The 144,179-nt window shown below is 41.2% G+C and overlaps 1 protein-coding gene, 2 long non-coding RNA genes and 2 pseudogenes across 8 annotated transcripts; 4 read left to right on the plus strand and 1 right to left on the minus strand.

Moving 5' to 3' along the window:
- Window positions 1–33,248: 33,248 nt before the first annotated feature.
- Window positions 33,249–74,340, plus strand: LOC129136792 (uncharacterized). 6 transcript variants are annotated; one of them, XR_010156064.1, is made up of 4 exons: window positions 33,249–33,461; window positions 35,706–35,835; window positions 37,473–37,570; window positions 44,470–44,546. It is a non-coding gene; the product is annotated as an uncharacterized LOC129136792 (long non-coding RNA). The 6 variants fall into 6 exon arrangements; XR_010156063.1 differs by lacking the exon at window positions 44,470–44,546 and adding an exon at window positions 71,474–74,340 and having other exon boundaries at window positions 33,257–33,461; window positions 35,726–35,835; XR_010156065.1 differs by lacking the exon at window positions 44,470–44,546 and adding an exon at window positions 67,899–68,102 and having other exon boundaries at window positions 33,279–33,461; window positions 35,733–35,835.
- On the minus strand, window positions 38,152–39,014 carry LOC100610457 (carboxy-terminal domain RNA polymerase II polypeptide A small phosphatase 2-like; annotated as a pseudogene).
- On the plus strand, window positions 51,300–55,553 carry LOC134809703 (uncharacterized). Its single transcript, XR_010156066.1, has 2 exons — window positions 51,300–51,384; window positions 52,548–55,553. It is a non-coding gene; the product is annotated as an uncharacterized LOC134809703 (long non-coding RNA).
- A 33,993-nt stretch (window positions 74,341–108,333) lies between the features above and the next one.
- Window positions 108,334–115,019, plus strand: LOC100611820 (C-terminal-binding protein 2-like; annotated as a pseudogene).
- Window positions 115,020–115,048: 29 nt separating this feature from the next.
- LOC104007503 (protein VCF2-like) lies at window positions 115,049–116,147 on the plus strand. Its single transcript, XM_054665017.2, has one exon. It carries the CDS (start codon window positions 115,643–115,645, stop codon window positions 115,772–115,774), a length of 132 nt encoding a protein of 43 aa, XP_054520992.2. The 5' UTR covers window positions 115,049–115,642; the 3' UTR covers window positions 115,775–116,147.
- Window positions 116,148–144,179: the final 28,032 nt, after the last annotated feature.

Raw genomic sequence — 144,179 nt, forward strand, 5'->3', positions numbered from 1 at the left:
GAGCTCAGGCCTCTGAACAGGGCAAATGCAGGCGAACATAAAGCACGGCACAGCCAGGTTTTCTTACCAGGGCTAGGGGATGAAACAATGCACCACAGGCTCTGTTCTGGAGGCTGGTCCTGCAAGATTTTCCCTCCTTCAACCAGCAACTGTTTGATGAATTTCATGTCCTGTGAAGCCCATATCCACCCCCATTACAGTGAGGGGCACAGGGCACTAGACCTGTAAAATAATGTCTTTTGCCTTTTTTTCTTTTCTTTTCTTTTTCTTTTTTTTTTTTTTTTTTAACTGAGTGGCTGTTTCTTCTTTCTGTTTTTCTGTTTTGTTTGTTTTTAAACTAATTTTTAAGAGGTCTTTACACATCAGCTGTGGTGCCTCACATCTGTAATTTCAACACTTTGAGAGGCCGAGGCGGGTGGATCATTTGAGGTCAGGAGTTTAAAACCAGCCTGGCCAACTTGGTGAAACCCTGTCTCTACTAAAATTACAAAAAATTAGCCGGGAATGGTGGCACAAGCCTGTAGCCCCAGCTACTCAGGAGGCTGAGACAGAAGAATTGCTGAAACTTGGGAGGCAGAGGTTGCAGTGAGCCGAGATTGCACGACTGCACTCAAGACAGGGTGACAGAGTGAGTCTCTGTGGAAAAAAGAAAAAAGAGAGACAGAGGGAGAGAGAGAGTGCCCTTTATGGAAATACGAGCACCTTTGTAATTTCATGAGTTGTAAATATTTATTCCAATTTGGGAATTTCTTTTCTTATTGTGGTGTTCTCTTTAAGTTTGTTTTGGATGTTACTAGTGTTTTGTTTTGCTTTGTTTCTATGTAACTTCTCCCTAAATTGATTTATAGATTTCCATTTTCACAATACAATATTTTGGCAGAAATCTTGTGGAAACCGTCTAATCAGTTTAAAAATTTAAATACATATAAAAAATCGAAGAACTGTAAAAACTGCCCTGAAGAATAACAAAGTTTGTGAGCTTAAAATGACATATATTCAGACTTAGATTAAAGCTACGGTAATAAAAGCTATCTATGGTAGTAATGCAAAAATAGGCACAAAGAAAACTAGAAAAACTCGAGAGTCCAACTCAGACTCACACATTTGGACATTTTGTATATTACAAAAAAGGCACAGAAGAGGAGTGAAGACAGTCTTCTCGGTAAATAGCCTTGGGTCAACCGGTTATTTATGTGAGAAAAAACACTCCTATCTTATATTATTAACAAATTCCAATGAAAAGTGGATTTTAAATTTTAAGGTCAAAGTTGAAAACAATATTTCTAGTAGATAACATAGATAAATATGTCCATGACTGGCACAGGCCCAGATTTCTCGGGACACAAAATGCATTAATTCTCAAGACAAAAATATGACAAATTGGACTTTATTAGAATTAAAACCTTCTCTTCATAAAAAAAAAACCTTCAGGAGAGCTGAAAGGAAAGAACAAAGTGGAAATCAACATTTGTCATATATTTATGTGGCAAAAGCCTTTTATCTAGTTTATTTAACTAAATCCCATCAATTAATAAACAAAGATGCAATACATTGAACAAAATTGGCAAACACGTGACTAGGAGTTCCACATAGAGAACCCAAGGGCCAACAAGTAGATGAACATATCCACATCCTTATGCATCAGAACAATGCATATGAAAACTACAATTGAATACCACTATGCAATCATTAACATTTTTGAAAACTGACAAAATTAAGTACTAGTGATGATGTCAAGCAACTGGAACTTTCTTATACCATTCTGTGTGCAAACTGTTATAATGGCATTCAAAACCTCTTGAGTAGTAACTCCTTACATACACGATATACATAAGCACACTCTAGGACCCAGCAACTCTGCTACTAGGTATATACACCCAATAGAAATGCCAGCATATTTTCCAATGCAGAAAAATGCTCTAAGCAGCATTATTTGGTACTTTTCCAAACTGAAAAAAACTCAAATGTGCATCAATAATAAAATAACTAAATAAAACAGCTACTTATTCCTTTATAAAGGGACATTATACAGATATAAAATTAATTGGAGACATATTAAAATATACAAAAATCTAACAAATACAATTTAATTAGATTTAAAAGTCCTATCCACAGCCATCAGCCAATAGAAAAGAAAAAGGCATACAAATAGAAAAAAAAAAAATTGAATTCTCTTTCTCCATTTGCAATATGAGTCACTACGTAGAGAATGCTAAAGTCTTTCCAAAACTCCTTTTGGAGAAAACTTGAAAAGCCTCCTGAAATGGATAAGCAAGTAAAGTTTTAGGACACAAAACCAATGTACAAAAATCAGTAGCATTTCTATGCATCAACAACTTTAAATTCCTGAACATCTGGTTTTATTGCATTTTCAATTTCTTCCCTCAGTTAACTATACATTTTTTCTTTTTTCAGCTAAACTAATTTATTCTTCTGTATAATTTCACCTTGTTAATAAACCCCAGGCCAAAAAGTGAGAATAAAGTATTTGTCTGCATCCTGTTTCCTCATTTTGAAAACTAGTCTAGATGAAACCTATACTTATTCTAGGGAGTTGGCATAGACAGCATTTATTTCCATTCTCAGCAGTGATGCCAGCCAGAAAGAGGGAGTTCCGCATTTTCACTTTGGTTAGACAGGACTCTGGATGGTTGTAGGGGAAAAGATCCAAACTCTAAGGGAGTCAAATCGGACATTGCAAAGATTTATGCATTTACTCCGGGAGCAATTATTGTGTTAAATTTTGTGCAAACACTGCGCAAAGAGCAATTAAAGTGAAAATTATTAAGGTATTATCTTTACCTTGGGAAACTCATACTAGTCAGATTCTCCGAACCCCAGAACTTAACAACAACCTAGTAAAATCTTGTTCAGAGTGAAGAGAGGGTGGGAGAAGGAAGGGAAGTTTAAAAATTAGGCTGGTTGAATGAGATAATTACCCCTAGTCAAGCTGTGGAAGTATGGATGGCTTTGGGATGGGTGAAGACAAAAGAATCTCAGCAGAGGGTGCAGATAAAAAAGGGCAGAAACCCAGAAGGCTCATGCAGGAAGAGGAATGATTGCTGGACTGGGGAGAGTGACAGTAAAAAGCAGAGGATAATAGGCATCTCTGGTCATCTAGGGGCTATAAGATGGATTAGTTGGGGGTTACTTTTTAACAGTAAGATGGGTAAATAAGTGCTATAATTTGGAATAATTATGTAGCAATGGTGGTTAGGAGCAATAGAAACTCAAAGTATTACATAAATTTTTTTTTCTTATTCTCCCACACAAGCGTTTTACCTTTCCTCTTAAACTGAGAAAGGAGTGGTTTGCTATGATGTTTTTAAATTCTCACAGACAAGCATTATTCTTTGCTGCCTTTTAGTAATGGTTAGTTTTAACCAAATTAAAGAAGATTGAATGGATTTTCTTGCTCATAATGGTTGAATGCAACATCTCATACCTTCTACTAGTTTTCAGTATAACTGAAATAACAGAGTGTCAATACTCCATGGAGGGGTGCTCCGCTTGCTAAGGCTCCCGCCTCTGGGCTAGGCCTTCTACACCATGGGTGTCCTGCTGTGGCTGGAGCTGGAATTTGGATTGACCTCTGTGTCTTCCTAGCACACAATAGGTGTCCAATTATCATGGGCAGAATCAAGCTCCTCCCTCTCACCATTTATTTCTCCATTTGTCCCTTGTTGGGAGTGGAGAGTCCTGCAACTGAGTTCAGCCCAGGGTTGAAGTTCAAATCTCAGCTGATACTTGGTGGATGTTGACTTTTTTGAGAAGAACTTGGGAGAATAAAACATTATAAAGGCGCTGGCCAGGAACGGTGTCTCATGCCTGTATTCCTGGCATATTGATTGGCTGAGGAGATAGAATTGCTTGAGGCCAGGAATTTGATACCAGCCTTGTCAACATAGTGAGACCCCATTTATACAAAAAACTTGAAGCATTAAAAACATTTAGCCAGGTGTGATAGTTCCAAACTGTTGTCTCAGCTATGCTGGACATTGAGGCAGAGGATCACTTGAGCCAGGAGTTCTAGGCTGCAGTGAGCTATGATCACGCTACTGCACTCCAACCAGGCAACCACGCAAGATGATTCAAAAATTAAATCTTTTATTATTCTTCACCCCTATAGTCTCTCCAGAACTTGGGCACTATGTAGCAGAAAGAATCAAACTCCCCAAGAGTTTGGTTCTTGCTTATGATTTGGTTTTCTGCTGCTTGGCTGCCCCGTCATGTCCCCATTTTGTATAAAATAAGAACCCCCAGGTGAAGTGGAGTTTCTCCCCAGCAGAGGGTCTCACCAAGGCCCCAGGACTGGCACTTTAGGTGGAGGCTTGCCTTTCAGCCTCTGAATAATAATTGATACTAAAATTGAGAAGTTTTCCAGACACCAGCTTCCTGAAAGGAGCATCCAGTCAGAAGACAAGATGAGGTCAGTAGCGAAGGTGACTCAGGCTGAGTGGGGAAGTCCACCAGCATATCTGAAGATTGAGCTAGGGGAGGGTTTCCCTGATGTTCACTCCTTCTGCCCTCCATAAATTCCTCTACTTTTCCCAAACTTCCCTCTGACATCCTCCAAACTTTCTATCTTCCCAGGGCTTTCTTGCAAGGGAGTCTAATGAAGTAAAAGCTTTAAAATTTCTTTGATTTTAAAAATAATTTTATTGATTCTTAAAATGTACCGACACAAAATTAGAATACCAATTCTTAAAATTCTTAAAAAGTAAATTAAGTGTAAGTTTACATTTAATTATCTTAATTGATTCCAATTAAAATACAAAAAAAAATTTTTTGAAACAAGGTCTTGCTCTGTCACCCAGACTGGAGTGCAGTGGTGAGCTCTTGGGTTATTGCAACCTCCAACCCCTAGGTTCAAGCGATTCTCATGCGTCAGCCTCCCAAGTAGCTGGGACTACAAGCACACACCACCAATTGGCTAATTTTTGTGTTTTTAGTAGATATGAGGTTTTGCCATGGTGCCCATACTGGTCGCAAACTCCTGGTCTCAAGTGATTCACCCACCTCGGCCTCCCAAAATGCTGGGATTACAGGTTTGAGTCACCACACCTGACCTTAAATTTTTTTTTAAAATTATAGGTAAATTTAAATTACTCAGAAATAGTCAGAATTAACCGTTGAATACCCTGAATCTTTTTCCCATGCATAAGCCTTTCTAATCTTTCTATTCAAATTTAGGATTTGATTCGGTTCTAGTGTTTTAAAACCTGCTTTTTTCCTTCAAAGAAACGCAGACCATCTCACAGGCCAATGGACATCACGGATTTTCTGATGCTTAGAGGCTGACTGGTTGTTTATCTATGACCTCCCATAATGTACTTAAGTAACACCCTCTTGATGATGGGGTTAAGTTGTTGAAATTACCTTGTCTTTTCTGAAGCACTACGTGGAAAATATTAGATCTTGAAAGAAACACATAAACCCATACCACACACTTCCTTTGAAATTCTCTGCTGCTTATTTAAAGAGATGTTTATTCTTGACTAAGGTCCTACATTACACTCTCTGTAGAACTTTTGGAAACTATAAAAGTACAAGAGAATCAATAAAGCAATTTAATTTCTCACAGGATCCTGATTCCTATAAGAAACACATCAATTCCTATAATTCGGCATATTTCCTCTCAATCATTTTTCTACACATTTTAAATTTTGAGCTCTAATGTATAAGTTTGGTTATACTTTTTAATGTATGCCTTTCATTAATATGTTTAATGGTATATCATCTCATAAGCGCTTCTCCATGTCATAAAAAATTCTTTGTACATCCCACTTTTAATACATATATGTAGCTCCAAAGAAAAGGCATATCTTGTTTACTCTTCTAATCCCGTAGTATTCGAAAACTTTGTTTTTCCAATTCTTTGAGATAATAAACTGGTTAGGGTTAGTATTTTGGTCCCCATTTAAATTTTCTAAGGGTTACCTTTCTATAAGGGGCTAAGTGACTGTTACAAGGAGAAGAGCCCTCCTGAAGGGGTGTACCATGGGGTTGAGGCCTCCCTGCAAAGTGCCTTCCTTGTGGCAGATCCCCATGTGTCTTTCTAAAATCAGCACAGTCAGACTGAGCGTGATTGGAATTCTGCAGCTGTGACCCCTCTCGAATCTTCCTTGAATTCAGATGCAACTAATCTCCTCCTTTGTGGACACCAGGAATTAGGCTGTAGAGCATTCTGTGACCCTGAAGAATGACACGATGTTCTTGATGAAGAGGGTGGATATTCCTGAAGGAGAAATAATGTTTTCTCAACAGCAGAAGCAGATATCAAGTTTATTCAATGACTGGGTCATGGAAAATCCTGTTCTCTACAGGTTGATGCTACATTCCAGGCAAACCCACACCCTCGGTGTATGCCAGAGGCTTCAGAAACACAAAGGAACTCATACTAGATGAGTGCCAGGTAGCTATGAAGCCTCAAGAACTTCCACTGGAACAGAAGATAATAACTTACTCTGAAGAATTGTTTGCATCTCCCTGCCCATCCCCTGGCTACTGAGTGCAACCATGCAACTCATTGCATGCAACTATAAATATAGCTACAACTATGAAAAGAGCTGAGATTCTAAACCACAAATACAGACAACTACGAATATAGGTGAGACGAAAAACTGTAAACCTTCTTAAGGGTGTACAACATGTAACAACGGCTCCCATTAGCTCATGTTTAGATACCAAGGAAATAATAGCAGGAATGTTTTATGTTCACATTCCAAACAAAACCTATTATCATTCATCGTCAGTTCATTTAGTCCTGTTTTACTCATACTTGTTTTACTCCATCTTGTAAGCACATATGCTTCTCTGCTAGAATTAGAGAAATAACTTAGTCCACTGATAGTGTTTCAAAGTTATGTAAGTCATTCTATCAGAAGCCTGTTTATAGGAGTACTTGGCACAGTTATTTCTGTGGGTCTCTGAGGCATTCTTATTTTGTTGAAGACAAAGCCCTGTGGCCTGGAACTGATTTGCAAGCACTTTTAGAGAAATAGCCGAGTACAACCAAAAGTATATACTAATGAAGAAGTAAGCCATGCTTTCAGGTATGTAGTTAGTTGATACACTAAAATATTCTTTTATATAATGCAAACAGCACTAACACTTTAAAAAATAGAATTATATTATGCACAGTGAGGGCACTGGAAATTTTTAAAAAAACTTTAATTTCTGGATTATTTACGTTAATAACAATTATGTAAATATTTAACCTGGGGAAGCTAAGCATATGTCTTATTATTTAATATAACAAGATGCAAAATAGGCACATTTCCATATATGATAGTAGGACATAAAGTGTGCTGATACAAATATGAAACATAAAATATAAGTAAGAAATAGAAAAAAGACCTGTGTATGTTGATTATTTATATGTGTGTTTATTACTATTTTTAGTAAGTTAGATTATGTAAATATGTATTATATTTTAGGCAGCAGCAAATATTAACATATTTTTTAACGTGCAGCTTAGATAAGAATTGATGATTACAATTTATTAATATTAGCTACTTACGACAAACATTATGCAAAAAGAAATTCTAAAAATAATTTTGTATTAACTTTGAAAATTTTAAACTCTTTTCTACAGAAGTTTTTAAATTACAGACAATAAAATAGAAAGTTTATAAAAAAGAAAATGCTACTGAGAAATAGTTGGATTTTGATTCATTATTTTTTCTGAATATTAGTACTTGGAGCTTCACTGTTAATAATGCCAATAGGCTACACAAGTTTTCTCTTCAGTAAAATGGCAAAACAGAAGGCATTCAATTTTTAAATATACGATGCAATTTTATTACCGTTTTTCTATATAAAAGACACAAAATTTAGACCAATAAAAACAGAATTTCTTCCATGAAATTTCAAGAGCTGAGCTGAGCTGGGGAGAGCTAACCTGCTTAATATCAGACTTTTAAATTAAAGCAAGAGGCCCACATCAAAGAAATAGTTATGCCTTTTTGTCTTCCTTTCTGTGATTGTGTTAAACAACAGGCAACATTAGATCAAGCACCGACTCTTCATTGTTCCATTTTTTCCTCATGGAAAAGCACCAGGAAAGGGTCAGATGGATCAGCACAAACATGGGGCACTGTCTCACTGCCGAGGTGGCACCCTCATAAAAAACAGGCCCGCAATTTTGTGGAAAAGGGGGCAGGACAGAGTAGAGGAGAATGTATGAGCAAGATTAAAGAGAATTGAATATTAATAGGAATGTATAAAAATTATTATCAAAGTTCCATTTCTTCTCCAGAAACAGGGATCTGAACAAAAGTTTCTGAAGAAGGCCTCAACCAAAAGCCCCTCAGGAAGGTGCCCCTGAATCTAGATGCCTGGACTGGGAATGAAAATCTACATGTGAGCCTCAGTGGCCAAGATTTCCGGTATTGTTTATTTCAACCCCTCAGAGACTGCAAAGCACTGACATTTACATGCTTCTCCTAAATGCACATGTCAGCAGCAGTGTGACAACCAATGCTTTCAAAGATATAATGTGGGTATCAGAGTTTCCGGCAAAAATTTAGATAATCTTATCTTTTCAACCTCAAATAACAATATATGCTGAGAAACTTCAAAGGCATGTAGCTCCACAAATAATTTTTCAGGAAAGGATAAAGAAGCACAGCTGTAGAATAAAAATTAGGCTGGAAGTTGATGCTACCTGTGAGAATTGCTAATAATGGAAGCACAGGTTGTTAGAATTTAACATGTCTGACTGGTGAATATAATGTAACAGCAGCATAGATGCAGGAGTACTTGGATCTGACTATGCTATCTAAAGCTAGAATCCTTACATTTTCAAAAGTTTAGAAAAATAGGTTAGTTAGTGGAGGTGGTATTTCTCCTCTTTGGTTGATTTGGGAATTAACACCAATCATCATATGAGTTTCTGGTTCTTATGTACACTATGTGTTTTACTCAGGACAATTTAGGTAAACATATAGACTTAATCATTTTCAGGTGTCTGTAAAGGGTGCATTATTAACATTACAGATAACTTTTCACTGCAGTAAAATACCTCGACCCAGAATCTTCAATGGCCCCATCAATTGAGGTCAGTCATTTATAATAAAATGAAGTCTACTATTCTTTTTAAAATATACAAAGTAAAAGTCATCAAGATCAAAGTTATTAAGAAACAAAATTATAAGAAAAACACAGCTGTACCATTACATCTTAATAAATCCCAAAATTGTATATATACTGTAGAAATAATATAAGTAGTTATAATGTTTAAATATATTAGAGGAAAAGTTTAAAAGTAATATCAAAATAAGGTATATTATCAAAATAATTAGGTAAAAATTTTAAATTTAAAGGATAGAATACATAGAAAAATTACATAATTGAAAAAGAAATTATGAATTAGAAGATATGATGAAGTGAATATTTAGAAGTCCCAATAGGGATAAAACAAATAATATGAAAAATTAAAATACATAAAAATGTAGAATAAGTTATGTTGTTTAAGTGCAAGTTCGAATAAATAAAATGGAGTGAATGTCAAATAGGGAATAAAAATATATAATTATTAAAATAATTAATTATAATAGCTTAAAGACATTCTGATCAAAAGAAAAACAATAGTTAAAAGCATGATACCATAATAGAGAAAATCACGTAAAGCTATCTAAGATAAAATTCAAATTAATTATAAAACAATGAAAAGAAACACATTTCTCAATATGTGAATAAGATCAAGAATCCAATGGGTTATGGTTTTCAAAGTTCTGAGGGAAAAACATGTAAATTTAAAATTACATATATTTGAAAAGTTATTTTCAGGTTTAAGGACAAAATGTAACTTAATACACAAATACAATGTAAACAGTATAATTACGTCAGTGAAATGCATTTAAAATTTGCTGAAAATTTAGTTTATGAAGAAAAATACTCTTCCTGAGAACAAACATTGAGATAAAATAAATGCGCAAACATCTAAATAGATGGAAACAATATTAACACTGTGTGAAATTATACACAATATGTGACATATCCATGTGAAGCATATTTATGGAAGCATAAAAGAAAATGTTATCCCAAGGGTTATATTAAATAAAAGAGTAAATGTGGTAATAGATGAGTAACTTATTTTATATCAGTATAATGTGTATTTAAGAGATTTTTGTCACTAAATTATTAAATATTGAGTGCAAATCCTATATACTGTTTGAACAATACTATTATTTTCTCAGCAAAGATCAGCACTGAAAGACTGACTCCTGCATAGCCACTGACCACAGCTTCTGGAACAACAAAAGCATAGAATCATTAATCCTGAATGTGGCCAATGAGCATGAGATGAGGAAATCTACCCAGTTCATGACCACAAAGCAACTCACCAGCAGCTGGACGGCCTAGGTAGCTTATTTCTCTGGACAGACTCTTAGACAGTGACTCCTGATACAGAGACGCTGAGACTGCGTTTTGTGCCTGGAGGAGAGAATTACCACGCGTGATTTGAGAGCATCAGTGTTCCTCCATAAGAGACATTTCTAAATGCTGCTAGTGTGAAAAACGAGCTTATGTTCACGTAGCCCCTGGGGGAAGAAAAACAGTAATATTTAACAGTACATTTTAAGAACCAATAAAATTATTTTTAAGATCAAAGCAATTTTAAAGCTTTTACTTCATTAGACTCCCTGGCAAGAAAGTCCTGGGAAGATAGAAAGTTTGGAGGATGTCAGAGGGAAGTTTGGGAAAAGTAGAGGAATGTACGGCCCACTCAGCCTGGGTCACCTTCGCTACTGACCTCATCTTGTCTCGACTGGGTGCTCCTTTCAGGAAGCTGGTGTCTGGAAAACTTCTCAATTTTAGTATCAATTATTATTCAGAGGCTGAAAGGCAAGCCTCCACCTAAAGTGCCAGTCCTGGGGCCTTGGTGAGACCCTCTGCTGGGGAGAAACTCCACTTCACTGGGGGGTTCTTATTTATACAACATGGGGAAATGAGGGGGCAGCCAAGCAGCAGAAAACCAAATCATAAGCAAGAACCAAACTCTTGGGGAGTTTGATTCTTTCTGCTACATAGTGCCCAAGTTCTGGAGAGACTATAGGGGTGAAGAATAATAAAAGATTTTATTTTTGAAACATCTTGCATGGTTGCCCTGGTTGGAGTGCAGCAGCACGATCATAGCTCCCTGTAGCCTAGAACTCCTGGCTCAAGTGATCCTCTGCCTCAATGTCCAGCATAGCTGAGACAACAGTTTGGAACTATCACACCTGGCTAAATGTTTTTAATGCTTCAAGTTTTTTGTATAAATGGGGTCTCACTATGTTGACAAGGCTGGTATCAAATTCCTGGCCTCAAGCAATTCTATCTCCTCAGCCCATCAATATGCCAGGAATACAGGCATGAGACACCGTGCCTGGCCAGGGCCTTTATAATGTTTTATTCTCCCAAGTTCTTCTCAAAAAAGTCAACATCCACCAAGTATCAGCTGAGATTTGAACTTCAACCCTGGGCTGAACTCAGTGGCAGGACTCTCCATTCCCAAAAAGGGACAAGTGGAGAAATAAATGGTGAGAGGGAGGAGCTTGATTCTACCCATGCTAATTGGACACCTATTGTGTGCTAGGAAGACACACAGAGGTCAATCCAAATTCCAGCTCCAGCCACAGCAGGACAGCCATGGTGTAGAAGGCCTAGCCCAGAGGAGGGAGACTTAGCAAGCGGAGCACCGCTCCATGGAGTATTGACACTCTGTTACTTCAGTTATACAGAAAACTAGTAGAAGGTATGAGATGTTGTACTCAACCATTATGAGCAAGAAAATCCATTCAATCTTCTTTAATTTGGTTAAAATTAGCCTTTATTAAAAGGCAGCACAGAGTAATGCTTGCCTGTCAGAATTTAAAAACATCATAGCAAACCACTCCGTTCTCAGTTTAAGAGGGAAGGCGAAACGCTTGTGTGGGAGAATAAGAAAAAAAATATTTATGTAATACTTTGAGTTTCTATTGCTCCTAACCACCATTGCTACGTAATTATTCCAAAATATAGCTCTTCTTTATCCATACTACTGTTCAAAAGTACCTCACTGATTCTGTAACCCCCAACTAATCCATCCTATAGTCCCTAGATAACGAGAGATGCCTATTATCCTCTGCTTTTTACTGTCACTCTCCCCAGTCCAGCAAACTCATTCCTCTTTCTGCATAAGCCTCCTGGGTTTCTGCCCTTTTTTATCTACACCCTCTGCTGAGATTCTTTTGTCTTCACCCATCCCAAGGCCATCCATACTTCCACTGTATTACTAGGGGTAATTATCTCATTCAACCAGCCTAATTGTTAAACTTACCTTCCTGAACAAGATTTTACTATGTTGCTGTTCACCCTCTCTTCACTCTGAACAAGATTTTACTATGTTGCTGTTAATTTCTGGAGTTTGGAGAATCTGACTAGTGTGAGTTTCCCAAGGTACAGGTAATGCCTTAATAATTTTCACTTTAATTGCCCTTTGCGCAGTGTTTTGCACAAAATTTAACACAATAATTGCTCCTGGAGTAAACGCATAAATCTTTGCAATGTCCTATTTGGCTCCCTTAGAGTCTGGAACTTTTCCCCTACAACCATCCAGAGTCCTGTCTAACCAAAGTGAAAATGGGGAACTCCATCTTCTGGCTGGCATTACTGCTGAGAATGGAAATAAATGCTGTCTATGCCAACTCCCTAGAACAAGTATAGATTTCATCTAGGCTAGTTTTCAAAATGAGGAAACAGGATGCAGATAAATACTTTATTCTCACATTTTGGCCTGGGGTTTATTAACAAGGTGAAATTACACAGAAGAATAAATTAGTTTAGCTGAAAAAAGAAAAAAATGTATAGTTAACTGAGGGAAGAAATTGAAAATGCAATAAAACCAGAAGATGTTCAGGAATTCAAAGTTGTTGATGCATAGAAATGCTACTGATTTTTGTACATTGGTTTTGTGTCCTAAAACTTTACTTGCTTATCCATTTCAGGAGGCTTTTCAAGTTTTCCCCAAAAGTAGTTTTGGAGAGGCTTTAGCATTCTCTATGTAGTGACTCATATTGCAAATGGAGAAACAGAATTCAATTTTTTTTTCTATTTGTATGCCTTTTTCTTTTCTATTGGCTGATTGCTGTGGATAGTACTTTTAAATCTAATTAAATTGTGTTTGTTAGATTTTTGTATATTTTAATATGTCTCCAATTAATTTTATATCTGTATAATGTCCCCTTATAAAGGAATATGTTGCTGTTTTAGTTATTTATTTTATTATTGATGCACATTTGAGTTTTTTTCAATTTGGAAAAGTACCAAATAATGCTGCTTTGAGCACTTTACTACATTAGAAAATATGCTGGCAATTCTATTGGGTGTATATACCTAGTAGCAGAGTTGCTGGTTTCTAGAGTGTGCTTACGTACATCGTGTATGTAAGGAGATACTACTCCAGTGGTTTTGAATGCGGTTATAACAGTTTACACACAGAATGGTATAAGAAAGTTCCAGTTGCTTGACATCATCACTAGTACTTAATTTTGTCAGTTTTCAAAAATGTTAATGATTGCATAGTGGTATTCAATTGTAGTTTTCATATGCATTGTTCTGATGCATAAGGATGTGGATATGTTCATCTACTTGTTGGCCCTTCGGTTCTGTATGTGGAACTCCTAGTCATATCTTTGCCAATTTTGTTCAATGTATTGCATCTTTGTTTATTAAGTGATGGAATTTAGCTTAATAATCTAGATAAAACGCTTTTGCCACATCAATATATGACAAATGTTGATTTCCACTTTGTTCTTGCCTTTCAGCTCTCCTGAAGCTTTTTTTTATGAAGAGAAGGTTTTAATTCTAATAAAGTCCAATTTGTCATATTTTTGTCTTGATAATTTATGCATTTTGTGTCCCAAGAAATCTTGGCCTGTGCCAAAGTCATGGACATATTTATCTATGTTATCTACTAGAAATATTGTTTTCAATTTTCACCTTAAAATTTAAAATCCACTTGTCTTGAAATTTGTTAACAATATAAGATAGGTTTATTTCTTTCTCACATAAATAACCAGTTGACCCAAGGCTAATTACCGAGATGCTGTCTTCTCTCCACCGCTCTTCTGTGCCTGTTTTGTAATATACAAAATGTCTAAATGTGTGAGTCTGAGTTGGACTCTCGAGTTTTTCTAGTTTTCTTTGTGCCTATTTTTGCATTACTACCATAGATAGCTTTTATTACCATAGCTTTAATCTAAGTCTGAATATATGGCATTGTAAGCTCACAATCTTTGTCATTCTTCAGGACAGTTTTTACAGTTCTTTGATTTTTTTATATGTATTTAAATTTTTAAACTGATTAGACAGTTTCCACAAGATTTCTGACAAAATATTGTATTGTGAAAATGGAAATCTATAAATCAATTTGGGGAGAAGTTACATAGAAACAAAGCAAAACAAAACACTAATAACATCCAAACCAAACTTAAAGAGAACACCACAATAAGAAAAGAAATTCCCAAATTGGAATAAATATTTTCAACACATGAAATTACAAAGGGGCTCACGTTTCCATAAAGAGCACTCTCTCTCTCCCTTTCTCTCTCTCTCTTTTTTTTTTTTTTACAGAGACTCACTCTGTCACCCAGTCTGGAGTGCAGTCGTGCAATCTCGGCTCACTGCAACCTCCGCCTCCCAAGTTTCAGCAATTCTTCTGTCTCAGCCTCCTGAGTAGCTGGGGCTACAGGCTTGTGCCACCATTCCCGGCTAATTTTTTTGTAAGTTTAGTAGAGATGGATTTTCACCAGGTTGGCCAGGCTGGTTTTGAACTGCTGACCTCATATAATCCACCTGCCTCATCCTCCCAAAGTGTTGAAATTACAGGTGCGAGGCACCACAGCTGACCTGTAAAGACCTCTTAAAAATTAGTTAAAAAACAAACAAAACAGAAAAAGAGAAAGAAGAAACATCCACTCAGTTAAAAAAAAAGAAAAGAAAAAGAAAAGAAAAGAAAAAAAGGCAAAAGACATTATTTTACAGGTCTAGTGCCCTGTGCCCCTCACTGTAATGGGGGTGGATATGGGCTTCACAGGACATGAAATTCATCAAACAGTTGCTGGTTGAAGGTGGGAAAATCTTGCCGGAGCGACCTCAAGAGCAGATCCTGTGGTGCACTGTTTCATCCTGTAGCCCTGAAAAGAAAACATGGCTGTGCCATGCTTTATATTCGCCTGCATTGGCCCTGTTCAGAGTCCTGAGCACACGTGCACACCTAAGTCTGCCCAAACTTTCCCCATCCCAATATTCTCTGTGGTATTGAGCATGACACCCTGTCTTCACTGAGCATGTGCTCATACAGTTTTGTAGCCAACTCTTCATTTTACAACAGGAAGACTGAGACCCCCCAAAAAAGGAAAAGACTGGTCCATATCCCAGAAATTGGGCAGAGCACAGAGTATTAGGGAGGGATCCAGCTTCCTAGGACTTGCATGCACCCCACCCATCAGGTTTGCTTTGGAAATGAGAGCCCCTGAGTCCTGGAAAACCCTGTGCTCTACTTTCTACCTTGGCTTTCTACTCTTCAATGTTGTCACGTAGGCATGCAGGCATGCACACACAAACACATCACACACACACACACACACACACACACACAGGCTTCTAAAGTGGAGATCTAAAGTGGAGATTCTAAAGTGGGGTTAGGGAAGAGGAAACCAAAGAAGTGACAAAAGGGGAAGAAACAGTAGATGCAGCTTTGCCATGAGGCAGAAGCATCCACTCCCCCAGCTACATGACCAGGAGCTGACAGCATGCGATGAGGGATCCTCCAGGTTCCCTGGGTTCTTCCAAGCCTGGGGACCTTCCCAGCTGTTTCAAGAGGACAGGACAGGGGTTGTGACTCCCACTTCTGTGGGCACCTGGAACTAAAATGAGCTATGCCCTCCACCCACCACCCCGTGTGATATAAAGAGAGGCTACGGGAAAGAAAGCCTTTGTTTTCTCCCTCATAAATAGGGGTACTCAGAAGGAATAATACCAAGGATTCTAGATACTCATAGGTGTCTGCTGCCCTTGGCTTTTCATTGGTAACTCACTGTGCTTTGAGACTCTGGGAAGAGGCTTTTCAGTTTCTAGAGGTCCTTCAGAGTAGAGAGAGGCCTAGAGACTTGGGCGGATGAGGACTTGGAATAAAGCAGAATATGACAATGCACTGGGTTCTGGAGTGTGGGGCCCAGAAAAAATACTAGTTTTTTGGGCTGTCCTTGAGGTCCTCATTCGGAAGTGGAAGAAAATAATGTCGCCGAATGCTGTTAAAATGTTTAATGAGTGCACAGCACACCCAAAGAGGCTGAGGAAAATAGGAATCAAGGGAGGCTTCCGAGGTCACTTTTATGGCCCTTGGAGCCTTCAGATACTGCTCCTTTTCCCAGGGGTCCCTGAAGAGCCACTGCCTTGAGAATTCCCCAATGCAGGTACCTGTTTTGTGATGCTTCTGCCTGGGACTACAGTGCTAGCGGAGGTCTCTAGGTGGCGGCAGACCACGTGTTTCTTGTGCCCGCTGGCCTTTACTGGAGTAGCTGGAGCCGGGGGAGAGACAGGCTGAGGTCCTGCAGTTCCTGTTATCATTCTTGATCTCCACATTATTGGGTGACCGAAAGCAGGAAGGACTTTGTGATTTTCCATGTTATTTTACTCAGCGGCTCTTCCCCTAGCACTCACCCTGTGGCAGCCACCTTGGTAGGTTCACCATGTGGTACCAAAAACGATTATGTTATCCCTGCATCACCGCAGGGAGCCCACAGTCTGAGGACGGCAGGACAAAAACACTAAAGCAAGTACATGCGAAAGAAAAGAGCATTTTATAATGGAAATAAAGTAGAATGTTGGGAGGGAGGGCTGGGGAGAGGTTGCCTGGAGGGGACATGAATACCTCACTGAGCTGACATTATGTTGTGACCTGAATGACAACTGCGTAGGTGTGGAAAGTGTGTCAGGGAAAAGCCACTCTTTGTGAAGAGACTCAGAGGCACAAGTCAGTTTAGCAGAGGAGGTTACAAAGGGACAAGTGTGGCTGCAGGCAGCCTGAGAAAGAAAGGAACAGAGGGGAGGGTGTATCCTGGGGCCTGAAAGAGGAGGTTAGTCATTTGCCCGTCTCTGACAACATTGCCCTGAATTTTAGCACATTTTGACAACAAATACTATCTCACAATTTTTGTGAACCAGAATCTCGATATAGCTTAGTAGGGTGCCTCTGCCTCAAGGTCCCCTATGAGGCTGGGGCTGTGATTTCAACTGAAGCTGGATTTGGGGAGAGATCAGCCTCCAATCTGCCTCATGGAAATTGGCATGATTCAGTGTGAACTGAGAACCCCAGTTTCTTCCTGTTGATTGGCCTGGGCAGTTCCTCAGTTCTCTATCATGTGGGTCTGTGCCTAGAGCATCTTAGGACACTGGAGATCACTTCCTCATCTTGAAGAATACAATAGAGAGATGGAAAATGAAAGAGATAGACAGACATATGCACAGAAAAAGAGAAAGGGAGACAGAGAGATTGAGAGACGAAACACAGGACAGAGCAAGTGGGAGGAAAATAATAGCTGTTTTAGAAATATAACTTTGGAAGTTGCAGTAGACTATGTGATTCCACACCATATTCACATTCCAGAACATTAATCCCCAGTGTAATGGCCTTAGCAGGTCAGAGGTAATTAAGTCCTAAGCATGAGGCCCTCCTGATAGAGATTACTGGCTTTGTAAAAGAAACTGCAGAAGGCTGTTTCTCCCTCTCTCTGCTAAATGAGAATACAACCTGAAGTCTGGAGTTTGAAACTCAGAAGAGAGTCCTTACCAGACCCCAACCATGCTGGAAGCCAATCTCAAGTTTCTAGCCTCCAGAACTAAAGTCTTTTGTTTATAAGTTGCCTAGTCTATGTTTTTTGGTATAGAAGTCTGAACTAAGTCAGAAGTGATAACCTATCATATTTGTTGTATTCTCTTTGACAGAAACTAGAACCAGGTCCCCAAAGAGTTCAACCAATGACTAGCAGAAATTCTTCAGTTTGCAGAATGACAGATAAGAAAAGATAGAACTTGTCGAAAGACTGAAATTTATTCCACTTATGAGACTTCTAAAAAGTGGCTAAAATTGGTCGGAACCAATATGGTCAACTGGAGTCTGTGTGAAATAAGCTCACTGATGTAAGAGCCCAAGTTTCCATCACATGTTTCATACTAACTGTCCCCAAATTTGCACATGACCTGTGTGTAGCAAGAAAAGATGGCTGTTCATGCCCAATGACTTTCCATACATTTTTCCTTTCAGCAATTCCCTGCTAAACAAGAAGCCACCTCCTAAACCTTTCTGAGAATATTACTACATTTAAGTAAGCACAAGGAAAGAGGCTTCAGCTGGAATCCAATGTCTTTGTTGGAAACCCGGTGTTATAGTACCGGCTTCTGAGGCACTGAGCGGTGAGCTGCGTTTTTAAATAACAGAGTCACTCACAACTTAGTGTTGTTCTGAGACTTTGTTGGGGGTGCCCACCACATAGGCTGAGATGAGGCATATACATATGACTCTAAATATAATGCACAGCACTGGAATATTTAATGCCAGAAGACAGTATCTGATTTTCTTTTGATTTCAACCTCTTCTGCTGTAGAATGGAAAAATAAGGCAATATATAAAAAATATGTATCTTTTATGTATACAGATGTATGAAATATGTATCTTTTATACATAAAGGTTTATATGTATAAGTTTATATATTATATATAATATATAAATATAAATATATATATACATAGTATATATATTTTTTTGAGACACAGTCTCGCTCTGTCACCCAGGCTGGAGTGCAGAGGCACGATCATGGCTCAATGTAATTTCTGCTTCCTTGGCTCAAGTGATTCTTACACCTCAGCCTCCTGAGTGGCTGGGATTACAGGCAAACATCAACACATCTGGCTAATTTTTGCATTTTTAGTGGAGAAGGGTTTTTGCCATGCTGGCCATGGCTGGTTTCAAACCCCTGGCCTTAAGTATTCCACCCGCCTTGGTCTACCAATCTGCTAAGATTACAGGCAAGAGCAACTACATCCAACCGATTTTGATTCATTCTATCTCATATATCGCCAATGACTGTTTTTGGAAGTTGATGCTAGCCTAATCCCATTATGCATACTTCAGGGCTGGGGAGACCTGAAGCACACAGTCATTTTCATATGGTCACAGAAATGAAAAGGAAAAGAAGATTTTAATCCAACTCTGTTCTCTCAAACCTGGGGCCCTGGCTGTATTTAGATCTTTTCGGGGAGTAAGGGGCATAATTGTGTTTTCATAACTGTTTACAGGAAAAGAGTTGAGATGGGAGAGGAGGGTGAGCAATCAGCAGCCCAGCAGGGCCTTCGCATAGATTTATGGAGGAAAAGGGCTCAGGGGATAAAACCTTGAAGAAGTTAACAGACTTCCCTTGTGACAGAACCTAACAGAATTTAGAACTTTGGGAACTAGACACCCACATTCTAGAGACAGCCCTGTATCTAGCTAATTTCATGGGAGATGCTTGAGAGAGCACTGTGTTCTCATTGTGTGCTATATTCCTAAGCTGTTGCCTGAGAAAGGTTCAAAGTGAGAGCCTTTTCTGACAATATACATATTGGCTCAGCCCACATCCTTCATACCACTGGCCATTCGACAAGAGGCAAACACAGGTAACACAGTGAAGCCCAGGTCAGGTCCATCCATGTCAGGCCACCCGTGTCATCTAATCTGGGCAACCCGACCCTGCCTACCATTACCCTGTGTTGCAGGGGGAGCAGGAAAGGAGGGGGCTCTTTCTCACAGGGGCAGGTTGTAAGGCATTGGAACCCTGGCGGGTATGTCATGTTCATACCAAGGTCATGGCTGGTGGAATAAAAAGTTGAGCATTGTGGACCAAGTGTATCTACTCAGATGTGAATCCCAAGGCCTTAAGCTGTCCTCGGGTTTCCTCATTGGCTGGGGGTCTATGCGGATACTCCTATGTTCCTGATCTAGGAAACAGAATTTCTAATGGAGATGTCACCTGGTGGTAAAAACAAAGGAGACAATTAACTTTTTTTTTTCTTTTTTCTTTTTTTCTGCTTCACTGCTGGGAACACTCTTTGTAGAGTTTCATTAAAATCATTGAGCAGATATTTGATGGGTTCAAGTCCCCCATCTCCTTGGACAACTGACAGGTTCACCACACCCCCAAGCATGGCATACAGTGAGTTACGGTGAGAGCAGGCACATGGGGGTCTCTACAGACAGGGGTCTGACAAAACCAGGGTGGGCCCAGGATCCAGACCCAAATATGGAATTTCTCTGCGCTCTCTCTTAGGGGATTTCCATGAGTGACCCAAAGATCTGCCTCCCAAAAATCTAGCCTTAACTAGTCCCAAAGGCCACTTGGTTAAGTGTAAAGTCCCTTTTTAAGTTCTTGTAGAAATATCAGAGAAGGCCTTTGTGTTGTTTTTATTTTACACTAGGCTGTATTTATTCATGTTACTACAGTTTGTATGGTTTTAATTATTCCCCCCGGTATCACCTGTAGCAGGCAGCTTCACGGCACTGCCAGACCTTCTCCAAGACTTGAAAGCCACCACTATCACTAATACTCTAGAAAAATAGGGAAGAGTTTACATGAAAAGGGGGTTATATTGTTCCCTGCATTTGTCTGCAATGTGTCATCTCAGAGAACACATCCCTCTAGCCCATCAGGGCAGAAGTGGTGCCCTCACATATCTTTGTAACGTTCTATAATGGGGGTCACTTCCCAGAGTGGTTCAGCCTTTCAGTGACTATTATTTCGGATCAAAATGGAATAAAACTAGAAATTAATAACAGAAGAAAACAAAAATAGCAAGATATATATGGAAATTAAACAACTCACTTTTGAGCATTCTCATGTTTAAGGGTTGTAAGACTTGATATTATGAAGAATGCTCATGATGCCTTAAGCGAGTTACAGAATCAATGCAATCCCTTTTAAATTAGCAATTTTTTTGAAATAGAAAAAGGAACCAACAAATTATATGGAATCTCAAGCGACCATAAAGAGCCCAAAAATGTTTAAAAAAAAAAACAATGTTAGTGGCCTCAACTTTTCTGATTTCAAAGCACATTACAAAGCAACAGCAATGAAAACAGTTTGTTTCTAGCATAAAGACAGACAATTTTTCCAATAAAACAGAAGGTAGCACAGACGTAAACTTCGCACATATGAGCAAATAGTTATTTGCACACCCATATTCATTGCACTATTCACAAAGGCCAATAAGTGAAAGCAACACAAACTTTCCTCATAGAATGAATAAATAAATATAATTTGTAATACAAAACTAATGGAATATTACTCAGCTTTTAAAGGCAGAAAATCTTGTACCATCCATAATAAAGAGAAATCTTGAGAACATGATGCTAAGTAAAATTAGTCACAATAAAACAGATACTCTATGATTCTACTTATATGTAATATCTAAAGTATTGAAACTTAGAAACAGAAAATAGAATGATTTTTATCAGGAGCCAGGTGGTAAGGAAAATGAGTAGTTGTCATTTCATGTGTACTGAGTTTTAGTTTTGCAAAAGAAAAAAGTTTTACAAATATGTTGCAAAGCAATGTAAATACATTAACATGACTGAACTGTATAAGAAAAAAATATTAAAGATTCTAAATTTTATGTTATGTATTTTTACCACAATCGAAATTAAAAATGACACCCAAGGGCCAAGAGAGATGGCTCATGCCTGTAATCTCAGCACTCTAGGAGGCTGAGGCATGCAGATTACTTGAGGCCATGAGTTCAAGACCAGCCTGGCCAACATGGTGAAACCCCAGCTCTGTGAAAAATACAAAAATTAACCAGGCGTGGTGGTGCACACTTTTAATGCCAGCTACTCAAGAGGCAGCAGCTGGAGAATTGCTTTAACCTGGGAGGTGGAGGTTGCAGTGAGCCAAGATTGTGCCACTGCACTTTGGCGACAGGGTGAGAGTCTGTCAAATAAATAAATAAATAAATAAAGATACCCGAAGAGAGAGAGTTACAAAGTTTTTGAAAAATTATCTTCAAATTGCATAAGTCTTTCTTTCACACTAAGATAATATAAACAATAGATGTTGAAATTAAGACAATTTCCATGATTACTCACTTAAACAGAATCAATTATTGGCCATCAAACAACAAGAAAATACACAAGTCATAAACAAAATAGGGACAATATTTATACAAGCAAACAAACAATTAAATCATTATATTAACAAAAGACCATAGGGATGGTTCATATTTCACTTTTGCCTCACAATGTCTTAAGGCGTACAGAGTTGAATATTTTCATAGAAAATTATATTATATAAATTAAAACTAAAAACAATAAACTGATGTAAGGTGCCCTACCCTAAAACATGAAACACAGAAATGTAAAATTGCAAAACAAACTTAAAAGAAACCATCCCCGAATTCTAACTTGAATAATGTAATTCAAACTCATAATAAATAGGTAGAAAGTAAAAACACAATTAACTACTGTGAGACAGCCTACTCTAAAAAATACAGAAACATAAAATTATAAAACATAATTAAGAGAAACTTTAATCTATAAAATCCTGAATAAACATAGTGTCCAACTGAAAAAGAATCCTAGGTAACTACAATTTTCAACTCTTCCTTTGAATCCATAAAAAGTATAAATTTTGAATTATTTGGATACAATTAGGGCAACAACATTTAAAAGAAGCCACATTATAATTATTAAAAAGAGATGTGATGAGAAAGTTTTAAGGAATAAAAATTTAAGTAATACTAGAGAAAGTTTTAAATTATGCTACGGATGCATTGTTGCTTTCCTTACACAAAAGGGTATGGCTGTAATCTAGCCTTTAATAGAAAGGTCTTACATTTTCATATATGGTAACAATATAAATATTGTAAATACAGTATAAAACATTGACAGATAAAATAAAAATTGGAAATAAATTGTACTATTAGTCAAATAAAAGTTGGGAAAACTGGAAGAAAATGCTAATAGTAACATTGTGCCTAGAGTCAATTAAACATACAAGCCAAATATTTTAATAATTAATTATATAATTTATACATAACATATACCTTTGAGCATGCTATTTTACAACTTCTCAAACTGAAATTACAGAAAAATGTGACACATGATAATTCAGAAAGTGAAAACACAGTCATAGTAATCTTCATATTAAAGAAAACAGAATCATAAAATAATAAGTGAGAAATAAGGTAATAATTGTGAATTCAATATACGTTGAACAATATTCTAATTTCCCTTACGGAAAAAGTTTTTGTAAGAAATCTGTAAAATGAGTACTTACAATAAACCATCCTACAGTAGAGACTGTTGGCATACAGTGTTTAAATTTCTATGATTAGGTCCTACTAAGGAAAAGAAAATTTTAAAATAAAATAATTAGATTTTCCTATTTAATAAGATAATTTTTGCCTATAAAGTTTTTCAGTCTAATTTTTTTGTAGAATTAGGTTTTAACCTTCATAAGACTTGACATTAGAAAGCAGAAAACAGGTGTCATCTGTCTCTGGTGTTCCTGGAATTTCTAACCCAAATGCCAATTCCTCCACAGCTCCCCTCACACACTTCTGAATTGAAGCACAACAGATTTATTAAAAATAGCATAACAGCGGTCTCCAGAAATATGCAGAGATTTTCCCAGATCCCCCAAAGCAATGACAAACTATTCAGATCATTTAGGTTCTCACAAGATTCTGGGAGGACTTTGGCTTTCAGTGTGAATGCACTGGAAGATTCTAAGAGAGAGGGGGAGAGAGAGAATGTGTGTGTGTGTGTGTGTGTGTGTGTGTGTGTGTGTGTGTATGTGTGTTGAAATCAGAACCCCACCTTATGTGTTTATTGTGGAATTTGGAAATGAAAGCCTTAAGCCGAAAATTAAAATCACACACGATAGCAGGTTGCAAACTGTTTTCTGTGCTAGATGGGTCGTTCTAGGGTGTAGGACCCTGGTAACACCGTTTTCCCCTCCTTCCGGAAAGAGCTACTCACACTGCTCAAAGCCTGCATCCACATGTACCATGTCAAAGACCAGCTCAAGAGCCTGGACCCATATGCCACCTTCAGCAGGGTTGACTGCAGCGGCTTCTTCTTCCTGAGCATCTTCTCCAGTGGTGACCTGAGAGTTGCGGGAGGCACTGGGGCCAGGATTGAACAGAGGAAAAAGGAGCATGGAGGCCAGGTGCTGAGGACCAGGCCATCTCACCTGGAGAGTTCTGGCCCTGAGACATCCAGACCAGCATGACGTTTAGGTGCAGACAGCTGGCCCTGGGTGGCCCTATGCTGATCACCGGCCTCGGCCACTCAAACAGTGGGAAATGGAAGAATGGCTTGGAAATGGGCCCTGTCGAATGTGTGTCATCTGAGCATATTCTCCCAGGGGTCCAAGAAGGGCTATCGTGTCTCCAGAACCAGAACTGGAAGGTAAACTGTCAGGGGGGACAAGGAAGAGGGTCCTCAGTTGGGTGGAGGTCTCACAGCAAGACGCCTGGCTTAATCAAGCTTGGCCATTCCTGAAGCACGTTCAGTGACTAAAAGTGCCTACCATGAGCAGCTGGAACCCACTCCCTGAGAGCTGCAAGATGCATGGGGACCTCATGTACCTGTTTGTAATTACAGCCAAGGACCAGCAGGCGGCATTACCGCATCCACATGGGGCTTTTGCTGTAACCAGTAAGTCTCTGCCAGCCCCTCCCAGGCTCCTGGGATGCCACTTGTTCTGGGTCTGTGGACAGATAACCAGGACACTTGCTCAGTGTCCGTCCACTCCTTGTGGCCTGAAGCCTATCGCTCAACCCTAGCCCCACCAGACCTGCTTCCTAAGCCATTCCTCATGCCAGAAAGAAAGGCAATGCCTTTGTCCCACAGCCCCTGCCTTGTGTCATGTCATGTGGGGGTATGGAATGAATTGGTCAGCCAAAGCTCCAGTCCTTCTGCCTGAGAAATCTTTCCCCTCTTTCTGAGTTACCCTCTAGGGAGCTGTCAGTGGGAGAGAGAGCAGCTGTGAAAGAGAGTCCCACCTGCTTCTGTTTGACTTCAGGGCAGCCTCTCAGGGCAAGAACCCAGAGCAGGTGGAGGCCTCACAGAAGCCTGTGACAGGGCTCTGGGCTTGATGGGCTGAGCATCTCCCTATCTGCTGCCTGCAATGGGGCCCAGAACCATCCATTCAAGAGGGTCACCACCATATTGCAGGTGTGCAGCTGGACGGTTCCCAAGGCAGAGGCTGCCATGGACTGCAAGCGCACAGAGGATGTACCCCTTGAGGGTGGACTATGAGGAGAACATTTTTGAAGAGGTGCATGCAGCCTGGCCCTGCCTTCACTGGGAACCCCCTTCCTTCTGGGTACTAGACAGAATTCTGTACTTTCCTGGAGGCTCCATTCTGGTCTGTTGATTTGGAAGTTTCAGGCTGTCTGTGAGGAAGTAACAAAAGAGATGTCTCAAAGCAGGTTGTGGGGCACGGGCTGACCCCTTGTCTCCCTCCCTAGTCCCTCTGCAGACACGGGGCTGGAAGAAGGACCTGTGGATAATTAGGGAACTGCTCTTCGAGAACCGGCCTGAGCAGCTGCTTCAAGGAAGAGCCACATTAACGGTGCCTATAGCCCCTGATGAGGGAATGGCAGCCTCAGGCCCGCCTGCCATCTGTGAGCAGGTTTTCTTGCTAACAGGATGAAAGCAAAGAAAGCTGGAATGAGCCCAGCCCTCTCAGGCAGCTTGAAGGCTGTTGGGGTTCTTTCCAGGCCTTCTAGCCTTCTGCTTCTTGGCAGGCCACCCAAGACCCTTTTCCGGCCTCTGAGACATTCATGCTCTGGGAGGAGAGGGTCCTACTTTTCACCAGGCTATGGGGCCAGGCCTATCCAGCTCCCCGCTTCCACTAACAACCATGGGGCTCTCACCTGGGCACACACTGCCCAAACATGGCCCTTCTAAGGCAGAAGATCATGTGTCTTGCAGTTTCAGTTTGCTAGGGCTTAAAAGTTATCAGTGCTGTTATTAAGATAGGGAAATGAACGGGGAAAAGATGCTTTAAAAAATTTCCCATAATCATACCACGGAGATCATCAGCACAGATGACAGCACAGGCAGGGCTGCTGGGGAGGCTGAAGGAGAGTGTCCAGCCTGTTCTGCCAGCTGATTCTTGCCAGGGGTGCCTCGTGACACAGTCCCATACAGAAGCATGCAGACATCTCAGGAAGGACCTGGAAGGTGCAGATCAGGGCAACCCAGCACTATTGATGGTGGAGTGGGCCTACCTCCCATCCAGCTGTGTCTCCACAGCTGACCCTTGAAGCCAGGAGGTGATTTACAACATGTGCAAGGCAGTGAGCTCCATCAGCTGTGTGGCCTTCAACATTCACTTCAACTCGGACATCTCACCAGAAAGCAGTGGGGACTGGCCAATGCAGAAGCCTGAAAAGTAGATCAGAGCGTCATGGGGTGGGGGATGTGGGGCCTGCCTGCTTATCTGAGCACTGCTCCCTGAGGGTGTGATCTGCAGGATTCCTGAAGGAGGGCTGTGAGCTCATCTGCGAGGCCCTGAGCCTGTGGAACATGGCTGAGGCCAAGCCCATGGGGATTTGTGTCTACTTGCACCTCCTTGTTCATCTCAGTACACTACAGTGACTGTGCCGAGGTGGGCCTTGAGCATCCCCTGGGCTGTGTCAGCAAAGGACTCTGGGCCTGGCCTGGCATTGAGGGATGGCAAATAGGGGGCCTGGGGTTGCATTGTCACCCCCTATGGTAGCATAAAATGAGAGAGTCCGACCTGCAGGACTGGAACCCTAACAAGGGAGTTAGGAGGCTGCTCACTTTCCCTCAGGGACCCATGTGGAGGAGCTGAGGGAGGTTAAGGAGACCCTAGGGACTCACTTTTTCTGTCTGGGCTTCCCCTGCTCCATCGTTTGATGACCATTTTTTGGGAAGGGCTCAGGAACCTCCTGTGCTCTAGTGAGGCGGGGCCTCCCCTCACAGGGTATTCTGAGACTGTGAGTGAGAAGCTAACACAGTGCCTTAGAATACTCATGGGAGCTGTCATCCTCTGTGACCATCACCTGGCCTTGTAGTGTTCAGACTGCCTGGCCTGCCTGGGGTTTGGTGAGGCTGTTTGTGGTCAGCTGCTTTAGAATCTCACTTTCCCTGCAATCAAACAGTGACTGTCTTCGTGTCTGTTTATGGGTTTCAAAAATCCTAATATTTCATTTATAGTAGTTTCAGTTTGCATGTATTTATTTGTATAAATTTTATTAGAATAAAGAGAGCTTAAGAAAACAGCATTTTAAGGTCTTAATGAGGCATAGATTTTCATGTCACAACAGCTATTGTTGACCTCTGTTTGCTACTTTTGTGTAATGTATACACATAAAGTACAGCCAGAGGTGACTAGAGCTGAGCTGTTTGGGCTTGCTTGCTGGCCTGCAGTCAGGTGGACTCTGGCTGTGAGGCGGTGCCCACCCTGGATCTACATCCCCCATCCCCTCTCCTTAGTCCCTGAGTAACCAACAAGGCCGTGCTAATGAGCGGGCGAGTGATGGGCATCGGGTACCCCAATACTATCCGGGAAGATTTGAATGCCATCTGGGCTGGAGCTGTTGGGATTAGGGGCTGTGGCTACCTTGGCTTGTCATGGTGCCACCCACAGATGTGCCTGCCCTGTGCTGCTTCTCCAGCAACCGGCTGCCCATGGCCCTGAGCCTGTCACACCATGCTTGCTACCTCATGCTGCTTGTGTTTGAAAAACCCATCCAGAGATGGCATTGCTGGATGTGAGTGCTCAAAAGGGGGCAGCACCTTTGTCCTGGGGGATTACGAGCTGACCAGATTCCTCCTGACTCCCTCCCAGAACAAGTGGGGCAGGTGCTGCAATTAATGATGTCCCCCAGAAGATGTGTTTGCACTGGCTGAGCGAATACACGATGCAGAGACCTAAATGAAGACACGTGAATGGGGTGTTTGGACATCAGTTAGCAACTGGGAAACAGGTGCCTCTCAGGACTCTCGTGCTCCAGCAAGTGTGGAATATGCCTGTGCCCATGAGTGTAGACATCTGGAGTGTATACATTTGGCTGCTGTTTTTGCTGCCACTATCCCCAGGTCCCACCTGGCTTAAAGTCCAGGTTTTAAGTAAAAAATAGGAGGTTTTTTGCCACACAGCTACTTGAGAGGCTGAGGTGAAAGCATCACTGCAGCCTAAGAGTTTGAGGCTGCAGTGACCCATGATTCAGCCACTGCACTGACACAGTGAGACCCGCATGTGCCCTTCTACAGAGGATAGCTCTGGGGCATTTGGGGATCCCTACAGTCCGGGACATCTCCCTGTCCCCTGCTGCCTGTGCTTCTTCCCTTGCCTGCTGTCAGAGCCTAACATGGAGGAGGAGGTTGCTGCCCTGTGAGCCTGAGGGAGCTGTGTCTGACTGGGGCTTCTGTCTGGGGTTTTGTGAAGAGCTACTTATGAGTATGGTCTGTCCAGATACCTTGTTTCAAAGGAAGTGAGCATGAGCTAGCAAGGGTAGCCACCCCACAGCTGATAAACAACTTTGTCTTGTTTTTAAATCATCAATCTTCATTTCACATTGGAATAAAGTAATTGAAACCTGCTACCCCAGCCTCGCCCATGTGTTCTGTAACCCAGACTCATTTCGTTGTGTGAGCTGTTGTCAGAAATGTTATAAAAAAATTATGCATAAATAAGATCAAATGTAAAATTATGCTTATAATGTCACTTGAGTGGGTGGTAAGAGGGTAGAGTCACAGGAAATCTGTTGGGGTTTACACCCCTGCTACTTACCAAGCTCATGAGAGTGTGGCAGAGGTGATCATCACCTGATATTTGTGGCAGAAGAGAAAAGTCTAGCGTGAAGGCCAGGTAGGGGAGAGGTGTCAGGCTGTGGGGCCAGGCCCTGCGCATGCTGGGCCTGTTATGTCACTGAACATCTAACTACCCGGGAACCAGCTCTTTTCACATCATCTGAGGTAAGAGGATGGAGAAGCACTCTCCAGAAGTCACACTGGGCTGGGAGAATGGAGGAGAGCCTACAACTCACCATCCTAAGGTAGGTTTTAGATTGAGCTGGACTGTCTTCGAGAGCTAATGAGATGGGAGGAAGACAGTCCCCCAGGTGCACCTGACAGCCAGAGCCTATGAAGTTAGGGGGGTTGTGTGGGGTGGCCTGTCCCTATGAGAGGAGGAGCTTAAAGCTACTAAAGCTGGTGGCTGCTGCTCTGCCATCCCTCTACAGAGCAGGCAGGTCCTCAGCTTCATGTATAGCTGAATGTCTTTTGGAGTGTTAGAGAGTCCTCTATGTCTTAGATATTTTGAAAAGAAAAACAAATCTCAATTTTAATGTTGATTAGTTTCTCTGAGCCGGTTGGGAAAAAAGATGTCCTTCACCTCAAAGGTTTAAGCGACACCGAAGGGTAGCCACCAGTGTCTCGGCCACTGAAGCCTCATGCATGCTCCCACTACCAGTTTGATTTGCAGCCCCATAGTTGTGTTGTACTAAATATTCTTTCCTCTGGCCTTGTCCAGTGAACACGGTTCACATGGCTAACACCACTTCTTGAGATGCGAGCACCATGCAAAGCTGAGAACGGATTGGGTTTTGTGACCATTGTGCCTCCTCCTCACCTGAGAGGCCCATTTTTCCTGGTTGATTCATTAAGTGTATTAAGGCTGTCAGTCATCTTTGGACAACTCATATGACAAGTGGCTGTTGATTCATAAAGAAAATGAAGCCTTTAGATGTGAAACCCTCGTTTTCTCTTGTCCTTCTCTTAGGTGAAAGATTTTATTTTTTCCAAAGGCTACATACTGGTATCCCAGCAGGTGTAGTGTGAGAACTGGCATATGTTAGGCTACGGTGTCAGTGTGGATGGGCAATTCTTCTTGATGGAAAACCAAGTCTCACTGAGTTGCTGGAGCCACACTGACTTTTCTCCACATCCCCCACCATGGGCTTTCACTTTTCTCCTGTGCTTGAATTTTTTTCACATACAAATTCTTTATACACACACACAGACACACACACACATATCTCACTCTGTCAATGCAGTGGCTGAATCATGGGTCACTGCATCTTCAAATTCTTAGGCTCCAGTGATGCTTTCAAATCAGCCTCTCAAGTAGCTCGGACTACAGGCATGCAAAGCTACACCCAGACAATTTTTTAATTTTTTTCTTGAGACTGAGCCTACTTATGTTGCCCAGACTCGTCTTGAACTCCTGGGATCAAGCGATAATCCCACCTTGGCCACCTAAAGTGTTTAGATTACAGGTGTGAGCTAGCACTCTCAGCAAAAATATATTTTAAAGAACCGTTACAACCAAATTATGAGTTATCATTATGCCACTGCCCTCCAGCCTGGGCACCAGAGCAAGACCTTGTATCCAAAAACTGAGCAAAACTAAACAAGAACAAAAAAAAACCTTATAAAGAAATTAAACTTTGAAGGTTGTGTCATCTGTGTCCTTCCCTGCCCTCCAAGCTATCAATGTTAAATATAATGGTTATTGAGAAAATGGTTAGATATTATTAAGAAATTTCTATATATCCTCCAGCTGAGAATAGGTATTCTGATGTGGCCCAAATATTTTCTCACCGCTACCTTCAGAGTCTAAACTAGGAAGTCAGGACACCTGCAGAGGACAGTTGACCATTTTCAAATAGAAAGAGAAATACCCCGTTCATGAGAGTAATCCAGTGATTTTCAAAAAGACAAGACACACTGACATCCAGCGCAGTCAGGGCACAATTACCTTGGAAAAATCACCTCACACAGAATGGTTGAGGAGACTTTCTAAGGTGAGCAAATTTGGGCAACATAATCCTTTCTTATTTATTTCCAGCCCCCGCTGCCCCCCTGATTCCTAATGGCCACACCACAGTGTGGTCAGCAGTGGGATGCAGTGTTGTGAGAGAGGGGCTCAGGGATGGGATGAAGGTATTTACCGCGTTACAAAAATGCAGGTTAAAAAGTTGCTAAAAAGATGTCTAAATATTCTAATTCCTACTGTTACATAGCTGCTAAGATGCATTATACAACAGACCCAGGTAAGGGAAAGAGCATGTGCATTTCAAGTCTCAGCTCACTTCTTAATTAGCTGTGATACTCTGGGCATGTGACCCCAACTATACGAGCCTGTTTGCCTGTCAACCCAAAACAATCCTAAGCAAAAACAACAAAGCTTGAGGCATCCTGCTACCAGACTTCAAACTATACTACAAGGCTACAGTAACCAAAACAGCACAGTACTGATACCAAAACAGATATATAGACCAATGGAACAGAACAGAGGCCTCAGAAATGACATCACACATCTACAACCATCTGATCTCCGACAAACCTGACAAAAACAAGCAATGGGAAAGATTTCCTACTTACCAAATGGTGCTGAAAGAACTGGCTAGCCACATTCAGGAAACAGAAATTGTACCCCTTCCTTACACCTTATACAAACATTATCTTAAGATGGATTAAAGTCTTAAATGTAAAACACCAAACCATAAAAACCCTAGAAGAAAACCTAGGCAATACCATTCAGGACATAGGCATGAGCAAAGACTTCATGAATAAAATACCAAAAGCAATCACAACAAAAGCTAAAATTGACAAATGAGATCTAACTAAACTAACGAGCTTCTGCACAGCAAAAAAAGCTATCACCAGAGTGACCAGGCAACCCACAGAGTGAAAGAAAATTTTTGCACTCTATCCATGTGTCAGAGGTCTAATATCCAGAATCCACAAGGAACTTAAACAAATTCACACACACACACAAAAAACCCATCAAAAAGTGGGCACAGAATATAAACAGACTCTTTTCAAAAGAAGATATTTGGCTGGGCATGGTTGATCAAGTCTGTAATCCCAGCACTTTCAGCCGTGGAGGCAGGTGGATCATGAGATCAGGTGTTCAAGACCAGCCTGGGCCACATGGTGACACGGCATTTCTACTAAAAACACAAAAAATTAGTAGGATGTGTTGGCGGGCGGCCTGTAATCCCAGCTTCTGGGGAGGCTAAGGCAGGAGAATCACTTGAACCTGGGTGGCAGATGTTGCAGTGAGCCGAGATCCTTCCACTGCACTCCAGCCTGGGTGACAGAGCAAGGCTTCACCTTAAAAATAATAATAATAAATAAAATAAATAGAAAAAGAAGAAGAAGAAGAAGAAGATGGAGGAGGAGGAGGAGGAGGAGGAGGAGAAGAAGAAGAAGAAGAAGAAGAAGAAGAAGAAGAAGAAGAAGAAGAAGAAGAAGAAGAAGGGGACCTTTATGTGGTCAACAAACACAAAAAAAGAGAAAAGCTCATCATCACTGGAGACTAGAGAAATGCAAATCAAAACCACAATGGGATACCATCTCACACCATGTTGAACGGCAGTTATTAAAAAGTTAGGAAACAACAGATGCTGGTGAGGCTGTGGAGGAATAGAAACACTTTTACACTGCTGGAGGGAGTGTAAATTAGTTCAACCATTATGGAAGACAGTGTGGTGATTCCTCAAGGATCTAGAACCAGAAATACCATTTGATCCAGCAATCTCATTACTGGGTATATACCCAAAGGAATATAAATCATTCTAGCATAAAGACACACGCAGTCATATGTCTATTGCAGCACTGTTTGCAATAGCAAAGACTTGGAACCAACCCTAATGCCCATCATTGATAGATTGGAAAGAGAAAATGTGGCACATATACACCATGAAATAATAAGCAGCCATAAAAAGAATGAGTTCATGTCCTTTGCAGGGACGTGAATGAAGCTGGGAACCATTAACCTCAGCAAACTAACACGGGAACAGGAAAGCAAACACCATATGTTCTCACTCATATGTGGGAGTTGAAAAATAAGAGCACATGGACACCGGCAGCCAAAGATCACACACTGGGGCCTGTTAAGGGGTTGAGGTCAAGGGGAGGGAGAAAATTAGGACAAATACCTAATGCATGTGGGGCTTAAAACCTAGATGGCAGGTTGATAGGTGCAGCAAACCACCATGGCACATGTAAAACTATGTAACAAACCTGCACTTTCTGCACATGTATTCCAGAACTTAAAGAAAAACAAACTAACAAAAATGCACTAAGGCTGAGGGGGAGTGGGGGTAAGGGCAGGAGTCAGGCTCGGGTGGGTGCGTCCTGGAGTTTTATCCAATCATTGACACTGATGTGGGAACCGCCCAATCAGGCGCGCGGTGGCAGAGGAGAGGAAAGGAGGGCGTGGCTTCCTGCATTTGGCGGGGTCTTTGTCTCTCGCTGGCGCTGGCACAGGAGCTTGGGATCCGTCTCCTCTTTCGCCTCCTCCACCTTGGGAGCCCCGGGCTACTCTCTCACAGCCCTTGTTGCCCTGTGATCTGAAGGTCCTTGGGGACGCATAGTTAAGGTGCCAGGACATCCTGGAAGCTGGGAAATGGTGAGTATACGGGGTTCGCCATCCCGAGAGGGGAGAACAGGCTGTGAAACTGGCAGGACCGGCCTCCCCACGGTTAGCTCCGAGTCTCCCGCAGCTTGGCCCTCAGTACCCTGTTGCTGCAAGATGGCCGCTGGGCCAGCAGCGAGGCCCCCACGTCCCGCCCGGCCCATCCGGTCCTGTCCCTGGGCAGCGCCCTGCTCTGCGCCCACAGCCATGAGTATTTCCCAGATTGTTCAGGAGGCCAGATGGGTCATCAGGGAAAAACCACGACTGGGTGTTTGCGTGGGAGGAGCTGCGGCCCATGGGGTCCCCAGTCTCTCTTGTTAAAAATTAACGGGAGTCTATGTTAAAACGTTAACCAGTTTATCTGAACAAAGAGTGATTGGTGAAATGGAAAGCACCCAGCCATGATTTCTGGTCCACCAGAGGGGCATAAAGGAAAGGCTTTTATAAGATGCATGAGAAAGCAACCCAAATTCAAGAATTGGTTCCAGTTATATGGTAGCCTTATTTGAACTATACAGATGGAAATGTCCTGGTTACATATTCAAAGGTTAATTGCATGTTTGTCATGGGTTAAACCTGCATTTTGCTTCAGGCTAAGATAGGGTTTTATAGGAAATGTATTTGAGTTAGGTTTTAGATTTTTTTTTTTTTTTTTTTTACCTATGAACACAGGGCACTAGAGCCACTTTAGACTAATTTTCTGATCTTTAATTATTTTAACACTCCAGAGGAGGACTGGTTTTCTCCTGTGTTTTTTTAATGTATGGCAAGTGGAACCTCTAATCGACCACCCTGTTTTTCATCCTAACTCAGGCTTGCAGTAAAATTATCGGTTCCCACTTTCTTTGCTGCATTCTCAAATGCAACGCATGAGACCAGCTTTCCCTTGCCAATTTACAATGCTGTTAACTATATGTCCTTTATTATACATTTCATTAAAGTTTTCTATTATTGGGTTTCTTTCTACTTCTCCCTACAGTTCTGGCAATATTTGCTTTTTATATTTAGAAGCCTCCCTTTTGGGTGCATAAATACATAAAGCTATATTCTATTGAGAAATTAACCTCTATTATTATTGTATGGTAAACTCATTTCATGCTTGTGAGAGACATTGCTAGAAAGTCTATTTTGTCTAATTTAAGCATTACCATTGCACTCCTTTGGTTATTATTCGCATGGAATATCATTTTCTATCCTTTCACTTTTAGCCTATGGTCTTAATTCATAATTGAGTCTCTTGTAAGCAGCATATTATGAGGTTTAAAGGATTAATTTATCCATTCTGTCTGCTTTAGTCTCTTTTGGCTGCTATAACAGAATATCACACACTGGTAATTAAAAAAGAATAGAATTTTATTTGACTCATGATTCTGGAGGCTGGGAAGCCAAAACAACATGATACTGGTATATGTTGAAGGTCTAGTTGCTGGATAATAACATAGACAAAGATGTGAGGGAGAGAGAGCTTTTTTTTTAAAATATATAACAGATCCATTCTTTTTATAATTAGCTCATTCCTATAATAAGAACATTAATCCATTCATGAGGGCAGAGTTCTTATAGCTTAATTAATTTTTAAAGGTTCCACCTCTTAATTCTAACATGTTGGCTATTAAATTTTATCCTAAATTTTGGAGATGACATTCAGTCTACAGCAGTATCTGTTTAGTAGATACTTTAATCTTTTTATTTGTAAGGTAGTGATAGGTAAGCAGTTACTATTGTACATTTGTAGTTTTCTGTCCATTTTAAGTTTGCTTCTTTTTTTTTCTGGTTCTGTCTTTCCTGTGGTATTGTTCGTTTTTGTTGAGACAAAGTTATGCTTTCTCAGACTGAAGTGCAGTGGCATATCACAGCTCACTGTAGCCTCAACCTCCTGGGCTCAAATAATCCTCCCAACTTAGCCACCCAAGTAGCTTGGACTACTTGGACATATACCACAACACCCAAGGAGATTTGATTCTTCCGCCTTGGCCTCCCAAAGTGTTGGAATTATAAGCAGGAGCCACCGTATCCAATGTGTAATTTTTGTTGTTTGTGTATGCTTTAATTACTTTCTCTTTTTCTTTACTATGGTTTTTTTTTTTTTTTTCCTAGTGGTTATCATGAGACTTATGTAAAACATCTTGTATTTTAATAGTCTAGTTTAAGATGATAACAATTTAGAGTATTCTGAATTTCAGTATGTATTTACCATTTTTAGTGACATTTATACTTTAGTATTTTTCATATTGTTAGTTAGCATTTCATCATATCAGTGTGAAGATTTCTTCCAGACCATGGCTGGAGAAGGAAAGAAGGTGTGTTTTGCCTGATTCAGGGACTATAGAGAGAACCAAGTTCTGCAGGCCTGTCACCTAAGTCTCAGGTGAGTATGAATTCTCTTGTGTTTTTGGCAGATTTTTGCAGTGTCAGGACCAAGGTCAAATGAGTTATAGCCAAGTCTACAGTAAGATGTGGCAGTATTCTGTTTTGAAGCCGGGACCATGATTGGTAAGCTTGCCACTTGGTCACGTGCTCACCCTCTGAAGATGTCTTCCTTGGTCTTTGCCTCCAGCTGGGTGTCACAAACTCTGAACTGGATTCCAAGGCTTTCATGAATTCACTTATGTTTGCTGTGGCAGCTGCATTATGTCGTGGGGGATGTGGATGCAGAACCTCACATTCTGTCATCTTGCTTATGTTTCTCTCCTTTATGTTTCACTTTCTCAAATGAATGTCAAGCAGGTGATTTTCAGATTCAAAAGTTCTAAAATAAATTGCTCAAATTTACACATTATGTAAGCTGTTAATAAAATGTCTTGTAGGTGCTACATATTTATTAAAATTTTTGGTTGTAATTTTAAGCTCACTGTAGGCAGAAAGGAATCATTAAGATTTCTATTCTTTTTTAGTCTGTATCTAAATGACCACATATTTTAATTCCAAATATTTACTTTATGCTTCAGTAATGCTCATTGTATTTTGCAAAATTTATATTGTTCTTTTATTTGAAAATATAAGGCTTTTTTTTAGCTCCTGAAAGCTATATTATAGTCATATAGTTTTATTATAGTATTTGATAAGAAGAGCAGCAACATATTGAGAACAGAATAAAATTCTGCTGTCTTTTTAATGATTATTTATTAAATTCTTCTCATTAGAGCCTATTATTAATGATTGTAATGTATTTTCTGTATAATTTTACTGCAATTTATTAAATGCCAATGACTTCCAATGTCTGCTTTTCATGACTGCACACAGTTTAAAGCTGTAGATATCTAAAGGGTTATTTTTCAGCCTGGCACGGTGGCTCATGCCTGTAATCCCAGCACTTTGGGAGGCCAAGATGGGTGGATCACGAGGTCAGGAGATCAAGACCATCCTGGCTAACACGGTGAAACCCCATCTCTACTAAATATAGAAAAAATTAGCCGGGCATAGTGGCGGGTGCCTGTATTCCCAGCTACTCGAGAGGCTGAGGCAGGAGAATGGTGTGAACCCAGTGGGCGGAGCTTGCAGTGAGCCGAGATGGCACCACTGCACTCCAGCCTGGGTGACAGGGTGAGACTCTGTCTCAAAAAAAAAAAAAAAAAAAAAAAGGGCTTATTTTTCATTGTATATTTATGTCGTATTCAGGATTTTATGCATTAAAATCTCTCTTCTTATTTTCAATTCTGTGTTGTTGTGTTTCTTTTCTGGGTGAGTATGTTTTCTCAGATCAGTTAATTGTATTTTTGCTTTTAAAGCTTGATATCATGAGTTGAATGATAATTTTTTAACTCGGTACACTTTATGACAATGTGATATTTAATTTATATGTGAATTAGCCGTGTTTGTTGCTTATAGATATATCTATGTGTTTTTCACCTATGTAAGTGTGTCATTTTTTTCATCTTTTTTCCCTGTTTTTTTTTTTTTTAAGTTTCAGATACGCTTTCTTTTTCTTTTTTTTGTTTTTTTTTTTTTAAGAGAATTTTAAAACAGAGTCAAATGAACAAAAATCAGTTATTTGTCCTCTTGCAGGGCGGAGAGACCTTCCTTCCCCACGGGTTTGAGACTATGGCTAAGTGGTGAGCCTTGGGGAGATGCAGAAAGGATCCATCCCAGGCACTTGGCTAGAGGTAAGTAAAAATAGCCTTTGGGCCAGAAGACCTGATAGTTTGGGTACTCGTCTGAACATAAGTCCCCATCTTCCCAGAAATGTCGTCTTTTGTCTGCAACAACTGGCTGGAGAAATATTTCAGAAAGATGTGTGCCTGGGACACCCAAAGGCGTACCTTTCCTTTCTCCTTGGCATAGATCTTGCAGCACTGAAGAAAGACCAGGTTTGCAACGGAGCCTTCAATACTCTTCATCCCTATGGATCTCAGGGGCTTATAGGGTGACAGGAGAGGAGACAAGCTAGCTTGGGAAGAGTCTTTGTCCTTCAGCTTCTCCCCTACTGAAACACTATATACTTGGGGCCACAGTTCATAGCAAAACACACATGCTCTCTTTCTTTCTCTCACACCCACATCTCGGGAACCCAACAACTTGATGGCAGGTAGCTCTGGGTATCCTTGGTCTGGCATTCACCCACTGGGCATCTAAGCTGTCCTAAAGCTCTTTTCAATCACTTCTCACTCTTTCCAGGCCCATGTGGGTAGGTGTTCCAGGCTTCACTCTTTCAGGCTGATCATAAAGGACAGTGCGGGAAAATCCCCTACTGTGATGGCCATTGCTGGGAAGCAGGGAAGGTTAAGGGCCCATTGCTGCCCAAGGCTAGTGTAGACACCCTCTGCTCCTCCACTCATCTCCTCAAAGAATGATATCAGGTGCAGCAGCTGCTGTCTGGAATGTTATCAAACCAGGACTGCACAGGCACTGCATTCTCTGTGTGGAAGATGTAAGAAGCAGGCGAGTTGTCCAGGATGAGTTTTCCTCAGGTCCCTCCCCAGATGGCTGAGGTCCTTGACATAGCAGCTCTGGTGAAACAAACATGACTCATGGGACAGGCAGCCCCAGACCATCCCATACCCGTCCAGCTCACCCGTCACAGGATCTGCCTACTTGTTCAGGCTGGGAAGAAGAGAGCAATGAAGAAAACACATTTAAACATTTCCTCCATTCATGTCAGGAACTCATCCATATAAGGCCTCATGAGCACATGGATCTGGTGCATGGTCCCCTCAAGCTCTACAGGCACTAGGCAGTCAGAATTGCTGATTGGCTTAAAGGAGCTATGCACAAGGGTTTCATCCAGGTCAGTGACCATACAGATCCTTCCTTGATTTTTCTCTGTCACCTCTGGGAGCAGGCAGGTTCCTGGGATCTGATAAAACTGATAATGGAGAGGCTGGAGCTGATCCGACATAGCAATGGTGTTGACTCCCTCCTTATGTGTGGATTGCTCAGCGGGGGAACTTGACTGTCCAACATGCTGGGTGCAAGAACAGCAGAAAGGGGACTTTTAAGATGTGACAAACATGAGGCCTCTTCGGAGAGGACTTTGGAAACCAGGCCTTGCTTGGTAAGGACCAGGGCATCTTCCCTCCATGCCTGGGTGATGATGGAGCCTTGTTCCATCTAACAATCCTGAGGGCTGGGCTGGCTGGGTGGGAAGACTGGCAAGCACGCTGGCTGGACTGGGCTGGGGGGCATGGGCTGGGGCCTGATTCAGTTCCCGAGATTCTGACCTCCACAGCTGTTCACATACCCCTTCTCCTTTCCATACTGGCAGGGAAGGGAGGTGGCTTGTAGGGAGGGTGGATGGCCTTGGCAGCGGCTCCCCAGTGTGCCCCCAGCCCCGATTCCCCCAGCGAGAGCTTCAAGATCCTCAGTTTGGGTCTAACATAGAGAATCCACCAGAAACACATTTTTTTTTTCAAGTTTTATTTTAAGTTCAAGGGTCCATATGTGATAAAGTTTATTTTTCAACTTTTATTTTAAGTTTAGGGGTCCATGTGCAGAGTATGCAGGTCTCTTACATACATAAATGCGTACCACTGTGGTTTACTGCACAGATCATCTCATCACCCAGGTACTAAGCCCAGTGTCCGCAGCTATTCTTCCTGCTGCTCTCCTTCCCCTCCCCCATGCCATGAAACAGGTGTCCAGTGTGTGTTGTTCTTCCTGATGTGTCCATGTGTTCTCATTGATCTGCTTCTGCTAATAAGTTAGAATAATAATAGGTGGTGTTTGGTTTTCTGTTCCTGCATTAGTTTGCTGGGAGTAATAGCTTCAAATTCCAACCATGTCCCTGCAAGGGACATCATCTCATTACATTTTATGGCTTCATAGTGTTCCATGGTGTATGTGTACCACATTTCCTTTATCCAGTGTATCATTGATGGGCATGTAGATTGATTACATGATGTTGCTATTGTAAATAGTGCTGCAATGAACATATGTATACATGTATTTTTAAAATAGAATTATTTATATTCCTTTGGGTGTATACCTAGTAATGGTATTGCTGGGTCAAATGGTATTTCTGCTTCTAGGTCTTTGAGGAATCTCCACACTCTCTTCTCCAATTCTTGAAATAATTTACACTCCCACCAACAGTGTAAATGTGTTCCCTTTTCTCCACAACCTCGCCAGCATCTGTTTTTTTTTTTTTTTTACTTTTTATTAATAGCCATTATAATTTGTGTGAGATGGTATCTCATTATGGTTTTGATTTATATTTATCCAGTTATCAGTGATGTTGAGCTTTTCATGTTTGTTGGGCACATGTATGTCCTCTTTTGAGATATGTCTGTTCATGTTCTTTGACCCTTTTTTAATAAGGCCTTTTTTTTTTCTCTTGTAAATTTTGTTAAATTCCTCCTAGATTCTGGATATTAGACATTTGTGAGATGGATAGGTTGCATAATTTTTCTCCCATTCTCTAGGTTGTCTGCTCTGATGATAGTTTCTTTGGCTCCGCAGAAGCTCTTTAGTTTAATTAGACCCCATTAGTCAATTTTTGCTTTTGTTGCTATTGCTTTTTGCCTTTCTGTCATAAAGTCTTTTCTCATGCCTATATCCTGAATGGTATTATCTAGATTTTTTCTTCTAAGGCTTTTATAGTTTTGGGTTGTACATTTAAGTCTTTAATCCATCTTGAGTTAATTTTTGTATATGGTGTTAGGAAGGGTTCCAGTTTAAATTCTCTGCATATGGCTAGCCAGTTCTCCTAGCACCATTTTTTGAATAGGGAGACCTTTCCCTAATTCCTTGTTTTTGTTGACTTTGTCAAAGATCAGGTTGTTGTAGGTTTCTGGCTTTATTTCTAGGTTCTCTACTTTGTTTCATTTGTCTATGTGTCTGTTTCTATACCAGTACCATGCTGTTTTTGTTACTGTACTCTTCTAGTATAGTTTGAAGTTAGGTAGAATGACACTTCCAGCTTTTTTTTTTTTTTCTTAAGGTTGGCTTGGCTATTTGGGCTCTTTTTTGGTTCCATATGAACTTTAAAAGTTTTTATTTTTTTAATTCTCTGAAGAATGTCAGTAGTTCAATGGGAATAGCATTGAATCTATGAATTACTTAGGGCAATATGCCCATATTCATGATACTGATTCTTCCACTCCATGAGCATGGAATCTTTCTCCATCTGTTTTGTGTCCACTCTGATTTCTCTGAGCAGTTGTTTGTGGTTCTCCTTGAAGAGGTCCTTCACTTTCTTTCTTAGCTGTATTCCTAGGTATTTTTTTCTCTTTGTAGCAAACGTGAATGAAAGTTCATTCATGATTTGTCTCCCTGCTTGCCTGTTGTTTGTGTATGGGAATGCTAGCTACTTTTGCACGTTGATTTTATATCCTGAGATTTTGCTACTGTTGCTTATCACCTTAAGAAGCTTTGGGCCTGAGACAATGAGGTTTTCTAGATGTAGGATCAGCTTATCTGCAAACAAAGATAATTTGACTTCCTCTCTTTCTATTAGAATACTCTTTATTTCTTCCTCTGGCCTGATTTTCCTGGCCAAGGCTTCTGATACTATATTGAATGGTAGTGGTGAGAGAGGGCATTCTTTTCTTGTGCCAGTTTTCAGGTGGAACGTTTCCAGCTTTTGCACATTCAGTATGATATTGGCTGTGGGTTTGTTGTATATGGCTCTTATTATTTTCAGGTATGTTTCTTCACTTCCTAGTTTATTGAGAATTTTAAACCTGAAGGAATGCTGAATTTTATTGGATGCTTTTTCTGCATTTATTGAGATAATCATGTGGTTTTTGTATTTAGTTCTCTTTATGTGATGAGTCACATTTATTGATTTGCATATGTTGAATCAACCTTGCATCTTGGGGACAAAGCCAACTCCATTGTTGCGGATGAACTTTTTAATGTGCTGCTGTATTTGGTTTACCAGTATTTTATTGAGGATTTTTGCACAATGTTTACCAAAGACATTGGCATGATGTGTTGCTGTTGTTGTTGTTGTAGTATCTATGTTAGGTTTTGGTATCTGGATGATGCTGGCCTGATAGAATGAGTTAGAGAGAACTTCTTTGTCTTCAATTTTTTTTGGATGGTTTTAGGAGAAAAGGTACCATCTCCTCTTTGTACCTCTGGTCAAATTCAGCTTGCTTGGTAGGCTAGTTATTACTGCCTCAATTTCAGAACACATTATTGATCTATTCAGGGTTCAGTCTTGTGGAGGGTTTATTTTGCAAGGAAATTGTCTATTTCTTCTAGATTTTCTGGTTTATGTGCATACATATGTTTATAGTGTTCTCTGATGGTTGTTCATATTTCCATGGGATCAGTGATGATATCTCCCTTATTATTTCTAATTGTGTTTGGTTCTCCTTTCTTTTCTTATTTATTTGCCTAGCTAGTGTTCCATCTAGTTTATTACTTTTTTTCATAAAAACAGCTCCTGGATTTGTTGACTTTTTTTTTTGGAAGAGTTTTCAGTGTCTCTATCTCCTTCAGCTCTACTTTGATCTTGGTTATTTCTTGTTTTCTGCTACCTTTCTGGTTAGTTTTCACTTGGTTTTCTAGTTCTTTTAATCAAGATGTTAGGCTGTTAACTTTAGATCTGTCTAGTTTCTCTTTTTTTTTTTCTTGTGGCAGAGTCTCACTCTGTCACCCAGGCTGGAGTACAGTGGCATGATCTCCACTCACTGCAACCTCCACTTCTCAGTTTTAAGTGATTTCTGCTGTCTCAGCTTCCTGAGTAGCTGGGATTACAGATGTGCATCACAAAAACCAGCTAATTTTTGAATTTTTTTTGTAGAGGTGGGGTTTTGCTGTGTGGTTCAGACTGGTCCTGAACATCTGGCCTTAAGTGATTTGCCTACCCCAGCCTCCCAAAGTGCTGGAATTACAGGCATGAGCCACCACGCCCAGCCCTTTCTAGCTTTTTAATGTGGACATTAGTGCTATAAATTTCCCTCTTTTCTTGGTGTCCAGTGATTATTTTATTCTATCTTGGTGAGTCATCAGGGAAATAATCTTAAATTTACAATCAACATATAGTTTAAATCCATATAATTGTGTGAGAAGAACCCTTTGTTATTTGAAGGTGATGTTTGAAAGATTTTCTAACTGTGCCTTTTAGTTAGTCTTAAATTTCTAATTGTAGTTAAAAACATGCCATTGTCATTTCTGACATTTTAAGTATATGGTTTAGAAGTGGTTAGTATGGTTCTATTGTTTTGCAGTAGGTTTTAGATAATTTGTGTCTTACAAAAGTAAAAGTGAATACTCATTACTTGTGAAAGAAGTTAGTTAGCTTGCCTTAGGTAGATAGCAAGAGAAGAGTCCCTGGAAAGTCCCTGGTCAGTGCCTCATCCCTGCATAACATATAAAGAAGCCTGGAAAAAATCAAGCTGCAGACACTAACAAGGGAACTAGCATATGTTGTTGTGCTTGGAGACATGCCCGTGGCTGCACAGATAGAAAAACCTCTGGCCCATTTTGATAAAAATTTGTACAAAACTCCAGCTTACTCAGATAAAGGAACAAGAACGACCTAGCATAGAAATGCCTTTGTTTGGCCAGGCACGGTGGATCATGCCTGTAATCCCAGCAATTTGGGAGGTAGAGGTGGGTGGATCACCTGAGGTCGGGAGTTCGAGACCAGCATGACCAAGGCGGACAAACCTTGTCTTTTCTAAAAATACAAAATTAGCCGGGCATGGTGCTGCATGCCTGTAATCCCAGCTACTTGGGAGGCTGAGGCAGGAGAATTGCTTGAACCCAGGAAACGGAGGTTGCTGTGAGCCGAGATCGCACCATTGCACTCCAGCCTGGGCAAAAAGAGCAAAACTGCAACTCAAAAAAAAAAAAAAAAAAAAAAAGAAAGTACATCTCAAAAAAAAAAAAAAAAAGAAAGACAAGAAAAAGAAAAAAAGAAATGCTTTGTCTTTGTGCAGTCAGTGGGCTCCCAGGAAAAAGTTTCTTCTCTTTTTGTGGGCATGGGCACAGTGGGCTCGGGTACGTTCCTGTCGATGCTCTCCTTTATTTGGACTGTGTAAGTCTGACCTGTATGAATAATTACTTCAGTCCCTGATTGCTCCCACGCCAAGCTTTCACCTTAGCTTCTGATAAGTCCTGGGCCAAGCTAAGCAGCTTCTGTCAATCATCCCTTCAGCTCCTTATTGTTCCCGGGCCAAAGTCCTGGGCCAAGTTGAGCCACACGTTTTTCAAGACAGCCTGTGAACTAGGCACATTCCCTTCCTTTCCCAATCCATAAAAACCCTGGACCCCAGCGTCGCAGAGGGCACCCCTTTCAGACACCTATCTCTGCTGGCAAAGAGCTTTCTTCTCTTGCTTATCAAACTTTCACTCCAACCTCACCTTTGTGTTCATGCTCCTTAATCTCCTTAGAGGTAGAACAAAGAACTCTGGGTGTTATCTCAGACTACGAGGGACTGTTACATCTTGGTGCACTGCTGAGACTACAACACTTGGTTTCTTTGAGTTTGACTAAATATTTTACGTTAAGTGTAATTATACAGTTTTCCTTTTGACTGTCTTATTTTACTTAACAGAATGTTTTCAATATTTGTCTTATTGTAGTACTTTTCAAGATTTCCTTATTTTTAAGGCTGAATGCTATCCCATTGAATATACAAGCCCTGTTTTTTGAATCTACTCATCCTTAAAGGTACATTTGCTTCGAGGTAGCATGTTTGTGAGTAATACTACAATGTACATAAATGTGCATATATCTATTCCATGTTCTGCTTTGCCTGTTTGGGATTTTTTCATACACTGATTCAGTTGTATGTGTATTCCCTTGCTTTTGTTGTCTGATCCGTTGATGTTACATCCCCCAAATTATTGCTGAGACCAATTGTCATGAAGCTTCACCCTTCTCTATTCTGCCAGGAATTTTACAGCTATAGGTTTTACATTGTAATCTTCATTCATTTTTAAAAATTGACACATGTAGTTGTGCATATTTTGGGGAAATAATTATATATATATGTTGTATAACAATAAAAATCAGAGTACTTAGTATATTTGTTGCCTCATGCATGTTTTATTTTTGTGGTGAGAATATTCAAAAACTTCTTCTCTAGCTATTTTATCTTTATGTATTAATTTTTTTTAGAAACAGGATCTTGCCCTAACACCCAGACTGGAGTGCAGTGGTGCAATCCTAGCTCACTGTAACCTCAAACAATCTTCTAACCTTAGTTTCCCAATTAGCTGAGACTACAGGAAGCTGCCACTATGCCTGGCTAATGTTTTAATTTTTCATAGAGACGGGGTCGCACTATGTTGTCCAGGCTAATCTTGAACTTCTGGCTTCAAGTAATTCTCCTGCCTCAGTCTCCCAAAATGTATGGATTGCAAGAATGTGCCAACACAACTGGTCTCTTTTAGCTATTTTGTAATATGAGATAACTTTTCATTAATTATTTTTATCCTACTGTGTAATAAAAAACAAAAACTTATTTCTCCTATCTAATCATAACACAATACTTGTGCCTCCCGCTTCAGTCTCTGGTAACCCCTGTTGTACTCTTTGCTTATATCAACCCTTTTTTTCAGGTTCCTCAAATGAGTGAGATAATAAGATCATAAAGTGTTTTTCTATGTGGCTTATTTTACTTAACATGGTATGCTCAAGGTTCATCCATGCTCTTTTAACTGACAGAATTTTATCCTTTCTTATGGCTGAATAGGATTTCACTGTGTATATATAGTACATTTTCCTTATCCATTTATCTGTTGCTGTACATTTGAATTGATTCCATATGTAAGCTATTATAAATAGTTCCGTAACGAACATGGGAATGCAAATATCTTTTTGACAAAGTGATATCCTTTTTTTTTTGGATATACACCCAGAAGTAAAATTGCGGGATCATATAATAGATATATTTTTAATTTCTTTCAGAAACCTCCATACTATTTTCTATAATGGCCATACTAATTTACAAGTCCACCAACAAGGTATACATTCACTCTTTTTTATATCCTCATTAGTACTTGTTTTATTTTTTATTTATTTATTTATTTACTTTTACTATAGCCATTCCAATGGGAATGAGGTGGTACCTCATTGTGGCTTGGATTTGCATTTCCTTGGTGATTACTAATGTAGAACATCTTTTTATGTTCCAGTTAGCCATTTTTGTATCTCTTTTTGACAAACATCTGTTAAGGTCTTTTGCATTTTTTAAATTAGATTATAAGTGTATTTCATTTTGAGATTTTAAAGTTTCTTATATATTCTGAATATTAACCTTTTGTCACATGTATAGCCTGAAAACATTTTCTTTCATCGCCTAAGCTGTCTCTTCAATCTTTTAGTTGTTTTTTAATATGAAAAAGCATTTTAGTTTGACATAATGTTGTTTGCTTATTCTTGATTTTGTTGCCTATGTTTTGAAATCTTATTTAAATATTCCTTTCACTGTCCAATGTTATAAAGCATTTTTAAATGTTTTTCTCTAATAGTTTCATAATTGATGGCATTACATTTAAGTCTTTAGTTTTAGTTGATTTTCAAATATGGCAAGGCACAAGGGTCTAGTATTATTTTTCTGAATGTAAATATTTAAATGGCCCTGCACCATTTATTGAAGAGATTAGCTCTTCTCTAAAGTGTGTTCTTGGCAATTTTGTTGACAATCAGTTGGCTTTAGGTGCATAAATTAACTTCTGGGCTTATTGGGCACATTAGTCTATGAGTTTGTTTTCATGCCAGTACAGTGCTGTTTTGGTTACTGTAGCTTTATAGGAAGTTTTTAAGTTTGATAAAGTGATGCCTTTAGCTTTGCTTATTTTGCTCAATGTTGCTTTGTTTATTCAGAGTTTTTTGTGGATCCATATAAATTTAAAATATTTTTTATTTCTGTGAAAAAATGTCATTGGTATTTTGATAAAAATCACATTAAGTCTGTAGATCACTTTGGGTAGCTATATTAACAGTATTCTTCCAGTGTATAAACACAATATTTTTTCCTTTATTCAATTGTATTTTATATTTTTTATCCATGTTTTGTCGTTTTCAGAGTAGAGAGCTTTTACCTTTTTAGTTTTTTTTTGCTAGGTGTATTAGTCGGGCTTCCCTAGAGAGATCACAAGATCCCACAATAGGTTGTCTGCAAGTTTGAGGAGCAAGGAGAGGCGGTCCACGTCCCAAAGCTGAAGAACGTGGAGTCTGGTGTTTGAGGGCTGGAAGCGTCCAGCACAGGAGAAAGATGTAGGCTGGGAGCTTAGGCCAGTCTCTGTTTTTCTGCCTGCTTTATATTCACTGGCAGCTGATTAGATGGTGCTCACCCGATTAAGAGTGGATCTCCCTTTCCCAGCCCACTGACTCAAATGTTAATCTCGTTCGTCAACACTCTCACAGACACACCCAGGATGAATGCTTTCTATCCTCCAATCCAATCAATTTGACACCCGGTATTAGCCATCACATTAAGTATTTTCATTTTTTTAGCTTTTGCTTATGCAGAAGAAGAATTGGATGAAACTCAGCATTCATTATGATGAAAACTCTCAACAAGTTAGGAATAGAAGATATGTGTCTTAACCCAATAAAGGCCATTTATGACAAATCAATGCTATCATTATACTGAATAAGGAAAGGCTGAAAGCTTTCTCTCTGAGATCTGGAACAAGACATATCATCCAAACTTTCAGGCCTCTTATTCAAAATAGTACTGGAAGTCCTAGCCAAGGAAATTAGGCAAGAGGAAGAAATAAAAGTCATACTAATTGGAAAGGATGAAGTCAAATGGTCTCTCATTGTGGACAAAATAATCTTATATGTGAAAAACTCTAAACATTACACCAAAAACTATTAGAACTACTAAACAAATTCAGTAAAATTGCAGAAAATCAACAAATTAGTAGCTTTCTGTATGATGATAGCAAACTGTCTGAAAAATAAAATTTTAAATTCCATTTTAATAGCTACCAAAATTAGTTATTTTGAGTTTATTTCTTTATTTGAGGTGGAGACTTTCTCTATCACCAGGCTGGAGCGCAGTGGCGTGATCTTGGCTCACTGAAACTCTTGCCTCCAGGGTTCCAGAGATTCTCCTGCATCAGCCGCCCGAGTGTCTGGAACTACAGGCGTGTGCCACCACCGCCAACTAATTTTTCTTTGTATTTTTAGTAGAGACGTGGTTTCCCCACGTTGGCCAGGATGGTCTTGATATCCTGACCTTGTGATTCACTTGTCTCAGCCTCCCAAAGTGCTGGGATTACAGGTGTAAGCCACTGCACCTGGCCTTGAGTTTATGTTTTTATCTGGTGCAAGGTAAGGTCTAACTGTGTTATTTTTTCCTTGTAAATTTTTATTATTCCCAATACTGTTTGTTGAAGAGACTGTTCTTTCCTTATTGTGAATTCTTGTAACACATCTTAAAAATATGTTTACTATACCCATGAGGACTTATGTCTGGACTCTCTCATCTGTTTCATCATTCATTTGTCTTTATGTCAGTATCAAACTGTTTTGATTACTATATGTTTGTAGTATGTTTTGAAATTAGAAAGTATGATGCCTCTGTCTTTATATTTTTTTCCCTATATTTTTTGGCTGTTTGTGATCACTTGAAATTCCATAAAAATTGTAGAACATTTTAAAACTTCCACAAAAATTTTCTTTTGTATTTTGATAGAAAGTATATTGAATCAGCTGAGGGTCATGGCTCATGCCTGTAATCCCAGCACTTTGGGAGGCTGAGGAAGGTGGATCACCTGAGGTCAGGAGTTCAAGACGAGCCATGGAGAAACCCCATCTCTACTAAAAATACAAAATTAGCCAGGTGTGGTGGCACATGCCTGTAATCCCAGCTACTCAGGAGGCTGAGGCAGGAGAACTGCTTGAACCCAGGAGGTGGAGGTTACAGTGAACTGAGATCACACCATTACACTCCACCCTGGGCAACAAGAGCAAAACTCCGTCTCAAAATAAAAAGACAGAAAAGAAAAGAAAGAACATTGAATCCGTAGACCACTTTCGGTAGTAGTGACATGTTAACAATATTAAGTCTATAACCTCTTGAACGAGAGTGTGTTTGAGAATTTGTTGTTTAATTTTTACTTATTCTTTGACATGCTAGTGTTTTTAACTTCTTGTTTTATTGTATCATAGTTAGCAATAATTTGTGTAATTCCATCTGCTTAAATTTGCTAAGATGTGTTTTTTAACTTAACAGGTGGTCTATCTGGAATATTGTGGCATGTGTGATTAAAAGTATTGCGTATTCTACTGTTGAGTGGAGAGATATAAATGTGATTGTTAGGTCTAATTGTTCTATTGTGTTGTTGAAATCCTCTGTTTACTTATTCATCTTATGTTTGTTTTTTAATTTACGTTACTAAAAGTCAGATATAAAAGTCATCTACTGTTATCATGTGCTGGCTACTTCATGTTTCAATTCTGTAAAATGTTGCTTCATATTTTGGGAACTGTGATGTAAAGCACATACGTTACTCTTGCTTTTATTGTTGTATGTTGTTTTATTGTTGCTTTTATTGATGTATGTTGTTTTATTGTTGTTGCTTTTATTGTTGTTTTTATTGTCCTTTTTTTCTTCTCTCTTGAGGAAGTTTTTGATATAATATATATTCAGTCTACCATGACAGTATTTGATTTTGCATTTAATTTTTTTTTTATTCTTTCATGTACAGGTTATACTTGTTCCAGGTCATAATTTGGTCATTTGTAGGAAGCAGAGAGTTGAATCTTGTTTCATGAATTTGTTTAGTGAAAGTATGTTTTTGATTGACATAATTTATGTATATATAAAATCATTACTAAAAGGGAATGATTTCCTATGACTTCCTATTGAATTTTGTTTCTTTTTTGTTTTAGGTCCTGTAGCTTTTTTTTTTTTTCTTTTTTTTTTTTGAGACGGAGTTTCGCTCTGTCGCCCAGGCTGGAGTGGAGTGGTGCGATCATGGATCACTGCAAGCTCCGCCTCCCGAGTTCATGCCATTCTCCTGCCTCATATTCCCCAGCAGCTGGGAATACAGGAGCCCGCCACCCTGCCCGGCTATTTTTTTTTTTTTTTAAGTAGATACGGGGTTTCACCGTGTTAGCCAGGATGGTCTCAATCTCCTGACCTCGTTGATCCACCCACCTCGGCCTCCCAAATTTCTAGGATTACAGGCGTGAGCCATCGCTCCTGGCTGGTCCTGTAGCTATTTTGTTCCTGTTTTTCTCTCTTGTTCTCTTTCTTAGTGTATTATTGGTTTTTGCAGTGACATGTTTTAATTCTTTTCTCACTACTCTGAGTGTGTGTGTGTCTTTGTTTGTGTGTACTAAAGGTATTTCCTTTTTTTTTTTTTTTTTGACAGGGTCTTTCTCTGTCGTCCAGGCTGGAGGGCAGTGGCACAATCTCTGCTTATTGCAAGCTCTGCCTCTCAGGCTCAACTCAATCCTCCCACCACAGCCTTCTGAGTACCTGGGACCACAGATGTGCACCACTACTCCTGGCTAATATTTGTTATTTTTCATAGAGACAGGGTTTTGCCATGTTGCCCAGACTAGTCTCAAAATCCTAAATACTATAGGTATTTTCTTTGTTGTTACTATAAATATTACCAAAAATAACTACTATAGCTAGCATGTAAAACTCTGCCTCTTTATGGCTCCGTATGTGTTTTATTGATGTCGCGAATTACATCATTTTGTATTGTGAATCTATTGGCAAAGTTATATAGTCATTTTTAAGTCTTTGTTATCTCAAATACATAACAGAATTAAAAGTATTCTGTGCATCTTCATTATAATAACAAAGTATTGTAATTGTGCACATAATTATCTATTAGAAAACGTTATATTTTACATAATTCTGTGTTGCTCTCATCATTATTTTATTTTTCAATGTGAATGACAAGCATTTTTTAAGACAGGCCTAGTGTGTATAAATTTATACAGTTTCTGTTGATCTTGAATATTCTTTATTTTTATTTTTTAATTCATTTGAAATGATAGTTTCGGCAGACTTAGTGTTCTTGGTTGGTACTTAACATTTTTTCAGCACTTTGAATATGTCATCCTACAACCTCTTGCCTGTATGCTTTTTGCTGAGACACCTGCAGGTCATCCTATAGGGGTAACATTGTACATGCTAAGCCACTTTTTTCTTGCTGACTTCAAGATTCTCGGTGTTTTAACTTTTGAATCTCTGATTATAATGTGTCTTGTCATGGGTCTCCCTGTGTTGCTACTAGTTAGAGTTGGTAAAGTTTCATTAAATTTTAGGCCATTTTCTCCCTCAAATTTTGAGAGTTCTCAGACACTGTTTGTTTCTTGAAATAACTTTGCTGCTCTCTTTTCTCTCTTTTAATTTTAGAATTCCCATTATAAGTATATTGGCTATCTTAATGGTATCCCATAAGTCCCTTAGGCTCTCTTAATTTTTTAAATTATTTTTAGCCTCCTCACCCTATAATTTCAAATGACTTCTTATCAATCTTGTTGGATTTTTTTCCTGCTAGATCAAACCTGTTGTTGGACTTTCTAGTGACTCTCTAAATTCAGGTATTTTACTTTTCAGCTCCACACTTTATGTTTCTATTTTGTACTTTTAATCACTTCGTTGATTATCTCATTATCTTCATGCGTTGTTTTCTTTTTCTGTTTAGTTTTCTATGTTCTTCTTTAGCTGACTGAGCATCCTTAAGCTAGGTGTTTTAGCTAGGCACAATGACATGTGTGTCTAATTCCAGCTACTTTGAAAGCTAAGGCAAGAGGATTTCTGTATTAATAAATTCTCATGCAGCTAATAAAGACATAACCAAGACTAGATAATTCATAATGAAAAAGGTTAATGACCTCACAGTTTCACATGGCTGGGGAGGTCTCACAATTATTGGAGCAAGCAAGAGACTTTGTTCAGGGAAATCTCCACTTATAAAACCATCAGATCACATGAGACTTATTTGCTATCATGAGAACATCACAGGAAAATCCCACCCCCATGATTCAATTACCTCCCACAGGGTCCCTCCCAGGACATGTGGAGATTATTACAATTCAAGGTGAGATTTGGTTGGGGACACAGAGCCAAACAATATCAATTACTTAAGGCCAGGAGTTTGAGACCAACCTGGGCAATATTGTGAGAAGCTATATGTAAAAAATATTTTTACAGATTAGTCATGCATGGTGGAATGTTCCTGTAGTCTCAGGAAGTTGGAGGCTGATGTAAGATTATTCCTTGAGCTCCCAGGAATTTGAGGCTGCATTGAGCTATAACCATGGTACTGTATTCCTGTCTGGGTGAGAGAGTAAGACCTCTTTTTAGAATTTCAAATTTGTTTTAGATTTAGGAGGTACCTACACAGGTTTTTTACATGGGTATTTTGTATAATGCTGAGGTTTGAAGTATAAGTAATTCCATCACTTATGCAGCGAGCATAGTACTAAATAGACAGTTTTTCAGTTCTTGTTCCCTCCCTCTCTCCACCCTCTAAGAGTTGTCTATTATTTTTATTTTTATGTCCGTGTGTACCCAGTGTTAATTTCCATTTATAAGTGAGAACATGCAGTATTTTCGTTTTGCATTTCTGCATTAATTTGCTTTGTAGAATGACCTTTAGTTGCATTAATGTTGCTGCAAATGACAAGTTTTTTTTTTTTTTTTTTGCTAAGTAGTATTTCTGTACAAGTGACACTTTTTAAATTCAATTTACCATTAATAGGCTGGACACGGTGGCTGATGCCTGTAATCCTAGCACTGTGGGAGGCCAAGGTGAGTGGATCATGAGGTCAGGAGATCGAGACCATCCTGGACAGCATAATGAAACCCGGTCTCTACTGAAAATACAAAAGTTAGCCGGGCGTGGTGGCATGTGCCTATAGTCCCAGCTACTCCGGTGGCTGAGGCAGAATAATTCCTTGAACCTGGGAGGTGGAGGTTGTAGTGAGCTGAGATCATGCCACTGCACTCCAGCCTGGGAAACAGAGTGAGACTTCATCTAAAAAAAAAAAAAAAAAAATTACCATTAATAGGCACCTAGGTTGATTTATGACTTTCCTATTATAAATAATGCAGCGATGAACCAACAAGTGCATGTGCTATATTGGTAGAATAATTTATTGTCTTTCTGGTATATACACAGTGGAGAAATTGCTGGGTTGAATCATAGTTCAATTCTCAGTTATTTGGAAAATCTCCAAGCTGCTCTCCACAGTGGCTGAACTAATTTATATTCCTATTAACACTGTATCAGTGGTTTTTTTCCCTCTAAAATCTCATCAACAACTACTATCATTTTACTTTTTAACAAAAGCCATTCTAACTGTTGTATGATGGTGTCTTATTGTGGTTTTTATTTACATTTCCTTGATGGTTAGTGATGATAATATTTTTTCACGTTATTTGGCTACTTGTATGTATTCTTTTGAACAGTGTCTGTTATTGTCCACTTTTTCATGGGGTAATTTTTTGCTTGTGAATTCTTTAAGTTTCTTATAGATTCTGAGTATTAGATTTTGTCAGGTTCATTGGTTGTGAAAATTTTTCCCATTCTGCTAGCTTTGGGGTTAGTTTGTTTTTATTTTTCTAGTTTCTCTAAGTGTGATGTTAAATTGTTAGTTTGAGATCTTTCCAACTTCTTGATGCAGGTATTTAGCACTCTCAACTTTCCTCTTAACAGTGCTTTCCCTACAACCCAGACATTTTGGTAAATTGTGTCTCTTAATTTATTTCAAAATTTTTTTAAAGTTTCTGCCTTAATTTTGTTATTTACCCAAAATTCACTCAGGAGCAAGTTGTTTAATTTCAATGTCATTCTGTGATTTTGTGAGATTTTCTTGGTATTGATTTTTATCTTTGTTCCATTGTGGCCTGACAGTATGGTTGGCATAATTTTCATTTTTAAAAAATGTATGGATAATTGCTTTATGGCTAGGAAGTGGTCAATCCTAGAGTATATTCTGTGAGTGATGAGAAGAATTTATGTTCCTTAGATGATGTGTGGCTTAGCTATAAGTGTCTATTAGTTTCAATTGATCAAGCCTGAAATCAAACTCCAGAATTTCTTTGTTAAGTTTCTGCCTAGATAATCTGACAAACACTGTTAGTGGGGAGTTGCATTCTCCTACTATTATTGTGTGGCTACTTGAGTCTTATTGTAGGTCTAGCAGTACTTGTATAACTCTATGTTCCCCAAAGTTGGGTGCATCTACATTTAGGATAGTTAAGTCTTCTTGTTGAATTGAACCCTTTATCATTATGCAATGCCTTTCTTTGTTTTATTTTACTATTAATGATTTAAAGTCCTTTTTTCTTAAAAGAGAAACAATTCCAGGTATGGTGGCTCATCCCAGCACTTTCAGACTGAGGCAGTAGGATTGCCTGAGACCAGGAGTTTGAGACCAACTGAGGCAACATAACAACATTCTGTTTGTACAAATTTTTTTAAAGAAACTACACAGGTGTGGTAGTGTGCAGAACTGTGGTCATATTTACTCAGGAGACATAGGCGGCATGACTGCTTGACTTCAGAAATTTGTGGTTACAGTGAGCTGTGATTGCACCACTTCACTCTGTCCCAGGATATAGAGTAAGATCCTGTGTATAAAATGAAAAAATAAAGAAAAATAAAATTATTTTAAGTTAAAAATAAATTCATAGATCTCCACTTCTTTTGGTTCTCTTGAATATATATTTTTCTCATTAGATTAGGCTATATTTCCTGGTTGCTTTTACATACTGTGGTTTTGTTAAGGTTTTGGTCAATTAAGAAACCACTACCTATTTTATCCTTTATGAAATAGCTTTGTACATGGGAAAATTGACAACATTCTGCCACACTAGTCATTCTGGGAGCTTCTCCAATCTGTTGTCAAAATGTGTCTTCGTTGGACTAGTGTATGTATTTTCGTGTTAATAAGGTTTACCTCTGTTTCCTTTTAGGAGCCTTTAGCCTCTTCCCTTTGTCACTGTTACAGGCACTACCATCTCTGTTGTTGTAAGAAATATTTATCTTTATTCTCAGTTGACCCAAGCTGTCATTTAAACTCTATCTCTATTCTGGTCAACATTAAATGTTAAAGGAAGCAATATCCAGTCTTTGGAGAACCCCGGTATGACTCAATAAGTCAGAAGTTTGCATACACATTTCACCCTTTTTTCTTTCCCGAGGGAGAATCATAGAATGGACAGATTTTTATCTAACTGCACTGTTCTGTAGTGCACAAATGTAACCAAATTTTCTTTCTTCTAAATGTGGTTATGGTTGGCTTTTTTCTGATGTGGGGTGCTACAAACTCAACTGGCTTTGCTCGCCCAATTGTAGTTAAGTTCATACATCCATTGAGAGAAACAGGATCTCAGGTTCTGCTTCAACTGTCATTGTGTTCTCAGCTGGCCTCATTTTGTACATTCGATTTATAAAATATATTTTCCTTAATCTCATAACCGAATTTTTAAAAAAATTAATATTTTTCAGCTCTTTTAGCATTATATCCAACCAAGACCCAGAGAAAACAGTACATAGAAGCTTCTTTTCAAAAAGTACTATTGGGAAGATCTGGGAGCCCTGGCCTTGAAAATTTACACGTAAGGAAAGTGGGAAATTGAAGGATAAGTGTAAAGGGCACAAAGGATGTTATGATGAATATACCAGATATACAGCAATTACCTACAGCAAAAATGTCACTGCTAGAAGAGCTCAAAACCATAAAGTATTTTGGAAAAAGCATAATTAATGTTGATTCTTTTTTCTGAACTATATATTTGTATAATTACATATCAATAACGATTTTTGAAACATATCATGTTTTTGAAACAAAATTTAGAAAATGTAAATAGTGGCCTAGACCGGGAATATTTCTCCTAATGCTATCCCTCCCATAGTCCCCCACTTCCTGACAGGCTCCAGTGTGTGGTGTTCCCCTTCCTGTGTCCATGTGTTCTCTTTGTTTAACTCCCAACTATGAGAGAGAACATGTGATGTTTGCTTTTCTACTCTTGTGTTAGTTTGCTGAGAATGGTGGTTTCCAGCTTCATCCATGTCCCTGCAAAGGACATGAACTCATCCTTTTTATGACTGCATCATATTCCATGATGTGTACATGCCACATTTTCTTTATTCAGTCTATCACTGGTGGGCATTTGGTGTAGTTCAAAGTTTTTGCTCTTGTGAACAGTGCCATAATAAACATATGTGTGCATGTGTCCTTATAGTAGAATAATTTATAATCCTTTGGGTATATGCCCAGTAATGGGATCGCAGGGTCAAATGGTATTTCTCATTGTAGATCCTTGAGGAATTGCCATACTGTCTTCCACAATGGTGGAACTAATTTACACTCTCACCAACAGTGTAAAAGTGTTCCTATTTCTCCACATCCTCTCCAGCATCTGTTGTTTCCTGATTTTTTTAATGATCACCATTCTAACTGGTGTGAGATGGTTTCTCATTGTGTTTTTGATTTGCACTTTTCTAATGACCAGTGATGATGAGCTTTTTTTCATGTTTGTTGGCTGCATAAATGTCTTCTTTTGAGAAGTGTCTCTTCACGTCCTTTGCCCATTTTTGATGTGGCTGTTTGGTTTTCTCTTGTAAATTTGCTTATGTTTTTTGCAGATTCTGCATGGTAGCCCATTGTCAGATGGATAGATTGCAGAAATGTTCTCCCATTCTGTAGGTTGCCTGTTCACTCTGATGATAGTTTCTTTTGTTGTGAAGAAGCTCTTTAGTTTTATTATATCTCATTTGTCAATTTTGGCTTTTGTTGCCATTGTTTTTGGTGTTTTAGTCATGAAGTCTTTGCCCACGCCTATGTCCTGAATGGTACTGCCTTGGTTTTCTTCGGGGTTTTTATGGTTTTAAGTCTTACATTTAAGTCTTTAATCCATCTTCAGTTAATTTTTGTATAACTAGTAAGGGAGATGTCCAGTTTCATTTTTTTTTCATATGGCTATCTAGTTTTCCCAACACCATTTATTGAATAAGGAATCCTTTCCCGATTACTTGGTTTCCTCAAGTTCTTCAAAGATCAGGTGGTTGTAGATGTTTGATGTTATTTCTGGGGCCTCTGTTCTGTTCCATTTGTCAATATATCTTTTTTGGTACCAGTACCATTCTGTCTTGGTTAATGTGGCCTTTTAGTATAGTTTGAAGACAGCTAGCGTGATGCCTTCACTTTTGTTCTTTTTGCTTAGGATTGTCTTGTCTATGCATGATCTTTTTTGATTCCATATGACATTTAAAGTAGTTTTTTTAATCATTCTGTAAAGAAAGTCAACGGGAGCTTGATGGGGATAGCACTGAATTTATAAATTACTTTGGGCAGTATGGCCGTTTTCACAATATTGATTCTTCCTATCCATGAGCACTTATTGTTTTCCATTTGTTTGTGTCCTCTTTTATTTCCTTGGGCAGTGGTTTGTAGGTCTACTTGAAGAGGTCCTTCCCATCCCTTTTAAGTTGGATTCCTAGGTATTCTCTTTGTAGCAATTGTGAATAAGAGTTCATGCATGATTTGGCTCTCTGTTTGTCTATTATTGTGTATAGGAATTCTTGTGATTTTTGAACATTGATTTTGTATCCTGAGACTTTTTTGAAGTTGCATATCAGTTTAAGGAGATTTTGGGCTGAGACGATGGGGTTTTCTAAATATAAAATCACGTCAGCTGCAAACAGAGACAACTTGAGTTCCTCTTCCTATTTGATTACGCTTTGTTTCTTTCTCTTGACTGATTGCCCTGGCCAGGACTTTCAATACTATATTGAATAGGAGTGGTGAGAGAGGGTATTCTTGTCTTGTGCAGATTTTCAAAAGGAATGCTTCAAGTTTTTGCCCATTCAGTATGATATTGGCTGTGCATTAGTCACAAATAGCTCTTATTATGTTGAGATAAGTTCCATCAATACATAATTCATTGAGAGCTTTTACCATGAAGAGGTGTTGAATTTTATTGAAGGCTTTTTTTGCATCTTGAGATAATCATGTGGTTTTTGTCATTTGTTCTGTTTATGTGATGGATTACATTTATTGATTTGCATATGTTGAACCAGCTTTGCATCCCAGGGATTAAGCTGACTAGATCGTGGTGGATAAGATTTTTGATGTGCTGCTGGATTCGGTTTGCCAGTATTTTATTGAGGATTTTCGCATTGGTGTTCATCAGGGATACGGGTCAGAAATTTTCCTTTTTTGTTATGTCTTTGCCAAGTTTTGGTTTCAGGATGATGCTGGCCGCATAAAATGAGTTAGGAAGGAGTATCTCTTTTTCTATTGTTTGAAATAGTTTCAGAAGGAATGGTCCCAGCTCCTCTTTGTACGTTTGGTAGAATTCAGCTGTGAATCCTTCTGGTCCTGGACCTCTTTTGGTTGGTAGGCTATTAATTACAGCCTCAATTTTAGAACTTGTTATTGGCCTATTCAGGGATTCGACTTCTTACTGGTTTGGACTTGGGAGTGTGTATGTGTCCAGGAATTTATCCATTTCGTCTAGATTTCCTAGTTAATTTGCAAAGAGGTATTTATAATGTTCTCTAATGGTATCTTTTATTTCTATGGGATCAATGGTTATATCCCCTTTATCATTTCCTATTGCATGCATTTGATTCTTCTCTTCTTCCTTATTAGTCTGGCTAGCAGTTTATTTATTTCTTGATCTTTTCAAAAAACCAGCTCCTGGATTCATTGATTTTTTTGACGGGCTTTTGTGTCTCTATCTCCTTCAGTCCTGCTCTGATCTTAATTAATTCTTGTCTTCTGCTAGCTTTCGAATTTGTTTGCTCTTGCTTCCCTAGTTTTTTTAATTGTAATGTTATGGTGTCGATTTTAGACCCTTTCTGCTTTCTCTTGTGGGCATTTAGTGCTATAAATTTCCCTTTGCACACTACTTTAGCTGTGTCGTATTTTACTTTTTAAGCCCTCAATCTTTCTTTTTCATCATGATAGTCTTGACTGTTTTATGTTTATGTAAACTGTAAAATTGACTACACAGTTTTTACAAATATTTTACCAAAATATTTTATTGAGAATGTACAAACCAGTCAGTGAATTAGGGGAGAAGTTGCACTGTAGTAATAAATAGCCACAAAACAAAACCCCGAAGGACATCCAAACCAGAATAAAACAAAACATTTTAACAAAAACAAAAAGAACACACTGGCAACAAATACGTGCAGTTTATATCACAAAGATGCTCACATCTCCACTCTAAAGAGAGCTTTTAGAAGTTGATTTAAAATATGAGAAAAGGCATTATCCCACACTTCACAGAAAAAATAAATTTAAGCAGCTGTTAACACATGAACATAATATCAAGCTCAGATATAATCAAAATTAAATATTTGACAACAGATTCTACAGTTTGAGAGAAATAGAAAAGTGTTTTTTGTTTTCTCCAGGCCCACAAGTCTAGTTTCTTGGACTTCCTCACTATAACGGGGGTTGTCATCAGATCCCCAAAATATGGGAAACACAGAGCAGGTGGTGGCTGAAGGTGGGATATCCTGTGAAACCATATTTAAGTTCAGAGCCCTTGCTCCATTGTATTGTAATCAGCTGGCTCAGGAAAGAAGACCTGGCTCTCCTGAGCTCTACACCTACTGCACTGGATATGTTAGGCAGCCTAAGAACCCCTGGGGCCCAAACCCATCCCATCCTAATATATCATCCAGTATCGAGGACTCTGACACCAAATTCTCCCAGAGCATATGCTTATGCAGTTTTACATTTAATTTCTCATTACATTACAATTGGGAAAGTGAGGCCCCAAAAGAGGCAGGGACTGATCCAGATCTCAGGAGATGGGCAGGCTCCAGAGCATTAGGGAGGACTCCAGCTTCCTAGGCCTTGGCTCCATCCCACCTATCAGGTTTGCTTTGGAAGTTAGAGCCTGTAGCTTCACATTCAGGGGCACAGAGAATGAGCAGATCCAGGGTTCTGTTCACATGGGGACCTCTCCATGTGAGTTTCAAGATAACAGGACTGGGGTTTTGCATCCAGCTCTGAGGGCACCTGGAAGTAAAATGAGCTATGCTCCACCTCAGCCTAATGTAGACAATGCCTACAGGAAAGCCTGTTTTCTTCCTCATAAATAGGAGTGCTTGAAGTGCGTGACCTCGATGATTTCACATACTCATAAGTGTCTGCCAGCCTGGGTTCTTGCTCTGAGACTGTGCAAAAATGCATCCACTCTCTTCCGGTCCTTCAAATCAGAGGGAGGCATGGCAGCTTCAGAGGCATCTTGGGTAGATGAAGATGAGACGGAGCTAAATATGCCAGAGCATTGGACTCTGAGGCTGAAGTCCACGGAAAATCCCAGCTCCTGTTGGGCTCTTAAGGTCCTCATTTGAAAGTGGTAGAAAATAATTTCACTGGATAAGGGGAGGATACCTCATGAATAAATAGCACAACCTAAAAGGCAGAGGCAAACAGAAGGCAAAGGGGGATTCCCAGGTCACTCATTGTACTTGGGGCCTTCAGATTCTGCTACTTTATCCCCTAGGACCTTGAAGAACCAGTGTCTTGAGGACAGAAAAATCAAGGTACCTGATTTGTTCCATAGTGCTCCTGCATGGGGCTGTAGGGTTAGTGATGGCCTGGAGGTGGTTACAGCCAGCTCTGTTTCTGGTGCCCACTGAGCTTTGCTGGAGCAGCTGGAACAAGTAAGAGTCACACACCTCATGTTATCAATGATCTCCACATTATCAGGTGGTCAAAAGAGGAAGGGATATTAGAGATCCCCCATATAATCACTTAGCCAGTCTTTTTTCCCTTGTGCTCACCCTTTGCCAGCTAACCAGGTGGGTGCAACGTGGTACAGAAAATTATTACATGATGCCTGCACCCCCCAACTCAGGACCAAACAGTCTGAGGACAGCTGGACAAAAGCACTAAAGCAAGTATATGTGAAAGAAAAGAGCAAGGACTATAATATAAAGTAGAATGTTGAGAAGAAAAGCTGGAAAATTATTGCATGGGAGGACCTAAGGCCTCACTGAGTTGACTTTTAATCCATGATAAGGATGACAACAGGGAGGTGTCTCTGCACAAGTATGTGTCAGGAAGAAGCCACCCTTAGTGAATAGGTTCATAGGTGTGAGTTTGGCAGAGGTTAGAAAGGGACTAGTTTGGCTGCAGACAGCCTGAGGAAGAGATAAGCAGAGGGCTGGAGAATCCTAGGGCCTGGGAGATGAGGTTAGATATCTGCTCCTTTCTGACAACTTTGCCCTATAACTCAGCACTTTTCAACAACATATAATATCTCATAATGTGTGGACCAGAATTTGGACACAGTTCAGCTGGCTACCTCTGCCTTCAGGTCTTTTATGAGATTGGGGCTGTGGTCTTAACTGAAGCAGGACTGGGAAAGCATCAGCCTTTAAGCTGACTCATGTGAAAATTGGTAGGGTTTAGTGTGGCTGGAGAGCCTGACTTTCCTTCTTTCTACTGGTCTGAGCACCCCCTCAGCTCTCTGTTATGTGAGTCACTACATGGAGCATCTCATAGCATTGAAGCTTGCTTCCTGTGTTTGAGGAATACAATATAGGGACAGAATTAGACAAAAAGGTTTACACAAAAAGACACAGAGAGAGAAAAATCGAGGGCACAAACAGGAAAAACCCAGTAGGAGAAAAATGAGAGCTTTAGAATATCTTGACAGGGTGCGGTGGCTCACAACTGTAATCCCAGCACTTTGGGATGCTGAGACAGGTGGATCGTCTGAGGTCACGGGATTGAAACCAGCCTGGACAACGTGGTGAAACCACGGTCTCTTCTAAAAATACAAAATGAGCCAGGTGTGGTGGCACATGCCTGTAATCCCAGCTACTTGGGAGACTGATGCAGGAGAATCATTTGAACCTGGGAGGTGAAGGTTCCAGTAAGCCGAGATCACACCACTGCACTCCTGCCTGGGATACAAGAGCGAAACTGTGTCTCAAAAAAAAAAAAAAAGGAAAAAAAATCTTGAGAGTTAAAATAATTTTTCTCCTATATTTGTGTTAAAATTGTAACCCCCGGTGTAATGCTGTAAGGATGTAAGATGTAATTAACTCCCGTGGGTGGGACCCTCATTATAGAGATTACCGGCTTTATACAAGAAACCACAGAGGCCTCTCATCCTCCTACTGCAAAATGAGGATAAAACTTGAGGTGTGCAGTCTGAAATTCAGAAGCTAGTCATCACCAGAGCTCAACCATGCTGACAACCTGATCTCAAATTTCGAACCTCTAGAAGTATGAGAAATTAAGTACTGTTGTCTGTAAGCTGCCTATCTATGGTTCTTTGGCATAGCAGCCTGAAGTAATAGAAAAGTGATATCCTTCTCTGTATTTCATTGGACAGAAGCTGAATTTGTACCACTACACTGTTAAAAAAAAGACTTAAAATGGATTTTCATAATGAAAGATAGGAAACGGCTTGTTGAAACACTAAAATTTTATCGGCTTATAAGATTTTTGAACATTGGCTGAAATTGTTGGAACCAATATGGCTAAATGAAGTCCATGAAGAACCACTTTGCAGATGTTAGAGCCCAAATTTCCATTGTGTGTTTCATACTAACTCTCCCTGAATTTGCATGTCACCTGAGAGGAAGCAAGAAGAGATGACTGTGTATGTCTCATGACTTTCCATATTCCTACTTTCCTTCCAGCAATCCCTTATAGAACCCACCTCTTAGGCCTTTTCTAATCACTGTCTTGAAGCCAGTATAAGAAAACAAATTTCAGCTGGACTGCTATCTCCTTGTTGGCCAACCTACAACATGATATTTTCCTCAAAACCCAAGGGCCATACTACTGGCATCAGGCAGTAGGCCATTTTATTCAATAAAAAACGGAGTCACTCACCACCTAGTACTGGGAGGCTTTGTGAAGACTTCCCCTGTCACAGGTGTGATAAGGCACATGGATATGATTCTAAATATACAGAGAAAGCACTAGAAAGTTGAATGGCTGTATTATGTCATTGTCATACTGCAATGATGAAGTACCTGAGACTGGGTAATTGATAAAGAAAAGAAGTTTAATTGACTCACAGTTCCACATAATTGGGGGCGCACCTCAGAAACCTTCCAATTACAGTGGCTGACAAGTGAAGTGAGTGAGGGCATGGGATGTACCAGATGGTTATGAAACGATCAGATCTCATGAGAACTCACTATCGCAAGAACAGCATGAGGAGAACCCGTCCCCATAATCCAATCCTCTCCCCTCAGGTTTCTCCCTAAACACCTGGGGGTTATAATACACAGAGGGGTTTGGGTGGGACACACAGCTAAACTATATGAATGCCAGAGGACAATATCTACATTTAATTTCAACTCCATACTGGAGCAGAATGAAAATGAGGCCCAGTGGAGAAGTGACATTCCCAAGATCACCCTGCCAGACCCAGGACTGTTTGAGTTGTGGCCCATGCTACCTCCCAGCTTTTCTCCTAATGCTTCCATCTCTAAGTGTGTGCATTATCTACAGGTAACACCACATCATGATTTTTATGTTTTATCTTATATACACTTAATACGATCCCTAGGAAGTAGATGTTAGCATCATCCCCACTGTGCATGCTAGGAGGCTGGGGAAGCCTCGAATACACAGTGACTTTTATTGGGTCCCAGAGCTGGTAAGAAAAACAAGTTTATGTTCCAGCTGTCTCTTATATCCTGGAACCTAGGCTGCATTTAGTTCTTTCCAGGGAATTAAGGGGAAGTTGTGTTTGCATAATTGTGTACAAATGAAGAGTTGACATTGAAGAGGAGACTGAGCAGTTAGTAGCATAGTGGGACCTTTGGGTAGGTCTTACAGAAAGAAGGGGCCCAGTAGATGGAACCTTGAAGAGTTTAACACACTTTCTTGGTGACAAAATCCAACAGCAGTTAAGAAACCAGGAAGCCACATCGTTGAGACAGCTCTGTATCCACCTCTGTTAGTGAGAGATGCTCAAGAGAGTGAGATGTTCTTTCATTGTGCCCTGAAATTTCTGAGTTTCAGCCTTACAAAGGCTCAATGTAAAAGTCTTATCTGAAAACACGGATGTCAACTCAGCCCTCATCACTGATGTCCCTGGCTATTGGTCGAGTGCACCTACAAATAACACAGGGCAGCCCAGGACAGGCCCTTCCACGTGAGTCCTCTCTTGTCAACTCATCTGGGCAGTCCCACACCACTTCTTAGTACCATGAGTTGTATGGGGAGCAAGAGGGAGGGCACTCTTCTTGGACTGAAGCAGATTGTCAGGTGTTGGAACTCTTGTGTACCTGTCATGTTCATACCTAGGCCAAAGCTGTCAGAATAAAAAGAAGAGGGTTGAAGACCGAGTCTGTGTACTCAGATGTGAATTCCAAGACTTTAACTTGTCCTCTGGTTTCCTTCCTTGCTGGAGATTTATACAGATTCTCCTTATGTGCCTAATCTGAAGAGCAGAATTTCTTTTCTTTTCTTTTCTTTTCTTTCTTTTCTTTTCTTTTCTTCTTTCTTTCTTTCTCTTTTTTTTTTGAGGAAGTCTCTCTCTGTCACCCAGGCTGGAGTGCAGAGAAAAGCAGAATTTGTAGTGGAGGTGTCACATATGGTGAAAACAAGGCAGACCACTGATTTTTCTTTGCGTGGTTTCTAGGCACGTTTTTCAGAGCTGCGTTCAGATTGATGAGGAGCTGTTTGATGTGGCCAACTCCACCCTCTTTTTGGAAAAAGAGCAGGTGCACTAAACCAGCAACCACAGCCAGCACCGGGCTGTGGTAAGAGCAGCCACATAGGGGTCTCTACAGACAGAAACCCGAGAAGACCGGGACAGACCCAGTACCCAGACTCATATAGGAAAACTCTCTGGGCTGTGTCCTATGGCCTTCCCATGAGTAACTGATAGTCTTGATCCAGTGGAATCTGGCCTACATTAGTGTCAGTTGCAAGTTGGTTATGTGGAAAGTCTCTGTTCACTCAACTTGTGTGAATAACAGTAAAGGCCTTTCTATTGTTTTCACTTTGCATTAGGCCATGAGTATTTGTGCCTGTGGCTGCAGTTTGTATTAGTTTCTTGCCCCAGGTATCTGCTGCAGCATGCAGCTTCAGTCCTACCAGACCCTCAAAACTTAAAAGCTAACACTATTACTAGGGAGGATTTCACAGGAAAATGGAGAAAGGGTTACACACAAAAAAGTTAAACTTTTCTATGCATGTTTCTGCAATGTGTTATCTCAAGAACTCATCTCTGTAGTGCATCAGGGTAGGGGCTGGGCTCTCACCTTTTGATAATATTCCATAAGGGAGGTTCTTCCCCACAGTGTTTAGTCTTCCGACGCTGGTACAGCCTGACATGATGACATTCTACTTTCATGTCGGTCATGCTGCAGGGAATATTCTGTGAGTGTCTTAAGAGGCTGGACTCACTTGCTAGGGTGAACCTCATCTTTGGTGCTCACTTTTCTGTTATCTCATAATTAGCTTTATTCTAAGCAAATCTATGTCTATTTTATTTATCTGTTTACTTATTTTTATGTATGGAAAAACGCATTTTTAAATTTACTTATTTATTTAGAGACAGGGTGTCCCTTTGTCACCCAAGCTGGAGTACAGTGGTAGAGTGTTGTGATCATGGCTCATTGCAGCCTCAAACTCTTGGGTTCAAATGATTGTCTCACCTCAGCTTCCTGTGCTACCATGCCCTGCTAGTTGATTTTAATTTTTTATAAAGAAAGAGTCTCATTATGCTGCCCAGGCTGGTCTCAAACTCCTGGGCCCAAGCAGTTCTCTCATCTCAGCCTCCCAAAACACTGGGATTAAAAACATGAGCCACTGTACTGAGCTGTGCCTACTTCAAAAGACTGAAAATAAAAAATCGATAAATCTTTGCCAAATTAAAAATAAAGCAATAGTTTCCAGGTCTTAGATAAAGACAATTCTTTGTCATGAAGAATGACAAAAGGCTTATTTAGCTGTTAAAATGATTTGCTTATATTTCAAAGAAGCAGAGAAAAAAAGGTACATATACAAGTTTTCCAGGCCAGGCATGGTAGTTCCTGCCTGTAATCCGAACATTTGGGGAGGGCAAGGCAGGAGGTTCCCTTGAAGCCAAATATTTGAGTCCAGTGCAGGCAACATGGTGAAATTCTGTCACTACAAAAAAATAAAATAAAATAAAATAAATATGGCTGGGCATGATGGCCTACACCTGTAATCCCAGCACTTTGGGAGTTGGAGGCAGGTGGATAATGAGGTCAGGGGTTTGAAACCAGCCTGGCCAAAATGGTGAAACCCATTCTCTACTAAAAATAATAATAATAAAATATTAACCAGGCATGGTGGTGTGCGCCTGTAATCCCAGCTACTCAAAAGATTGAGGAAGGAGAATTGCTTAAACCTGGGAGGTGGAGGTTGCATTGAGACAAGATCATGCCACTACACTCCAGCCTGGTCCACAGAGCAAGACACCGTCTTGAAAAAAAAATAAAAACAAAAATAAATAAAGCTAGCCAGGCATGGTGGTTCATGCCTATATTCCTAGGTAATTAAGAGGTTGAGGCAGGAGGACTGCTGAAACCCAAGAGGTTAAGGTTACAGTGAGCTATGATTATGCCATTGCACTTCAGGGTAAGTAAAAGAGTAAGATTCTGTCTCAAAAAATTAATAATGAAATTTTTCTAAATTACATTGTTTAAGAAAAGGGAAAAAAATCTTTTTTTATTTTCAAATGGGAGAATAGAGCCTCTCATTTCTAATTTGTATTTCCTTCTGCAAAAACTTGGTCTAGGCCCATGGTCTTGAACTACTGGACATCTGGATTTTAGTAGGTGCTGGATTCAGGCAACTGAGGGGTGGCCTTGGGCACACTGTGTGCACATAAAAGAAAGAGTTTGAGGTGTACTAAAAGGTAAAAGAGGGGAAGGTGCTATTAAGAACCCACAATTGGGAGACAGTACAGGGTTGGTGGAAGGACTGGTTCATGCTATGGATACTGACCCAGGTGAAACTTTCCTCTGAGTTATTTCTATGTCCATGCAGGAAGACGAGATTATGATCAGGTGGCACAGAAACCTGGGATGGTGAAAAAAACAGGTTGCCACTGCAGATTCGGTGTCTAAGATAGAACATATGCCAGGGATCTTGTAGGCATGTGTGTGGGTTTTTGGTGGGAAAGTCTATGAGGAAAAGTAGCATGGGCAAAAATCTTGATGCCAGAGACCTGTGCTGGGAGGGGCTTGATCACATCAACACGCAGTGCGTATGTTCAGTGGGTGAAAGATATGTGGTGGCCTCAGGTTGGCAGGAGGGTAGAAGGCATCTGTTCTCAGAACTTCTTCCCTCAGAGTCCTCGGTCCTTCTCACCGTGGGAGGATGCCTGGAACCATAGGGCAGTGCATGGTGTAGCAGCCTGTGTGCAGAGCAGAGCCTACCTTCCCCAAGATACCTGGAGTCTCTCTCCAGCAGAGGCTCCACATTGTCTTTCTTCTTACAACAATTTTGATCCTAAATGTGTAAAGTTCCCTGAAAACCCACTGATTCTCCAACATCCATTTGTTGCCCAAAAATTTAATTCTGACACCACTTAGAGTTTGCACAGATCCCACAAATTCAGGGCTCAGTCCCACATCACCGCTCTCACTGCAGAGGAGAGTCACATATCCCAGAAGCCCATCTATACTTCTGAGCTACCTCCTATAAATCTGAGACTCCCATAAACCCCTTTTCAAGTTAAATAATTTGATAGAATTACTCAAAAAAAACTCAACAAATAAGCCTAATTATATTTACTACTTTATTATAAAAATATAACTCAGAAACTGCCAAATGGAAGAGATGTCTAGGACAAGGAACAGTTGTGGGTGAAGGTAATCCTTGAAATAGCTATATTTAAAGAAATTCCCCCATTCTTTGTGTTCTCAAAGAACAGCTTAGTGAAGAGAACGTGCTTCCCATTATGACTTTGTGGATGTTCTCCCCCTTTTTTTTAACCTATCACAAAGATGGACACAGATTGCAAATTCCCATTTTTAAAAATGAACAACCATTCTGTAATTTAGTCTTCAGTGGTCAAAACAGAGTACTTGTTAACAAAACTTTGCTTGTTCCTCTTCTTCCCTCAGCCCCTGAACTTTGACTCACCCACAGCCTCAGAGAACCTACAACCCATACTTATACACATCCCTCCTAAGAACAGGCTGACTTCAAGGTGAAACATTATCTTATCTGGGATCTGATTTTGCTACCCTCCATCCTGTGCTTCCCTTCCAACCTTCTTTGTAAACTTGTTTTCTCCTTCCTAGGAAATAAAGCCCTTTTCCGCCTAACCTTTGAGATCCCCAAAGATCTAATCATTTGTACTTTTTCTTTGTTGCAACACTTCTTAAGTAACTTCTTAGACAAAGCCTAGAAACAGTCTCAGGACAATAACAATTCTATTCAAGAAAGAATCTCCCAACATTTCTTCTATCTCAATCTCAACTGCATCTGCCTGTGAACTTCCAACTTACCAAAGCTCTGTATCTTCTGACAGTGACAAAGGCTTCTTCCATGGTTGGTGTCAGCAGGCTTCGATACCTGCAGGACAGACACTCAGGAATAATCAACTGGGCCATCAGTGGCCCCCTTTTGCAGGGTCACCGTTAGCCTTAGCTTTTAGTCAATGGTCTAAGACTTCTACTTCCCAATTATTCATTCAGTTAGTTTTCAATTTAAAAAATACTTCATGTTTGAAGAATCCAGCAAAAATTATTCAAATCTAAGGTTTAAAAGAGAGGAAATTATGGCCAGGCATGGTGGCTAATGACTGTAATCCCTGCATTTTGGGAGGCCGAGGTGGGCAGATTACCTGAGGTCAGGAGTTCGAGACCAGCCTGATCAACATGAAGAAACACCCTCTCTACTAAAAATACAAACTTAACCGGGGGTGGTGGTGTATTCCTGTAATCCCAGCTACTTGGGAGGCTGAGGCAGGAGAATTGCTTGAACCTGGGAGGTGGAGGTTGCAGTGAGTCAATATCGTGCCATTGCACTCCAGACTGGGCAACAAGAGTGAAACTAAGTCTAAAAAATAAAATAAAAATAAAAAAAGAAAATTATAAGGGGCTTACATTTTATAACTCAACAAGAAAAGCCAAAGTATCTACCCCTTTCAGAAAATAAACATGTAATTTAATTATGTTCAAAACAAATCATTTAGTAAACAATTAATCATATGTGAACACTTCCAGGAGGTGCCAAGTCCCAGCTCCTAAAACTTAGCATTACCCTCAAACACCCAGATAGCAGCATATGGAACAGAGATATTCACTTTCACAAATTCTCTGTTTTGAAAAAAAGAACAACTGATGTAATAAATGTATGTAATTTGACAATTAATCTACCTCATGTGCTTGTAGATATGTATTCATTTCCTACCACAGTAGTGGAAGAGAGACTATCACTGTCTTTAACATTTCCAACAGTAAGCCATGAGATTCTGCTTGAAATCACCTCTCAAACAAATAAAAAACAGAACTGGGAAAGATACTATGCTCATTCTGTTAAAGAAATAGGCAAGTAACAATTTTTAACAAGTGAAATATATTACTACTTAATTTTATTCAAAATTCACCAACTTAATGTGCTTTATAAATATTTTCATACCTTTCAAGCTCTACTGATAAAAACATAATTTACATTTAATTAAAAAGTGAATTTAAACTAAGTACAAAAATATTTTCAAGGTGACAAACTTAGGAGGTGACAATGCCAATTGAAACACAGACATATCAGACCCAAGTGTCAAGTCAAGCCATTCTATAACTTGGGATATTTTCCCCACTCACATCTGGTTCAGTGAAGTGGGTGATGAGCGTCCTACCAGGAGCCGCTACGCTGTGCTCCACTGTGTCTGTGAGGTGCATTTTACTTTGCAGGTTTTTGCACTGCCTCACCGGGTTGGGTTTCTTTGTGCTTTGAAATATTTTCTCTCCCTTCACCATTCTGAGGACATTTTTTCCTCAATATCAGCATCCATTTGCCTGGCCTGCAATGTGTCTCTAAGGAATGGAAACTAATCTTTGGGGTAAGAAAATCTTAATGTCCTAAGGGGTTTGCTTTTAGTGCAAGGGTATACCTGGAGATTCCTTCCAGGCACAGCTCATCCAACCACTCCACAGAGAGGCTGCATTCCCATACCTTGGGCTGTTCCCTGAGAGGAGGTGACACAAGGGATGCTATTTACTAGACACCTCAAGAGTCATGGCCACTGTTGGCATCTTTGGGAATTCTCAAGCAGTTTTGAAACTCAAAACCAAGAAAATAACAGGATGGCTGAGGATGTATTGCCCTGTGAAGTTTCCAAAACGAAACCTCAACCCAAAGACATTCTGATGGGGTGTCTGTGCCAAGGGAAGATTAAAGAAAGGGGCACAAAGGTTTTCTGCGTTTTATTTTTTTTTTACAGTGGGGTGTCAGGGGATTATTCTCTGCTTTCATCTCCTGTAAAATGTTTACAAATGAAAATTTTTTAAATGACGTCCACTGCTTTTTGACAAAATGAAGAATTAAAATACTGTGTCTGAAATGTACAGTAAAGAACAGTTGATAATGTTGTGGATTATCGAAGGTTAGTTATTGTTGGTAAGTGTCAGGAAAGAACTGGAAATTTAAAATCCAATTGCAAGCCAGAGTTAGGCTGGGGCAACAGGGAGGTAGATTTGAGTCTCTGCCTGCCACACGTTTGGAAAATGCATCAGAAAACTAGTTCTCTTTTGGAGTGTTAAAATAACTAAAAAACAGGTGATTATGTTGAGGTGGCTCTAGTGTCCTGAGCTCTGAGTGGAGAGACAGGCCAAGGCCCCCCTAGTTCCAAAAAGCTGCCCATTCTTCTCCAGCTGTGCACCTGATTATATAGTTTCCACTCCGGCACCCATGATTGGATATAGTTCAAATCCCTACCCTGCCCCCTCAGGCCATGAGTGACATATGTGATTTGACACTGGGTTGAATAAAGCAAGAATTACAGGTTTTCCCTGGATCCTTTTCTGGCAGGGCTTCCTCCGTGAACTAGAAACTGGCCCTGCCTGTAAAATATTTGCATTTACATTTGTATGTAAGATTATTTGTATTAATGAATAATATATATGTGTTATTCATACATGGAAACAATATAATGAGAATTATTTTAAAATTTCAGATGCTTTACTTTCCTGGTACATCTAGGCTTTAGAGCAGGCAGCCTGAGATTTAAAAGGGAGGCAATTCTCTAAGAAATAATATGTGAGGCACATGCAAATTTTAAATATTCTAGTAGCTACATTTTAATAAATACACCGGGCGTGCTTGCCTGTGCCTGTAGGTCGAACTATTAGGGAGACTGAGGTGGGAGGATCACTTGAGACCAGGAGTTTGAGATCAGCCCTGGCAACATAGAGAAAGTCATTTCTACAAAAAAAAAAAAAAATATATTGAAAAATTAGCCAGGCCTGGTGGAGCGTGACTTCAGTCCCAGCTACTCAGAAGGCTGAAGCTGGAGGATCACCTGAGCCTGGGAGGTCAAGGCTGCAATGAACCATGATCACACAACTGCACTCCAGCCTGGCTGACAGAACAAAACCCTGACTCAAAAAACTGATCTCTGGAAAGGCATTTTCTTTTTCTGCAATGTAGCCAAGCAGCTAAGTAAGTATTGAAGCCATCCTTTAATTTTTAACAGGGCAAGAAAGCTTTCTAAGACCCCGAACTCCAGATATGCGATGGGGCAAATCCTGAAGTGTACATGGCTATCTCTCACAGCTAAAGCATCCCTCACCCCTATCCAGCGCTTCTTACCCCTGGCGCAAGAGAATCACCTGCGGGGAGGAAAACTTTCAAAATCCCTTAAACTGAAGTTGTAACCGCTCAATTAAATCAGAATCCTTGGAGCTGGATCTGAAAAAAAATATGGTTGAAAGTTGTGCAGGTGATTACAATGTGTAGGCAAGCCACAAAACCATGGCTTTAACCAGGAGCTTTTGTTAGAAATGATTTCTCAAATGAATGTAAAAACGTTTGCTGCTGAATTGTGACCTTTCAATTTTACCTGCTTTTCTTGCAAAGTATATTTTGCAGACCCAGGCAGTGCTGCTCCCTCTGTTCCTGATTCACCCAGTACTGTGTGTGCTCAGTGCATCCTGTGCACGGATCATTGTGTGCCCTGGCCTGGGTGAGCATCATTCTTCGGGGAGAACCTTTCTGAAAACAAAGCTGCATTCCAAAAAGTTAAAACCATGCTACTTACAGTGTTGAAGTAAAAATTAAAAGACCCAGGGGGGCTCACCCAAAAGTTAAAACATAAATAAATAACTTGGAACATTAACATACACCTGATGATGTCCTGAGTGAACACGCCCCACTTTAAAACAAAACAAAACATTGCTATTATTCTAAAATATTAATTTAAGATTGTTATGCAAATATGTACTCTTTAAATTTTTATTGATGTATAACATGCATACAGCAATATAGGCACAAAACATTTAGGGAATGCTTGATGAATTATTACTAAATAAGTGCACTTGTGTATATAAGAATCAGATTTGTTCATGCCCTTGACACTTTCTCCTTCCCAAAGGTAACCAAGATCTTAAGATCTAAGTGCAGATAAACTTTGTCATTTTCTACAAGTGTTTTATTACAGATCATTAAAAAAGTATACACAATACAAAAAAAGTATAACAGACCAGTCACCCAGCTTTAACAGCTACTAGTCATTGTCATTTTTGTTTTATCTATACTTCCAGCCATGCCCCCACCCCCAATTTCATTATTGTTTTTAGGCTTTTTGGATAAAGCGTATATTCATTGCAAGGTACAATGCCAACTGTAAATAGTAGAGAGATGGGGTTTTGCCATGTTGGCCAGGCTGGTCTTGAACTCCTGACCTCAGGTGATCCACTCTCTTCAGCCTCACAAAGTGCTGGGATTACAGGCGTGAGCCAATATACTCGGCCTGAGAATTCATATTTCTAACAAAGTACAAATCCATAGGGCACATGACAACTGCAATGTCTATCCACAGTAAATACGGTTTGATGAATAAATTGAAAGGCAATTGACTTAAGGTGGGAAAAAAAAACAATCAAAGCATGGGTACTATGTGCCATCTGTAGGAGCATTTTGTTAAGAATGACAAACAAACCAATTTTATTGTTTTAATAACCGAAATTGGCAAAATTTCTAGTTTTTCTTTCATAGGAATGCTCTTAGCAAGAAAAAATTTTCATATGGTGAGAGCAAAAATGACAACCATTTGCAAGTAAATGTCTTATGAAATTAAGTAGCAGATATCAAGCTCATGACCTTCAGATAGTTACCCCTAACTCAATCATTTACATAGCAAGTGCAGATAATTTTCATAGCTCCCTATTACAATTATATTTTACTCCCCTTACAAATTGTGACTGTTTTTAAATAAAGTTCACTAACTAAAATTTTGTATATGACATATGATAAATTCCCCTTCAAGTAACCTTATATTTACTTAATTGTGTTAGCCAGTGTCTCTCTACCACCCGATAATACTTTGGGATTCTCCCTCCATTTGCACAGGCATCATAGCTGGGAAACAGGGATTCAAAAGACCCAGGCTGTTCCCTACATATGTTTCCTCCTCCGACATCAGTTCATCAGTCAACCAAGTCAAGTGAGAGTGGAGGCCATGTATTCCCTCTTATTCTTGGGCACTCTCCTCCAAGGAGGAAAAGGCCAGGAGGTCCTGTTAGAGGATGCACTCTGAGAGCCCGGGCTCCCTAAGGTGTGAGAGTTCTAAACAGCAGGTGTAGACTTTCAGGAGTGAGGAATGAGGCAGGCATTCCAAACCTGAAGCTTCATCACCTTTTGTTTCATCTCAAGACAATTCTGAAGGGCTGTTTTGGAGCGTGTCTGGAAGGTGAACGTTGAAGAAGAGTGTGGGCTTTGATGTGACTCAGATGAGATCTTTCATGGGGAGGCAGGAATTCAATGCCCAGAATCTGGGCTGGTGTCTTTGAGGTCAGTAGGTTGCGTCTTTGTATCCAAGTCCGTTGTTACTAGGTTGGAGGCTGGAGATTCTAAATGGCTTCCAGACCGCCTCTCTGATTCTCTTTGGGAGATGGGGTCTGAAAAAGACAATGTCAGTATTTTGGGGAAATTCTAGAAAGTCTGCTTGGAAACCTCGGATGACCTCTTGCCTAGTGCCTAAATGCTCAATGTGCAGCTCTAGCCACGTAGATGCTTGGTAGATATAGAGCTGGGTTTCCATTTATATCAGCAAAACCTATGTCAGAGTTGAAGAAGTAGTCAAGAAAAAGTGTCTGGGTTGCAGGCCGGGGAACATCTTAAAAGCAAACTTCTAGCCTGCTGACTCTTGGCAATGAGTGTTGGGTCCTGGCCAAAGTGCCTTGAAAGCAGCATGAGTCCAATCCATGGATCCAACTTCTAATGGAGAAATGTTAATATGTTTTCAGTTTGAATCAATCAGGGTGAAATTACCTTGCTATTGGTTTGCTTACTTTTTATTGTTTCATATAAAATCTATGACTAAATACATTAAATACTTATTGATATATGTATTTGTTCTTCATCTGGCTCATAACATTTGCCTAATTTTAAAATTTCTTCTATTTTGTAGGTTTCAACTTATTTTATTGTAAGATATTGTTAAATCTAATACAGGCATTGTCACTTTTACAAATAATTTTATTTTATTTCATATATTTCCTATTCACTTTTTACATTTAAATTATAGACCATTTCATCATATAAAAAACTCTATTTCTATTTTAAAAATAAGTCTTTGGGTTTTTTGGTCTTGTAATTTCCATATTACATAGTAATGAGATAAACGTTAATGTTTTCAGGGTATTTTAAATTTTAAATAATTACTCATTGTATCCACGTGAAATTTGTTTTTACTGCATGCATGAGTTGGAGAACCGTTTTCACTTCTGACTCATCTTTACTGTGATCTCCTCAGAACTCATACCTCTTGTAGTTGGGAGATTGCAGTATATAATTCCAATAAATGGGGCAAATTCAATAATAACATAATACAAATGAGTTTGAAAGCAGTACATGTCTTCAAAGCATACACAACATGGGCCTACATATGTACAACAATAATAATTTATAAGTTACAGTTTGGATGGAAAGTAAAAGTACAGAAAATTTGTTAAAATAAATTAAAATGGAGATCACTTATCAATAATCTCTGAGCAGACAAAATTTGTCTCGAACTCCCGACGTCAGGTGATCCGCCCGCCTCCCAAAGTGCTGGGACCACAAGTGTGAGCCACCACCTAGATAAATTGGGCAGATTCCTAGGTATACAAGACTTGATTACAAAGAAATACAAAATCTGAATAGATACAAAACTACTAAGGAAATGGAATCAGTAACTAAAAACCTCTTCATGAAGAAAAGCCCTTGTCTTGTTGGCTTCACTAGTGATTTAGATCAAGCATATATAGAACAAAAATCCTTTCCAAAGTCTACCAAAAGCCTGAAGAGAGCAGTTCCAAACTTATTCCATGATGCCAGCATTAGCTCATACCAAAGCCAGACAAAGAGACTACAAAAACCCATAGACTAATATCCCTTATGAACACGGATGCAAAACTACTCAGCAACATCCTAGCTAACCACATTCAGCAGCATACTAGGGAGATTACACCACATGACCAAGGGGAATTTATTACTGGAATGTAAGGAAGATTTAGCGTATGGATGGTTTCAGTGCAATGGTGTTTACAACTAATTGATCACAACCAGCATAGATTTCTTTATCCTTTTTCCAGTCTCACTGGTTCACTTAGCTAGCCTTTCTTAACAAAAGTTTTAGCATATGAAAAATAATCAATGCATATGACACATTAACAAAATTTTTAGAATACATTATCTAATACAGAAAATGTATTTTACAAAATTCAAAATATTTTATAATAAAAACACAATAAATTACGAATAAAAGAAAACCATCTTTGTAAAATTCACGTATAAAAAACCCACAGCAAACTATATGTTCTAGAGGAAAAGACCAAAATTATTTCGTCTAAGCTCAGAAGACAGAATGTCTGCTCTTGCCAGCCACTTTTATTCAACACTGTATTAGAAGTTTCATTCAGAGAAATTAAAAAAGACAATGAAATAAACTGCATCAAAGTGTGTACAGAAAATATATTCTTTTATGTAGAAAATCTTAAAGATTCCACACAAAAAATATTAAAATTAATAAATTCAGCAGAGTAGTAGCATACAAAATCAACATAGAAAAATAAACCGTATTTTATGTACTAATACGAATAATCTGAGAAGAAAACTATGAAAACAACTCAATTTACAATAGCATCAAAAGAATAAAATACTTAGGAAGTAACCAAGAAGCAAAATGCCAATTATTTTGTGTAGATATTAAAAAATCAATTTTTAAGTTTATGAGGAATCTCAAGGGACCCTAAATTGCAAAAATAATTTTGAAAAAAAAATACCAAAGTTAGAGAAGTCGCACTTAATGATTTCAAAACTTACTACAAAATTCCAAAATAGCACGCTACAAATAGACTAATGGAGTAATAGAGAAAGCCAATATAAATAAACCCTCATATATATGGTCAAATGATTTTTATGGGAAATGAACTGCCTTTACAACAGTTAGTGCTGGGGAAATTGGGTACCTACAAGTAAAAGAGTGAAGCTGTTCCCTTAACTTATACCATAAGAAAAAATTAACTAACTGGACAAAAACCTAAATGTAAGAGCTAAAACTACAAAATTCTTAGTATAAAATGTAGGTAAAACATGTCATAACGCTGGATTTGGCAGTGATTTTTTTTAACAGGACACAAAAAACGCAAGAAACAAAAGAAAAATAAAGAGGACTCTATCCAGAATATACAAAGAACAATTCAGCAATAATAAAACAAACTACTTGTTTAAAATATGGGCAAAATACTTAAACAGACATTTCTTTAAAAATTATGTGAAATGGCTAATAAGTCCATGGAAAGGTGCTCAACAAAACTAATCATTAGTAAAATGCAAATATAACTCCAAATGATATATCACTTAATACACATCAGCATAGTCACTACCAAAAGAAACAAAACAAAACAGAAAATCACAAGTGTTGGTGAGGACGTGGAGCAATTAGAACCCTTGTACACTGTTGTTGGAAATGTAAAATGCTGCAGCTGCTATAAAATAACAGTATAATAACTAAAAAATGTACACCTAAAGTCACCATATGATCCCACAATTTCACATCTGGGTATGTAGCAAAAGATGTGAAAGCAAAGACACAAAATAATACACGTACACCTAGGCTCATAGCAGCATTACTCACATCACCCAAAAGGTTTTTGAATTACCCGTGTTGTTTGAATTATCATCAATGAATAAATAGATAAAATGTGATTTATACATACATTGGAACGTTATTCAGTTATGTAAAATAAGAAAATTCTGACACATGGTACGTTATGCATGAACCTTAAGGACATTGTGCAAAGTGACATGAGCCAGTCATAAAAGGACAAATACTGTATCATTCCACTTATGAGATACTTAGAGTAGTTAAATTCTAGAAATCCAAGTAGAAGAGTGGTTCCTAGGATCTGGAGGGGGAGTAACAGGGAGCTGTTATTTAATGTAAATTAAATTTTGGTTTTGGAAGTTGAAAGAAGGTCCCTATGAATGGGAATAATAGTTGCAAAACAATGTGAGTGTAGTTAATTTTTCTGAGCTGCACACTTAAAATAGCTAAAATGGTTAATTTTATGTATACTTTGCCACAATGTAAAAAATATTTTTTAAATAAACAAACTATAGCTATCTGCAATAGGATGAATTAATATCATAAATATAAAATTGCATAGAAGAAAGTAGATGTAAAAGTGTACATGTTGTACAATTTCACTTATATAAAATCCAGAAAGTGAACACAACTGAGGTTCTGGCTTCCAGTAATAATGAAGTAGAGTAGATTGTTCAATAACTGTTTCACAGATACTATAATAAAGTTTAATAAAATACTATATTTTGCTATATAGAAACGCACACTGTTTAGAAGAACTGAATGAAGATTTTAGCTGTGCCACTGTAGAAGAGATAAGGATTGGGGTTTGCACCTATTCAAATTAACTCCCTCATAAAATAATAATTTTCAAAGAAATACAACAGAATCCAGAGTCCCTGTAGTTCCTATCACACAATTTAAAAATTTATGAGATGCGTGAAGAAGCATGAAAATGTAATCGATTCACAAGATAAAAAGCAGACAATAGAACCTATTCTCAAGATGTGCAAGATGCTGTAATCTGTAGATAAGATTTGAAAGAAGCTATGGTAAGTATGTTCATGGGGGTAAAGGCAAGCTGTCTCATGACAAGTGAACAGATGTGTAACTGTGCACTCCCAGTCCTTTGGTCACAGGGCTGCAGGACTAAGGAAGGAAATTAAAGAAAAATGAAATTAAAAAGAAAGAGAAATAAGTTTTCTTGTATTAGGCTGACTTGTCCCAGAGGCAGCAATAGGCACAGCCCAGACCCAGGAAAATTCTTGATAATATTATGTAATGTGCTCTGGAGGTTCTCCCAACACTCCCCCAACACAGGGAAAAGAAAAAGAAATTCCCTTTGTTTTATGGAATGAGTTTATAGATTCTTGTTCTCTGTAACTAGTGACTTCAAATATTGTGTTTTATCGAAGAAGTACAATGAAAGTCATGAGAAGCCTGAGTAGGCTGAACTACAGCTGTTTGGGAACCATAGTGAGGGTTATAGGATAAGCCCATGCCCAGGGAAACCTAGATAATGGACGTGTGGGTTGCTTGGCAATGGTCATGTGCAATCCTGTCTTTGTCCTGCCTCTGTATTCCTGCTTTCACGCCACTGTAAGCTCGCTTCAAGCTAGCCCACCCCCTTTTGTGAAGTGTGTATAAAAGTCAGGTGTTGTCTCTGTTCCGGGCCCAGTCTTTTTGACGTGAGTCAGCTGGTCCTGAGTGCACTCAATAAAGATTCTCCTGTTTCAACCTGAGGTCTGTCTCGTCCTCCTGAATCCCGCAACAGGAGAATTCCAGCATGAACCATGTTCACGGGACAGTGCGCGTCACTGAAGGAAAAGTGGGGCGGGAGGTGGGGGTGCATGGCTGTGATAGCCTCTTGGGCTTGCTGGGAGATGTAGTCTTATAAAGATTCCCAGCCCCTTGGTCACAGGGCTGCAGCACCACAATCCCAGCATACAACGGAATCAGGCACAGTGCGCGTCGCTAGAAGAAGAGGTAGAGCTGTGCATAACTCGCTGGGCTTGCTGGAAAATGTAATCTCATGAACACTCCTTAGTGAACAGTGAGCGTCACTGGAGGAAAAGGCGGGGCTGTGCAGGCCTTGCTTTACTTGCTGAGAGATGCGGTCTCATAAACACTCCCAGCCCTTTGGTCACAGGGCTGAAGGACTACATTTCCATCATGCACCGGGATCAGGGATAGTGCGTGTGCCTAGATGAAGAGGCAAAGCTTTGTGTGCCTCCTTTGGCTTGCTGGGACATGTACTTTCATAAAGTCACCCAGATCTTTCATTACAGGGCCGCAGAACTACAATCCCAGTATGCACCAAGATCAAGGATAGTGCGCGTTACTGGAGGATGGGGAGGGATTGTCCACGTCTCGCTGGGCTTGGTGGGATATGTAGTCTCATAAATACTCCCAAACCTTTGGTCACAGGGCTGCAGGACTACAATTCCAGCCAGCACCGGGCTCAAGGAAATTGCGCGTCACTGGAGGAAGAGGCGGGGTTGTTTGTTACTCGCTGGGCTTGCTGGGAGATGTATTCTCATCAATCCTCCCAGCCCTTTCATCACAGGGCTGAAGGACTACACTTCCAGCCCCAGCATGCCCTGGGCTCAGGGACAGCATGCGTCACTGGAGGAAGAGGGAGGGCTGTGCGCTTCTCACTCTGCTTTTTTGGGAGATGTAGTCTCATTAACACTCCTAGCCCTTTGGTCATAGATCGCCAAGGACTGCAATCCCAGCATGCACCCAGCTCAGGGACAGTGCGCTAGTCACTGCAGGAAGAGGCAGGGCTGTGTGCACCTCCTGGGAGTACTGGGAGATGTATTCTCATAAACACTCCCAGCTCTTTGCTCACAGGGCTGCAGGAATACATTCCTAGTATGCACCCAGCTCAGTGACAGTGCGCTAGTCTAAGGAGAAAGAGGCAGGGCAGTGTGCGCCTTGCTGGGTTTCCTGAGAGTTGTCGTCTCATGGCCTCTCCCTGTCCTTTGGTCACGGTGCTATAAGACTACAATCCCAGCATGCTTGGGGCTCACGGACAATCTACGTCACTGGAGAATGAGGGGAAGGTTGTGTGCACCTCGCTGCACTTGCTAGGAAATGTAGTTTCATAAAGACTCTGAGACCTTTTGTCACGGGACTGCAGGACTACAATCCCAGAATGCATCAGGATCAAAAACAGTATGCGTCACTGGGAAAAGATGTGGGGCTGTGTGCGTCTCCCTAGGTTTTTCTCGGAGATGTAGTCTCGTGTCCTCTCCCTACCCTTGGCTCACAGTGCTATAAGACTACAATCCCAGCATGCTTGGGGCTCACGGACATTCCCCTTCACTGGATAACGATGGGAAGGTTGTGCGCACCTCGCTGCGCTTGCTGGGAAATGTAGATTCATAAAGCTTCTCAGACCTTTTGTCATAGGTCTGCAGGACTACAATCCCAGTATGTATCAGGATCAAAAACAGTATGCGTCACTGGGAAAAGATGTGGGGCTGTGTGCGTCTCCCTATGTTTTCTGGGAGATGTAGTCTCATAAACACTCTTGGCCCTTTGGTCACAGGGCTGCAGGACTACAATCCCAGCATGAAGCGAGTTCAGGGACTGTGTGTGTCCCTGGAGGAAGACGAGGAGCTGTGCGTGCCTCGCTGGGCTTGCTGGGAGATGCATTCTGATAACCAATCCCAGCCCTTTCATCACATAGCTGTAGGACTACAATTCCAGCATGCACGGGGCACCGGGACAGTCCGCCTCAATGGAGGAAGAGAAAGGGGTACGTGCGTCTCGCTGGGCTTTCTGGGAGATGTAGTCTCATTATTTCTCCCAGCCCTTTTGTCACAGGGCTTCAGGACTGCAATCCCAGCATGCACCGTGCTCAGGGAGAGCGCGCCTGAGTGGAGGAAGAAGTGGACCTGTGCTCTTCTCGCTATGCTTTTTCGGAGATGTATTCTCACACACTCCCAGCCATTTGGTCACTGGGCTGCCCTTTGGTCACAGGGCAGCAGCACTGCAATCCTAGCATGCATGTGACTGAGGGAGCATGCGCTAATCAGTGGAGGAAGGGGCGAGGCTCTTCACGCCTCTCTGGGCTTGGTGGAAGATGCAGTCTCATAAACACTCACAGCCGTTTAGTCACAGGGCTGCAGAGCTACCATCCTAGCATGCACCGGGCTCAGGGAAAGTTGGCGTCACTGGAGAAAGAGGCAGGGTTGTGTGCACCTCCTGGGCTTGGTAGGAGATGTAGTCTCATAAACACTCCCAGACCTTTCATCACCGGGCTGCAGGACTACAATCCCAGCATGCACCCGGCTCAGGGACAGTGCGCATTACTGGAGGAAAAGGCTAGGCTATGGACGCCTCCTTCTGCTTCCTGGGAGATGTAGTTTCTTAAAGACTCCCAGAACTTTCATCACAGGGATGCAGGACTACCATCCCAGTATGCACTGGGGTCAGGGACAGTTCGCGTCAGTGGAAAAAGAGGAGGGGCTGTGTGCGTCTTCCCAGGCTTGCTGGGAGATATATGCTCATAAACACTTCCAGCTCTTTGGTCGCAGAGATTCAGGACTACAATCTTAGCATGCACCTGTCTCTTGGACAATGAGTGTCACTGGAGGAAGAGGCGGGGCTGTGTGCTCCTCCCTAGGATTGCTGGGAGATGTATTCTCATAAACACTCCCAGCCCTTTGGTCAAATGGCTACAGGACTACAATCCCAGCATGCGCCAGTCTCCAGGGTAAAGCATAGCCCTGGAAGAAGGGGCAAAGTTGTACATGCCCCACCTAATATGCTGGGAGCTGTAGTCCATTAACTGCTGTCAGCCTATTTGTCGGTAGGCTTCAGAACCATAATCCCAGCATATACCGGGATCCGGGGTGCATAGCCCTGGAGGGAGGGACAGAGCGGTGTGGACTTCCCAGTGTCCAAAGCACTGCTGAGTTCTTATGCTATGCCGACTCTTTGTCACAGAGAGTGAGTACAGAGGTGGAACTGGAGGACAGGTCTGGGCTGAGCATTGAGGAGGGTATTACCCTATGTAGGCACCTTACCTTTGCCCAAATCGGGCGGGTTGTCCTCACCCGATTGGCCCTATGCTTCTCAGGTTCCTCTTTCAGCTGCACCCAGGTTTCCTTCCAGAGCATTGCACCTTCTGCAGCTCAGGGCACTGCCTTCTTTCCTAAACTGCTGCGGAAACTATCCTGATGTCTGAGACACTGTCCATTGTGCAGCAGCCCTCTTTTTTGTCTAGCCAGAGCGCGTGCTCAATCGCTTTTGAGAGAAATCTTCCACATGGCCTGCTTGTGAACAGCTTCAGAGCTCTGCAGGGGCTGACAAGGGCTGAGCCTTCCTGGAAACGTCACTCTCAATGGCGTCTTTTTCACGAATGTGAAAGTCGAGGCATCAGGAAGGTTAGTTTAATGGGTTGCAGAAAATCTAAGAGCAAAGGAGAAAACCCCCTTTCCAAAGCGTGAGCTTTGGGAGCCATTTTCATCAACCCATTTAAGTGGACAAGCTCCAAAATATAACCTGAAGCTGCTGACTATTTAGGCATTTTACAATTAAAATCATCCGTCTCATCCCAAGTCGTGCCTGACTTGCCAGTGTCTCAGAGACACAAATGGGACCTGATCCCTCAGGAACAGATAGTGTTCCAGGTTCGTGGGAGCGACTTTTAAGTTCTGGAGCACTTGGGGTCGTTTGAAACCCACTATCTTCAGTAGGGACTTTTACGTCTAGAGAGCATGTGCATTTTGATTTTATCTGTCCTCAAGCTGAACCTTTGCTCATTTTAACAAGTAAAAAGACATTCCTGGGTGAAATGTCATTGCATGCTAATGAGACATGCAACATATGCAAAAATATGTACATCTACTGCACATGTGCACCCAGAAGACCACTCAAAGCATGCCTTCTATAACACTTCTTTCCACCTTCTTATGAATAATCATGTAAAACTCCCTGAAGGAGGGTTTCTCCAGCAACAATTAATGCTGTCTCACTCTTATGAGCAGGCTGCCCTGGAATCTCTTTCTCAGACTGTACCGTCTATTCTGCACTTGATTTTCAACGTATTCTTTCCTTTTTTGTGTGCAATAAATTACTCTATGTTGTACTTCTTTTGCTGCATGTTTCTTGTTTAAATTCTTTTAAGCTAAGAAGAACCAAGGTATTACATCAGCCATCAACATTTCTTTTGCCATGGCCCGGAGAGAGGTTTGTCTGCTTCATTAATTTCAGTTTCCCTTTACTTGCAGTGAATACTAAGGCACTTCCAGACTACCTGGTTAACTATCGCTGCTTGTTCCAGCGCTGTTTCACTAAAGTTCTGGGGGAAACGTGTTTAAATCACCTATATTCTCTAGAGAGAGAATATATGTCTGCTCTCCTTTTGGCTGCTGCATCTGTACTATCCATAAATGACACTCACCGCATGGGTTGCTCTCAACATTTCATATTCGGGCTAGTTTGCTGCTTAGTTTCACATCTTTCTGGCCACCCTTCAGACTCAGCTTATCGTTTGCTGTCCCTTCAGCAATACTCGATCGCCACCTAGTGGCTATTGTACTTTATTTTCTGATCGGGTTTTCTGTTTACAATTTTGTTTTGTTTTGTTTTGAGTGGAATATTAAGAGAACCCTGTCCCTTCAGGCTTTATGCATTTCCCACCTCCTTGAAATTGTTCTTCAACAGGTTTTTTTTGCTGAACAAACGATTCAAAGTCATGTAGATGCCCGGTCGTGGGGTTTGAATCTGAGCATTGCAGGTGTTATAATTGGGCATCATAAATGGCAAACCAGTAAATTAGGGAAAGGCTTGTCAGCCAGACATGTGCCCCCCAGCCAGCAGTGGGGGTCATCTCGGCAGGGCTGGAGATGGGCAGCGCTGGTGAGAGATAGGACGGTGTATGGCAAATGCCTATGACCTCCTAGAGCTTCAGTTAATGGGGTCTTGAGGGGATGTGCTGGACACCTTGGTGGTTCCACTTGTCCCATTGTGATGCCCATGGCCTCCTGGACTTTAGTACATGTTCTGACGTTGCAAGATTCTGTTGGCACCATGGGAGCCGCTTCCTCTACTGTCATTGAAACACCCCTGAGATGTATATTTAAAAATTGAAACAGCTTTTGGCTAGATGAACCAAAAAATAATAATAATAATAAAAAACTTATCTTCTTTTGTAATACTATTTAGCTTGCATACAGATTATCTCACAAAACATGTCTGGGGAATGAGACTGTGAACTTTAACACCCTCCTACAGCTAGATCTTTTCTGTAGAAATCAGGGAAAATGGTCTGAAATATCCTATGTGCAAACCTTTATGGACTGACAACAAAACCCAGCTCTATGCAGCACCTGTGGGCTAAAGCCTAGTAAGCCACAAAGCCCCTCAGAAGCATTAGAAGATCATCTCTTATTAAGGGGAAGGGACCCCAGACCCAACAGCCCAACACCAGATAGGGACCCTCAGGGGCCTACACCTCCTGTAGAATCCGCAGCATCCCCACACTATCAGAGTCTTCTGTAGAATCTAAGCTTGTTTCACCTCCTCCTTATGCTCCTCTCTATCAGCCTTTGCCAGGTACAATAGTGACCAGCCCAGCTGTAGTTACTCACGGTGGAACTTCACACCATGCAGGGCAAGAGAATTTGATCCCCTTACAGAAAGTCCCAAATGGAGAGAGGACCATGAGAGTGCTTGTTCTCTTCTCAACAAATGATCTAATCCAATGCAAGCAACAGCTCTGATGGCTCCCAGAGAACTTCAGCGCATTTACTGAAGACTTCCAGGCTCTAACTTTGACCACCATTCAACTTCACCATCCATAAATGGACCCAATGACTGCTGACCACGTAGCTGCAGAAAACTTTTGCTTATTGGCAAAAAATAGAAAACACTTAAAACGTTTGCTGCTTTCACCATTTTAATGCAGAATTCCTTTGCAGCACAAATGTCACCATAAGGTGGAGCCTCGGGAATCCAATAGAAACTATCTCAGGAAAACTCAATGGGTCCCCAACAAGCAGCAGAGGGCCTCAATAGACTTCAGCAACATCTGGACTCCATGGCCACTGTAGTCTGACAAAACCAAAGAGCCTGGGATCTTCTCCCAGCCGGGTAAAGAGGAACATGTTTATATCTAAAAGCAGAATGCTGTTTTTGAGATCAATCAGTCTGGTTTAGTCGAAGAAAATATTAATAATATCATCACCCAGGCAGACAAAATTGAATCTCTATGAACTTCCATGGGAACATGAAAGCAATGTCCATTGTCTGCCTTGCTCTCTTTAATAGTACCAGTCATTATTATATTTTCAGCTTTTAGTTTTGTTCCAATTTTGTTTAAAATGTTAACTGATTTCTTGCTCTCTTGCTTACGGCAACTCCATGTTTGCATGATGGTTTTGCAAGGCTTTCAACCTTTGGTTGCCAACATCTTCCCACTGGTTCCACGAACGACATGGTTTACACCCTGTTAGATCACACAGGAAGAAATTTTAAGGCCCAGGCTAGGCAGAAGTAACACCCACTTAGCAGGAAACAGCTCCAGAAATAATGGCCTAACCCCTCAACCTCCAATATGATTATTGCCCTAAAATCTCTTAGGGGGAAATTGAGGCAGAATAGATAGTACAGAAAATGACCATGATCTCAGGATACAGAAACCATGGTGACTGTACAGCCAAGACAATAAGCCGTAGCATTCGCATTGTAATTGGGCTTATTCAAGCAAAGTTATCCTCATTAAGGACTTTCTGTTCTAGAAAGCATGTGCATTTTGATTTCACCTGTCCTCAAACTTAACTTTTGCTTATTTTAATAGCAAAAAATATAGGCCCTAGCCAGGCAAGGTGGCTCATACCTGTACTCCCAGCACTTTGGGAGGCTGAGGAAGATGGATCACTTCAAACCAGAAGCTTGAGACTAGACTGGCCAACACAGTGAAATCCCGTCTCAACTAAAAATAGAAAAATTAGCAGGGTATGGTGGGCCATGCCTGTAATCCCAGATACTCTGGAGGCAGAGGCATGATCATGGCTTGAACTCAGGAGGCGGAGGTTGCAGTGAGCAGAGATCACACCACTGCACTCCAGCCTGGGCAACACGGGGAGACTCTGTCTCAAACAAACAAACAAACAGAAATACACTCCTGGGTGGAGATCTAAGATGCTAACGAGACATGCAACATATGAACAAGCATGTACAGTCACTGCGTATGTGCACCCAGAATATCACTCAGAACATGCTTATTAGCAACTCCTCTTCCCTCCTCCTTACTAATAATAATGTAAAACTCCCGTAAGCGGGTTTCTCCAGCGACAATCCACGCTGTCTCACTCTTACGAGCAGCCCACCCTGGAGTATCTCTCTCAGGGTGTACTGTATTCTGCACTTAACTTTCAAATATTTTCTTTTCCAATAAATTATGCTGTACTTTTTTTCCTTGTGTCTCTTGTTTAAATTCTTAAAAACTAAGAAGACAAGAACAGAGGTATCACGTCAGTTGTCAACACAGCAATAAGTCAGCCTCCTTCTTGTAAGCATAGCCCATGCAGAAAAGGAGAGTCGCATCACCTAGGTGCTGGATCCAGAGATATGTCACAACTTATCCCAGGCACCAAGTTAAGGTCATTGAAGAGAGTCGTGTTAAGTAGTTTCTGGGCCCAGGGATATGTCACAATGGCTCCTGTGAGCAGAGATCAGGCAGCATAATCACATAACCGGTGTGCTGGACACAGCGATAAGCCACTCTTTCATCTGTGGGCGTGACCCAGGCAAGAAAGAAGAGCCACAGCATTTAGGTGCTTGCTGCAGAGGTAAGTAACAATCTCTCTTATGGGCAAAACTCGGGTAAGAGGGGAGAGTCAAATCTCCAAGGTGATTCATGTAGAAATTTGTCACAAGAAACTTTTTAGGCAGGGCCCATGTTGGATCTTCTTATCTTCCAGAAGTTAGGTCCTGGGATACGTCAGAATACCCAAAATACACAGGGCTCAGTCAATAAAGGAGAGTCACATCACCCAGGTGCTGGGTCTAGACATATGTCACATCTCTTTTATGGGGAAAGCTCAGGTAAAAGAGGAAGGTCACATCAAATAGTTGATAGACCCTGAGATATGTCACATTGTCTCCTGCTTGAAGTGTCTAGGCCAAAGACTCACATCACCTCGGTGTTAGGCCCGTGTTCATATATAAACATTCAACCAGAGTTGAAATGGTGGCCCACATCTAAACTCAGCTCATAGGCAAGGGAGGACTCTCCTATCCTGACCTAGTTAATTGTAATGGTGTTGACTCTCATACCGGGCTTAATGCTACAAGTACGATCATGGGTCTCTACCATTAGGAAGGTATCAAAGTTGATTACAACTCTCATGCATACTGTATAGGGCCATTGGGTAGTACACAGAGAGTGCTAACTGGGCCGAGCACACAGGTGAGATTGTGACACTCATATGCACACCCAGCCAACAGTAACTATTGTCATCCTCTCACGGGAACACAGGTCAGTCTGCAGAGGAATTGAGGCTCTCATGCACAAATCCAGTCTGGTGTTGAGAGGGTTATTCGTGGGCTTAGACCCAACATACAGGAGGTGTTGAATGTCATGCCTACAACTGAGACAGCTGTGGGATTGTTAATCTAATTCCTGGACCATTCTGCAGCTTTCATGGTGAAATTTGCCGGTGCCTAGCACCTGAGTGACTTGATGGGCTCGCATGGACCCAGCCCACAGATGGGATATTACCATATTGCTGGATCCAGCACATTGAGGGTGTAACTCTATTCTCCTTCCTTGGCACTGCCCACAGTGAGCATTTTGACATATCGCTAGACCGTGAATCCGGAGATGTGAGTCTCCTCTTCTGCCTTGGCGCTGCCCACCGGAAGCGTTCTTATATATAGCTTGGCCTCGCACCCAGGTTATGTGACTCTCCAGCTTGTGCACTGCCCATATGGGACACTGTGTTATATTGCTGGGTCCACTACTCAGGCGATGTAACCCAACTGCCTGGGCCCTGCCTTACAGGGGCATTGTGACATATCTCTGTGCTCATCAGCCTGGTAATGTGATTCTCTTCTCCTGCCTGGTCCTTTTACAAAGAAGGGATTGTGACACGTTGTTGGGCTTAGCACCAAGTTGATGTTGATGTGAATCTTCTGCCTGGATCGAGTTCACAGAAGGCATCGTGACATACCTCTGGGTCCATCATCTATTTGATGCAATTCTCCTCTCTTACCTGAGCATTGCCCATAAGAGAGATTGTGACATATCCCTGGGTCTAGCACCGGGACGATGTGACTCTTCTCCTTGTCTGGGTCGTGCCCACAGAAGGAAGTGTGACTTATAACTGGGAACAGCACAGGGGTGATGTGATTCTTCTGCCTGGTCCCTACATACAGGAGTCATTGTCAAATGTCTCTGGGCCCATCATCTAGACTATGTGACCCTCTACTTTTTCCTAGGGCCTGCTCACATAAGGATTGTGACATATTACTTTGCCCAGTACCTACATCATGTGACTTTTCTCTCATGTCTGGGCTTCGTCTTGGAGATGAATGTGACACATACCTAGGCCTAGCCCCTAGGTTCTGTAACTTCTTTTTTCAAAATCCTACCCACCAGGGGCATTGAAACATCTCTCTGGGCACTTCACTTAGGTAATGTTACCCTGTTGCCTGGAGCCTCCACTCGGGGTATTGTGACATATTACTGGACCTAGTACCTATGTGATATTACTCTCCTTTCTTGCCTGGGCCTTGTATACATTGTGTATTATAATATATGGCTGGGTTCAATGACTAGGAGTTGCAACTCTCATGCATAGGCCCTACCCACAGGGACATTATGACATTTCTTTAGCTCTGACTCTCCTCTTTTTCCTTAGCCCTGCCAAAAAGGGAGGTGGTGACATATAACTGGACCTAGCAACCAGCTAATATGAGTCTCCTCTTTTGCCTGCACCCAGCATATTTTGGGTATTGTGATGTATCCTTTGTCTCAACACCTGCAGGATGAAAGGCTCCTGCCTGAGCCCAGCCATCAGTCAAAATTGTCATTCTCCCACACGAACATGGAACATAAATGAGGTTCTGAAACTCACACCCAGAGGCAGTCAAAAGTTGGAAAATTGGCTCTTATAAGTGGATATTGTCCTTAAGTGGGTTTGTGACTCCCTGACCAAGATCCAAAACACTTGTGAGGCTGTGACTACACTAAAATAACTCAGTTTTCAAAAGCGATTAAGGCTCTCACGGAAAAAACCCATTCCTCCATTGAGATTGTGACTTATGCACATAGATGCAACATACAGGAGGCTTTCACTCTCATATCCAGAACTGGCACTTATGAGGGATTGTTAGTCTCGTCCATGGACCTTCCTGCAGGTGTGATTCTGACGTACACCTCTAGCCAGCTCCTGAGTGATTTGACTTTTTTGCCTGGGTGTAGCCCACAGATGAGATTGTGATGTATCCTTGAATCCAGCATCTAATTAATCTGTTTCTAATCTCCTGTCTTGGCACTGCCCATAAAGGGTATCCTGACCTAACACTGGTCCTGGCACTTTGTAATATGACTCTGTCCTGTGCTTTGCCCACACGAGCCATTGTGACATATTGCTGGGTCCAACACCAAGGTGATGTAACTCTTGTCTAGACTTTGCCTACATGGAGTCATTGTGACATATCTGTGCACTGTTCACCCAGGTGATGGGACTCTCTTGTTCTGTCTGGTGCCTGTTCACAGCTGGGATTCTTACACATAGCTGGGGACAGACTCTAAGTAATGTGACTGTCTTTTTACTGAGGACTACCCACAGGAGGAATTGCAAAATATCTATGGGCCTCTCACTTAAATGATGTGACTCTTTTCCTGGGCTCATTTCTCAGGGTTATTGTGACATATGGCTGACCTCAGCATGGAGGTGATGTGAGTTTCTTCTGCTGCTAGGGCTCTGACCAAAGACAGATTACAATGTATCATCGGGCCCAGCACCTGGGTGATTTGACTCTCCCCTCTTGGCTGGGCCCTACATGTATTGTGTATTGTGACATATCACTGGGTCCAACACCTAGGTAATGTGACTCACCTGCATGGGCCATTTCCACCTGGGTATTATGACGTATCTTTTTGTTCATCACTTAGGTGATGCAACTCTCCTCTTTGCCTTGGGCCCTGCATAATTTAGCTATTGTGTTGTATCACTGGGCCAATCGCCTAGACAATAGGAAGCTTCTGCCAAGGCCCTGACTACTGGGGACCTTGTGACATAGCTCTGCATTTATCACCTAGAAAATGTGATCCCCCAATTTCTGCCTGAGCCCTGCTCACAAGAAAAACTGTAGCATATTTCTGGGCCCAGCAAACAGGTGATGTGTTTCTCCTGCCTGTGCCTTGCTCACAGGGAAAATTGTGACATATCGCTGGGCCCAGAAGCCAGGTGAGGTGACTCTGCTGCATGTGTCATGCTTTCAGGAGGGGGCAAGAACATATCCCTGGCAGAATACCTAGGGATGTGACTTTCTTGCCTTGTCCCTGTCCTCAGGGGAGAATGTGATGTATCCCTGACAATGATCGAGGTGATGAGACCCTCCTGCTTGCTGACTACTCAAATGTGAGATTGTCACATATATTTTGGCCTAGCATGTAGGTGTGATGATGACATTCATACCTTAAACCAACCAATAGGAGAGATACTTTGTCTCATAGCCAGGCTTTACAAAATGTGCAAAATTATGGGTCTTCTCTTACTATGAAGGTCAGAGAAAATAAGCACTCTTGCATATCCTGTAAAGCACTCAGATGGTACAGTGTCATCACAGGGCCCAGAACACAGGTGAGATTTTGTTCTCTGTATACACACCCACCAATCATCAGAATTGTCATTCTTACACAGGAACAGAGGTGATTAGGGAGGTCTAAAGCTCATACCTGAATGCAGTCCACAGCTGGAATTGTAACTATCACATGTGAACATCCAGTCACAGTTGGGATAGTGACTTATTTCTGAACCCAGTTTACAGCCAAGTAAATATCCTCTTATCTGGATCCAGCCAGCTGGAGAGATGTTGACTCTCATACCTGGGCTTATGGCCACAGGTATGATCATAGGTTCATATCAGCATGAAGACCTCAGAGTGTATTAGGTTTAATGCATACTCGACAAGGCCCATAGGAGGTACATAGTGTCCTAACAGGGCCCAGCAAACAGGTGAGATTCTAACACTCATGCACACTCTGGTGACAATAAAAGTTATCCTCAAAAATGAGCACAACAGGCCGGGTGCGGTGTATCAGGCCTGTAATCGCAGCACTTTGGGAGGCCAAGGCTGGTGGATCACGAGGTCAGGAGATCAAGACCATCCTGGCCAACATGGTGAAACCCCGCCTCTCTACTATTTATTTATTATTATTATTATTTTGAGACAGAGTCTTGCTCTGTCACCCAGACTGGAGTGCAGTGGCACCATCTAGTCTTACTGCAACCTCCACCTCCCAGGTTCAAACAATTCTCTTGTCTCAGCTTCCCGAGTAGCTGGGACTACAGGCTCATGTCACCATGCCCAGTTAATTTTTATATTTTTGGTAGAGACGGGGTTTCACCATATTGATTAGACTGGTGTCAAACTCCTGACTTCAAGTGATCCACCCACCTCGACCTCCCAAAGTTCTGGGATTACGGGCATGGAACACTGCGCCTGGCAACCCCATCTCTACTAAAAATACAAAAATTAGCTGGGCATGGTGGCATGTACCTGTAATCCCAGCTACTCAGGAAGCTGAGGCAGGAGAGTCGCTTGAACCCAGGAGGCAGAGGTTGCAGAGAACCGAGATCGTCCCACTGCACTCCAGCCTGGCAATAGAGTGAGACTCCATCTCAAGCGAGAAAAAAAAAAAAGAAAGCAAAGAAGAAAGAAAGAAAGAAAGAAAGAAAGACAGAAAGAAAGAAAGAAAGACAGAAAGAAAGAAAGGAAGAAAGAAAGAGAAAGAAAGAAGGAAGGAAGGAAAAGAAAGAAAAAAAAGAAAATTGACTCTCATATATGGATCTTGTCCACAGGTAGGTGGGTGACTCTCAAACCAAAATTCATTACATCTGTGAGACTGTAACTCTCCTAAGGGGAGAAGTTCTTCTCAGCCAGAGAAGACACATTTATGAATCCAGTTCACTGTTGAGATTGAGACTGGTGTACTTAGGCCCAACATGCAAATTCTCATACCTGGAATCCGGACATGTGTGGAGTTGTTCATCTCATCCCTGTCGCTTTCTGCAGGTGGGATTGTGACATACATCTCTGCCCAGCTCCCGAGTATTTTAGCTCTGTTTCCTGTGTCCAGCTCACAGATGGGATTCTGATATATCACTGAAGCCAGCACCTAGGTTATGTGACTCTTACCTCCTGCCTTGGTGCTGCCCACAAGGGACATTGGGACATATCACTTGGCCTTGCACCTAGGTAATGTAAGTTTTCTGTCTTGCATTAGTGCTACTCACCGGGGCGTTGTGATGTATTGTTGGGTCCCACATCCATGTTATGTGACTCTTCTGCCGGTGCCCAGGCCACAATGGCCATTGTGACATACTGTTGCATCCAAAACCTAGATGATCTACCTCTCCTTCCTGAGTTTTGCCTAAGGGGACGTTGTGAAATATCTATGTGCCCATCACCCATGTGGTGTGATTTTCTTCTCCTGCCTAGTCCCTGCTTAAAGGAGGGATTGTGACATATCACTGTGCCCAGCACCTAGCTCATGTTACTCTTCTTTTGTTTTTTAGGATTTGTTTGGAAGGAGATTGTGATACATTGGTGGGTCCAACTCCGAGGTGACATTACTCTGTTGACTTTGCCCTGCAAGCAGAAAGCACTGTGACACATTATTAGGCCCATCTCCTGCCTGAAGCCTGCCTACAGCAATTTGTAACATATGGCATTGGGACATATCACTGAGCCCATCAACTATTTGATAAAACTCTTCTTTTTTAACAAAGGCTTTGCCTATAGGAGAGATTGTGACTAATTCTGAGCTCAGAAAATAGGTGATGTTTCTTTAGTTTTTTTGCTTGAGCCCCACATTGTGATGTATTTCTGGTCCCAGCAACTGAGGGAAGGGAATCTCCTGTCTGGGTCTTTCCTACAGGGAGCCTTGTGAAATATTTCCGCGTTCATCACCTTAAATATGTGACCCTCATCTTCTGCGTGGCCATGTTTACAGAAGGGAGAGTGGGTTATTCCTAGACCCAGCACACAGGTCATGTGATTCTACATCCTGGTCTCTTCAGAGGGGTCATTTTGACATATCTCCAGACTCCTCAACTAGATGATGTGATGGTCCTCTTCTCCGTGAAACCTATCCATAGTGGAGATTGTGAAATACAGCCTGGCACAGCACCTACATGATGGTCCTCTCTTCTCATGCCTGGGTGCTGCCCACAGGGGTCATTGTGACTTATAGCTGGGTACAGTCTTCAGGTGATGTAACTCTCCCCTATTTTGGGGCGCACACACACAGGGCATTACCATATAGCTCTGCTCCTCCGACCTCGGTGATGTAACTCTCCTCTATTTTGGGGCGCGCACACACAGGGCATTACCATATAGCTCTGCTCCTCAGACCTAGGTGATGTGACTCTCCTGTCTGTTACCTCCTCTTAGGGGGTATTGTGATATATTGCTGGGCCCAGAACCGAGGTGATGTGGCCTTTTCTCTTGCCTGGGCCCTGCATACATGGTGTACAGTAACATATATCTGGGTTGAACTCATAGGTGATGTGACTCTTCTGCATAGGTCTTGCCAACAGGGGTATTATGACATACCTTTCTATTCATTGCCTAGGCTATGTGACTCTCCACTCTTATCTGAGCCCTTCCAAAAGAGGGGATTGTGACATATCAGTGACCCTACCACCAAGGTGATGTGACTGTTCTCTTTTGCCTGGGTTTGCATATTTTGGGTATTGTGACATATCCCTGGGCCCAACACTTAGGGGATAAAAGGCTTATTCCTCTACCTTATGCACAGAGAAACTTGTGACGTTTTTCTGCATTCATCACCAAGGAGATGTGACTCTCCTACCTGCATCCTGACCACAGAGAGGATTGTGACATATTGCTAGATCCAGCACCCATGTGATGTGACTCTGCTGCCTGGTTCCTAATTTAAGGAGTGGATTGCTACATACCCATGCCTGAGTATTCAGGTAATGTGTCTCTGTTCCCTGGTCCCTGTTCTCAGGGAAGCGACATACCTCTGGCCCAGCGTCCAACTGATTTTACTCTCCTGCTCTCTTCCTTTATGCAGGTGTAATTGTGACATATATCTTGGAGCACAACTCACAGGCGCAATGATGACTTTCATATGTCAAACCAGCCAATAGGAGAGATCCTGCTTCTCCTACCGACACTTAGGGAAATGAAAAAAAAAAAAAAATCCCTGGGTCTCCTCGTTAAGATCATCCACTCTCTCACATATTACATAAAGCCCTCAGGTGGTACAGAGTCTCATCACAGGGCCTAGCGCACAGGTGAAATTTTTTTCTCGTATGCACCCCCTGCACCCTCCTGGCCATTATGATTTTCACCCTCACGTATAAACAGAACCCACTTGTGAGGTCCTGAATTTCACACATGAATGCAGTTTATAGTTGGAATTGCGAATCTCATATGTAAAGATCTGGCCACAGGTGGAATGGGAACTTCGTTATAAACCCAGCGCATAGAAAGGTGATGATTCTCTTATCTGGACCCCACCAATTGTAACGATGTTGACTCATATATAGGCTTAGGGCCACAGGTTTGATCATGGGTCCATACCAGCATGAAAATCTCTGAAAGAATTGAGACTGTCATGCATACCATATAAAGCCCTCAGGTGCAACACAGAAACTCCTAATAGGGCTCAGCACACAGTAATATAATGACATTGGGATGCACACCCAGCCAACATTAAAGATTGTCGTTCTTTCACATGATCATAGTTCACTTTTGAGGCTCTGAATCCGATACCCAAAGGCAGTTTCAAAAGTTGAAAAATTGAGCATTTTTTATGTGTCTTTTGGCTGCATAAATATCTTCTTATGAGAACTGTCTGTTCATATCCTCGCCCACTTGTTGATGGGTTTGTTTGCTTTTTTCTTATAAACTTGTTTGAGTTCTTTGTAGATTCTGGGTATTAGCCCTTTGTCAGATAAGTAGATTGAAAAAATTTTCTACCGTTCTGTAGGTTGCCTGTTCACTCTGATGGTAGTTTCTTTTTCTGTGCAGAAGCTCTTTAGTTTAATTAGATTCCATTTGTCAATTGTGGCTTTTGTCGCCATTGCTTTTGGTGTTTTAGACATGAAGTCCTTGCCCATGCCTATGTCCTGAATGGTATTGCCTAGGTTTTCTTCTAGGGTTTTTATGGTTTTAGGTCTAACATTTAAGTCTTTAATCCATCTTGAATTAATTTTTGTGTAACGTGTAAGGAAGGGATCCATTTTCAGCTTTCTACATATGGCTAGCCAGTTTTCCCAGCACCATTTATTAAATAGGGAATCCTTTCCCCATTTCTTGTTTTTGTCAGGTTTGTCAAAGATCAGATAGTTGCAGATGTGTGGCACTATTTCTGAGGGCTCTGTTCTGCTCCATTTGGTACCAGTACCATGTACTCTGATTTGGTACCAGTACCATGCTGTGCTGCTATAAAGACACATGCACACGTGTGTTCATTGTGGCATTATTCACAATAGCAAAGACTTGGAACCAACCCAAATGTCCAATAATGATAGACTGGATTAAGAAAATGTGGCACATATACACCATGGAACACTATGCAACCATAAAAAATGATGAGTTCATGTCCTTTGTAAGGACATGGATGAATCTGGAAATCATCATTCTCAGCAAACTATCGCAAGAACAAAAAACCAAACACAGCATGTTCTCACTCCTAGGTGGGAATTGAACAATGAGAACACTTGGACACGGGAAGGAGAACATCACACACCGGGGCCTGTTGTGGGATAGGGGGAGGGGGAAGGGATAACATTAGGAGATATACCTAATGTAAATGAGGAGATAATAGGAGCAGCACACCAACATGGCACATGTATACATATGTAACAAACCTGCACGTTGTGTACATGTACCCTAAAACTTAAAGTACAATAAAAAAAGTTGAAAAACTAACTCTCATATGTGAGAGTCGCAGATATGTTGATGACTCTCATATCATGAGTCGGCACACCTGTGAAGCTGTGATTTCAGTTAGGTGAGAAAGTCTGCAAGAGAAAATGGGGCTGCCATGCACAAATTTAGTCCACTATTGAGATAGTGACTTGTGTACTTAGATCAAACATACAGAAGGTGTTCACTCTCATGCCTAAAACCAGAATATGTGCGGGATTCATCCCATGTCTAGAACTTCCTGCAGGTGTCATTGTGACAAACATACACATTTGTCCAGCACCTGAGTGACTAGACTCTTCTGTTTAAGCCCAGCTCACAAATAAAATTGGGACATATCATTGGACCTAGAACGTAGGTGATGTGGCTCTATTCTCTCGCCTTGTGCTGCCCACAGGGAGCATTGTAACATATCACTGAACTTAACACCTAGGAGATTGGGGGCTCCTGCCTGAACTCTGCCCACAGGGAGGCAGAGCATATTTCTGCCTTGTAGCATATTTCTGCCTCCATCACCAGATGATGTGACTCTCCTTTCTGCCTGCACCTTGCCCACAGGAAAGATTCTGACATATCACTGGGCCTGGTAATCAGTAATCAGGTGATGTGTCTCTCCTGCCATGGCTTTACCCACAGGGAGTGAATTGGTTTATTAGTTCTAACATTTTTTAAATGGAGTCTTTAAGGTTTTCTTATATATAAGATCATGTTGTCTGCTAACAGGGACAATTTTACTTCTTCCTTTCCAATTTGGATGAGTTTTATTCTTCCTGTTGCCTAATTGCTCTGGTGACATATCACTGAGCTCAATATTCAGGTGATTTGACTCTGCTGCTTGTACTCTGATTTCAGGAGGGGATTGTAACATATCCCGGGTGAGCACACAAGTAATGGGACTCCCTTCCTAGCCTCCGACCTCATAAAAGATTGTTACATATCCCTGGCCCAGCCTTAGGTATGTGACTCTCCTACCTGTTCCCTGCCATCAGGGGAGATATTGACAGATCTCTGGCCAAGCATCCAGGTGATGCGACTCTCCTGCTCACTCCCTACCCACAGGAGAGATTGAAACATATATCTTGGCCAGCTCACAGGTGTAATAATGACTCTCATACCTCAAACCTGCCACTAAGAGAAATGCTGTTTTTCCTAGTGAGGCTTTGGAAAATCGGTAGGTCTTAAGTCTTCCTTTTGTATGAAGGTCTGAGAGGAATACCACTCTCTCTTATATTATATAAAGCCCTTAAATGGTACAAAGAGTGTTATCACAGGGATATGTTGCATAACCTAGGGGAGGGGCCCAGTTATATGTCACAATTAGCCCAGGGGGCAGGGCACAGGCATGAGAAGAGTCTCACCACATATGTGCTGGCCTAAGTGATACATCATCATCCCCACTGTGGACAGGTTGCAGTAAGAACAGGAGAGTCACATCATTCTTATAATGGTCTCAGATATACATCACAATGACTCCCCTGGGCAGAAAGAAGGGATAAGATTCACATCACCTGTGGGCTAGGCCCAGAGATGTCACTCTTACTTCTGTGGGCATGTCTCAGGCTGGAGAGGAGAATCACATTACCTAAGCACTGGACCAAGAAATACGTCACAATCTTTCTCATGGGCAAAGTCCAGGTAAGAGAATAGAGCCATATCAAATAGTTCATGGGCTCAGAGATATGTCACTATGCTCCCTGTGGGCAGGGTTCAGGTAGGACCCTTACATTACCTTGGTGCTGGTTCAGCAATATGTCCCAATGCCTTCTAAGGACAGAACAAAGACAAAAGAGTAAAATCATTTTGGTGTTTTACCCATCGATATGTCACAATCTTCCCCGTGGGCAGAACCTGAAAAAAGGGAAGAGTCATATTAGCTAAATGCTGCGCCTAGCGATAAGTCACAATTCACCCTGTAAGCAGGGACTAGACAGAAGATAGAGTTACACCATCTGGTGGCTGGTGCAGGGATATGCCACCATGCCCTCTCTAGGCAGGATCCAGACAGGAGAGCTATGTCGCCTGTGTTTTGGACCCAGAAATATGTCATAAAAGCCCATGGACAGAGCACAGGAAAGACAGTCACATAACCTGAATATCAGGATCAGTGGTATGTCCCAATGCCTCCTGTGAGCATTCCAAGGCAGGAGAGGAGACTCACATTACCTGTGTGCAAGACCCAGTGATACGTCACACGGAGGAGTACCACTGTCTTGCATACTGTGTAAACTATGGTAGAGAAATTGTCACCAAAGGGCTCAGCACACTGGTGAGATTATACTTCTCAGATTCACACCACACCAATATTCAGGATGGTCTCTATCACACGTGGAGAGAGCCCACTCTTGAGGTCCTGAAATACACATGCAGACATAGTCCACAACTGGGATTCTGACTTTCATATGTGAACATCCAGCCACAGGTGGGATGGTGACTCATTTTTAAACGCCGCTCATAGGCAGTTAAGAACTCTTATTTGGACCCATCCAAGCAGAAAGATGTTGACTGTCATACCAGGGCTTAAAGCTAAAGGTACAAGGAGGGGTCCGTGCCTGCTTAAGGTTTCAGAGAGAATTGTTACATTCATGCATACTCTATAAAGGCTTCATGTGGTGAAGAGAGTGTCCTGATAGGGCCCAGAACAAAGGTGAGTTTGTGATACTCATATGTACACTGAGCCAAGAGCAAAAATTGTCATCTTTTCACATGAACACAGCCCAAGGTTAAGGTTCCGAATCTCACACCTGTTGATCTACCTGCTGATGGAATAGTCTGTCAAAAGAAAGCAGAGATGCATGAGCATCAATCTGGAAAACAGCAATAATGGTAGTGTGCACCAGGATTCAGATATCTTCCCAGTATGGTTTTCTCCAAACCTCTTTATTCGTAATTCACCATTTGTTTCATTGCCATTCGGGCAACTAGGTAGTAAGACCATTTTCTGCTAAGCAAGAGTAGGTATACAAGTAACAAATCCCTCTGGCCTCCTCCTGAATAGTTCAGAGAACAGATTCTAGTTCAGCCAGCTGGCTGCTCACACTCCTCCCTTCCTTAGAAATGCTTATGTTTTTAACAGGATTATAAGCCACGGCCTCCCAGCATCGGGTCCCATCAATGTATTTGGTGGAATCATCAGCAAACCAAGCATGTCTCTGATCGTCTGGGCTTGGTTCTTTAAAGGATTTGCCCCATTGGGCAGGGGAGGTTTCCTTCCCTATCTGCAGGACATGCTCAGTGGTTTGCTGAGCTGGCAAGTTTTGCACATCCTCATTTAAAAATGATACCTGTTTTGGTTCCGGCTTAGCCTGGTCTTGTATGTGCCATTTCCATTTACTTTCTTGAGTGTACCCTATCCAATGAGGTTTGAGGGAGCTCATGACCCAAGTCATAATAGGAATTTGGGGCCTCATAAAAACATCATGATTAAGACAAAGGTGTTCTGTTTCCTGTAAAGCCCAGTAGCAGGTCAACAGCTGCTTCTCCAAGAGTATAAGCTTTGCTAGCCTCTGACAGCTTCTGGGTCTAAAACCCCAAAGGTATCACTTCCCATCTTGTTTCTACCTAAGGCTCCAATTAGCGTGTTGATCTAGGACAGTTACTTGCAGTTCTACTGGCCCATCCTGTAAGGGCCATACTGTTGCTCTGCTTGTTTGGCTGGTTGAAAAGCCACGCTCTCTTTCTGTCTTCAGTGAAAGTCATAGCGTTTTCTAGTGACTGCATGCAGAGGTTGTAAAATGTTACCCAAGTGGGGAATATGATGTCTCCAGAATCCAAACAAACCAATACAATTTTGGACCTCCTTTTCAGTGGTAGGGCTGTAAATTCTAGTATTTTAGCCATAGCCTTTGGTAAAATGGACTGTTTCCCTGCATTCCATAGGATGCCAAGGAACTTTACAGTTTGTGCAGGTCCTTGAATTTTACTAGGGTTAACTTCCCATCCCTGAGATAGGATTTGGGTTTTTACCGGATCCAAGCCCCAGCTGACTAGTTCTTCAGTTTTACCCTGACTGTGCCACTTAGGCAGCTGCTTTTTTCAGCAATAGGCTGATAACTTTGAGGCTGATGAGTCAAGACGTAGGCCTGGCCATGGGCCAGGGCCAGCCTGGAAGTCAGATTAGCATTTTCTTTTCTGGCTTACATTTCTGTTGTAGCAGCTGATTCCTATCTTGACACATTAACTTATAAGCAGTAAGCAAGCACCATCCATGCCGGGAAATTCCCTCAGCATCCCATTTGCCAACTGGGATTCCCTGCACCTCCTCACAGACAGCCAATGATTCAAAATGCACTAACTTAGATTCCCAATTATCACAAAGGCCAGCTCCCTTGGACCACTGAATGGCCAAGGGGAAGAACTAGGAGAGTTCCCTTCTGAAGACATGGAAAGTCCCCGAGCTCCCAGTCTGGTCCCTGCACCAAAAAATGGCATGCTTTTCCTTTCGCTTTCGGATCCTGTTCGTGAAGCCAAAAATGTTCTGTGCAGGAAATGCTCAAGGAGAGAAGGAAACACACACACACACACACACACACACACACACACAATACCTTTAAGGGTAAACAAACTGTATCCCATGTAAATGGCAATGCAGATATAATAAGCAAATGATATAATAAGCAAGTTGCAATGGGACGGAGAGAAGGGAAAAGAGATATATATATTTACACTCATCAGACAATGGAGGATTCACCACCAGACTGCGAAGCAACAGCCTGGGCTCCAGAGTTGGCCTCTTGTCTGTGAACAGATGAGAAGAGATCTCATGAAGTTTTGGCACAGTCTGGAACCCTAGCTCTTTTTGTAATGAGTTATCTGGCATGACGTCCAGTCAGGAGGGCCCTTCATTTCTGGGCTCAAGGAAAAGAAAAATGTCAACTTGTTTTTTGTGATTGTCTGTTGTTTTTCAGTAACTAACATATAGGAATAAATTGAAATAGAGATTTATCCGAAACAGCGCTGGATGAAAGCCTCAAGGGGCTCACACAACCTGTTCCAGGACTTGGTGACCATTGTTTGAGTCCAGATTCAATTGAGTTCAAATTTAATATTTAAATTTTACTCCACATAGTGTCAAAAGTAATTCCTTCAAATGCAGGAAATTATGTAACTACTCACAAACTAAACTTCTCAAACAAAAGTCATAAATTGAGTATAGGAATTAAAAAAAAAGAAAGAAAATCTAACTACATCTGTCTAAAGGGACTCAATTTATTTATTTAATTATTTTAGACACTTGGTATTGCTTTGTTTCCCAGGCTGGTCTCAAACTCCTGGTTTCACGTGATCCTCCCACCTCAATCTCCTAAAATGCTAGGATGACAGATATGAGCCATCTTACTCTATAGTAACAAAAACAGACTAAATGTGGCAAGATGCATCCAAAAAATTATGCAAATCATAAGCAAATGAGGACAGACTATGTCACAATTATAGTATGCAAAATGCTTTTTAAATAACTGTCTTAGTTTATAAAATATATTATGAAATCAAATTGTTAAAAAAACAAAGGACAAAATAATAAAAGGGTTTATTCACTGGAAACCTATGACAATTATACACATTTATATAATTGTGTGTATATATCTAATTATGTATACACACAAATATGTATGCACCTTACATGAGTATTTTTAAATATATCAATAATATCTTGACAGAACATAAGCAAAAACGGCAATATATTAAAAGTATAATATTTTAATACACCAGTTCTGTAATTAATAAAAAAGCCAGATAGAATATTAAAAAGTAAACAGATGACATGAAAATACTGTAAAGCAATTAGATATAACAGATGCATAGAGAACACTCTACACAAAAACAAAACTCACAATCTTCTCAAAAGCTCATGAAACATTCTCCTAAAAATAACTATTAAGCCAAAAAACAATTCTTAACAGAATTTTTGAAAAATTGAATGTTACAAAAAATTCAAAAAATCAATGAATACAGGAGTTATTTTTTTGAAAAGATCAACAAAATAGATAGACTGCTAGCAAGACTAATAAAGAAAAGAGAGAAGAATCAAAGAGAAGCAATAAAAAATGATAAAGGGGCTATCACCCCTGATCCCACAGAAATACAAACTACCATCAGAGAATGTTATAAACACCTCTAAGCAAATAAACTAGAAAATCTAGGAGAAATGGGTAAATTCCTGGACATATACACCCCCCACAAGACTAAACAAGGAAGAAGTTGTATCTCTGAATAGACCAATAACAGGTTCTGAAATTGAGGCAATAATTAATAGCCTACCAACCAAAAAAAGTCGAGGACCAGACGGATTCACAGCCACATTCTACCAGAGGTACAAAGGGGAGCTGGTACCAACCCTTCTGAAACTATTCCAATCAATGGAAAAAGAGGGAATCCTCTCTAACTCATTTTATGAGACCAGCATCATCCTGATACCAAAGTCTGGCAAAGACACAACAAAAAGAGAAAATTTTAAGCCAATATTCCTCATGAACATTGATGCAAACATTCTCAATAAAATACTGGCAAACCGAATCAGGCAGCACTTCAAAAAGCTTATCCACCAAGATCAAGTGTGCTTAATCCCTGGGATGCAGGTTCAACATATGCATATCAGTAAACATAATCCATCACATAAACAGAACAAATGACGAAAACCACATGATTATCTCAATAGATGCAGAAAAGGCCTTCGAAAAAATTCAAAAGCCTTTCATGCTAAAAAATTCTCAATAAACTAGATATTGATAGAATGTATCTCAAAATAATAGGAACTATTTATGACAAACTCACAACCAATATCATACAGAATGGGCAAAAACTGGAAGCACTCCCTTTGAAAACCGGCACAAGACAAGAATAACCTCTCTCATCACTCCTATTACACATAGTGTTGGAAGTTATGGCCAGGGCAATCAGGCAAGAGAAAGAAATAAAGTATATTCAACTAGGAAAAGAGGAAGCCAAATTGTCCCTGTTTTCAGATGACATGATTGTATATTTAGAAAACTCCGTCGTCTCAGCCAAAAATCTCCTAAGCTGATAAGCAACTTCAGCAAAGTCTCAGGATACAAAATCAATGTGCAAAAATCACAAACATTCCTACAATAACATACAGAGAGTCAAATCATGAGTGAACTCCCATTCACAATTGCTTCAAAGAGAATAAAATACCTAGGAATCCAACTTACAAGGGATGTGAAGGACCTCTTCAAGGAGAACTACAAACCACTGCTCAACGAAATAAAAGAGGACACAAACAAATGGAAGAACATTCCGTGCTCATGGAAAGGAAGAATCAATATTGTGAAAATGGCCATGCTGCCCAAGGTAATTTATAGATTCAATGTCATCCCTACCAAGCTATCATTGACTTTCTTCACAGAATTGGAAAAAACTACCTTGAAGTTCATATGGAACCAAAAAAGAGCCCGCATAGTCAAGACAATCCTAAGCAAAAAGAACAAAGTTGGAGGAATCACGCTACCTGACTTCAATCTATAATACAAGGCTACAGCAAGGAAAGCAGCATGGTACTGGTACCAAAACAGATACATAGACCAACGGAACAGAACAGAGGCCTCAGAAATAACACCAAACATCTACAACCATCCGATCTTTGAAAAAAACTGACAAAAACAAGCAATGGGGAAAGGATTCCTCATTTAATAAATGGTGCAGGGAAAACTGGCTGGCCATATGCAGAAAACTGAAACTGGATCCCTTCCTTACATTGTATACAAAAATTAAGTGAAAATGGATTAAAGACTTAAATGTAAGACCTAAAACCATAAAAACTTACAAGAAAACCTACGCAATACCATAGGCATGGACAAAGACTTCATGACTAAAACACCAAAAGCAATGGCAACAAAGCCAAAATTGACAAACGGGATCTACTTAAACTAAAGAGCTTCTTGTAAAGGGCCCGCTAGGCGTACCCAAAGCGGGCAGAAGGCTCCTCAGGGGAAGGTAAGGTTTGAGGGAGTGCAGGTGAGGCACCTGTGGCAGAAAAAAAAAAAAAAACGCAAAACAAAAAAGAAACTCGCTGCCAAGAAGCGTTCCTGGTTCCCCCACGGACGAAAGTGCCTTCCCATCAGTCCCTGCACTGGGCCTTGGAGACTCCGGCGTCCCTGGTTCGAAACCAGGGAGCGACTCAGGCCCGCGAGGGGTACCCCAAAGCGGGCAGAAGGCCCCTGAGGGGAAGGTTAGGTTTGAGGCAGGGGATGTGAGGCACCTGTGGCAGGAAAAAAAAAAAAAATCGCGCCGCCGAGAAGCGGGGCCTGGGTCCCCCCATGCACGAAACTGCCTTCCCTTCAACCCCTGCTCTGGGTCCCAGGGAACCTGGCGCCCCTGATTCGAACCCATGGAGCTTCTCGGGCCCGCTAGGGGTACCCCAAAGCGGGCAGAAGGCCCCTGAGGTGAAGGTAAGGTTTGAGGGAGGGGAGGTGAAGCACCTGTGTCAGGAAAACAACAACAACAACAACAACCGCGCCGCCGAGAAGCGTTCCTGGGTCTCCCACGGACGAAAGTGCCTTCCCATCAGCCCCTGCACATGGCCCCGGAACCTGGTTCGAACCCAGGGAGCGTCTCGGTCCCGCTATGGGTACCCCAAAGCGGGCAGAAGGCCCCTGAGGGGAAGGTTAGGTTTGAGGGAGGGGAGGTGAGTCACATGTGGCAGGGAAAAAAAAAAGAAAAAAGAAAAAAAAAACCTCACAGCCGAGAAGCGGGGCCTGTGTCCCCCATGCACGAAAGTGCCTTCCCTTCAGCCCTTGCTCACGGCCCCGGGACCGTAGCGTACCTGGTTCGAAACCAGGGTGCAAACAAAACTATTGTCAGATTGAACAGTCAACCTACAGAATGGGAGAGAATTTTTGCAATCTACCCATCTGACAAAGGGCTAATATCAAGAATCTACAAATAGCTAAAACAAATTTACAAGAAAAAAAAACAACCCCATCAAAAAGTGGGCAAAGGATATAACAGACACTTTTCAAAGGAAGACATTTATGCAGCCAACAGACATATGAAAAATTGCTCATCATTGGTCATCAGAGAAATGCGAATCAAATCCACAATGAGATACCATCTCACGCCAGTTAGAATGGCGATTTTTAAAATTTCAGGAAACAACAGATGCTGGAGAGGATGTGGAAAAATAGAAACACTTTTACACTGTGGGTAGGAGTGTAAATTAGTTCAACCATTGTGGAAGACAGTGTGGTGATTCCTCAGGGATCTAGAACCAGAAATACCTTTTGACTCATCAATCCCATTACTGGGTATATACCCAAAGAGTTATAAATCATGCTACTATAAAGACACACACACGCATATGTTTATTGCGGCATTATTCACAATAGCAAAGTCTTGGAACCAACCCAAATGTCCATCAATGATAGATTGGATTAAGAAATTGTGGAGCATATACAGCATGGAATACTATGCAGCCATAAAAAGGATGGGTTCATGTCCTTTACAGGGACATGGATGAAGATGGAAACCATCATTCTCAGCAAACTATCACAAGGACAGAAAACCAAACACCGCATGTTCTCACTTATAGGTTGGAGTTGAACAATGAGAACACATGGACACAGGGCGGGGAACATCTCACATTGGGGCCTCTTTGGGGGGGAGGGACTATGAAAGGAATAGCGTTAGGAGAAATACCTAATGTAAATGATGAGTTGATGGGAGCAGCAAACCAATATGGCACATGTATACCTGTGTAACAAACCTGCACGTTCTGCACATGTACCCTAGAACTTAAAGTATAATAAAAAAATTGAATGTTACCTACTATAATTTCTGACCAAAAAGGATTAAAACTAGCAATCGATAACAGAAGAAAATTCATAAAATTCACAAATATGTAAAAATTAAGCAATTTACTCTTGAACATGCTTTTGTTCAAGAGTTAGAAAACTTAATATTTTGAACATGTCTATAATGCCAAAAGTGACCTACAGATTTAATACAATCCCTATAAAATTCTTAATTTTATTTTTGACAGATACAGAAAATGTGACTCCCGAAAGTATATGGAATTTCAGGAGACCACAAAGAACTCTACAGTTTTCAAAAAGAGAAAAATTTTAGAAACATTACAATTCCTGTTTTCAAAACCTGTTACAAATCTACAGTAATCTAAGTAGTTTGTTACTGGCATAAAGACAGACAAATAGACTAATAAAACAGAATGCAAAAAAGATGTAAACACTCACATATTTATTGTAGCTTTACTTACAAAAATCAATAGGTTAAAGCAATCCATACTTCCCTCAACAAACAAATGAATGGGTACAATTAGGAATATAAAAACAATAGAATATTACCCAGCTTTTGAAAAGCAGAAAACCTTTTATCTATAATAAAAATAAAATCTTGATGACATTATGCTAAATAAAATAAGCCAGCTACAAGACAGATACTGAGTGTATCCACATGTATAAAATATCTAAAGTAGTAACATCCTTAGAAACAGAGAATAAGAAAGCATTTGTAAAGGGCTGAACAAAGGAGAAGACAGGCAGTTGTTTCAGGTGTATTGAGTTTTAGTTTTGTAAGATAAAAATTTTCTAGAGATATGTCGAATAATGTCAATGTGCTGAAAAGTCTAAACTATATAATTATTGTCATTGTAAATTACTGTAAAATTGTAAATAATTGTCAATTTTATATGTTTCTTATAACAATGTAAACAATAATAATATCTAAGTGAGATACCGTTTTAATGCATTTCAATAATTATCTTCAGGACCTCGGCAAAACCTCAGTCCTGTCCTCTCGCTTTCCTCCCCGTACACAGCGAGCTTCACCACTTGCTCCGCACCTTCTCCATCAACTACTACCTGTCCCTGGGATCTGTCCAGTCGCCCAGCTAAAGAGCTCAGCAGGTCAGCAGAGCGGCGAGCTTCTATGCAGGCATGGGGTCTGGGGCTCCTGGATCTCTGTGTCCCATTTCACAGAGATTGCCACCTACTGCCGCCTGCTAGAAGATGGGGAGGACTTCAATCTTGGTGGTATTCTGGACAGCAGCAAATACCTGTAAAGCCTCCAAAAGACCAACACCCACAGGATAGTGGACGGCAAAATGGTGTCTGAGACCAACATCACAGACGTCTTGAGGTGCTAAGCCAGCAGAAGCAAGGTCCCTTTGCGGAGCAGGAGGGCAATAAAAACTTCTGTGGTCAAAAAAAAAAAAAAAATTACCCTCGCATCACAGAGGTGTTTTCCTCACGCAAACGTAATATAGATTCATTAATACATAGATGTGGAAATTAGGGCAATTTCCACAACTACTCATCCAGAGAGGATTAAAAAAATAATTGACCACCAAATAATTAAATAAATACAGAAGTCATAAATATAGCATGAGTAATGTTTATACAGTCAAACGAACAGAGAATTATGTTGGCAATACACATATGGTTGATTCATATTTGACTTTTTTTCTACACTCTTTTAAAGTGTACACAGTTAAATATAGTCATAAAAAATTATAACATATAAGCAGAAACTAAAAACACAATTAAATGATGTAAGACAGCCTATCCTAACAGGAAAATACAGGAATATAAAATATTACAAAACAAAATTGGATAAACATTAACCTCTGAAATACTGAATAAACAAATCATGCAACTGAAGAAGACTCTTTCTAGATAACTGAAATATTCGACCATAACTGGACACCCATAAAGAACAGATTTTGAATTATTAGCATATGGTTAGAGTAACAAAATTTCACAACAAATGCATTATAATCTTCTATAAAGAACATTTAGAAGAAAATTTTAATGAAGATTTCAATGATATTAGAGAACAGAGTCTCGCTCTGTTACCCAGGCTGGAGTGTAGTGGCGAGACCTCAGCTCACTGCATCCTCCACCTACCAGGCTCAAGCAATTCTCTGCTCCAGCCTCCCGAGTAGCTGGGATTATAGGCACCCGCCCCCATGCCCTGCTCATTCTTTTTGTGGTTTTATTGGAGACGGGGTTTCACCATGTTGGCCAGGCTGGTCTTGAAACCCTGACATTGTGATCCACCCACCTCAGCCTCTTAAAGTACTGGGATTACAAGCATGAGCCACCGCACTGGCCTATAATTTTTTTTTTTTAAGTAAAGAAAAGCTTTACATTTTTAAATATGGGAACAACATGAATATTGAAAAATATGCAATGAAACACTACTATATAATAAGCAATGAGAAATAAATTATACTATCATTCAGATAATGTTGAGGAAAGTAAATAGAAACACTAATGATAAGTTTTTCTATGCAGTAAACTTAGACACACAAACTGAAATTTTATTAATATGAGGTGCATACTAAGTAATTCACTTTTTATATAACACATAAATTCAAGTATGCTATTCTGAAATCCCTGAAGCTAAAATTATAGGCTAATTTGGGATACATAAAAATCAAAAAGTGAAAACGTGCAGATCACAGTCCCACTAAGCTTTATGTAAGATTAAATAATAAAGTAACTCAATAAGAAATAATGTAACAATTAAGAATTTATTCTATTCTTGGCAGGTTTCTAAGTTTTTCTATGGCATTAAGGTCTTTAAAAATTCTTTGAGGTGAGTAGATACAATAAACTATTCCACAGGTGAGGTGCTTGGCATAGAGAGTTCACGTTTTTAAGTTAATTTCTACCAAGGAAAAGAAAACTTTTTGACCTACATTACCAGAGATGAAAAAAAAGATTAAAGTGAAATAGAAGCTTCACTATATCATATGTGCTGAGGTGTTTTGGGCTCTGATAAAAGTTTTTCCGATTTTTTTGCAGGATCACATTTGAAATCATAGGACTGAAAATTATGAAGCAGAAACATTTGTCCTTGGTGTTTCTGAAATATGTGAACCAAACCCCAATGCCTGCACTTTTACTCTCAAAAACTTCGGACATGAGGCACAGATTTTTACAAAATAGCTTAATATAGAAGTCTCGCAAAATGTGCAGATTTCCCCAGATCCCCCAAAACAATGGAAAAGCACTCAGACCACAAGGCCTTCAAGGGAATAACAGAAAGAAGAGGCGAACTTTGGCTGTCACTGTGAATGCCCTGGAATGTTAGTGGAGGAACAGGAGGAGCCTTAGAAGATTTAGGAGCATAATAAGCATAGGGTAGGAAATGTCCATCTGTGGCAGCAAAAGAAGTAAATCTAGGATTTTCCAGAACCAATTTCATTGAAGCAGAACTTCCCACATCACATTTTTAAAGTTTCCTCCTTGGCCTTTGCTCCTCTCATCTTTGTTATTTGTTCATTCTTGCCTATTGGGGTGATGCCTATTATTCTCTCTCTTTTTACATTCCAAAGATATTTCCTTTACTGTAGAACAGGGGCATCCAAGGGAGAATCTCACCACGACCCCAGGTCTAGAGCGCCCGGAGTCCGCGATCCCTGGGAATGGAGGCGGCTTCGGCCTGGGGTCGTGGTGAGATTCGTTGGTGGCTGCGCGATTGTGGCGGAGTTGCAAACAAACGGGTTTCATCACCTTAAATGGTTTTGAACAAAAGAAGCTGTATTCCCTTAAAAAGACGGACAGCCCATCCTGTGAACTATAGAGTTTGTGAACAAATTTATATTGGGTTCATAGTGGCGTCATGCACGCAGACTCCTGCGAGTTCCCCTAAGTTCTTAGAGGACTGCTTTGCCTTTTGATCTGAGAGTTGCAAAGTTCCCTAAAGAATGGCCCTTGTGGATAAGCGCTGAGTCAAGAGACAGCGATTGGACAGAATTTGTGAGGAATTCGCCCCCAGATCATGAAAATCACCCTGAACCCCGCCTCGTGGTGGCTCTGCTGGATGGACGGGACTGCACTGTGGACATGCCCATCCTGAAGGACCTGGCCACCTGGCCTTCTGTGAGGCTCAGTCCATGCAGGAGATCCACGAGAAAGTTCTAAACGAAGTCGTGGGCGCCATGATGTACCACACCTTCTCCCTCACCAGGGAGGACCTGGAAAATTTCAAGGCCCTGAGAGTGATCGTGCAGGTGGGCAGTGGCTACGACAACGTGGCCATCAAGGCTGCTGGCGAGCTCGAAATTGCTGTGTGCAGCATCCCGTCCGCAGCCGTGGAAGAGACAGACGACTCCTCCACCGGCCACATCCTCAATCTGTACTGGGGGAACAGGTCGCTGTACCAGGCACTGAGGGAAGGCACACGAGTTCAGAGCGTGGAGCAGATTGGCGAGGTGGCCTCAGTAAAGGCCCGCATTCGTGGGGAGATATTGGGCCTCATCGGCTTCGGTCGCACGCAGCAGGAGGTTGCATTTCGAGCCAAGGCCTTTGCAGGATGGGATCGAGCGGTCCCTGGGTGTGCATAGGGTCTACACTCAGCAGGATTTGCTGTATCAGAACGACTGCGTCTCCTTGCGTTGCAATCTCAACGAACAAAACTACCACCTTATCCATGACTTTACCATAAAGCAGATGAGGCAGGGAGCACTCCTTGTGAACGCAGCCCGTGGTGGCCTGGTGGACGAGAAAGCCTGAGCACACACCCTCAAGGAGGGCAGAATACGAGGGGCAGCCCTCGACGTGAATGAGTCGGAACACTTTAGTTTTGCTCAGGGTCTGTTGAAAGATGCCTGGAATCTCATCTGCACTCCTCTCACTGCCTGCTACAGCCAGCAGGTCTCACTGGAGATGAGCGAGGCAGTTGCCACTGAGATCCGCCAAGCCATCATAAGTCGCATCCCGGGAAGCTTAAGAAACTGTGTGAACAAGGAATTCTTTGTCACATCAGCGCTTTGGTCCGTAATAGACCAGCAAGGAATTCATCCTGAGCTCAGTGGTGCTACCTACAGATATCTGCCAGGCATGGTGGGCGTGTCTCCAGAAGGACTTCTGCAGCCAGGGAAGGCATCATCCCTGGAGACATCCCAGTGACTGACAACCTCCCAACAGTGGTACATCCTTCCCAAGGGCCCTCTCCCAACAGCCCACAAAACACGGGGACAATCGAGAGCATCCCAACGAGCAATAGCAGAGAATGCTGGAAGGTAATTATTCAGATATACTTGGGAACAGTGAAAAATAGATAATCTAAGAGAAAAAGAATCTGACGGCCTTTTTAGCTGATTCCGGACATATGCATCATTGTTGTTGCAGTGTTAAAACAAGAGCTAGAAAACTGACAATGTCGTCTGCTTACGGAAGCTCTGAAAGACTAGGGTGTGATTTATTAACGACCAACTTCTATTATTGTGTGTTAAGTTTTTCTTCTGTGCATCAAATCACAAAGAATAAATAGAACTTTTCCCTTTATCAGTCCCTTAGGCACAGCAGGTCCTGAACACCCTGCTTATATGTTGCATCAGCAGTTCAAATATCAAAATAAAAACCATGAAGAGGAAATCTGCATCCTGTGACTTGAGTCCCTTCAGTCTACAGGGACTGGTTACCGCTTTTTGCTAATAGGAAGATTACATTACTAGAAAATGTGGAGTAAACTGCTTGCCTGTGGTAAACACCTGCATGCGAAGGATTGAAGACAGTACCGGCTCCTGTACAGAGACGCGTCTCTCACATCTGAGCTGCATATTGAGGGGCAAGTTGGTTGTAAGTTCAGTAAAAGCCCCTGATGATGCAAAAAAAAAAAAAAAAAAAAGTATTAAGTTTCACAAGCTGTTAGTAATCAAGTATATTTTCTCAGTTTCAGATCCTCTGCGATTTTATTGAGTGGAAAGTCTTGCGCTGAAAGGGTTCAAGAAAAATAATATTGCATTTCCTTATGTCACAGGAAACACTTTTAATGGTAACTTGTCAGACTATGAACAAACCCACTTTTTAAGATATTGATAAAGTCTTCTTTTCTTCACGTGATATTTTATACAAGAACACTTCAGATGTATTGGATGTGGCTGATTTTAACAAATCCTATTAGATTTGTATCAATTAGTTACATGTTCTATTCATAGTCTTTTGTGAATCATTGCCTTTTTGTTTAAAAAGATGGCCTATTTTGAGCCTTTGTATAAGTACATTCCTGTTTTTGTGACAAAAGAAAAACTTTAAATTTGTCCCAAAGAGAAAAATAACGGCTATCAGAAGTATGCTTTGTTTTAGTGCGAGTTACCGTTACTGTATTTGTGTATTGTAAAGGTGGACATTCTAATTACATTAAAATGTAATTAGAAAAAAGTGCTTAATGAACAAAAACAGAACATAGACAACAAAAGAATATTAGAAGTGATGCATGAAGAAAATGAGATATCAATAAAAAGATTTTTAAAAACCAAGAAAAATTGTGACTCTGAAGAACACAGTAACTGTATTAAAAATTTAATCAGCAGTCAGAAGAGCAGATTTAATAAAGCAGAAAAAATTAGACAGTTGATAACATAGCACTTATAAATACTGATTCATGAAAACAAATTTTTTAAACTGAATAGAGAAAAAATGAAAATTGGGACTTACAGCACACCACCAAGTGGACCACTGTATTTATAAAAGGAGTCTTAGAAAAACAGTATAGGAGAAACATAATAAAGAGGATATTTTTAAAAAGTAGCTGAGAACTCCCTAGATGACAAGGTAATTAAACAAGAAGAAATCATGCTAAAAAAAAACTTTCAACAGGAATAATTTCACTTCAGAAAAAAAAGTTAAGCATTTCCAAAACAAATAAAAGTTGAGTGTGTTACTAACCACTGGAACAATGCTAAAGGAAATGTAAAAGAAAGTCTATCACGTCCAAAAATGACAATATATGCTGCACAGCATCATAAAAGCATATGAAAATAGAAAGCTCTCTATTAAAGGTAAATACATAAACAGCTATAGAAATCTCTACTGTCATAATGATGGTGCACAGAACTTTCACGTTATTGCTATGGAATTTAAAAAATGAAGCAGAAAGCTGCATAAATATGGGTTCATAGATACTCAATAAGAAAAGATAACAAGTGATATTAATAACAAAGTGGGGGTATAAAGAGGTAAAGCTTTGCATTCCATTGAAATATAGTCATTATATATTGTCATAACTTTAAGATGTTTTATGAAGTCTTTATTTCTCAAGATGATTACAAAAAAACCTGTAGATGGTATGCAGAAGCAAATGAGAAAGAAATTGAATCATGTCACTACAAAATCAATGAAGAAAAATAAAGCAGTAAGAGAAAAAAATGATAAATAACACATCTACAAGAAACACAGAAGACAATTACAAATAATAATAGTAACTTCATTAACTACAGTAATTACTTCAAATACAAAAAGTTAAATACCTTAAAGAAAATGCATAAAATGATTTAATGGATTAAGAACACAGAAGATCCAGCAATGTACTCTCTACAAGAGTCACTTTAGCTCTAAGGACTCAAATAAGTTGAAAGTAGCAGTATAAAGAAAATATATTTTATGCAAAGAGTAGCTACAATTGGAGGGGCATGGTCATAATTATATTAAACAAAATATATTTTAAGTTAAAAATTTTAAAAAGAGACAGATTGTTATTATGTAACGGTGAGATGGATTAACTTGCAAGAAATCCATAACAATAATTTAGAAATCATATATATAATTTGAAAAATCTGCAAAAATATACCATTGGGATTTTGATAAAAATTACATTAAATTTTTATATTACTATAAATAACACTGATATCTTTCTTATTTTTTTTTTTTTTTGGAGATAGAGTTTCTGTCTCCCAGGCTGGAGGACAATGGCACGATCTCGCGATTGGCTCACTTCAACCTCCGCCTCCCAGGTTCAACTGATTCTCGTCTTTCAAATATGTAAAACAAATATTGACAGAAATCAAGCAAGAAATATATAGCAACACAACAATTGCGGACTTCAAGACTCCACTTTCAATAATGACTAGAATAGTCAGATGTAATATCAGTAAGAAAGCCAAACCTGAACATTATAGACCTGACAAGCATTTACAGAACTCTGCGATCGAAAGCAGCAAAATATGCAATATTCTCAATCACACATGGTACATTCTGTTAGGATACATGTCTTATTAAATTTAAGAAAACTGAAGTCATGCAATGTAAATGAAACTAGAAATCAAAAGCAAGAAAATGTTTCAGATACGTAAATAAGAGGAAATTAAGCAAAATCTTACATATAGTCTTGCTCAAGTGTCAGGTGATTTAATATTGTTAAGATGTCAGGGCCGGCGCGTGACTCATGCCTGTAATCCCAGGACTTTGGGAGGCCAAAGTGTGTGGATCACTTGAGATCAGAAGTTTGAGACTAGCCTGGCCAACATGGCAAAACCCTATCTCTACTAAAAATACAAAAGTTAGCTCTACATGTTGGTGCATGACTGTAATCCCAGCTACTCTGGTGGCTGAGACTGGAGAATTGCTTGAACATGGGAAGCAGAGCTTGCAGTGAGCACAGCTCACACCACTGCCCTTCAGCCTGAGTGACTCACTAAAACTCCATCTCCAAAGGAAAAAAAAAAGTTGTCAGTATTACCCATGATGATATAAAAATGTAATGTAATTTTCATCTAAATCCCAATGGTATTTTTTTTTGCAGAATTTTTGTGTATAATTCTAAAAGTTGTTTAGGAACTGTGACTAGGCAAACATCCTTTAAAAAGGACAAAGAGTTATTACATTTTCTGATTTAAAATCATGATACAAAGCTACAAAAATAAAAACAATATGGTATTGCCACAAAAACGGATACATAGATGATGAAACAGAATAGACATCCTGGAAATAAACCCTCGCATACGTGATAAAATAATCTTCCATATGCTTTCCATGACCATGCAATAGAAAAATAAGAATCTCTTTAACAAAGAATTTTCAAAATTGAGTGTTTACAGAGCAAAAATAAAGTTGGATGCTTCTTTTGTATTATATATAAAAAGAAAAGTTGTTTTTTAATGGATTTAATGCTTAAACATAAAAACTAATAAAATTCTTAGAAGTAAACATAGGGGAAAAGTTTATGACATAAGTCTTAAAACTTTGCTTAAGTATGACATCAAATTCATAAGAAACAAGGAAAAGAACAAAAAAGAAAGGAACTACATTAACCTTCAAGTATTCTACACATCAAAGAAAACATTTAGTGGCATACAAATGTCACCTAATAAGTGGGTGAAACCTGGGCATGCTGGCTCATGCCTATAATTCTAGAAATTTAGGAGGCCAAGGCAGAACGATCATTTGAGGCCAAAAGTTTGAGACTAGCCATGAAAATATATCAAGACCCTGTCTTGTATAGGGTAATATATGTGCATACATACATACATATAACAAAAAAGTGTAAAAATATTTTCTAATCACATATTTGGTAGGTGTTAATTTCCGAAAGATATAAACTCCTAAAATTCAACAACAACAAAATGTTAATAACTTGATTTAGAATGGTAAATGTTTGAAATGACCTTTCTCCAAAGAAGACATAGAAATAACTAGGTATTTAAAAGGATACTCGTCCGAGGGCAGGACTATGGGAGGCTGCCCTGTACGGAAAAGAAGAAGAAATGGCAGTAAAGAGGGCAACCATCATTCCACCCATCCCAAAAGGAATAAGAGAAACCCTATCTTTCAGGATTCTCAAGACACAGTTTTCATGGAGTGATAATGAAAGGAGCAGCAGCCGCCTTAATATCCCAGAGAGAGCAGGTGGACCAGAAGGCAACTTAAACCACATTGTTACTGAACCCAATGCAAACTTTCCCCAGTTCTTGCATGAGGGGTATGTACCATGCCAAGGTCTTTACTCCCATATCAACCAGACCTTGAAGGAGGCTCACTTCAACAGCCTGCAGCAGTGAGGGCAAGTTCCAACATGATGAATTAGGACTTCCTTATTCCAACCTAAACTGTGTTTATAAAAGTAATTGCATACACACCAAAAAAAAGTCTATTGGTTTTTAAGTCTACATTTTAAGTAACAAGTTAATGGGCAGTTGTTTAATTGGGGTTTTACTTCACTGCTGTACTTTTAAAGGGGCTGTGAATAAATGCTTATGAAATTAAAAAAATAAAATAAAAAAATAAAAGGATACTCGACATCACTCTTCTAGAAAAATGCAAAACAAAGTCACAATAATCTATGGCCTCAAGCCGATATTTAAAATAATATGACAGCTCTTCAAAAAATTTAAAATGAGATTATTATATAATCCAGCAAACCCCCTTCTGGCTATGTACTTAAAATATACAACGCAGATCTGGAAGAGATATTTGCACAACCAAATTTATTGCAATATTATTAACACAAGCCAAAAGGCAGAAACAATCCAGATGTCCCTTGACCAATGAACAGATTAATAACAAGTGGCACGTACACAAAGTCGAATATTATTCAGTCTTTAAAAAGACACATTATATGATAATTCTGGAGAAGATCATGTTAATTGAAATAAGCCAGGAACAAAGTGACAGTCTATGATTCCATTCATAATCAGGTATCTTAAGTAGACAAACTCACAGGAAAAAAAAGTTAGAATGGTGCTTGTCAAGGACTGAAGAGATGGTAAAATGGGCAGTTGTTTTATTTTTTATTTTTTTTATTATACTTTAAGTTTTAGGGTACATGTGCACATTGTGCAGGTTAGTTACATATGTATACATGTGCCATGCTGGTGCGCTGAACCCACTAACTCGTCATCTAGCATTAGGTATATCTCCCGATGCTATCCCTCCCCCCTCCCCCCACCCCACAACAGTCCCCAGAGTGTGATATTCCCCTTCCTGTGTCCATGGGATCTCATTGTTCAATTCCCACCTATGAGTGAGAATATGTGGTGTTTGGTTTTTTGTTCTTGTGATAGTTTACTGAGAATGATGATTTCCAATTTCATCCATGTCCCTACAAAGGACATGAACTCATCATTTTTTATGGCTGCATATATTCCATGGTGTATATGTGCCACATTTTCTTAATCCAGTCTATCATTGTTGGACATTTGGGTTGGTTCCAAGTCTTTGCTATTGTGAATAATGCCACAATAAACATACGCATGTGTCTTTATAGCAGCATGATTTATAGTCCTTTGGGTATACACCCAGTAATGGGAAGGCTGAGTCAAATGGTATTTCTAGTTCTTGATCCCTGAGGAATCGCCACACTGACTTCCACAATGGTTGAACTAGTTTACAGTCCCACCAACAGTGTAAAAGTGTTCCTATTTCTCCACATCCTCTCCAGCACCTGTTGTTTCCTGACTTTTTAATGATTGCCATTCCAACTGGTGTGAGATGGTATCTCATTGTGGTTTTGATTTGCATTTCTCTGATGGCCAGTGATGATGAGCATTTTTTCATGTGTTTTTTGGCTGCATAGATGTCTTCTTTTGAGAAGTGTCTGTTCATGTCCTTCGCCCACTTTTTGATGGGGTTGTTTGTTTTTTTCTTGTAAATTTGTTTGAGTTCATTGTAGATTCTGGATATTAGCCCTTTGTCAGATGAGTAGGTTGCGAAAATTTTCTCCCATTTTGTAGGTTGCCTGTTCACTCTGATGGTAGTTTCCTTTGCTGTGCAGAAGCTCTTTAGTTTAATTAGATCCCACTTGTCAATTTTGGCTTTTGTTGCCATTGCTTTTGGTGTTTTAGACATGAAGTCCTTGCCCATGCTTATGTCCTGAATGGTAATGCCTAGATTTTCTTCTAGGGTTTTTATGGTTTTAGGTCTAACGTTTAAGTCTTTAATCCATCTTGAATTGATTTTTGTATAAGGTGTAAGGAAGGGATCCAGTTTCAGCTTTCTACATATGGCTAGCCAGTTTTCCCAGTGCCATTTATTAAATAGGGAATCCCTTCCCCATTGCTTGTTTTTCTCAGATTTGTCAAAGATCAGATTGTTGTAGATATGCGGCATTATTTCTGAGGGCTCTGTTCTGTTCCATTGATCTATATCTCTGTTTTGGTACCAGTACCATGCTGTTTTGGTTACTGTAGCCTTGTAGTATAGTTTGAAGTCAGGTAGTGTGATGCCTCCAGCTTTATTCTTTTGGCTTAGGATTGACTTGGTGATGCGGGCTCTTTTTTGGTTCCATATGAACTTTAAACTAGTTTTTCCAATTCTGTGAAGAAAGTCATTGGTAGCTTGATGGGGATGGCATTGAATCTGTAAATTACCTTGGGCAGTATGGCCATTTTCACGATATTGATTCTTCCTACCCATGAGCATGGAATGTTCTTCCATTTGTTTGTATCCTCTTTTATTTCCTTGAGCAGTGGTTTGTAGTTCTCCTTGAAGAGGTCCTTCACATCCCTTGTAAGTTGGATTCTTAGGTATTTTATTCTCTTTGAAGCAATTGTGAATGGGAGTTCACTCATGATTTGGCTCTCTGTTTGTCTGTTGTTGGTGTATAAGAATGCTTGTGATTTTTGTACATTGATTTTGTAGGCTGAGACTTTGCTGAAGTTGCTTATCAGCTTAAGGAGATTTTGGGCTGAGACAATGGGGTTTTCTAGATATACAATCATGTCGTCTGCAAACAGAGACAATTTTGACTTCTTCTTTTCCTAATTGAATACCCTTTATTTCCTTCTCCTGCCTAATTGCCCTGGCCAGAACTTCCAAAACTATGTTGAATAGGAGTGGTGAGAGTGGGCATCCCTGTCTTGTGCCAGTTTTCAAAGGGAATGCTTCCAGTTTTTGCTGATTCAGTATGATATTGGCTGTGGGTTTGTCATAGATAGCTTTTATTATTTTGAAATACGTCCCATCAATACCTAATTTATTGAGAGTATTTAGCATGAAGGGTTGTTGAATTTTGTCAAAGGCTTTTTCTGCATCTATTGAGATAATCATGTGGTTTTTATCTTTGGCTCTGTTTATATGCTGGATTACATTTATTGATTTGCATATATTGAACCAGCCTTGCATCCCAAGGATGAAGCCCACTTGATCATGGTGGATAAGCTTTTTGATGTGCTGCTGGATTCGGTTTGCCAGTATTTTGTTGAGGATTTTTGCATCAATGTTCATCAAGGATATTGGTCTAAAATTCTCTTTTTTTATTGTGTCTCTGCCCGGCTTTGGTATCAGAATGATGCTGGCCTCATAAAATGAGTTAGGGAGGATTCCCTCTTTTTCTATTGATTGGAATAGTTTCAGAAGGAATGGTACCAGTTCCTCCTTGTACCTCTGGTAGATTTCGGCTGTGAATCCATCTGGTCCTGGACTCTTTTTGGTTGGTAAGCTATTGATTATTGCCACAATTTCAGATCCTGTTATTGGTCTATTCAGAGATTCAACTTCTTCCTGGTTTAGTCTTGGGAGAGTGTATGTGTCGAGGAATTTATCCATTTCTTCTAGATTTTCTAGTTTATTTGCGTAGAGGTGTTTGTAGTATTCTCTGATGGTAGTTTGTATTTCTGTGGGATCAGTGCTGACATCCTCTTTATCCTTTTTTATTGCGTCTATTTGATTCTTCTCTCTTTTTTTCTTTATTAGTCTTGCTAGCGGTCTATCAATTTTGTTGATCCTTTCAAAAAACCAGCTCCTGGATTCGTTAATTTTTTGAAGGGTTTTTTGTGTCTCTATTTCCTTCAGTTCTGCTCTGATTTTAGTTATTTCTTGCCTTCTGCTAGCTTTTAAAGGTGTTTGCTCTTGCTTTTCTAGTTCTTTTAATTGTGATGTTAGGGTGTCAATTTTGGATCTTTCCTGCTTTCTCTTGTGGGCATTTAGTGTTATAAATTTCCCTCTTCACACTGCTTTGAATGTGTCCCAGAGATTCTGGTATGTTGTGTCTTTGTTCTCATTGGTTTCAAAGAACATCTCTATTTCTGCCTTCATTTCGTTATGTACCCAGTAGTCATTCAGGAGCAGGTTGTTCAGTTTCCATGTAGTTGAGTGGTTTTGAGTGAGATTCTTAATCCTGGCTTCTAGTTTGATTGCACTGTGGTCTGAGAGATAGTTTGTTATAATTTCTGTTCTTTTGCATTTGCTGAGGAGAGCTTTACTTCCAACTATGTGGTTAATTTTGGAATAGGTGTGGTGTGGTACTGAAAAAAATGTATATTCTGTTGATTTGGAGTGGAGACTTCTGTAGATGTCTATTAGGTCTGCTTGGTGCAGAGCTGAGTTCAATTCCTTGGTATCCTTTTTGACTCTCTGTCTCATTGATCTGTCTAATGTTGACAGTGGGGTGTTAATGTGTGGGAGTCTAAGTCTCCTTGTAGGTCACTCAGGACTTGCTTTATGAATCTTGGTGCTCCTGTATTGGGTGCATATATATTTAGGATAGTTAGCTCTTCTTGTTGAATTGATCCCTTTACCATTATGTAATGGCATTCTTTGTCTCTTTGGATATTTGTTGGTTTAAAGTCTGTTTTATCAGAGACGAGGATTGCAACCCCTGCCTTTTTTGTTTTCCATTTGCTTGATAGATCTTCCTCCATCCTTTTATTTTGAGCCTATGTGTGTCTCTGCACGTGAGATGGGTTTCCTGAATACAGCACACTGATGGGTCTTGACTCTTTATCCAGTTTGCCAGTCTGTGTCTTTTAATTGGAGCATTTAGTCCATTTACATTTAAAGTTAATATTGTTATGTGTGAATTTGATCCTGTCATTATGATGTTAGCTGGTTATTTTGCTCGTTAGTTGATGCAGTTTCTTCCTAGTCTCAATGGTCTTTACATTTTGGCATGATTTTGCAGCGGCTGGTACCAGTTATCCTTTCCATGTTTAGTGCGTCCTTCAGGAGCTCTTGTAAGGCAGGCCTGGTGGTGACAAAATCTCTCAGCATTTGCTTGTCTGTGAAGTATTTTATTTCTCCTTCACTTATGAAGCTTAGTTTGGCTGAATATGAAATTCTGGGTTGAAAATTCTTTTCTTTAAGAATGTTGAATATTGGCCCCCACTCTCTTCTGGCTTCTAGGGTTTCTGCTGAGAGATCCGCTGTTAGTCTGATGGGCTTCCCTTTGAGGGTAACCCGACCTTTCTCTCTGGCTGCCCTTAACATTTTTTCCTTCATTTCAACTTTGGTGAATCTGACAATTATGTGTCTTGGAGTTGCTCTTCTCGAGGAGTATCTTTGTGGCATTCTCTGTATTTCCTGAATCTGAACGTTGGCCTGCCTTGCTAGATTGGGGAAGTTCTCCCGGATAATATCCTGCAGAGTGTTTTCCAACTTAGTTCCATTCTCCCCATCACTTTCAGGTACACCAATCAGACGTAGATTTGGTCTTTTCAAATAGTCCCATATTTCTTGGAGGCTTTGCTCGCTTCTTTGTATTCTTTTTTCTCTAAACTTTCCTTCTCACTTCATTTCATTCATTTCATCTTCCATTGCTGATACACTTTCTTCCAGTTGATCACATCAGCTCCTGAGTCTTCTGCATTCTTCACGTAGTTCTCGAGCCTTGGTTTTCAGCTACTTTAAGCATTTCTCTGTATTGGTTATTCTAGTTATACATTCTTCTAAATTTTTTTCAAAGTTTCCAACTTCTTTGCCTTCGGTTTGAATGTCCTCCCATAGCTCAGAGTAATTTGACAGTCTGAAGCCTTCTTCTCTCAGCTCGTCAAAGTCATTCTCCATCCATCTTTGTTCATTTGCTGGTGAGGAGCTTCGTTCCTTTGGAGGAGGAGAGGCGCTCTGATTTTTAGAGTTTCCAGTTTTTCTGTTCTGTTTTTTTTCCCATCTTTGTGGTTTTATCTACTTTTGGTCTTTGATGATGGTGATGTACAGATGGGTTTTTGGTGTGCATGTCCTTTCTGTTTGTTAGTTTTCCTTCTAACAGACAGGACCCTCAGCTGCAGGTCTGCTGGAGTACCCTGCAGTGTGAGTTGTCTGTGTGCCCCTGTTGGAGGGTGCCTCCCAGTTAGGCTGCTCAGGGGTCAGGGGTCAGGGACCCACTTGAGGAGGCAGTCTGCCAGTTCTCAGATCTCCAGCTGCGTACTGGGAGAACCACTGCTCTCTTCAAAGCTGTCAGACAGGGACATTTAAGTCTGCAGAGGTTACTGCTGTCTTTTTGTTTGTCTTTGCCCTGCCCCCAGAGGTGGAGCCTACAGAGGCAGGCAAGCCTCCTTGAGCTGTGGTGGGCTTCACCCAGTTCGAGCTTCCCGGCTGCTTTGTTTACCTAAGCAAGCCTGGGCAATGGCGGGCGCCCCTCCCCCAGCCTCGCTGCCGCCTTGCAGTTTGATCTCAGACTGCTGTGCTAGCAATCAGCGAGACTCCGTGGGGTAGGACCCTCCAAACCAGGTCGGGGATATAATCTCATGGTGCACCGTTTTTTAAGCCCGTCGGAAAAGCGCAGTATTCGGGTGGGAGTGACCCGATTTTCGCGATTTTCCAGGTGCTGTCCGTCACCCCTTTCTTTGATTAGGAAAGGGAACTCCCTGACCCCTTTTGCTTCCCGAGTGAGGCAATGCCTCGCCCTGCTTCGCCTCATGCACGGTGTGCTCCCACTGACCTGCGCCCACTGTCTGGCACTCCCTAGTGAGATGAACCCGGTACCTCAGATGGAAATGCAGAAATCACCCGTCTTCTGCGTCGCTCAGGCTGGGAGCTGTAGACCGGAGCTGTTCCTATTCAGCCATCTTGGCTCCTCCCTCTTGCTTAACTGTTACAGGGGTAATGTTCTATCTAAAACTTGGAGTCAGCAGATATAAAAGTTTTAACTCTTAAGTGGAGATAGGGATGCTATGTAGCAAGATTGCTGACCTGCAGGCATGGCTTAACACTTGCCTTGCACTGCCTTAAATTGTGACAATAATTTGGTATTATATTGCCACAGAGTCAGTTTTGTCAGTCTTATGATCTCTATTTTAACATTAGTGCTGATGATTTGTTGTACCTAAAGAGCAAACAGAGGTACAACAGCAAACAGGTGTGTAACAAGGCCTGTCTGTCTCCTCCTGTTCTGTGTGGGAGATGCTGATGGGAGAAGAAAAGACACACACACAATACCTTTAAGGGTAAACAACTTTTTATCCCATGTAAATGGCATTGCAGATATCTATATCTATATCTATATCTATCTATATCTATGTATGTATGTATCTATCTCTCTATATCTATATCTATGTATATGTACTCACCAGACTATACACCATTCATGGCCAGATGGGGAAGCAACAGCCTAGGCTCCAGAGTTGGCTACTACACCCACCAGACTATGGAGGATTCACTTTTCAGCTTCAAGATCACGGCTGGAAGCTCAGGGACTTCCCACCTTCCAGGATAGAAACTCCTTCAGTTCTCCCTCTTGGCAATTGAATGGTCCGGGGGAACTGACCTTAGTGAAAATTGGGTATCTAAATTAGTGGAATTTGAACCTTTGACTGTGCATGAAGTGCTGCAGGGGATTTCAGTCAGCAAAGGAGATGCCAGGGGGATCTCTTAGCATAGATGGTGCTTGCTTACTGCTTATAAGTTAATGTGTTGAGATAGAAATCAATTGCTACAAGATAAATGTAAGCTGGAAAAAGAAAACACTACTCTGACTTCCAGACTGGCCCTGGCTCAATTTCAGGCCTATGTCTTGACTGATCAGGCTCAAAGCTAACAGATTATTGATGAAAAAAACAGCTGTGCAAGTGGTGTGGTCAGGGTAAAACTGAAGAACGAGTCAGCTGGGGCTTGGAGTGGGTAAAAACCCAGTTCCTATCTGAAGAATGTGAAATTAGCCTTTACAAATTTCAAGAACCTGCACAAACTATAAAATTGCTTTGCATCCCATGGAACGCAAGGAAAAAGTCCATTTTACCAAAGGCTATCGTTAAAATACTAGAATTTGCAACCCCTACCACTAAAAAGGAGGCCCAGAAATTTATTGGCTTGTTTGAATTCTGGAGACATCTTCCCAATTTGGGTAACATCTCACAACCTCTGTATGCAGTCACTAGAAAATATAATGACTTTCACTGGAGGTAGAAAGAGAGCACAGCCTTTGAGCAAGCTAAGAAAGCAGTGCATCTGGCCCTGGATGGCCCATATGGGATGGGCCAGTAGAATTGCAAACAAGTGTCCTGGATTAACATGCTAATTGGAGCCTTTGGCAGAAACAAGATGGGAAGAGGGGACTCTTGGGATTTCAAACCTGGAAGCTGCCAGAGGCTGGCGAAGCTTATAATCCTTTTGAGAAGCGACTGTTAGCTTGCTATCGGGCTTTGCTGGAAATGGAGACTCTCTGCTTCAACCATGATGTCTTCATAAGGCCTGAAATTCCTATTATGATTTGGGTCATGAGGTCCACCAAAACCCATCGAATAGGGCATGCTCAAGAAAGTAGCATCACATAATGGAATGGTATGTACAAGATAGGGCAAAGCCAGGACCAAAGGGGGTATCGTTTTTAAAAAATTTGCCAACTCAGAAAGCCACCGAACAAGTCCTGCAGGCAGGGAAAGAGACCTGCCTCATCAAAAGCATCAGAAACATGCTTGGTTTACTGATGGATCTGCCAAATACATTGGTGGGACCCGATGCGGGGAGGCCGTGGCTTATAATCCTGTTAAAAACATAAGTATTTCTGATGAAGGAAGGGATGGGAGCAGCCAGCTGGCTGAGCTAGTAGCCATCTTCCCAGCTATTCAGAAGAAGGCCAGAGGGATTTGACACTTGTATACCAACTCTTGGTCAGTAGCAAATGGTCTTACTACCTAGATGCCTCAATGGCAATGAGGCAAATGGTTAATTGGGAATAAAGAGGTTTGGGGAAAGAATACAGGGAAGATATCTGAATCCCTGTGCACCCTACCATTAACACTGTTATGTTGATGCTCATGCATCTCTGCTTTCTCTTGGCAGACTAATTAATCAGCAGGCAGGTCAACAGGCCAAAATTTCCACCATAACTGCAAACTCAAATGTGGATGAATGGATTACAACACGTCCAAGCATTGGAATGAGAGGCATTATAGTGTATGGTGGTGTAATTGATAGTGATTACCAGGGAGAGTTAAAAATCTTTTAACACAATACCACCGAAAATTCTTTTGCCATAAAGCCGCAGATGCAGATTGCTCAGCTACTGGTAGTACCCTGTCACCAATTAACCCCCGAGGAAATTTCTGCCCCAATAGGAACATCATATAGAACTGGAGGATTTGGGTCCACCAAAGTGGGCAGCTTAAATCCTGGGGCCACAGTATGGGGGCAGAAAATGAGGGGAGTAGTAAAATTTTAAAAACAATGTTATGTTCCCCTCTGTTTTTGTTATTAAAAGGAATAGCCTATCGAATGATGGTCAGCACCTGCTTCTTTGTGTCTGAGGCCAAGAATGCATTTAGCAACTGGGTAGCCACCGCTGCAAAAGAAGTCAACTGCAGTTAGTGCTGCCTATTCATCGAATTGCCACAGGCTGCAGGGAACGGGCTCCCTTAAAAAATTGTCTCTGCCAACATTTCCAAGTGGTTACATCACTACCAAGGGGGTCAGGAGAATAGCACCTGTAATCCCACCTGGACTTCTTTTAACCAAATCAAAGAGTCTATTTTTGCCCAAGTCTGACAAAAGGAGAAATCCACTTTTGCAACGCATCAAAGGCCTTTGTATTCTACCCAATATACCTGGAAAGACATATACAGGGAACCTACCATACCGGTAGCTGAACTCCATATGGCACCGCACCCCCCTTTGTCTGGAGGCCTTAAATGGCTCTTTTAATGTTACTCTGGGGTTTCTCCCACCAGACAATTGTCAACACATACTCCAAATCAACAGCACTGTCCCCAATGAAACACAACCTCTTTCCTAAATCTAGATGCTTCCAAACATCACTGGTTACAAATGCGCCAGAATCCCTGATGGGGTGTACCCTATAACAGTGTTCTCCTCTGCCACTGGTACAATTCTGCTTCAGCAAAAAATTTAAATATTAAGCTTACGTGTAGAAAAAGCTCTTAATGGTATTAGCACTGGACTTATGTTGTTATCAGAGGAATTTGCTCAGTTGTGTACTGTTGTGTTGCAAAATCAAATGGCATTAGGTATGCTTACCGCAGCCCAAGGAGCGTTTCAGCCTTGCTGCATACTGAATTTTGTGTGTGTATCCCTGACAGTTCTCACAATATTACTCTCCTCGCCCAAGACATGCAAGGACAAGCAAAACAGAATCTAACTGTCAGGACCCCATCATGAATTGGCTGTCCAACTGGCATTGGCGTTGGCCTTGGTGGGTGCGGTTTTTATTAACTGTGTTTTAATTCTCCTCTGCTTACCCTGCTTCTGTAACCTCTACCAATTATGTATTCCTCGTATATCTGTAAGGGTATTTTCCTACAATTGAGTATCAATTGGGACCGAATACGCAGAAAAAGTTAAATAATACATTTAAACTCAATTGAACATGGACACAAATAATGGTCACCAAGTCTCGGAATAGGTTTTCTGAGCCCCTTGAGGCATTCATCCAGCACTGTTTCAGAGAAATCTCTATTTCAATCTATTCCTATACTTTAGTTATTGAAAAACAACAGACAACGGCAAAAGCAAATTGACCTTTTTGTGTTCCTTTGTGCATGGATGAGTGGCTGACTCTGGAGCCCAGGCTGTTGCTTCTCGGTCTGGTGATGAATCCTCCATAGTCTATCCTCATATATATATATATATATATATATATATATATATATATATATACACATTTTTTTCCTTCTCCCCTTCCCACTGCAATTTGCTTATTGTATCAATTTGCTTATTCTATCATTTGCTTATTATATCTGCATTGCCATTTATGTGGGATCGAGTTTGTTGACCTTTAAAGGTATTGTGTGTGTGAGTTTTCTTCTTCCCTGGAGCATCTCCTGCACATAACACCTCTCTTGCTGTCATAGCCAGAAATTCAGTTTTTAAGTTTTTTTCTGGGGTCTTCTTGCTCAAGAGGAAGTATGTTCAGTTGATACGGGGCTTAGAATTTTATTTTTAGCTTTTATTACATTCTAAAACCCCCAGCAGAAACAAGTCTTAACAAACACAGATTTTAATTTCTGAACATTCTTCTAATAAGTTTTGTACAGGTAGCAGAACAACTAAAAAAACTGTTTTTTGCATTGATGGTCTACCTCATTACAATTTAACCTCTAAAGGGTGTTTTAGCCAGCTCTAGAGTCTGCTACGGTGAATTTACTGCTTCTTCCCATAATAAAGAATGGTATTTTAAAATAACATAAATTCTATGGCATATATTTTTAAAGCATGACCACAATTTGAATAATTAGAACATTTAAAAATTCGAAATATTGTTATACTAACACTGCACCAAAACTTATCCTTCCAATGATGACAGGGAATTTTTAACAGTTGTTATTTTTATAGTAAAATTAAACTTTAATAAAATAACTGACTTTCAAACTTCAGCAAGAAGACACATATTCAGCCAGAGATATCAGTTCCCCTTTAGAAAAAAATACTCACTTCTCATTAAAATCACTCTGTATCTTACTGATTTCAGATAGAATTTAAATTTCACCTTAATAACAGAAACAAAAGAACTAGTTAATCTAACAAAAACTAATAAACGTATGCCCAAATTTACTGGCAGAATCATGGGTACGTCATATAATAGTAACATTCTACCAGTTTTAAGTAAAATAAATAAGGAAATAATCTTAGTACAACCTACCAGGAGGGGCGTGTCCCCACTCCCAGGTGAGTGGGAACCCTGCGCTCTGGGGGGGTTGCGCCTCAGCCTCTGGCACCTCTTGTTGGCAGCGTCGCCATTGCAGGCACAGGGCAGGCGTTGGGGGACGTGCAGTGGGCCAGGCCCAGGCACGTCCTTTGCCAGGGGCTGGGCAGGTGAGGAGAGGGGCGGAGCGGTGCTGCCCTGGTCGAGGGAGCCTCCAGCTCTGGACAGTTTGCCGCCCCTGCTCCAGGAGGGCGCTGAAGGAGCTGAGTGGGGAAGCGGAGGGACGAGGGGATTCAGGCCAGGCCAGGTGGCCCTTTAGCCCTGGGTGATGCAGGAGGGGCTGTGGAAGACCAGAGAAGACCCGGAGCAGAAACTGGGAACTGATATCTCTGGCTGAATATTTGTCCTCTTGCTGAAGTTTGAAAGTCAGTTATTTCATTAAAGTTTAATTTTATTATAAAAATAGCAACTATTAAAAATTCCCTGTAGTCACTGGAATGATAATTTTTGGTGCCGTTTCAGCATAATAATCTTTGGAATTTTTAGATATTCTAATTATTCAAATTGCGGCCATGTTTCAAAATATATGCCATATATTTTTATGGCATCTGCCTCTATGTCCCTGTTGGCTCAGGAAACGTGCTTCTTCCTCCTTCCGCAGACTCGGATCAGGCCGCCCTTCCTCCTGGCGTCTGAGGCGGGCATGGGGATAGCCTGCCAGCGAATAGCACTACAATGCCCGGCCTGTGCCCTGTGCTCAGCGTGGGGTCCTGGCTGGTGCCCCTCAGAGCCCCTCACAAAGTAGCGCGACAGGTGTGGAAGGACCCAGCACGCGGCAGCGGTGAGCGGATGGATGCTCCAGGGATGTGGAGGAGCTGGCAGTCAAGAACCCACTGCCAAATTCAATGGCATAACGTTGCATATTTTTCCCTTATATTTTTGTGTAGGAGTTTTACAGCTTTCAGCCTTACATTTGTATTTTCTTAACATAGGATTCCAGAACAATGCTACGAGGGTCTGAATGCCTGTCCCACACGTAGGATTCCAGAACACATCAGCTGTGGTCTGAATGATTGCCCCTCACATATGATTCCACAACAGTCCTGCTGCGGTCTGAATGATTGTACCTCACACAGGGTTCTAGAGCACTCCTCCCCTAGTCTGAATGTTTTTCCGTCAGATAAGATTCCAGAACACTGCTGCTGGGTTCTGAGTGTTTGTTCCTCACATACAATTCCAGAACACTGCTAGGGGGGTCTGAATGTTTGTACCTCACATAAGATTCCAGAACACTGTTACGAGGCTCTGAATCTTTGTCCCTCACATAGGACTCCAGAACACTCCTGCTGTGTTCTGAATGTGATTTCCTAACATAGGATTACAGAACAATGCTACGAGGGTCTGAATGCTTGTCCCACAAGTAGGATTCCAGAACACTCCAGCTGTGGTCTGAATGATTGTCCCTCACATAGGATTCCAGAACACTGCTGCTGGGTTCTGAGAGTTTCTCCCTCACATAGGATTCCACAACAGTGCTACGAGGGTCTCAATGTTTGTCCCGCACATAGGACTCCAGAACACTCCTGCTGTGTTCTGAATGTATTTTCCTAACCTAGGATTCCAGAACAGTGCTACGAGAGTCTGAATGCTTGTCCCACACGTAGGATTCCAGGAGATGCCAGCTGTGGTCTGAATGATGGTCCCTCATATAAGATTCCAGAACAATGCTGCTGGGTTCTGAGTGTTTGTCCCTCACATAGGACTCCAGAACACTGCTACGAGGGTCTGAATGATTGTACCTCACATAGGATTACGGAACACTCCTGCTCTGGTCTGAATGTTTGTCCCTCAGATGGGATTCCAGAACACTGAGTTTGGGATCTGAGTGTTTGTCCCTCACGTATGACTCCAGAACACTCCTACGGGGGTCTGAATGTTTGTCCCTCACATAGGATTCCAGAACATTGCTAAGAGGGTCCGCATTATTGTCCCTCACATAAGATTCCAGAACAATGCTAACAGGGTCTGAATGTTTGTCCCTCACATAAGATTCCAGAACTCTGCTGCAGTGGTCTGAATGGCTGATCCTCACATAGGATTCCAAAACACTCCTGCTGTGGTCTGAGTGTTTGTTCCTCAGGTGAGATTCCAGAACAATCTTGCTGTGCTCCGAATGTGTCTCCCTCACATAGGATTCCAAAACATTCCTGCTGTGATCTGAGTGATTGTTCCTCAAATAGGTTTCCAGAACACTGCTACTCGGGTCTGACAGTTTGTCCCTCACATAGGATTCCAGAACACTGCTACGAGGGTCTGAATTATTCTCCCTCACATAGGATTCCAGAACACTCCTGCTGTGATCTGAAAGTGTGTCCCTCCCCTAGGATACCAGAACACTGCTGGAGATCTGAGCGTTTTTCCCTCATGTAAGATTCCAGAACACTGCTACATGGGTCTAAATGATTGTGCTTCAAGTACGATTCCAGAACACTGCTTCTGGGGTCTGAAAGTTTGTCCCTCACATCGGATTCCAGAACACTCCTGCAGTGGTCTGAAAGTTTGTCCCTCACATAGGATTCCAGAACACTGATGCTGTGTTCTGAATGTGTGTCCCTCACATAGGATTCCAGAACACTCCTTCTGTGATCTGAATGTTTTTCCCTGACAAAGGATTCCAGAACACTGCTGCTGGGTTCTGATTGTTTGTTCTTCACTTAGGATTCCAGAACACTGATATGAGGGTCTGATGTTTGTCCCTCATATAGGATTCCAGAACACTGCTGCTGGGTTCTGACTGTTTCTCCTTCACATAGGATTTCAGAACACTGCCTTGACGGTCTGAATGATTATACCTCACATAGGATTCCAGAACACTCCTGCCCCGGTCTGAATGTTTGTCCCTCATATGGGATTCCACAACACTACTGCTGGGTTTTGAGTGTTTTTCCCTCACATAGGATTCCAGGACACTTCTAAGAGGGTCTTAATGTTTGTCCCTCACATAAGATTCCAGAACACTGCTACGAGAGTCTGAAAGTTTGTCCCTCACATAGGATTTCTGAACACTGCTACGAATGGTCTGAATGTTTGTCCCGCACAAGGGAGTCCAGAACACTCCAGCGGTGTTCTGAATGTATTTTCCTCACATAGGATTCCAGAACAATGCTATGAGGGTTTGCATGCTTGCCCCACACGTAGGATTCCAGAACATCCCTGCTGTGGTCTGAATGATTGTCCTCACATAGGATTCCAGAACACTCCTGCTGTGGTGTGGGGGTTTGCATCACACATGGAATTCCAGAACAATTCTGCTGTGGTTTGAATGTTTTTCCCTCACATAGGACTCCAGAACACTCCTGCTGTGGTCTGAGTTTTCTCCCTCAAATAGGATTCCAGAGCACTGCTAAGACGGTCTGAATGTTTGTCCCTCACGTAACATTCCAGAGCACTGCTACGAGGTTCTGAATGTTTATCCCTCACATAGGATTCCAGAACACTATTGCTGTGGTCTGAGTGGTTGACCCTCACATATGATTCCAGAACACTACTGCTGTGGTCTGGGTGTTTGTGCTTCGCATGGGATTCCAGAACAATCCTGCTGTGGCCTGAATGTTTCTCACTCACATAGGATTCCAAAACATTCCTGATGTGGTCTGAGTGTTTGTCCCTCAAATAGGACTCCATAACACTACCATTGGGGTATGAATGTTTGTCCCTCACATAGGATTCCAGAACACTGTTACGAGGGTCTGAATTATTCTCCCTCACATAGCTTTCCAGAATACGCCTGCTGTGGTCTGAATGTTTGTCCCTCAATTAGGATTCCAGAACACTGCCGTTGGCTTCTGAGTGTCCGTGCCTCACGTATGATTCCAAAACACTGCTACGTGGGTCTAAATGTTTGTCCCACACATAGGATTCCAGAACACTGCTACAGGGGTCTGAATGTTTGTCCCGCACATAGGACTCTAGAACACCGCTACGAGGATCTGAATATTTATCCCTCACATAGGACTTCAAAACACTCCTGCCGTGTTCTCAATGTATTTTCCTCACATAGGACTCCAGAACAATGCGACGAGGGTCTTGATGCTTGTCCTACCCGTAGGATTCCAGAACACCCCAGCTGTGGTCTGCATGTTTGTCCCTCAGAAGGATTCCAGAACACTGCTGCTTGATTTTGAGTGTTTGTCCCTCAGAGATGATTCCAGAACACTGCTATGAGGGTCTGAATGTTTGTTCCTCACATGAGATTCGAGAACACTCCTGCTGTGGTCTGAATGTTTGTCCCAAACCTAGGATTCCAGAACACTGTTGCTGGGTTCTGAGTGTTTGTCTCTCACATAGGATTCCAGAACAAATTTACGAGGGTCTGAATTATTTTCCCTCACATAGGATTCCAGAACACTCCTGCTCTTGTCTGAATATTTGTCCTTCACAAAGGATTCCAGAACACTACTGCTGTGATCTGAATGGTTGACCCTCACACAGGATTCCAGAACATTTCTGCTGTGGTCTGGGTGTTTGTGCCTCACATGGGATTCCAGAACAATCCTCCTGTGGTCTTAATGTTTCTACTTCACATAAGATTCCAAAACATTTCTGCTGTGGTCTGAGTGTTTGTCCCTCAAAAAAGATTCCAGAATCCTGTTAGGAGGGTCTGAATTATTCTCTCTGATAGGATTCCAGAACACGGCTACGAGAGTCTGAATGTTTGTCCCTCACAAAGTACTCCAGAAGACTCCTGATGTGTTCTGAATGTATTTTCCTGACATAGGATTCCAGAACAATGCTACGAGTTTCTGAATGCTTGTCCCACACATAGGATTCCAGAACACCCCAGCTGTGGTCTGAATGATTGTCCCTCTCATAGGATTCCAGAACACTGCTGCTGTGTTTTGATATTTTCTCCCTCACATAGGATTCCAAAAGACTGCTACGAGGTTCTGAATTATTCTCCCTCACATAGGATTCCAGAACACCCCTGCTGTCGTCTGAATGTTTCTCCCTCACATAGGGTTCCATAACACTACTGCTGGGTTCTGAGAGTTTTTCCCTCACATAGGATTCCAGAACACTGCTACGAGGGTCAGAATGTTTGTCCATCCTATTTAATTCCAGAACAATCCCACTCTTGTCTGAATGTTTGTCCCTCACATAAGATTCCAGAACTCTGCAGCTGGGTTCTGATTCTTTGTCTCTCACGTAGGATTCCAGAACACTTCTACGAGGGTCTGAATGTCTGTCCCTCACATAGGATTCCAGAACACTGCTGCTGGGATATGAGTGTTTGTCCCTCACATAGGATTACAGAACACGGCTACGAGGGTCTGTATTATTCTCCTTGACATAGGATTCCAGAACACTCCTGCTGTGGTCTGGATGTTTCTCCCTCACTTAGGATTCCAATACAATACTGCTGTGGTCTGAATGGTTGTCTCTCACATAGGATTCCAGAACAATCATGCTGTCATCTGAGTGTTTGTCCCTCAAATAGGATTCCAGAACACTGCTACGAAGGTCTGTATTATTCTCCCTCACATAGGATTCCAAAACAATGCTACGAGGGTCTGAATGTTTTTCCCACACTTAGGATTCCGGAACACCCCAGCTGTGGTCTGAATGACTGTCCCTAACATAGGATTCCTGAAAACTGCTGCTGGGTTCTGAGTGTTTTTCCCTCACATAGGATTCCAAAACACTGCTACGAGGGTCTGAATGTTTGTCCCTTACAAAGGATTCCAGAACACTACTGCTGTGGTCTGAATATTTGATCCTCACATAGGATTCCAAAACACAGCTGCTGGGTTCTTAGTGTTTCTCCCTCGAATAGGATTCCAGAACACTGCTAAGAAAGTCTGAATGTTTGTCCCTCACATAAGATTCCAGAACACTGCTAAGAGGGTCTGAATGTTTGTCCCTCAGATAAGATTCCTGAGCACTGCTACGAGGGTCTGAAAGTTTCTGCTTCACATAGCATTTCCAGAACACCAATGCTGTGGTCTGAATGGTTGAACCTCACATAGGATTCCAGAACACTCCTGCTGTGGTATGGATGTTTGTGCCTCACATGGGATTCCAGAACAATCATGCTGTCATCTGAGTGTTTGTCCCTCAAATAGGATTCCAGAACCCTGCTATGAAGGTCTGTATTATTCTCCCTCACATAGGATTCCAGAACACGGCTACGAGGGTCTGAATGCTTGTCCCACACGTAGGATTCCGGAACACCCCAGCTGTGGTCTGAATGACTGACCCTAACATAGGATTCCTGAACACTGCTGCTGGGTTCTGAGTGTTTTTCCCTCACATAGGATTCCAAAACACTGCTACGAGGGTCTGAATGTTTGTTCCTCACAAAGGATTCCAGAACACTACTGCTGTGGTCTGAATATTTGACCCTCACATAGGAATCCAAAACACTGCTTCTGGGTTCTGAGTGTTTCTCCCTCGCATAGGATTCCAGAACACTGCTACAAAAGTCTGAATGTTTGTCCCTCACATAAGATTCCAGAACACTACTGCTGTGGTCTGAATGGTTGACCCACCCAAAGGATTCCAGAACACTCCTGCTGTGGTCTGTGGGTTTTTGCCTCACATGGGATTCCAGAAGAATCCTGCTGTGATCTGAGTGTTTCTCCTTCAAATAGGATTCCCGAACACTGCTACGAGGGTCTGAATTATTCTCCCTCACATAGAATTCCAGAACACTCCTGCTATGGTCTGAATGTTTGTCCCTCACTTAAGATTCCAGAACACTGATGTTGGGTTCTGACTGTTTGTCCCTCACATACGATTCCAGAACCCTGCTACGTGGGTCTAAATGTATGTCCCTCACATAGGATTCCTGAAGACTCCTACAAGGGTCTGAATGTTTCTCCCGCACATAGGACTCCAGAACACTGCTGTGAGGGTCTGAATGCTTGTCCCACACGTAGGATTAAAGAACAACTCAGCTGTGGTCTGAATGTCCCTAACATGGGATTCCAGAATACTACTCCTGGGTTCTGAGTGTTTGTCCCTCACATAGGATTCCAGAATACTGTTATGAGGGTCTGAAAATTGTCCCTCACATAGGATTCCAGAACACTGCTACGAGCATCTGAATTATTGTCCCTCACATAGGATTCCAGAACACTCCTGCTGTGGTCTGAATATTTGTCCCTCACATAGGATTCCAGAACACTCCTGCTGTGGTCTGAATGATTGACCCTCTTATAGGATTCCAGAAAACTCCTGCTGTGGTCTGGGTGTTTCTGACACACATGGGATTCTAGAATACTCCTGCTGTTGTCTAAATGTTTGTCACTCACATAGGATTCCAGAACACTACTGCTGTGGTCTGAATGATTGACCCTCACATAGGATTCCAGAACACTGCTACGAGGGTCTGTATGTTTGTCCCGCACGTAGGTCTCCAGGACACTACTGCTGTATTCTGAATGTTCTTCCTCAAATAGGATTTCAGAACAATGCTATGAGGGTCTGAATGTTTGTCCCACACGTAGGGATCCAGAAAAATCCCAGCTGTGGTCTGGATGACTGTTCCTCACATAGGATTCCAGAACACTGCTGCTGGATTCTGAGTGTTTCTCCCTCACATAGGATTCCAGAGCACTGCTGTTGGATTCTGAGAGTTTTTCTCTTACGTAAGATTCCAGAAAACAGTTATATGGGTCTATATGTTTATCCCTCACAGAGGATTCCAGAGCACTGCTACGAAGGTCTGAATGTTTGTCCCTCACATAGGATTCCAGAACACTGCTACAGGGGTCTGAATTATTCTCTTCACATAGGATTCCAGAACACTCCTGCTGTTGTCTGAATGTTTGTCCCTCACTTAGGATTCCAGAACACTGCTGTTGGGATTTGAGAGTTTGTCCCTCACGTACGATTCCAGAACCCTGCTACGTGGGTCTAAATGTTTGTCCCTCACATAGGATTCCAGAACACTGCTACGGGGGTCCTAATGTTTGTCCTGCACATAGGATTCCAGAACACTCCTGCTGTGTTCTGATTGTGTTTTCCTCACATAGGATTCCAGAACAATGCTACGAGTGTCTGAATCTTTGTCCCAAACTTGGATTCCAGAACCCACCAGCTGTGGTCTTTCTGATGGTCTCTCACATAGGATTCCAGAACACTGATGCTGGGTTCTGAGTGTTTCTCCCTCACTTAGGAATCCAGAACCATCCTGCTGTTGTCTGAATGTGTGTCCCTCACTTAGGTTTCCAGAATACTGCTCTTGGGTTCTGAGTGTTTGTCCCTCACATAAGATTCCAGAACACTGCTACGTGGGCCTAAATGTTTGTCCCTCACATAGGATTCCAGAACACTCCTCCTGTGGTCTGAATGTTTGTCCCTTACTTAGGATTCCAGAACACTGCTGTTGGGTTCTGAGTGTTTGTCCCTCACGTACTATTCCAGAACACTGGTACGTGGGTCTAAATGTTTGTCCTCACTTAGGATTCCAGAACACTCCTCCTGTGGTCTGAATGTTTGTCCCTTACTTAGGATTCCAGAACACTGCTGTTGGGTTCTGAGTGTTTGTCCCTCACATACTATTCCAGAACACTGGTACGTGGGTCTAAATGTCCCTCTCATAGGATTCCAGAACACTACTACGAGTGTCTGAATGTTTGTCCCTCACATAGGATTCCAGAACACTCCTGCTGTGGTCTCAATGTTTGTCCCTCACTTAGGATTCCAGGACACTCCTGCTGTGGTCTGAATGTTTGTCCCTCACTGAGGATTCCAGAACACTGCTGTTGGGTTCTGAGTATTTGTCCCTCACGTAGGGATCCAGAACACTGCTGCGTGGGTCTAAGTGTTTCTCCCAGATATGGGATTCCAGAACACTGCTACGAGAGTCTAAATATTTGTCCCTCACATAGGATTCCAGAACACTGCTACGAGGGACTGAATGATTGTACCTCACATAGGATACCAGAACACTCCTGCTCTCGTCTGAATGTTTGTCCTTCTAATAGGATTCCAGAACACTGCTGCTACTTTCTGAGTGTTTATCCCTCACATAGGATGCCAGAACACTGCTGCTGGGGTCTGAGATTTTGTCTCTCACATAACATTCCAGAACTCTGCTGCTGGGTTCTGAGTGTTTGTCCCTATCATACGATTCCAGAACACTGTTGCGAGGTTCTGAATGTTTGTCCCTCACATAGGATTCCAGGACACTACTGCTGTGGTCTGAATGGTTGACCCTCACATAGGATTCCAGAACACTCCTCCTGTGGTCTGAATGTTTGTCCCTTACTTAGGATTCCAGAACACTGCTGTTGGGTTCTGAGTGTTTGTCCCTCACATACTATTCCAGAACACTGGTACGTGGGTCTAAATGTCCCTCTCATAGGATTCCAGAACACTACTACGAGTGTCTGAATGTTTGTCCCTCACATAGGATTCCAGAACACTCCTGCTGTGGTCTCAATGTTTGTCCCTCACTTAGGATTCCAGAACACTCCTGCTGTGGTCTGAATGTTTGTCCCTCACTGAGGATTCCAGAACACTGCTGTTGGGTTCTGAGTATTTGTCCCTCACGTAGGGATCCAGAACACTGCTGCGTGGGTCTAAGTGTTTCTCCCAGATATGGGATTCCAGAACACTGCTACGAGAGTCTAAATATTTGTCCCTCACATAGGATTCCAGAACACTGCTACGAGGGACTGAATGATTGTACCTCACATAGGATACCAGAACACTCCTGCTCTCGTCTGAATGTTTGTCCTTCTAATAGGATTCCAGAACACTGCTGCTACTTTCTGAGTGTTTATCCCTCACATAGGATGCCAGAACACTGCTGCTGGGGTCTGAGATTTTGTCTCTCACATAACATTCCAGAACTCTGCTGCTGGGTTCTGAGTGTTTGTCCCTATCATACGATTCCAGAACACTGTTGCGAGGTTCTGAATGTTTGTCCCTCACATAGGATTCCAGGACACTACTGCTGTGGTCTGAATGGTTGACCCTCACATAGGATTCCAGAACACTCCTCCTGTGGTCTGGGTGTTTGTGCCTCACATGGGATTCCAGAATAATCCTGCTGTGGTCTGAATATTTCTCCCTCACATAGGATTCCAAAACATTCCTGCTGTGGTCTGAGTGTTTGTTCCTCACTTAGGTTTTGAGAACTCTCCTGCTGTGGTCTGAATGTTTGTCCCTTACATAGGAATCCAGATCACTGCTTCTGGGTTCTGAGTGTTTGTCCTTCACATAGGATTCCAGAACACTGCTACGAGGATCTGAATGTTTGTCTCACACGTAGGATTCCAGAACACCCCAGTTGTGGTCTGAATGATTGCCCCACACAAAGCATTCTACAACAGTGTCGCTGGGTTCTGAGTGTTGTCCCTCAAATAGAATTCAGAACACTGCTACGAGGGTCTGAATGTTTGCCCCTCTAATAGGATTCCAGAACACTGCTACGAGGGTCTGAATTATTGTCCCTTATGTAGGATTCCATAACACTGCTTTTGGGTTCTGAGTGTTTTTCCCTCATGTTTGATTCCAGAACAGTGTTACATGGGTCTAAATGTTAGTCCCTCACATAGGACTCCAGAACACTGCTACGAGGGTCTGAATGTTGGTCCCTCACATAGGATTCCAGAACACTGCTACAAGCGTCTAAATTATTCTCCCTCACATAGGATACCAGAACACACATGCTGGAGTCTGAATGTTTGTTCCTCACTTACGATTCCGGAACACTCCTGCTGTGGTCTGAATGTTTGTCCCTCACTCAGGATTACAGAACACTGCTGTTGGATTCAGAGTGCTTGTCCCTCAAGTACAATTGCAGAGCACTGCTACTTGGGTTTAAGTGCTTGTCCCTCACATAGGATTCCAGAACACTGCTATGAGGGTCTGAATGTTTGCCACACACATAGGATTCCAGAACACTGCTACAATGGTCTGAATGTTTGTCCCGCACATAGGACTCCAGAACACACCTGCTGTGTTCTGAATGTGTTTCCCTAACCTAGAATTCCGGAACAATGTTACGAGGTTCTGAATGCTAGTCCCACACGTAGAATTCCAGAGCACCCTACCTGTGCTCTGAATGATTTTCTCTCACATAGGATTCCAGAACCCTGCTGCTGGGCTCTGATGGCTTCTCCCTCACATAGGATTCCAGAAAACTGCTGCGAATGTCTGAATGATTGTAAATCACAAAGGATTCCGTAACACTAATGCTGTCTTCTGAATATTGGTACCTCAGATTGGATTCCAGAACACAGCAGCTGGGTTCTGAGTGTTTGTCCCTCAGAAAGGATTCTAGAACACTCCTACGAGGGTCTGAAAGTTTGTCCCTCACATAGGATTCCAGAGCACTACTGCTATCAACTGAAAATTTGACCCTCACATAGGATTCCAGAACACTCCTGCTGTTGTCTGTGCCTCACTTGGTATTCCAGAACAATCCTGCTGCAGTCTGAACGTTTCTCCATTACATAGGATTCCAAAACATTGCTTCTGTTGTCTGAGTGTTTGTCCCAAAATAGAATTCCAGGACACTGCTGCTGGGTTGTGACTGTTTGTCCCTCACAAAGCATTCCATAACACTGCTGCCGTCGTCTGAATGTTTGTCCCTCACATACGATTCCAAAACATTCCTGCTGTGGTCTCAATATCTGTTCCTCCCTTAGGATTCCAGAACAATGCTGTGAGGTTCTCAGTGTTTGTCTCACACTTACGATTCCAGAACGCTGCTGTGTGGGTCTAAATGTTTGTCTCTCACATAGGATTCCAGAGCACTGCTCCTGGGTATTGAACGTTTGTCCATCACATAGGATTCCAGAACACTCCTGTTGTGGTCTGAATGTTTGTCCCTCACATAGGATTCCAGAACACTGCAGCTGGGTTGTGAGTGTTTGTTCCTGACGTACGATTCCAGAACACTGCTACGTCGGTCTAAATGTCTGTCCCTCACATAGGATTCCAGAACACTGCTCCTTGGGACTGAATGTTTCTCCCTCACATAGGTTTCTAGAACACTCCTGCTGTGGTCTGAATGTTTGTCCCTCACATAAGATTCGAGAGCACTGCTGCTTTGTTCTAAAACTTTGCCCCTCACATAAGATTCTAGAACACTGCTGCTTTGTTCTAAAACTTTGCCCCTCACATAGGATTCCAGAACACTTCTAAGAGGATCTGAATGTTTGTCCCTCACATAAGATTCCAGAACACTGCTATTGTGGTCTGAATGTTTGTTCCTCACATAGGATTCCGGAACACTGCTTCTGGGTTCTTAGTGTTTTTCCTTCATATAGGATTCCATAACACAGCAACGAGGGTCTGAATATTTGTCCTGCACATAGGACTCCAGAACACTCCTTCTGTGTTCTGAATGTATTTTCCTAACAGAGGATTCCAGAACAATGGTACGAGGTTCTGAATGCTTATTCTACACGTAGGATTCCAGAACACCCCAGCTGTGGTCTGAATGATTGTCCCTCACGTTGGATTCCAGAACACTGCTGGGTTAGCAGTGTTTGTCTCTCACATAGGATTCGAGAACAGTGCTACGAGGGTCTGAATGTTTTTCCCTCTCATAGGATTCAAGAACACTGCAGCAACCGTCTGAATTATTCTCCCACACATGGGATTCCAGGGCACTCTTGCTGTGGTCTGAATGTGTGTCCCTGAATTAGGATTCCAGAACACTCCTGCTTTAATCTGAATGTTTGTCCCTCACATAGGATTCCAAAACACTCCTGATTTGATCTGAATGTTTGTCCCTCACATAAGATTCAAGAACACTGCTGCTGGGGTCTGGAAGTTTGTCCCTCACATTTAATTTCAGAACACTTCTACGGGGTTCTCAATCTTTGTCCCTCACATAGGATTCCAGAAACCTGCTGCTGGCTTCTGAGTGTTTTTCTCTCACATAGGATTCCAGAACACTGCTATGAGGGTCTGAATGTTTGTCCCTCACATGGGACTCCTGGACACTCCTGCTGTGGTCTGAATGTTTGTCCCACACACAGGACTCCAGAACAATGCTGCTGGGTGTGAATGTTTGTCACTCACACAGGATTCCAGAACACTCCTGCTGTGTTCTGAATGTTTGTTCATCACATAGACTTCCAGAACACTCCTGCTGTGGTCTGGGTGTTTATCTCTCACATAGGATTCCAGAACAGTGCTGCTGTGGTCTGAATGTTTGTCCCTCGCATAGGATTCCAGAACACTGCTACGAAGATTTGAATGTTTGTCTGTCACATAGGATTTTAGAACACTGCAGCAGGGTTCTGAATATTTGTCCTTCACATAGGATTCCAGGTCACTACTGCTGTGGTCTGAATGTTTGTCCTTTACATAGGATTTCACAACACTGCTACGAGGGTCTGAATGTTTGTCCCTTAAATAGGATACCAGAAAACTCCTGCTGTGCTGTGAATGTTTATTCCTCACATAGAATTCCAGAACACTGCTGCTTTGGTCTGAAAGGTTGTCCCTCACAGAGGATTCCAAAACTCTGGTACGAGGTTCTGAATGTGAGTCCCTAACATAGGATTCCAGAACACTGCTGCTGGGTTCTGAGTGTTTGTACCTGCAATAAGATTCCAGAACACTTCTGCTGGGGTCTGAATGTTTCTCCCTCAAATAGGATTCCAGAACACTGCTACGAGGGTCTCAATGTTTGTCCCTCACATAGGATTCCAGAACACTGCTATGAGGTTCAGAATGTGAGTCCCTCTCTTAGGATTCCAGAACACTGCTGCTGTGATCTGAATGTTTGTCCCTCTCACAAGATTCCAGAACACTCCTGCTGTGGTCTGAATGTTTGACCCTCACTTCGGATTCCAGAACACTGCTTTTGGGTTCTGAGTGTTTGTCCGTCACATAGGATTCCAGAAAACACCTGCTGGACTCTGAATGTTTGTTCCTTACTTAGGATTCCAGAACACTCCTGCTGTGGTCTGAATGTTTGTCCCTCACTTAGGATTACAGAACGCTGCTGTTGGGTTCTTTGTGTTTCTCCCTCACGTATGATTCCAGAACACTGCTACGTGGGTCTAAAAGTTTTTCCCTCACATAGAATTCCAGAATATTGCTACGAGGGTCTGAATGTTTGTCCCGCACATAGTACTCCAGAACACTCCTGCTGTATTGTGAACGTATTTTTCTCACATAGGATTCCAGAACAATGCTACAAGGGTCTGAATGCTTGTCCCACACGTAGGATTCCAGAACACCCCAGCTGTGGTCTGAATGATTGTCTCCCACATAGGATTCCAGAACACTGCTGCTGGGTTCTGAATGTTAGTCCCTCACATAGGATTTCAGAACACTGCTACGAGGGTCTGAATGTTGGTCCCTCACATAGGATTCAAGAACACTATTACAAGCGTCTAAATTTTTCTTCCACACATAGGATTCCAGAACACACCTGCTGGATTCTGGATGTTTGTTTCTTCCCTAGGATTCCAGAACACTCCTGCTGTAGTCTGAATGTTTGTCTCTCACATAGGATTACAGAACACTGGTGATGGGTTCTGAGTGTTTGTCCCTCACGTACGATTCCAGAGTACTGTTACGTGGGTCTAAATGCTTCTCCCTCACATAGGACCCCAGAACACTCCTGCTGTGCTCTGAAAGTATTTTCCTAACATAGGATTCCAGTACAATGCTACGAGGGTCTCAAGGCTTGTCCCACAAGTAGGATTACAGAGCATCCAGCTGTGTTCTGAATGATTGTCCCTCACATCGGATTCCAGAACTCAGCTGCTGGGTTCTGAGTGTTTCTCCCTCATATAGGATTCCAGAACACTGCAGTGAGGGTCTGAATTATTGTCCCTCACATAGGATTCCAGAACAATCGTGCTGTGGTGTCAATATCTGTAACTCACTTAGGATTCCAGAACAGTGTTTTTGAGTTCTGAGTGTTTGTCCCTAAAGTACGATTCCTGATAACTGCAATGAGGGTCTGAATGTTTGTCCCGCACATAGGCCTCCAAAACACTCCTGCTGTGTTCTGAATGTGTTTTCCTCACATAGGATTCCAGAACAATGCAACGAGGTCTGAATGATTTTCCCACACATAGGATTCCGGAAGACCCCAGATATGGTCTGAAAGATTGTCAGTCACATAGGGTTCCCGAACACTGCTGTTGGGTTCTGAGAGTTTGTCCCTCAAATAGGATTCGGGAACACTGCTAAGAGTGTCTGAATCATTCTCCCTCACAGGATTTGAGAAAACTCCTGCTGTGATCTGAATATTTGTCCCTCACTTCAGATTCCCGAACACTGCTGTTCGGTTCTGAGTGTTTAACCTCACTTACGATTCCAGAACACTGCTACATGTGTCTAAATGTTTGTTCCTCACATAGGATTCCAGAATATTGCAAGGAGGGTCCGAATGTTTGTCCCGCCAATAGGACTCCACAACACTCCTGCTTTGTTCTGAATGTGTTTTCCTCACATATGATTTGAGGACACTGCTACGAGGGTCTGAATGATTGTCTCTCTCACAGGATTCCAGAAGACTGCTGCTGGGTTCTGAGTGTTTGTCCCTCATATACGATTCCAGAACACTGCTACGAGGGTCTGAATGTTTGACCCTGACATAGGATTCCAGAGCACTGTTATGAGCGTCTAAGTTTTTCTCTCACACATAGGATTCCAGAACACTCCTGCTGGAGTCTGAACGTTTGTTCTTCACTTAGGATTCAAGAACACTCCTGCTCTGGCCTGAATGTTTGTCCCTCACTTAGGATTACAGAAGATTGCTGCTGGGTTCTGTTTGTCCCTCACATACAATTCCAGAACACTACTACAACGGTCTGAATGTTTGTCCCTCACATAGGATTCCAGAACACTGTTACGAGGGTCTGAATTATTCTCCCTCACATAGGATTCCAGAACACTCCTGCAGTGTCCTGAATGATTGTACATCACATAGGATTTCAGAACACTACTGCTTTGGTCAGAATGTTTGACCTCACGTAGGAATCCAGAACACTCCTGCTTTGGTTTCGGTGTTTGTGCCTCACATGGAATTCCAGAACAATCCTGCTGTCGTCTGAGTGTTTCTCCCTCACTTAGGATTGCAAAACATTCCTGCTGTGGTCTGAGTGCTTGTTCCTCACGTAGGATTCCAGAACACGGCTACAGGGGTGTGAATGTTTGTCCCTCACATAAGATTCCAGCACACTCCTGCTATGGTCAGAATGTTTGTCCCTCACATAAGATTCCAGAACACTGGTGCTGGGTTCTGAGTCTTTGTCCCTCACATAGGATTCCAGAACACTGTTACGAGGGTCTGAAGGTTTGTCCCTCACATAGGATTCGAGAACACTGCTGATGGGTTCTGAGTGTTTGTCCCTCACAGAGGATTCGGGAACACTGCTAAGAGGGTCAGAATGTTTGTCCCTCACATAAGATTTCAAAACACTGCTAAGAGGGTCTGAATGTTTGTCCCTCACATATGATTCCAGAACAC

The sequence above is a fragment of the Pan troglodytes genome, chromosome 23 (genome assembly GCF_028858775.2).
Source record: "Pan troglodytes isolate AG18354 chromosome 23, NHGRI_mPanTro3-v2.0_pri, whole genome shotgun sequence".
Taxonomy (NCBI): domain Eukaryota; kingdom Metazoa; phylum Chordata; class Mammalia; order Primates; family Hominidae; genus Pan; species Pan troglodytes.

Excerpts from the sequence above, each read along its gene's own strand:
- LOC104007503 (XM_054665017.2), top strand. The coding sequence starts at position 115,643 with ATGGGAGGCTGCCCTGTACGGAAAAGAAGAAGAAATGGCAGTAAAGAG.